Source organism: Haemaphysalis longicornis, unplaced genomic scaffold, assembly GCF_048455015.1.
Source record: "Haemaphysalis longicornis isolate Haplotype H1 unplaced genomic scaffold, Haemaphysalis longicornis Haplotype H1 scaffold_12, whole genome shotgun sequence".
In the NCBI taxonomy this organism is placed as follows: domain Eukaryota; kingdom Metazoa; phylum Arthropoda; class Arachnida; order Ixodida; family Ixodidae; genus Haemaphysalis; species Haemaphysalis longicornis.
Genome location: NW_027526225.1, coordinates 90,131,880 through 90,256,962, shown reverse-complemented (window position 1 = coordinate 90,256,962; position 125,083 = coordinate 90,131,880). Strand labels below are relative to the sequence as shown.

At 48.8% G+C, this 125,083-nt stretch overlaps 3 protein-coding genes across 3 annotated transcripts; 1 reads left to right on the top strand and 2 right to left on the bottom strand.

The window, feature by feature from the left end:
• The first annotated feature begins 2,321 nt into the window (after positions 1-2,321).
• On the top strand, positions 2,322-6,450 carry LOC144162065 (uncharacterized). Its single transcript, XM_077692575.1, has 2 exons — positions 2,322-2,642; positions 5,860-6,450. Exons 1-2 carry the CDS (start codon positions 2,412-2,414, stop codon positions 6,121-6,123), a joined length of 495 nt encoding a protein of 164 aa, XP_077548701.1. The 5' UTR covers positions 2,322-2,411; the 3' UTR covers positions 6,124-6,450.
• A 25,109-nt stretch (positions 6,451-31,559) lies between these two features.
• On the bottom strand, positions 31,560-78,244 carry LOC144162064 (gastric triacylglycerol lipase-like). The gene is made up of 10 exons (XM_077692574.1): positions 78,133-78,244; positions 72,471-72,579; positions 70,781-71,015; positions 64,133-64,250; positions 61,519-61,669; positions 55,714-55,809; positions 47,352-47,504; positions 44,160-44,231; positions 35,297-35,365; positions 31,560-32,718 (listed from the first exon to the last, which is right to left on the bottom strand). Exons 1-10 carry the CDS (start codon positions 78,192-78,194, stop codon positions 32,461-32,463), a joined length of 1,323 nt encoding a protein of 440 aa, XP_077548700.1. The 5' UTR covers positions 78,195-78,244; the 3' UTR covers positions 31,560-32,460.
• A 9,030-nt stretch (positions 78,245-87,274) lies between these two features.
• On the bottom strand, positions 87,275-113,053 carry LOC144162982 (uncharacterized). Its single transcript, XM_077693741.1, has 4 exons — positions 112,896-113,053; positions 97,970-98,080; positions 95,477-95,655; positions 87,275-87,541 (listed from the first exon to the last, which is right to left on the bottom strand). Exons 1-4 carry the CDS (start codon positions 112,999-113,001, stop codon positions 87,371-87,373), a joined length of 567 nt encoding a protein of 188 aa, XP_077549867.1. The 5' UTR covers positions 113,002-113,053; the 3' UTR covers positions 87,275-87,370.
• Between the last annotated feature and the right edge of the window lie 12,030 nt (positions 113,054-125,083).

Genomic DNA, 125,083 nt, shown 5'->3' with positions numbered 1-125,083 from the left:
CGCGACCTGTGAGAGACGGGTAGGCGGAAGTGTTTGCCCGCGGAAAACAAGACGAGTACTACGGTGCCTTCATCTTCCGGTGTATACAGCAAACACTGATGGTCGCAAGAACGGGTGGAACGGTCAGGCCGCGCCTTACGTTAAGGCGCACGGCGCCGTTCCTCGGTATGAATTTCGCAGCTCTCTTAGAAACGCAATAAATGGATAGGTAAGTTGGGGGTTTATAGTACGCCTCCAAAAATAGTTCGCTTATCTGTAAGGAGGAATCGATAAGAAAGCGCCTGGGGAACATTTCAGTACTTGCACTATTAATTTCTGATCGTAATTCTAATTATTCTACGGCCACATAAGTAAACGCTTGTCTGGTGTGACCCGCCTCAGGCACGCAAGAGATGTCGTTTTTCGCGCACGTTTGCGTGAGGTACGAAGTGGCAGTCGATGTTTTATATTTCCTCTGTTAGGCCATGATTTAATCGCAAAAAAAAGCAGTGGCTTAGCCCGGCTACGCCAGGATATACGTAGCGTGAGCTAAGGTTCAGCTGGTTATTCTTATGTTTCCTGGTTTTCAAGGATTAGCTGATTATCATGCTTACTGCTGATAAAACGATTTCCAATTCAATCCAATCCAATCCAGTCGCGGCGGCGGCGGCTCCGGCGCTCCAGCTGTGCGCCGTGAGACGTCACTGCTCCTCGCGCGTGCGCTGCACGGATCTCCAGGAGCCACGCGAAGCTGCTCAACCTCGGCCAGTGTACCTCACGCTGCAAGAGACAGGCTTATAATAAATGCAGGACAAGCGCATGTACAGTCAAATTTCATGCGTCCGTATTTTTAGCACTTAAATCACACACTCGACTCGTCTAGCAAGGAGGCCTTGCTAAGCACATTTCTCATTGGTATTGGCCCGAAATATACTTATTTCTCCCGCCAGACTAGTGACAACACGCACGACACATAGACACATGAGAATGACCGGAAATGGTCCACCCGATATTTGTAAGCATGTCTGCGCTTACGCCCACATCCACATAGGCACACAGGAGTCATATCGTGACCGCAAAGAATTTAATTAGCGCCCGATCACACGACAGTCTAGCCATGAATGGCGACATTGACGGAAGAAATGAGCTTTCCTACGACATTCCGTGGTTAGCAGAACTAAATTGTCTCTCATTTGCTTCTTTTTACTACCTCACAAGGAGCTTCTACCAACAAGGCCATATCCAGTTTTCTAGGGTTTTAGTACTTTTGCTATAAAAAATTAAACTTACGGGATCTGTAACGAGTAGTCTACGCTAAAGTACATTTTATTGTGACAGCATGCCTTATGACATAAATATGTATATGGAAGGTATACGTTAGCTCCCGTGTCGCGGAGGAACGCAAGAACGGAGCTGTGGTGGCATTCCCATATCCACCGACGGAGGTCGGCGGGCCTGCTAAGGCGAAGGTTTTTGCCTCGAAGGTATCGAAGACCCGCCTCTTCCAATGATGGGCATGTCCATTCCATAACAGGTGTTCTATGTTAGCATCTCGGGCAGAAGTTGCTCAGAAGGGGCAGTTGAGCGGGGCATGATAGCGTGGTGTACACGCCCGGGTCACAGTGGAAGAGAAGGCTGCTCCAGCACGATGTCTCCGCAGCAAGACCGCCTCATATTGATTTATCGATTGATTGATTGATTAATTGTGAAATAAATCAAACTTGTATTTTGTCAGTATGGCCTCTTTCAGCCATGGAGCGAAAACCGTTGTTTCCGCTAGATGACACCATGTTCCTCAACCTTCCCTCTCATCCGAGGAGTTATCAACCACTCCTAGTCCGCAGCAAGGCGCATCTGTCTCTTTAGATGAACCCTACCAGCTCTTATCTCGCGCCAGCCCGACCCGTTATTTACATCCGGCTATTCTCGCCATCGCACCCTTAGTCTCCAGAGTAACACGGGCGTTTTTGCTTTTCGCCGCCATCAGAAAAGCGGCCGCCGGGGCCGGGAATTGAACCCGCGTCCTCGTGCTCCGCAGCAAAACGGCTTGGCCACTGAGCCACCGCGGTGGGTAGACCTCCTCATAGCGAGCCAGTCTACTGGGCAGGCACGTTTCGCCCGGTGGGATGACAGCACGTGTGGCGTGACGTGCATCTTCCTTCGATTGGAGAAATTGTTCTTGGGGATCGATTGTCAGCAATGGCGACGGTCCTGGAAGAAATGCAAGGTGCACGCACTATCCGTCGCAATGTGAGCGGGTAGCGTATGTCTCCAGATCCGTGACAGTCTGTCGGCCTGGCCAGTGACGCAACAATGCCTTTCCAGTCACAATGTCATCATGATCAGCAGTGGTCACGTGGTCACTCGCTGGATCCTGGAAGAGGAGGGCAAGGAGGAAGAGGAAGAAGAAGAAGAAGCTGCGGCAGAGCAAGATGGCGACCGGCTACTACCTGGGCTACCTGCGCACGTCGGGCGGCCAGCTGAAGATGTTCCAGATCATCGTGGGCCTGGTGCAGCTGTTCTACATCATGACCATCAACTACGACCGGGACCGCGCCTGGTACGTGGTGCGCATGGACATCCTCATCATGCTCATGGGCACCTTCTGCGTCGTCTTCTCGGCATCCTTCCTACTTCTCACCGTGCTGCTCGGATCCACCGAGGTACCGCTCCTATACGCACCCGCATAGTGTTTGCAGATAAATAGTGTCTACTCATTCTGACGGTAGCTGTTGGTGCCACCCATAGAGTTTCTCACTAGCTTACCTATAGTGGTATCTGGCGTTACTGTCTACGTGATTCTGCGAAAGCGCTCCGTGTCTCCATGGGTGCCGCCATACCCGGTAGTTCGGCCGGAAGTACGGCTTGGCATGGCCGACAACAACTTTGTGGCTACGCAAATGAAGTTTTTTTTTTTTTAAATATGCTGCCAAAAGGGCCGTGATTGATAAATTTTACTTTGTCTAAAACTGCTGTGTTAGAGTGCTTAGTTTGAGAAATAATTCTGTGGGTTAGAAAGAAAAAAAAAATGCAGGGGACCTGCGTTTTGTTCACGCTGGCAGATACAGCGGGCCGTCCCGTATATATTTATAAGTTATTACGTACTCCTAACTAGATGCTGTATTCTTCGTTTTTTTTTGTAAGATTTAGTTGAAAATTAATTATTCAGATTGTCTTAAACTGTGTTCATGCTTTTTCTCATCACTGTATTATTATCGTCTGCTTCACTCTTGGCAGGCAAGGCATGCCTGCAACAGCTAGAGATGCAAAAGCGATTTAGTCGCGTCGTATTTATTTGCTTTGTCCAAACAAGATATAAATAAAGCTATAGCCGCAGCCTATTACCGCAAGTAAGCCGTCCCGCACGGGCTCAGATCATTATGAAATTGCATCAATGCTTCAAATCGCAAATAAATACCGGCTTGCCGATCGAGTCGTCATGTATGCTGCCTTCTTGCGCCTGTCCGTGCATGCTTCAAGTGGTAACAACACGCAGCGACGGCGACAAGCGACGCACAAATCGTAACTGAATGGGTACGCGGATAGTGTGGGCGACAGCGGCAGCCGCCGGCACCCTCGCTCTTTTTGAAGGCTAGAAGCAGCCCACAAGCGGGCGGCAGCGACGATACAGTGAACTGTAGCGACGAGCGACGACGGCGGAGTACATTGACGGCAGTGTGTTAATTTTTTTCGCTTGTCGCTGTCGCCCACACAATCTGTTTGTTGTACCTATTGAGCTATGTTTTCTGCGTCGCTTGTCACTGTCGCTGCATGTTGTCACCTTTTCATCTTGAGAAACCCACCGCTAACGTGAGCACATGCGCTAAGTGTTAATTACGTTGTTATTTAGACATATCTTTGATAGCCATTGAATGCCAGAAAAGGCATGCCGAAAACAAAAACAAAAAAAAGCATTCCGAGGACAGAACTAAAACACGCGCCTCAAAGCTTACAAGTCTAATCCGTAGCCCTTTGCCCTAGCCACTTGCTGCCAATCCGGTTCACCGGATACCCACAATTTTATGAAGGCGTGCGATTGCAGCGACAGTTTCCACTCTAGGTAATATGAAAAAAAAACTCTATGGGGCCGCGATCATCTAATTGTCTGCAAATTTGCAGAGTCTGCCACTGTTCTCACGGTAATCGTTGCCGATGCCATCACTTCCCCACGTTTGTAAAGGAACGCTGTGTTCGCGCCAGGCTTCCCTTCTCCTTCGGTCTAACAGGCTTGGCTGCAACCGATGTGAAGCATAGCAGTTGATTTGGTAATGCAGCTTACTTGGCGGCCTCCTAAAAATGTTTGATCAACACCTAGACCCTTCGTTCGAGTTGCCAATTCTCTATCTCACTTACTTGCGGGTCACCGCGTCTAGTTCCCTTTAATAGCGAGCGCCTTGAAGTTGTCGGCGTGAGGCGAAGCACAAAGAACACGGTAAGCAACACAAATCAACACAAAAAAAAAATCACTCCGTGGGATGTACGAAGATCTCAGTCTAAACTCACAACAGGAATCGCAAAAACCTAACAGGAATTCCTGTCGCACGACAAAAGAACTTTGTTGTGACAACAGAAGTCCTGTTCTGACAAAGCCATCTGTTGTTACAACACATATTTCTGTCATAACGACAAAGTCAATTTTCTCAACGACGGACATTTTGGTAGTGATAACCGAACTGCCATTTACGCTACTCTTCACAATGGGCAATAACATTCAAACCATGTGCAACTACTGATGGAACATCAGGATCATAGCAAGACAGGAATTCGGCACGACGGAACATCAAAATCAAGACAGGAGTGCGACGCACGACACAGCATCAGAATCAAGACACGACAAGAGTACGACAAGACGACACTACGACAGGCGAAAATATAACAAACTACAGAAATTTTTCTTGTCATCATTTCTGACTGGGCAGGATACTCTGGAGACTAGGGGTGCTTTGGTGAGAATAGCCGGATGTAAATAACGGGTCGGGCTGGCGCTGGTAGGGTCCATCGAGAGGGGCCTCAACCTTGCTGCAGACTACGAGTGGTTGGTAACGCTTTAGATGAGAGGGAAGGTTGAGGGACATGGTGCCATCTAGTGAAAACATAACGGTTTTCGTTCTATGACTGAAAGGGGCCATAATTACAAAATACAAGTTTGATTTATTAGAAATACTGCTTTGCCCCGGTAACAGTGACATGAACTTTATCGAAAACTACAAGCACAAAGATAAAAAAACAGATTAAAGCAGTGGCAACTGCCTAGCCACTTTCTGGTGACGTGTCTATGACGTAACAAAATTTTGTTTTTGAGATGGGCGTCCTGCGATCAAAGACACCACCACAAAGCATGGCTGGGTAATTGTTACGTATGAGCAATTACACTTGAATTCTAACATGTCGTTGACCCACTGATGACGGTTTTTTGTGCTGGCCCATATCTCATAACTGAAGCGCGAAATTTGAAAGTTTTCAATATTTTTTGCCTCCTTCAGTTTACAGAAAGGTCTTTCGTGGATGATATTGAGCTGAGAGGATTAACAGAGAATAATTCTTTCAAACAAAACAGAAATGTATTTTGTCTTGGTGGCCCTTCGGAGCGGGCCAGGTGGCCGCACTTTCTGATAAAGTGTCATAGTTCGAGAAGCCTATATTAGAGTTTCAGCACTACGTATGCTCCGTCTGTTGCGTTCATACCGTGTTGACCGGGACTCAACTGCGCCTGCGCGCGCGGGCACGGCGAGGGCCGGCCCGCGGAACTAATCCTCCCTACCTGAACGAATGCACAAGTTGCCAGTCTGGTCCTGGTCAACACGGCAAGCACGGGACGGACGGATCGTACGGAGTGCTAAAACTCTTTATTAAACGTGTCCGGTGACGCTGCCCCGACAGGTTCCGTTCTCGCTGCTGTACCGGCTGCTGTACCTGTCTCACTGCGTCGTCATGATCCCGGCCACGGCGGTGTTCCTCAAGGAGACGCGGCTGCACGCGTCCACGCGGGAGCTGGTCGTGTCCGCCGTGACGTCCATCTGCTTCTGCCTGGGCCTGCTGGCCAACTTCCTGCTCGCCTACCGGCCCACCATCTTCGAGACGCGCATCGTCGACAGGGAGCCCGCCAGGAGGGACGACGACAAGGGCAAGAAAGGGGACCGGTGAAAGGAGCGTCCTCTGGACTAAGGGGCACTGTGTCGTCTGGTCGTCCACGGGGCTTGCCATTTTAGCAGTTTCGGACCACTTTATACATGTATGCACTTCTCTCCAGCCCCCTTTTTTCGTAATATCCAAATGTCTCGAGTTGAGTGATGGACGGAATATTGGTGACTGGTGCAATAATAAAGTACCGCTTTTGCTGCGCAGTGGTGCACTCGCGGTATGCGTGTTCTCAAGTAATAAAACGAGTGCGTGCGGGCACAGTTGCCCAAGAGTTTGTCACACATTTCCTGTATTTATTTCTCAAGTTTGCATGTTAAGTATTAAAAGTGAGTGACGTCCCCTGGCCCCTGTCGATGCGTCTTTTATTTCACATTTTCTATAGCTCAAGCTGACTGCGTTGCTATGATCCTTCCGTGGTACAGAAATTCCTGGAGGGGATGGATGCAGTTTGCGGGGCTCTGCGCGCAACCTCCCTTGCGCCGGAGTCAAGTAAATGTTTTTTTATAATAAATAGAATGTTGAGTACATGGCTACGATATACAGGAGGAGGTCCCAAAGTCACAGACTGCAAAAGGACCTCCTATAAAGTTTGGCATACGTAATCTTACAAAGTGCAGCAAACAGGAGATACGATGAAAAGAGTGTTTTTAGCATAAATATCTACGAGTGGCGCGAGATAAGAGCTGAAGTCATACGACCGCAATACCGCAAAAACATAACAGGATTATTATTAACAAGATTGTAGATTTTAAGTTCCATAAAATATGCCACTGAACATAAATATAAATATAAAAACACTCCAGTACAAATATCTAGAAACATTGAAACAATGAAACAGGAGAATCAATTACTACATATGTAAAACAAAGAAAGTGTTTAATAAATAATTGCAATACAATATTAATTTCGAAGCGAAAATCAGCACAGAGCTGAGTGCACAATTGAAGTAATTTTTTTACACGTATTCGTATTCGTATTCGTCAATACGTAGATATTGCAAAAAGTTATGAATTCTGTTTGAGGAGATGACATTTCAAAGCACTTTTGAAAGAATGCAGTGTTTTCAGTCCCTTAATTTTCTAGGGAAGTGCTATCCAAATGGTAAAGGCAAAGAAGTGCGCCGTTTGCTTACTGTAATTAGTTCGAAATTTAGGCAGGATTAAATTACCATTGCCCGATAGATGAAGACATGGAAGGAGAGACGAGAACGCCATGCGCTGACCTCATCTGTTGGACTAACTTTCAAACACTTAACAGTTTCGGCATTGTCTTTCCCTGCACTACACAAACAAAATTCAGTGCCTATTTACTCCGTGAAGCTAGAAAACCAGTGGAGCTCTTTGTGAGTTATTATTTGGTCACAAACACCTGCGAAAAGGTCGCCGTCGCGCCGGGAAAGGGTACAGCGGGATTGTATCAGCGCCGACGTCTTGCGTTTCCCACATCGCGGAATTCGGGGTCCCGACGGGCGCCGCGCTTACGCTTGGCGAACGCGACCCGACTGCGTCGGTAATCTCCTCCCGCCGCGTTCGCGCTTTAGTCGCCTAATTTTAAAGCGAAGCTTCACTACTTTCGTCCAGCGGTTCGCCGTGGATGCACAAGCTCACCTTTTCACCGGAGACACACCCCCTGCGACATACCCAGCGAAGCGCATCGCCTGATTCGCCGGGCCCGCTTCCGGCGCTACGCACAAGGCCCATTTTTCAGTCGTTCTGCTCAACCATTAGTGACGGCGGCAGCGGCGGTTGCGGCCGATCAGCTGATCGGCAGCCGACCACCCCCACAGCCGCACCGCTCATGCGTCATTGGGTCGTCTCGGGCTACGTGACTCGTCTCGCGCTACGTTCGCCGTGAAAGAGGAACGCCGCGTCCGCCGTGAATGACAGTCCTTCGACGCTGCAAGGACTATCCTGGCCCGAGTGGTGGAGGGTCAACATCCAGATGCTCGAGTGGTCAGGGGTCAGGCCCCACGGCTCCTGCCCGGCCGCATCAGTAGAGACGCCCGGTCGCTCCTGCTTCGCCTGCGGCTTAATTGCTGCAACGTGGGAGCCCGCCTGCACCACCAGGGCCGCCGGGCGTCCCCCACCTGCGCCGACTGCCCGGAGCCCGAGACGCTCGAGCACTTACTGTGCTCTTGCCGCCAGCACGACACCGCGAGAGAGGAACTACGGACCGCATTCCAGCGACTCGGTGTACCAAGCCTGAAGCTGGAAGACTTCCTGTTCCCCACGGGATCGGACGCTTTACGACGGGAGGTCTTCCAGCACCTCCTCAACTTCCTAGTTGTGACAGGACTGGTGCAGCGCATGTAGCCGTCGCGCCTTGGACGAAACGAACGCTACATAGACTGTGCCCCACTCTCTTCCTTCCTTCCTCTTTCTCTCTTCCTATCCTTTGAAACCCCCCTTCCCTTCCCTGGACTGGGTTGTATGAGGGTGAACTCCCCGACTGAGTTCAACAATATCCCCAGCTCTTTTCTCTTCCCTTCTTTCTTAATAAATCACCCTCACCACCCCCACAGCGAGGCCGGCCGGGCCTCCTCATGTGAGCGTTGCACGGGACCGAACGGCTTTGAACCGTAATCGGCAACGCAGCCACATCAAAGGTTAACCAAGCGAAACCAAGACTCAACTACTCGCCTTGTCCCTGCATCCGGCGTCGTCGTCGGTGTCCACCCCTCCCCCATTCTCCTCGCCGCGCCAGCTGCGCTCTCCGCCGCTCACCCCCTCTCCTCTCCGATAGTGAACACTCTCTCGCGAGGGGCATTGGATTGGATTCGATTGGCTTGGCTTGAGTTGGCTTGGCTTGGCTTGGCTTGGATTGGATTGGATTAAAGTGGATTGTGTTGAATTGTGTTGCGTCATAGCCGCGGCAGACGCACTGGCGCCGGCGCGTCCCCTCACCGTCATGCGCGCTATAAAACGCGGTGCCTGCGCCGCTCCGCTCCATCGTTCCAGCGCCGTTCCTCTGCTGTCCAACGCTGCAACGTGAACCCCCTATGTGTCGCATCTACACAGGGGTTCCCGCGAGGGGAGGTGGTAGTTTTTCTTTATTAGTAGGCTTCAGTGTTGAACACATAATGTGAGAAATCCAGCCTACAAAGACCAACGTCCCATCGATCTGCATAAGGTCGCCTGCACTTCCAAGCACAAATGCATTCCTATGAAGACATTATTTTCTGGACAACATAGGCCATCTTTTTTCAAAGTTTGAAGCGCCCGAGTTAGACAGGTGGCCGGAGGGAGTGGGTGTTGGGAAGTGACGCCAAGAAGAGCGGCTTTTCTCGGTCTACGCACGCAAACACAAAGGCGGAGGGGAGTTAACAGCTCGCTGTAAAAACCCAATTTTTAAGCCTATCCGACTTTTATTCACTCGATTGTATTCATTGTTTTTAAAAGTGCTCCTACTTCTTAGTGTAATGTTTTTTTCTTTGGTTTTTGTACTCATCGTTCTCTGTTCTATGGTGAGTGTTTATTTGCTGGCATTGTATTCTATTGTCGCTTGTTGTTCATTAATATATTTTTTTAATTTTACAATCATCATGGGAGGTCCCGCCTGGGGTTCTTACCTTGGGACCTCCCAGTGCCTCTGTACCCATTCACGTTTCATGTTCATGCTTTGTCAATAAAATTCAATTCAATTCAAAAATTCAATTCAAGTTCCCAGATAAGCCGGACCGACGGGTCTGCACCCGTTGGCATATCAATAGTGTTGCTTGATTTCAAAACAGGTGCGTGTTTTGATTATAGTAATTTGAATTTGCGATAGCGGAATGATTTTTATCGAGACCAGGGACTTGCGTGAAAGTGGTAAAGGTAATAGCAAAAACTGTTGTCTATACCTTGTTTCGTAGAGGTTCCTGAACTATAATCGGGATGGTCACAAACGTTTCCATTCGTCTGTACCACGAACTGATGGCGTACATTAAATATGTGACGCCTGACAAGGGTGTAGGGTGGTGAGGAACGTGAATGCACAGCTGCTGTCACCCCGCGGCAGGACAGACCAAGAGACAATAAAGACAAGCAATTGTTTAATTTTAAAGCGAAGCTTTATATGGGTAAGGGGGAAAAATCTGGTGGTTCCTAGGCAGACAACTCCCAGACCAAATTGGAGATGAGTTAGAGGTGAGGAGAGAGAGATTGGCTGGGCTTATCGATGACGTAGATGGACTGTCGCATTTACCAACACCGGTACGTTCGAAAAGCACGCCGGAGGGATCGAAGGAGCCCCTCGCAGCAGAGCGTGCACGCAGCACACAGTTCAGCGAGAACAGCGCGCGGCGAGCGAGCGTAAAGCACAGCTAAAGCGACAACGGCGGACAGGGGCGGCGTAGGTGCGGGCAGAGCAACGTGAACGTGGTAGTGGCAAACACCGGACGCACGTCGCACCATCGCTGGTTAACCATATGTAGGAGGTACGTGGGTGCATTTTCTAACAGCGAAGCTGTTTAGAAAACCGTAATATGTCGTGTACGCAGTTAAAAATACTAAGAAATTGCCGAGCGCGCGCTCGTGAGCGCGGGCCCCGCGAGGACCGCCCGGCAGCTTAAAAAACCAAGAAAATGCCGAGCTCTCGTGTGTGCGTGCCTCGCGAAGACCGCCCAGCGTCCCCGGCGCACGTGTGTCAAGCCAAGTATACCCACTTCAGGGGATTGGTCAAGATTGGCAATAAAAACAAATACTCCAGCGTTCGCCGTAATCGCGGCAACAGTTGCTCGGAACGAGAACGACTCCTCATAGCGTATGCTCCTCCAAAGTGATATCGAATGATTATCACTTCCAAAAAAATAAAAGGAGCTCGCACTTATAGCAACATGATGGAGTAAATAAAGGTCGTTGCGGCAGCGAAGAAGAAGCGAATCGGCTGCAATCGGGGACTTAATATCCGTGATGGTCGGGAAAGTTGCGTACAGCTTTGCTGCCTCCAATTTTTACGCGTTGGTGTGAGCTTCCTTCATTCTTTTTTTTTTTTTTCACTAAGAAAAGAAAACTAAATAAAAAACATTTCTGACGTTCTTTTTTTGCGTGATTTCTCGCAGCATCTGTCGATTGCCCCGGGCCACTCCCTCCTTGTTAAAATAGCAATTGCACCATGCTGCGCTGCTCCAGAGATATCTAACGGTTGCGGAGAGCCGATCAACAGCAAGCACAGCTTTTTGTGTTCATCAATTGATTCCACGCGGGCAGCGACGGTGGGTCGACATGGGCCGCCCCAGCGGTGCATGCACCTGCCACTTTGCGACGCATTAATGACAGGATGCGGCCACCTTTATTCTAGTTCCGTTCTCGGCTGCTCGGTGACAGGATACACTGCCGGAATTCGGCCGCACTGCTGGTTTTCCTTGCGGCGGGCTGCCGGGTGTACTGAAATAGGCGCTGCCTGCGCTGAGACACACGCGCCGCTCGATTCCCTGGGGCACGTCAATCTTTAACCCTCGGACACACGCCGCGTAACAGACAGGCCCCCCTCGGTGCAAGCGCGACCTGAGACGGGCACGCCAAGACAGCCATTCCGCTGCTGACTTCCGGTCACGGGGATACCTATTCCGAGGAACGATCGAAGTAAGAGTACGCGTTGCACGGAGGTTTGACGAGCGAGGATGAAGCAAAGACAAATACCATTAACTATATACTTCACTCGCGTGTGAGCCTCACCGAATACTTGTCAGCCAAAAATCCCGGGCCATCTGCACTACCGTGAAACCCGGGGAGGGGCGAAGCATGCCCCGTATAAGGTGTAATTTTGGCGCCTTGGTGTTTCTGCCAACGGAGGTGAGACCGCTGGGGGGTACAGGTATACAGCTTTGCTGTAAAAGTCTCTTGTCTTTGAAGCATCATTCTTCAAAGACAAGAGACTTTTACAGCAAAGCTGTATACCTGTACCCCCCAGCGGTTTCATATTCGTGCTTCAAATACACCAGACACTCATTTACGCCCCGCGCTAAGAGCTTCGGAAGCTCTTAGCGCGGGGCGTAAATGAGTGTCCCGGTGTATTTGAAGCACGAAGCTCTCTAGCGCGAGGCGTAAACGAGTGTCGCGGTGTTTTTTAGTACGCGTTACGTTCTAACGCGTGGCGTAAACGAGCTCCATAGTGAAAATTTAAAGCACAACAAATTTAAACACAAAACGAATGACACAGGGACAAGCGCTTGTCCCTGTGTCATTCGTCTTGTGTCTAAATTTGTTGCGCTTTAAATTTTCACTATGGAGTACCAACTAGCTCGAACCCTCACGTTGTTAAGTAAACGAGCTTCCCGGTGTTTCAGTACCGTGACTACATGAGACGAATGACGGTTACGAAGATGAAGACGACGACAGGAGACGCCAGCAGTCCCACCCCCTAAGGGGCTTCACCCCTAAAACGTTAAACATTTTCTTCCATTTCACAATTTTTCTTATTTTTCTTAAATTTTGGTCGGGCCTCAGGGAAATGCTTTACGTTGTTGCTCTCCAATGAACATTTCGTCTTCTTTCCTTTAAAGCTTATGAAAGGAGCGGTTTATTAAACCGAGGTATTTACAAGGGCGATTTGGTGGATTGAACTGCCCGCCATCCGGTGCCAGCAAAAAAAAAAAAAAAATAAAACCACTGCAGGACTATCGTCTGCAATACAAGCTATCGACTGCGAAGCCGAATGTCAGTCGATGTAATTACCCTCATGGCCTTTGTCGACGTTCAGGTAGACGTTCACGCCATTGCGTTCAGGCCAGAGGAGTTAAAACGTAGAAGCGCGCAAACTCCGACACTAAGCTTCACGCTTCTGGCCGTTTCTAGAGTTTGCTCAAATCCCTAGGCACCGCCATATACGGCTATTTTGACTGTTATTTTTGAATAGGTGCAAAGGAAAGCAGTTAGGTTTACCTGTTATTCTTGTCATAAAAGTGTATGATTGCGTTTAGGCAAAATGTGGCTCTTCCACCACTGGTCGCTCGTGTCGCGTCCAGCCTGTCATTTTACATAACAGAGGCACGCCATTTGCCGAGCCTTCATTCACGCGTCTATTCCTCTTCTGATCGCATCGATCATGCTGATAAGATTTAATTACCCACTATTTGTACGTACTAAGCAGTCTCAGTTTTCACCTCTAGATTTATTGGTAAATGAGGGTAATGCATTTATCCGCGAACACCGTCGTCATCACAGACCCGTCGCGCTCGTGTTAGCAATCTGTCTTACTACTTACCGGCCGATAATAAATTGTGGCCACTCTTGACATTTCATGTTATGATAAACGCGTAGGTAATAAGTTTTATTTCCATAAAATTTTTTATTAAGTGTATGCGGATTGAACAATTTGTTGTATTTCGTATAGTTCCTCTACATCCCTGTATAGATTTTTTATACCCCTTTATAATTCACTGAGCTCGTAAGGTGGACGAATGAATAAATGAATCCCGCTTGCTTGAGGAGCATGCGAGGGGCCATACTAGAAAACTAAGCTTCCCTCGAAAGCTCACTGCATCATACAAACTGATTCCACACTTTAAAACGCAGAAGCTGGACCGGCGAGATCAAACAGATAACATTTTGAAATTGGAGGACCGCAGGAGTCACATTGGGGTCATTGGCGGGAGGTTTCAAAATGATCCCGTCCAACTCCTAATCGCACGCTCTAGTCACTGGCTTTAACCAGCCCCCTACTACATACAGTAAAGCCCGCTTATATCGAACACGGATATATCGAAATATTGTCTATATCGAACCCTTGCATAATTCTGATAAATTTTGGATATATCGGACTCCCCCGCGCCGGATTTTTGCTCTTAGGCATGCGGCAGGCTTTCCCGCAATACATCGGTGCGCAGCGGTGGCGCGGGTGTCGCTTGCGACTTCCGCGTGAGCTCGAGCGCGTCCAGACCGGCCGTGGCAGAGTGGACCAGCTACAGAGTTACTCATATCCAGATTTACTTATATCCAGTAACTCTGGACCAGCGACACGTATGCATGCCGTTGGTGCCGAAAGCGCCACATTGGGCGCTGCGGGCTGCGGTGTCACCGATCTTCAAGTCCGCGCCACTCGCTGGACGCACATGCTCGGTTCGCTGGGTTCGCCGTTATTCGATTGTATCCATGCTTGTCTCCGCTCTGTCAAAGACGCCGAGGACTCCGTACCGCTGCCGAGCCCGAGCGAAGCCGTCGCTGCCGTGGCCCTGCTACGGCGATACTACAGTGTCATTAAGGGCAGCAGTCTTGTGCCTGTCGATTGTTTAGAGATACCGTTGGACAAGCAGCCACCATCAACGCGTTGCGCTCCAAGAAGCAGGCTGCACTCACGCAGTTCTTCCACCCCAATAAATGATTGTTTTCTTTCCGAGAAAGTGTCGTATCAGCGTTAGTTCGGGCCTCCGTCGACAGGATTGCTCTCATGTAAGTTTTTTTGCATCACTTTCTATATCGACTTTTCGCTATATCGAACAATTTTACAATCCTCGCGCTGTTCGGTATAAGTGGGCTTTACTGCACTCCTTCATTGACGCATAAATGGACCCGCGTTAACTGTGTCCTCTACAAGGCATGATTAACAATTCGTTCCTTCGTTTTCTGCGTTAGTTCCCCAGTTTGTTCCCCGCAAGCTACTTTTCCCACAGCTCCTGCTGATTCCATGATTGCCGTTGTTGGGTTGTATGGGCAGTATTAAAGGGACCCTGCAACACTTCGATAAACGCTTTCACTCTTTCCTTCGCGTCTGGAACACTGCGAAAGCTACAGTTATCGCCAGCACGGAGCGGCACAACGTGTTTTGCTCGTCGCACCAGATACGCCTTCCATTTCTGCGTTGTTTTTGTGGCTTTGTTTTTAAAGTTGCTATCGAAAAGCGTTCATTGCCGCAACTGAAGGAAAACCGGCCAACAGCCGCTGCATGACCTTAGTGACGTAATTCGGGCGGTCGGAGAGCGTCAAGACCAGGAAAGAAAGAAAAAATCTTCTGAGCGAGTTTCCAAGTTATCTGATGGGCATAGAGCAGTAATTTTTGGCTGAGGCACTTTGCGACCCCCTAATCTAAGTACTGGGTGTTTTGGGGGACTACGTTCTGCAAGCATTTAAGATTTCAAAGAAAAAGTTGAAAATAGTGTTGGAGGGTCCCTTTAAGAGCGGCGCGCGTATACCTACCTGATCTACGCTCTTCATCCTCCGTTCGGTTAGATCTGTTCGGTGCAAATATTCGCAGGTACTGTATACACAAGCACGTCAGGGGCCTTCGCTGGCTGCGCTGCTTTTTTCATCTCGTAAAGTCCGACCGGTAACGCGCAGTGCCCTGCGGCACTCTACGCGCTCGTGTTTACCGGCATGCACATTCATCCCACGTCTCGCGGGTCGCTTTTGTGCCGGGAGCGCACGTTATGCTAACGTGGTCGTGCCTCTCTCGGCGAGAAGTCGTTTGCGGCGAGGCCCGTCCTGTTCGTGCGTCGGAAGAAGAGGCGGCATACGCTTCTGGGTTGCCGAGACGAGAACGAATTTGCGCGGCTCGTGCCAAGCGCTCCTTCCGCCTACCGCCGCCGCCGAAAGCTGTCATCGTGGGAGCGTTCCGGAAGCAATCTGTGCAGGAATGGTTTCTTAACTATTACTGCGACAATGACGGCCGTCCTTCACTGGGTTAAGCAGCAACCCACAAGAAAGGGTTTCCGTCCTAGTTATAAGTCGACGGCGAAAGTTGAACCACGTTCGCTCAATGCTCGCGAAAGGTGCCGTAGCCGCCAAGAAAACTAATGGCATTTCAAACTAACCCGCTCAGAAGGCCGACCGGTCAGGAGCCTAGCAAACGCATTGCGCAAAAGTGATATTTCGCACGAAGCAAGGATACGAACATCGTGGAAACACTTTTGAATGTTTGGGTAGTAACTTCTTTTATGACGTATCACACAAAAACTATCCCGAGTTCTGCAAAGTGTTTTCATGCTGTTCGTATCCTTGCTTCCGGCGAATAAATAAATAAATAAATAAAATAAATATCTCATTTTTGGCATATTTAATACGAGGAAAGGATACGAACACCGTCAAAATACTTTGCAAAGCTATTCAGGTAAAGTCTAGCGATGGTCCTGTTTGCTTCTCTTTAGGTCCCTGTCCTTTTTCGCTGGTCAAATAGTTCCAGTTCACAGAGTGGAATGGCCCACAACTTTTCTATTTATGTTCTCTCCGCGCTGGAAAAAAATCTGGGTGTCTTCCGTAATCGCACGCGGTGTATGTGCAGCGGTACACCAGCAGCATTTGGCGAGCATTTGTTTAACGTAACGGAGTGGCCGCTCACAGCGCGCCTTCCTTGACCCTAATCGAAGAGTGCGGCGTCGTTCACAATTGATACGACGCGATGGTGCTCGGGCCCGGCTAATCACGATGAACATGCAAGCGGCTCTCATACCCACCCCGCCTTCCGAGTGCGGGAATCTTTCGGTCGCAGCGGTGACCACAGACGATCGCGGTCGCTTAGGCGCACGCATCGTGCTGTTTGCATCACCACACAACGGCAGTTCTGCACGACGGTTGTCCGGGAATCGAGATATTAAAATGTCGAAGTGACTCCTGGGGATGAGTTTACACAACCGCGACTCAGGGATGTTCTCGATATGTCCTGCAGAGAAAACTTTCCTCTTTTTATGGCTACCCGAAAAATGACGCCAGCGTTTACCGAATATCGGAAATAATGTTCGCTACGTTTTCGGTAGGTATAAACTCTTCAACGATGATACATACCTTCTTGTCCTTTGTTTCAGAAAAGCGGAGCTTTAGAAGTAACCATTTCGAATCATTTCCTCGGAACACAAATACTTCAAGACAATAATCAAGGCACATGGCGTTTGGAACGTGGAATTACCGGGAAATGACGCGGGCTCAGTCGATGCACGCATCAACGGTGGAAGTTTCGGCTCCTTTACACCAGTGCGCGGCGTACCACAAGGGTCTGTTCTGTATCCGCTACTATTTAACATCTTGTTTCCGCCAGCCTGGCACCTTGCCACTATTCAAAACCTGTATGCCCTCATGTACACGGATGACATTACTGTATGGACAGTCCATCCAGACCTGCCACGACTAGCCGAGTGCATCCAGCAAGCGTTAACAGACTGCCAGAAATGGTGTGAATATGAGGGCTTCAACCTCTCTCAAGAGAAAACTGCTGCACCTGCAGTCGGCAACGCCTGGGACCGTCGCTCCTTTGCAGTATCTCCGATCGTCCTGCAGCTGAATGGTACCGCCATTCCCATTGTCCGACACCGAATTCGGGTTCTGGGCTTAGAGATATCGGCCTCAGGGTCGGCAGCTCAGTGGCTACGATCTGCTCAACAGAAAACCGGAAAACTGATTCCTTCACAGAAACTTACTCCACCTTGGGGATTTCCCCTAAATCTGGTCGATTAAAACTGCTTCACCTTGTTCGCCGCATTGCTCAAAAGTCTGGCGGGGTCTGGTGGACGATTGCTCATCTCTAAAGCGTTCCGCACTACAGCCAAGGCTTGTGTACCAGGCACAGTTCCATCAAATGACGCAAGTGGACTGGGATCGGCTTGAGACGATTAACAGGGCCGCCATGCGGACCATCACTGGCCTCCCCCGCTTAACGCCAATGCTACAACTGCAAGCAGACGCCCAACGGTTGGTGAAACATTTCATCAGCATTGTTCAGCCCGCTTTCTGAAGCGTGGACTGAAGCTTACTGAAGAGGCGGCAGCTCTCGCCGCGTACGTGGGCCAGCCTCCCGATACGATGCCAGCCTTTTCTGCCGCTAGGCCGCCCTGGTTCCACCACCCGGTGACGCACAACAAGCCTCTGGCAAGGCTTTATGTCCGTACCTCTGGCCTTCATCAGCCCCGGACTCCGTCCTTGGTGTCCCTTACAGGGCACGTGCGACTAAACCGGTTGTCCAGGCTTTCTTGGAGGCCGGGGCATACGACTGCATCGTCACCATGGCCTTGATGTGTCAGTCTTCCCTGCTTTGAACCAAAGCTGCATGCGTGTACGAGATCATCCGTGCTCTATAGCCTGATAGCAGAACTTACTGCCATTCGAGATGGTCTGCAGGCGCTTGCATCTGCAGTTACCGGTGGGGTGAAGCTGGAAATTTTCACAGACTCAATGGCAGCGATTCGGGATTTACGTCCCGTTGCGTGGTTGCAGGCGTGGCTGCATGCATTCACGCCATTATAAACACATTGAAACATGCCTTGTCCGTGTGTTGTGGATTCGCCGGGACATGCTTCCTGCCCACACAGCGACGGATCGCGGCTGCTACCGAAGAGACCTCTCACGGCCACTACCACTTCTTTCAGTATATACCGTAGAAGAACTGTTGGTGGAAAAGGCGAACCTCCACCGCGCCACGCGTGCTTTACTTCCACCGCACGGAACTGACCTCCCCAGTGGGCTCGCTCGCTGGGAGGGGGTCCTGCCGCGGAGGCTTCAAGTTGGGGTGGCGTTATCCCCAGCCGTTACCCACGCTTGGTCTGTCCGATATCACGCCCCGTTAGCGGACACCTGACCCTCCTGTGTGACTCCTGCGTCAGAGGCTGACGTTGGATACCTGTTGTGGACTTTTTTTTTGCGAGAGTTTGCCGTAAGGCATAACAGTTATATATAAAATATCACATTTGTTTCACGCAGAAACGTCAGCAGAGACCGGTACTGAGGGCCCCATATCCCCCGCTGTAGATCAGGGGGTCTCGCAGGATGGAGCCCTGTGCCCCGGAGGTGTTGCAGGCGAGATATTTGAAGGGCAGGACAGGTCCATAGAAGGTGGCTCGTGTCGGCTTCGGACGCAGGGACCGTGCAAAAGGGACAGGTGTCCGCAAACGGTGCGTGATAGCGGGCAGGCCAAGCGTGGGTTACTGCTGGGGATAAGGCCACCCCAACTCGAAGCCTCCGCAGAAGGACCTCCTCCCAGCGAGCGAGCCCACTGGGGAGGTCAGTTCCACGCGGTGGAAGTAAAGCACGCGTGGCGCGGCGGAGGTTCTTCTTTTCCACCAGCAGGTCTTCTAATGTGGACACCGGAAGAAGTGGTAGCGGCCGTGGAAGGTCTATACGGCGACAGGCGCGATCCACCGCTTTGTGGGCAGGAAGCATCTCCCGGCGAACCCACAAAACACGCACAGGGCATGGGTATGTGTCCAGGATCTCGTGAACACGTGCCGACATGCTGGTGCTACGCGCAACGCGACGTAGATCCCGTTTCGCTGTCGTTGAGTCAGTGTAAATTTCCAGTTTCACGCCGGTAGTTACTGTCGATGCGAGCGCTTGGAGACCATCTCGAATAGCAGTAAGTTCTGCCAACAGGCTTGGTAGAGGGCGGAGGGTCTCGTAGGCGCAGCACTGGTTTAAGGTTGGGTGAGAGGGACAAGCTAAGGCTGTGGTTACGAGGCAGTCGTGTGCCCCGGCGTCCACGAAAGCCTGCATGACTCGTGGCTGCGTCGCAGGCGCCTGCTGATGTCTTAAAAAACGCGCCCGAATGCAAGACCTCCGAGGCACAGGGCTCCATCCTGAGAGACCCCCAGATCTTAAGCCTTGGATATGGGGACCCCAGCACCGGTCTCTTCTTGGATTTTTGCGTGAAACGGGTATACGTTGTACCTTTAAAACTTCATGTTATGGCGTAGGGCAATCTCTCGCAATTAAAAAGAATATGCACTGCATGGTCGATGCTTGCTGGTAGCATACTTCTGTAAATGAGTCCTTGGGGCTGATATATGCATGCTCGCTGTCTTTCCTTCTTGAATTGAAGCGCTGCGAAGGATATAGCCATAGATAACAGCCGGAATGACACTACGTGATTTGCTCACTCCAGATTTCGAATCTCTCCTTTGTGTTTATTGAGTCGCCTTTTTTAACGCGTGGCTATCGAATAAGCTTAGTTGCTGCGACCTGAAAGAAGCCGGCCAACAGCGACGACATGGTTACTGTGACGTCACTCTTGCAGTCAAAATGTGCCCGGACATTGCAGTACGCCCGAAAGAAAGAAAAAAAAAAAAACATAGCGAGTGGCCTCAAGTGCGTGCAGTGATATTTGGCATGCATATTTCGTGGCCACCTGATAAGGAGCTGGGTTGATTATTTCGTCATGTCCTCAGAGCGTGTCAGGGGTTCGAAAAAGTGTTTCAGATGCCCTTTAAATGATAACCGTTCTTCTTCTGGCGGGGCACGCTGCATCTGTAACTTATCTCTCTACCGACACCGCGGCCGCATTAAGAGTACACTTCCGATTTCATCGCCCCAACCGCGTTAACGCTGGGCGCTTCTCTCTCTGCGCTTGCGGCAATTCCATGGCCGGCCCTGCAGCCCGGGCGCTGCACTGCCCTTGGCGGGGCCACTCGGCAATCCCTTGATACGCCGCTCCTTGGTCACGACTCGGTCAACTTAGATAGGAATCCATACCCCCGTTCCGACTGAAAGCCGTTTGCGACTCTAAGCACTTGATCCGAGCGAATTCCACCCCGCAGATGCGCAGATGCTTGGCTATCCCCGCGCTCTCGCAATCTCCATGTCCAAGCCGGATTGCGGAAACATTCGTTCTGCGTTTCCCAAGTTCGCAGATAGCAACGACCCCTGCATTTGCGATACGGGTAAAGCCTGAGAAATGTCCATGAAGCAAGATTTGGCCGCACTTTTAGAAGCCCGAGCTGCGCTATATGCTAATTTGAAGCCCTGCACTGCAGAATAGTTGTTCAGCCTTCGGGCCATAAGGTACATGTCTTGAATCGGTACCTTTCAAGTATTTGGGGTAAATTTCGAAATCAAGCAAATTAGCAACAAGGCTGAGAAGCGCTGGTTTGCAAAGCTTATAACAAAAAAAAAAAAAAATACCGGGCCATCTCCACTAACATGAAACCTGGGGAGGAGCGAAGCTTGCAGTGTATAAGTGTATTCTTGGCGCCTTGGCGTTTTTGCCAACAGAGATGAGTTCGTTGGGGGGGGTACAGGTATACAGCTTCGCTGTAAAAGTCTCTTGTCTTCCCTAGAAATGATTCTTAATAATTTCTCGGGTAATACGTTTCGGGATAGTTTTGATAACGTAAGAGTTACAGCCATTTTCTGGGACGATACTCCCGCCGTACACGTGCATGTATTGACAGCAGAAGGGAATTCTTTACCGTTTACAACTTTGATGTGAACTAATTAATTACAACAAATATACGAAACTAGGCATAATGATAGAGCCACCTTGGCGGCCAATTTCAGTACGTCTTTTTCCAAGATACCATGGGTTAGATTGAGAGCTACAGAGCATTTCACGTAAGCTGCGGTGCGAGGCGTGCGATTCTTTGTCGACGCGACCAGATAGACGCACGCAATTTTGTACAGAACCTAGCGCAAGATAGCTTTGCTCTAAAGTTTGGTACTTATGTGTACTCTATTTCGGCCAGGCAGTCTTCTCCGCATTAGTTGGCGTCCCCGTCTTCTCCGGCTCACTATACTCGGGAACAAGTCAAGAACGGCAATAGCTCATGCACGGTATCACTCCGCCTAAGCGACGGACCCGGATGTCAACGGGCGCGCGCGTTTTGAAAGGAGATTGCCATGAATGGCGTGGTACATCCTGCCTTTTCTCACATTGTTTGTCGGCGCTGAAGTAATTTAAAAGCATATTAAGTAAAAATCACGGAAACGGCTCGTGCCTTGTTCAAAATATTCCCAGTACCGCACTACTTGCGCCGCGTGGAGTAACATCTGGCTGCGGTGATTAGGAACAGTGGCAACTTCGGTTGCCGACATTGCCTGCTCTTCCTCGCCTGCTCAATACCTCCAGATTGTCGCGTGCGAATCGATAGTCGAGGGCAAAGCGGCGGTCTTAATTACTTGCGTAAAAAGCGAGCGCTGTTACACAATAGCGGAGCGGCCGGCCTCGCGCCAGGAGGCGGCGGCAATTTCACATCCTCACCAGAGCCGCACACGCTATCGCCGAATCGTCAAACATGGTTTTCTGTCGTGTCACGTCATCCCGTTGTACGTGCACGCCAGCAGCCACACTTGTGCAACATAGTCTGCTCACCTGTGCACAAAGTAAAGTCCAAACAACAGCTTGTTTGCCTCGCGCACTTCTTTCGCCGTCTCCAGCCACGACGTTTTGTTATCTTACAAATGAGCCTGCAGGGGTTACTAAACTCCGACGAATTATCCGCAACCTGCGCCAGTGGTCTGGCAGATAACGTGCAGCGTGAGGATATCTCTACCGGGGACTTCTCGGTGCGCGTAGGTGCGCACAAAGTCATTCGTGATCTGTAACGAGCTCAGGCTACTGCGGGAAAGCGACTGTGGCCTCTCGATGCGCCTCGAAGATAGGAGGCGCCCACGGCGGGGCAGATGCCCCGTCCTTCGCTCGTCGGCCTTTCGCACGGCGCGCCGTCGCGTGCCTCACGCCGTGCTCGCTTGTTTTTCGGAGAAGGCTCATTACGAGCGCGCCCGGGTTCCCAGGGCTGCGCCGAAGCAGCGCCCATTTGCATGACGCGCGCCGGTGCGCGCTGGCCGCTGGCGTTCTGCAACGACGTCAAACGTGGACCCGTTTCTTCTGCCCGTGCTGCAGGTACGCACAGCACAGTCGTGTTCGTCTTGGACACTCGTAATGGAGGAACACACCACAGCGCGAAGGTAGACGGAGAGTGCGAGAGAACACGATACACGCGTTGAGTACCACAGCTGAGTGCTAACTTGCCCAACAACGAATTTTTTTTTTTGAAAAGTCGAGTGGGTCTCCACCACTCGTAAAAAAAGGCGAAGCTTGAGGCGGCGTGTAGTGAGCAACGTAGTGGTTCGCGCATGTTCTTTGTGCTCAAGGGATGGCCGGAGTCATTTACCGGCACGTTAAGATCCTAGTGCCTGCTTTCAAAACAAGGGCTGCTTTTGATGTGCTGTTCCTGTACCATAACTTACTTGTGCCCGTAAGGATCTTCCGCACGCATCAATGATCACCCTCGTCCTGGTAGGAAGAAATAATTGGCTGTCAGTTACCGGTTTTGGTTCTGGGAGGACTAAAGGGTGCAGTGCCCTGTCGCAAGCTACAGCCTGGCTGACCTCTCCTGCCCGAGATTATCTCTCTCTCTCTCTCTCTCTATGCGATTGAGCTGGCCCGTTCAGACCCTCAGTCCTCTAAAACAATGCTAGCTTGAAATCACCCCCGCTACACCCGCCGACGATAAAATGCAACTATCTCTGACGCAATATCTCCCAGTTCTATACAACACATAGACGCACTTCTTTATCAGTTCGCAACGGCATCCTCGCGGTGTTGGGAAAATTTGCGCTTGTGCCAATGAACACAGCCTAGAACATCAACAAGTCCTCTACCGCCGCCCATTGGGAACGCTCTTTTGTTTTAATTTTACGTACGTCTCACGTCGGCGGCGTTTCACACTTTTGAGTCGAAAGCGTGTTTTGCTTGCTTGCTTCTTTGCGTGCATATATGTACGAAGAGTGTACGCGCTCTCGACGCAGACTGCCGCGTAGGGTGTCGTCGTCGAGTGCTCGTCCCCCGCAAGCAGGTCGCCGCCAGCCTTTCTTTTGCCCGGTGGGCGAGCCGCAGGAAACGCGCCTCGTACCGTCACAACTTGCGAAACGCAGCCACGCAGTTAAGCAGTCGACGACGCCGTCTCGTCTGGGCCGCCTGAAGCGCGCTCGGCATCTTTTCGTTGTGCTTCCTCGTCTATGCGTTATCTGCACCCCGGCGAAAGAATGCACCTCGCCCCGGCAATTCTGTGCAGGATGGGCCGTCTCGCTAGAAGGAGGTGTGGGGGGAGACGTCACCTCGTAGCGCACGCCAGTAAACGGGTACGTTGCACAGAGGTGTCCTTGAGCCGGCTTGAAATTTTACGGCGGGCATCTGTGCGCCATTGCTACGTGGGCCCCTCGGCAGTAGGACTGCGTGTCCGATTCGCCTTTAAATTTACGTCCCAGCGATGAAGCTGTTAGCTGCGAAGGACGTGCATTGTTGGTCAGTTGATTTACGATATGGCAGTTTTACACCAGATCAAAAGTAGTTAGTGTTCGTGTGGTTGGAAACTATACGGCGACGCCAGCCTATATTGTTTTTCTTTGGACTAGATTTGCACTGGCTTTTATTCCGTTTTGTGTAGCGTGCAGCCCATAACAACCTGGATAATTATTTAAAGAACAAACTCCACGAACAAAAATGACTGTGAAGGTAGCAGCATTCTATTTCGCGCCGTTTACATTGCTCGCCGTTTGTCTGTTCCGTCTTTTAGGCGAAGCTTTTATGGCTAAAGGATACGGAATTTTATCACGCCCGCGCGCGCGCGGGAGGAAATCAATGTGGGAAAGCCAACTTGCAAAGAGTAAGTTAAAAATGGGCCAACCCTTGCGTCCATGCGAGCATTATGTGCACGCGATCAGGCAGGCATCTCAAGGGTGTTACGCGGCGTCCTTCGGTGTGCGGGATAATTTTATTTTGATCCACAGTAACATGAGGAGAAGCATACGTAGCCGGATAAAAGGTTTCTAGGAGACACAACATTCCACTCCCTACTAGCGAGACGAGGGACATGGTACAATGGTCCCAAGGGGGGGCTCGAGACCAACGGACTCTACCGGTGCTAGGTGACATCAGTAGCTGAATGGTGGGATATACACTTTATTTATTTATTTATTTATTTATTTATTTATTTATTTATTTATTTATTTATTTATTTATTTATTTATTTATTTATTTATTCATTTATTTATTTGTTTGTTTGTTTATTTACCGCAGAGCTGTTTAGGCCGACAAAAATCAGTCCTGCGTAGACAGAAAACCCCGAGCGCACGTGAGCGCGTGCCTTACGGCGACCGCTCGGCGTCGTCCAGGCTTGCGCGTGGGCTTGCGCCACATACTACCGTCTTCGTCGTCGTCTTCATGTAGCGACCGGCGCACCACGGGTCCGCCGCGCTGAAGACGGCGACGACAAATCTGTCAAGCCATCCTTCACAATCCACAAGTGGAGACGGCCACCGGAGTAGCTCACGAAGAAGTGGAGGCCTACCGAGACGAGGACGCGCTGCAAGAGGATTTGCCCTACGCGGTTGGGCCGTCGGCAGACGACGACGTAGGGAATGTCGACGATTGCTACTGAATAAGACCCTGTACATACTTTAGTGGTCTTTGCTTTACAATGCCGTCCAAAGCGGCTTAGCACTGCTGGGGTCCGGCTGCCATCTCTCTCCTGGGATCTACTGTCAGTGTGGGGCGAAGCTAGGTCGACACCCAGAGCTGCTGTTTCTCCAGCCTTGCACCACTAGTGCAAGCTTCGCTAATTTTATTTATTTATTTATTTATTGAAAGAGCCCATAAACAACCAATAAAACGTATTAACAAGCTATATACAAAACGTATACGTATAAGCGTATATACAAAATACAGGCTATGCGGTAATCAACAGGCAAAAAAAGATTCGATAAATACGTAGGGTTGTACGTTCTGTGTATGAACGGAGGTGCACAATATGTTAAGGTACAAGAAAGTCAACACCTTGGAAATCAAGCCTATAGCTTGTATTCACCGGCGAGGCACGCATGCAGGCAACCATGTGAGTGCGCCGTCACTGGTTACGTCGGGATCCGCGGGATGGCGTGCTAAGCGCATGATGTGTGATGGACGTTCCAAACTCTACCCCACCGAACGCAAAGTAATGCATCAAGTCCAATGTGAGTGCGATTAATAGCACCTCTGTTGACACCACCGTCGAGAATCGGGTTGAAACGGAGCAGACGACGCACGCCGGTGTTTGTATTTGTCTTCGGCGTGCGAGCGCAGTGGCACAAGCCGCGCCATGTCCGTGGCCGTTTCGAGTGTTGCCAAGCGAAGAAATACCTAAACGTTTCAATGAATAGCACCTATAAGATGCCGCGCTTGTTAGACGAATACCGATGCAATGCAAAGGATGTTTTATATGGGACGCAAGTCATGAAAAGTGCGGGGAAAGAGTTTGAATGAAAATTCTAATTCCTTACACGCCCGAATACTGAAAAGTTACCAAATGGCATTTCTAGAGAATGCAAGATTGCTGTCCTCTGGGATCGTGGACATGTGCACATTACAGATATGTTATCGCTAGCTTCGATATGGAAATATATTTGTGGAAGAAGAGGTCTTCTTGGCACATGATGGCGAACAGATTTTTTTTAATACCGGGCAATCATGTTTCGTAAATATCTTTTTAAGCAGTAACTTTAAAAAGTCGACATTAAAGAAGTCGCTCCTGGTGCACCTCGTCTGCAGGCTGTACGGCCTGAAGTGTAGGGTATTAAAAACTCGATGACCTCGTACCTTCGAAAAAAATGCGCGCCAATCAACCCTGTGAAGGTGGTGGGTAAGCGAAGACGTACACGACACCAACAATGATTACCCATGCGATGTAACTTGAATTCACACACGTGGCTCTGAAAAGAGTGAAACGAGAGACAAGTGAAATTCACTTAACCACACCCTTTATTACTTCAAAGAGATAATCTGTGCTAAGGTCAAATCAATGCATGATTCATGAACGGTGGTTGGTTGAGTTGTATTGGAACACATGAGTGGAAACCCTTTTTTATATAAAATTAAAGGAAGCTCAAACCTGGTGTTAGACGATCTCACTTCTCCTCCATCTCTTCCGCTGCCGACGGAAGCGACGAGATCGGCAGCAGAGACGGGGGAGAAGTGCGATCCCTTGCGTTAATTGGTAAGCTCCTTTTAATTTTTTATGACTCCTAGCGCATGCGCAAGGCGCGCACATGGCCGCTACCTGTGCCGTGGGTGGAGCGCACAGCGGCACGAGAGGTCGCGTGACGATATCACGCGGCATTCAGCGAGAACGCAGGGGGTAAACCCGCAGGTGTGCACGGTGAGTGCGCCGTCTGTCGCCCCGCTTTCCGCGTGGGCTCGTATCTCAATCGTAAGACAACGAGATCTCGCTCCGTTTCTCTATTCGTTCCAGGTTCTATTCCTGGCAGTGCCGGTAACTTCTTTTATTTGTTCGCGGGAGTTTTCTGTTGGCACCAACGGTCCCAACAGAACCCTTGGGGAGTAGAGGTGAAAATCTTCGCTTAAAAATATTTCGGATAATCTCACCTGAACGCTCTAGAACCGGAGAGATGCGCTATAACTGAGGCAGTTCTATATTGCTGAACCCAAAATGAGCTTCGCAAGAATCAGGGCTCTGTAGATCGCGGAAAAGCACGATTCCCGTCTGAGCTCTTCCGTGGCAGACGAAATAGCTACAAGCGTACGGAAAAGAAGAAAGGGTACGGGAGTTTACGTGAGAGCTGAGCATCCGAAATTGCACTTAAGTCGCGCGTAATCGTAACCGGTTTCACCTTTTTCGTATCACAGTAGCAGGCGAATGAGGAAGACGACGTTTTGCGGGTGTAGACAATAACTACGGTTTTAATGTAGGAGCATCACTCACGCGTTGCTATAAGCTCAGCTGGAGAAAAAACGCGCGTTTGTAAATCGGCGCGACCGAACCGTGCGACCGGAAGCTGTTGAAAAGAAAAAGCGTTGCTTGAGTGTGTCGATGTCGGCAAACTTCTTCTGTCTGGCGAGCAATTAAAAAATGTCCTAGGGCCTTTGTATTTTGATATCACCGCTTATATTGCCCTAGAAAGATGTTTTCTCAGCAATACATTTCTGTAAAATAGTAAAACCAATTTTAACGATTTCAAAATTTTCTCTCTCTAAACGTGGCTCCCCCACAGTATGTGTTGCAGTGAAGCCTACTCGTAAACAATTGGCCGCGTATCTGCACCTTTTGTTGCACATGTCGGCGAAAGACGATAGTCGACTGGCGCCCCTGCCAAGTAAATGCATCCCTTCTCTTTCCCGCTCACCTCTCATGCTGTGCCCTTCCCGTCTTGTTCCTTCCAAGATGAACACGCGAGAGGTATGCTCAAGACAATTTAAATTTACCGCGTTCCACTGCTCCAAGTCAGGTGCCTCGATGCCAGCGCTGCCTACTACTACAACGTTTGTAGAACCATGATGCCCCACTGCGCGAGCGTTCCAAGCGGAACGTGTATCCCACCTAGTGGAACCTTTCGTTGCCGTTGCCTTTTGACTTCTTAAATGACGCCAGGAGGTAGCGCTGGCAACAGCAGGTGACGGTTTTCTGCCGTTGATGTATTATTTCATTTGCTATCGCAAAAACCAAGCATTCATGATTTTTTTAATAAAGGAACACTTAAAATATCACTTATGGATTGATTTTCTGCCATATATTTGTTTAATATCTTGATCTTGTTCAACAGTGTTGACAAGTATGAACGCTGACACCGGACTTAGACGTTTAGATTTGGCTGTGAGCATATAAGACTATTGCGCAGATTTTATTTTACTTTGGCCAGGTGGCTGAATCGAGTCCGAGACAGACAGACATACAGACAGACCACAATTTCTGCGTTTAAGTAGCCCAAGAAAGACTATCGTCTTAAAAAAATTGCGTTCCTGCATGTTTTGCGACATCCATACGTAAACATAGCAGCACAAAACTAGCGGCTCTAGACTCAACGATATAACTGATCCACAGAACCCAGCGTCACTAAATAAAGGATTTTGACGCTAACAGAACCCATCAAGAAGTGACGGTCACGCAGTCTCTAGTAGTGCCCACGTAGTTTGTGTACGTGTGGTTGGAAGTGGGGGAGATTTAGAGCGATGTAGTCATTGGTGCACAGAAGAGAAGGGGCGTGAACGTCCTCTTGTAGTTTGCATCTACTTTTAGGAGGCAGTAGTGTCCGTAAACGTTTCATAGCGTCTGCAAACTGCCCCACTATAGGGAGAAAACGTGTACAGCTCGGATGATTTCACCGCGTGTTGTTTTGGTGGACGCCGCAGTGTTAGCGCTCACCCGAAAACTGAAAAATAATTTACACCCCTAAGGAGAAGTTTGGCGGTCCATGACTAACACCCTGACACCCTAGCGAAAACACAAGAAAGCGCACCTTTACAGGGTGTTGTGTCGTGTAAAGCATCGTGTAAAGCATCCTTCTTGTGTTTTAGGGGCGACGCCCCGTTAGGGGCTCGGGCTGTTGGCGTCTCCTGTCGTCGCCGTTGTAATCGTCGTCTCATGCACACCGGGAAACTTATTTACGCCTCGCGCTAGAACGTAATGTGTACAAAAAAAAACACCGGTACACTCGTTTACGCCTTGCACTGGAGAGCTTCGTTCTTCAAAGACAAGAGAGAGAGAGAGAGAGAGAGAGAGAGAGAGAGAGAGAGAGAGAGAGAGAGAGAGAGAGAGAGAGAGAGAGAGAGAGAGAGAGAGTTTAATAAAAGACGGTGCCCCTATTCCGGGGCTCCGGGTATGGAGCTTAGGGCCAACTCTGCCCGTTCCGTCAGCTGTCGCTGGCCTTGAGCGGTTGATTTGTCCAGCCACACCACCCACTTGGCGACGGTGACGTGAGGTATGGGCGGGAGAGCGGGATTCTGGGTGCATGTGCAAAGTGTGTGATACATGTCCGCGTATTCCCCGCAGTGTGGACATTGTGGGGTACCCTGCATTTTTCGGAATTTGTGGATCATGTAAGGAGTGGGGAAGCGTCCGGGTCTGTATTTGTCGAAGTATAGCTGCGTGCCGTCGGGTTAGTGTGCTGTGGGGTGCCGGAAACAGCTGTCTGGAAAGGTGTGCCTCCCGAAGAGCTTCTCTTATATCAGTGTAGCGGCTGCCTGAGAAGGGCATTGCCCTCGGATGACCATCCGCTGGTGCCCGGCTGATGCATTCATGCCCACGGACCCAGAGCAGCCTGAATCATGTTTAGCTACCCTGTATCGCATTTTCTATTATCTGTGCCGTAGTTGTGTTCAGCTGGTTGTGAATGAGCCGGCGACACTACGCTTGCGAGTCGCTGAAGATTATTGCACAGTCTTTCTGAGTGCAGCTTTCAATGGCTCTTGCTATTGCTCTTGATTCAAGGTCGGCTGCTTTTTTGCAGTTTCTTTTCGGTGGCGGCTGTCACAAGCTCCAATTCCCTGTTGACAACTGTTATGACACCTGTTCCGTTGGAGAATCTGGCGTCCGTGTACAGTTTGCCAGTATCCAGATCTGTTTTTTCAATCATTTTCAGGAGGGCCTTTGCGCGCAATGCTCTCCGGTCCTTGTGCCTTGTGGCGCTCATGTTGGTTGTTAGGGGGGCTATTTTAATCCTTGCTCGTCTTTGGAGTGAGCTGCGTCTTGCGCTGATATTCATCTTTCACTTCATACCCGAGACTTCTCAAAATTTGGATGGCCTGTCCGGAATTCAAAGACAAGAGACTTTCACAGCAAGGCTGTATGCCTCTACCCCCCCCCCCCCCCCCCCCCCCCTCCAATGGTTTCATCTTCGTTGGCAAAAACGCCAACGCGCCAAGAATAAACTGATACACTGCATGCTTCACCCCTGCCCAGGTTTCACGTTAGCGGAGATGGCCCGGGAGTTTCTTTTTTTTCTTTTTGATCGCTCTGTGAGGATGTGTAAACGATTCTACAGTGCAGTAAGTATGCCGGTGTACTGCACAGCTCCTACAGCGCGGTTGCGTGCACCGTTGCCGGGACGCCGTCAGATGCAGGGGCGTGATTTACGGGGGGGGCCTGACAGGACGCGTTATTATGCAAATATTTCTAATCGAGGCGGACGTGGAATGCCGCGGAGTGTGGGCGGCGGAAAACGGCGTTGGGGACGTGCGTTCGCGTTCTTACGCTGGAGATGACGGGCAGTTTTGCACGCCCAGGTGTCATCAAGCGGCTCGTTCCTCTTTTCGCGCAGCGATGACTGTAAGGCCTACACCCGGCGGTAAAATGATCGTCGTTCAAGAAAGCGAATTCTCCTCTGGGTGCGGAAGGGAAAGACCGATAGATTTGGGGCGTCATTCCTGTATGCAACGCGGAAGGACAATCTCAGTGGTCATCAAATGGTTCGTTATATCCGATATTCGTTGTAACCGTAGATGTAAAAATCGGCTGTAACAAATCGACAACCTGGCTCGCGCAAAAATACTTGATACAAAAATGCATTTTTAAGGCTTAAAATCCACTGTAAACAAGGCAACCCTTACCTTTCTCCTTGTTGAATTTCAAGCTGAATGAGCAGGGACATGAGTACGTGAAATTACAACAGAACAGAATTCAGTTGACAAAAAAAGGCCTTCTATTTATTTGATGAAGGATGTGATCATCATCTGGTGTCTACTCAGAGCACTGAGCAGGATGGAGTTTTCCACAGTGTCCACGAACAAAAGGGCCTTTACACTTATGCAGTTCAGGAGGACATTTTGTTCTTTTTTTTTAAAGTAGGTTCTCAGACGCCTGGTCAATATTTTGTATTTATATCTGATATTACGCGCGGCTCACGGTTTCAGTTTCGTTATAAGAGAATAAGTGTCATTGAAATAAAGCGTGACCATCCAAACTTTGTTTTTTTTAGGTGAGGTATTTTTTATTTCAAATTATCGTTATTACATCGCAAGGGTGACGATAAAAGTTGCATAGAAGCAGCTTGACAAGCCCGTCAGCCTAATTCAAACGTCAAGCAGCAGACGGCAAATATTCATGCTGTACAGCTTCTACAGTAATAAACACAAAACACACCAAAGTATCGCAATTCTATTGCGATAAGAAAAATATGCAAAGTAAAAAAAATATATATGCACGCTAACAACTAAACAAAGAAACGATATTGTATTCGAAAAACATGAGAACACTGCATGAAAATCATATTTTTTCTGGAAAAAAAAACAAACAAGAAAAAGAGAAACAAACAACGAGGCACATACTGAAATATACAAAATGCAAATAGTGTCAGTTTACAAAAATGCACCGGTAAACAAAAGTGATAATAATGATAATAAAAATGTATACATATGAGCTACTGCATACAACAGAACAAGAATGAGCCCTTCAAGAAAAATTTACTTCGCTATAGCCGGTAATTTGCTATATCCATTTTAGTTATAACGAGGTTCAACTGTACCGCTACAAGAACGCGTGCGAGTCGAGGGAATCTACCTAAATCACCTTAAATGTCAAATTTCGGGGCGTTGACGCCCACGGGCACGCAGTAAGATTGTGTAGCGATTGAACTTGCATGAAACAAACCAAAAAAGGCGAGCAAGCAATGTGCTTACATTTGCGGCCATTACTCCAAAGGAGACAACGTAGTACATGCAAGGGTATGTGAGGACGTATGATGAAAGTGCTGCAGGAAGATACGTGCGCTTTGATTTTGTTCGTCTCTACTTTATTTGTTGGTCCTGTGTCTATCTGCAACAAATATGTGCAGTTGCCGACCAGCGTTTGTGCTGTCTCGTTCCCTTTGCACTTACTCGCCTTCGCGCTGTCCGCCTTTGCTCGGTGAAAACAGACCGGCTGCACCGTAGACCTTACTTAGCTGCCTTGTGTGCTCCTTGAGGTGTTCAGCGCGACCCGCAAAAGTCGTCGTACCGGTGCATCACTTCGACGATCCGGTCGTGGAGGATGCCCTTAGCGTCGATTCCGATAGCGAAGTCAAGGTGGTTGAAAGGACCCGATCCAACGCGCTCGTCTACGGCTATGCTTGGAACACGAGCCCGTATCTTGTCGATGTCCGCTGGCTGGGACAAGGTGTCTCCGTCGCCCCAGAATATCGCCACGGGAGCGGTGATCTTTTCCAGGGGATAGCAGGGCGGGGATGACTGTAACAAAAAAAAAAAAAAAAAATTAGAGCCGTTCCACTTAATGTGAAAGCTGTCGGCAGTGCAGAGCAGTGATTCGCCATAACGGGCTGTATACATCCGTTATCTGCTTACTGCTACCACCCCATGAAATTCAAATTTCCCGCCTTCGCAGTGCTCGCGCGCCCCCTGCCTGAAACTGCGCCAGCGGGAGTTCTGTTCTCTTTGTGCATTTCTCTCCGCACGTGCCGGCGTTGCACTGTCACATTTCGCGTTTACTATCGTAAAAACTAACCCAACGGTCGTCCTTAACTAAAGGGACGCGGGCGCTGCCGGTTAATTACCTCAAATGTACCTATACTTTTATTTGCGCTAAACAACGGGAAGATGTACGACAAGCGCCACCGTTTCACGGGTTTCGAACACTTATGACTATACAAACCGCTTGGCTTTCGAAGCCTCTGGGGTACGCGCCTAAAGTGCTCTGCACTTAAAATAAACGCAGGCATGAGTGGCGCTTTCTTGCTTCAGTAAGGGTAGCACTAACGCGTAATGTTCGCTGGCTTGTCAGCATCATCCTCCCCAGCTGTGGCGTGTGCTTCATTTAACTCCGGTATGCAGCCGCGTTTCTGATGGAGGCGAAAAGCAAACACGCCCGTATGTTCGAGATTTCGGCGCACGTTAAAGATCCCCAGGGGGTCAAAATTAATCCAGAGACCTCCACTACGGCGCGCCCATCGTCTGCGTTGCGTCGGCGCGTTAAACCTTACAATCAATCAATCAATCAATCAATCAATCAATCAATCAATCAATCAATCAATCAATCAATCAATCAATCAATCAATCAATCAATCAATCAATCAATCAATCAATCAATCAATCAATCAATCAATCAATCAATTTTACTCCAGTATACGTAGCAGTCCTAGGGTCGCGCAGACTATATACCAAGAATCGCGGCAGAACTGCGCATAATCGGTAATATTTTGCCTAGTACAATAAAAATAACGATTGGAATAAGCATGTGGACATGATTTTTGTCTCTTGAGGAGTACTGAAAACGTCTTCCATCACAATTCATTAACAATATCGTGGCCAGCGCTAGCGAATATCGTGCTCCCAATACCATGCACACGTATTTCCGCCATCGTTATCTCTGCGTTATCTAGCTCTTAGAGATGCGAGATTTTTTTGTGCGTGTAACTCGAGTGGGAGTGGTGTAGCCAGAAATATCGCTTTTGTTTTTGGGGGCGTTATAAGCCGCCGGGAAAAAAAAAATCCTATAAGGAAAGATAGCCTGCACGCAAACATCATTTCCTTTTCGTGTCTAATCTTATTTTGTTGTTACATATCAATATAGGTGGTATTTATTCTAAAGTTTAGCTGTCAATTTCTTCGCTTGGCAACACTGAAAACGGCCACGGATATGGCCGATGCGCCACGGACATGGCGCGGCTTGTGCCACTGCGCCCGCACGCCGAAGAAAAAAAAAACGCCGGCGTGCGTCGTCTGCTCCGTTTCGACCCGATTCTCAACAGACATGTTATTAATCGCACTCACATTGGAGTCGAGACATTACACTGCGTTCGGTGGGGTAGAGTTTGGAACGTCCAACACAAATCATGTGCTTAGCACGGACAAGTGCCGCCATCCCGCGGAGCCCGACGTAACCAGTGACAGCGCTCTCGCATGGTTGCCTGCATGCGTGCCTCGCTAGTGAAATCAATCTATAGCGATACGGGAATATGCCGCTACGATCAATACACCGATATGTGAACAGCGTGGATGAAAACCAAAATGCGGAGGGGATAGAGGGGGGAATGCACCGCCAAGAAAATTTGGAGTGGTATTCTGACACCGAAACGCCCCCCCCCCCCCCCCCCCCCCTGGCTACGCCTCTGTCGACTGGCATGGAATATGTCACTTTACAGTCGTCTGCACGCTTAGCAAGAGCAAACGATACGAATTTGGCGTGGCATATCTCCAAAGACCTGACTCAAGTGCCTCCTTGAGCTTGACAGCAATGTAGCAGCTGTGAGTATACCTCGGCAAAGTTGGCGCGGCTCACTCAACCTCACTCACAAATTTATTTTGGAATCACAACTCACTCAAAGTCAGACGACTCATTGCTGAGCAGGACATCTGCGCTCACTCAAGCTCAAACTCATAGTCAGCTCAAAACTCAGAACTCACTCGGACTCAAAACTCAAAATTCACTCAGAACTTAAAATGTACTCAAAACTCAAAATGGACTCAGAACTCAATATGAAGTGAGAACTCAACTGTTCTCAAAACTCAAAATGGACTCAAAACTCAATATGAAGTGAGAACTCAACTGTACTCAAAACTCAAAATGAACTCAGAACGTGAGTTTAGCAAACTCACGCGTGATTCTGAGTCCGAATGTCTCTGAGAGAGTGGACTCATGAGTGAGTCCGCCAACCTCTGGCTGCGAATAAATTATTTTATGCCTAGTCAGGAGAAGACGAGCACGTAAAGCGTAACTCCAGCTAAGGCGGTAAACAATTGCACCAACTTGTCCCTTCAGAAAGCCGAATTTGTCATGAAATGGTTTCAAAGAAAAAAAGTTGCGGCTAACCTGTCCGTAGGTCTTCTTGTTCTTTTCGGCACCGTAGTCGTACTTGCAGAATTGGTCCGTCCTCACAACCTGAAAATCGAAATAAACTAGGCGAACAAGAAGCAAACTTTATGCTCACTCCCCAGAAGGCGAACTTAAAAGACAGACAACCGATTTTTGTGGGGTGCATGTCGTCTAGCTCGTATGAAAGCCATCGTTTTATACACTGCGGTAACAACAAGGAATTTCTAAACAGACGGCCGGAAATAATTTTGATCTTGCACTAAATTTTCTAAAGTCTGGAAGGTAGCGACACGTAGTGTCGAACCGCGACACTACATCAATCCAATTGTGCCATTCTGACGCGGTCGAAGCAGCTTTGATTTAAAGCGAAGCTTTCTTGGTCTAACAGATGGCGGCCGTCCTGTTACCAAAACTCTGAGAGCCCCTAGAACCCCAACGACAGCGAACGAATCCATCACGAGAAAGCTCAGCGTTTCAACTATCGTTGTCGTTAGATGAAGGGTCGTTAGATTTTGTTAGAGATGCGGATGACCGGCATTACCGGACACCCACATGATGAGGACGTCGACGTTCTGTTGATGAGGGTGCTCTTGATTTCTTCGGTTTTCTTGACTCACACGCTGTGTGACAGCATGTGAGTCAAGAAACATGTGACAGATGATGTTGACACCAGACAGCCTTTGTGTTGGAGATATGACTCTATACGGCTATAAGGAAAGCTTAGCCGTATGCGATTGAATGGATTCTAGGTGAGGTACAACTGCCAAATAGCAAAGCAGACCACCTGCATTAGTGGTGAATGGGCTGCAGTTGGTGATAGGTATTGTGGGAAGGCAAATAATTAACATGTTTTTGGTGACATATGGAAGCACATATCCCGAGTAATAAATTTTCACAGGGCATCCAATGCAGTGTCGATGCATTAAGGACTAACACGTTTTACTTTGTCTCACGTTTCCTTTGTTTCACGTTCTGCGATGTATCCCCACGAGACGCAGACCTGTTTGGAGACATGGGCGGGACACGTTGACGCATTTGTAAACGTGCACTCCCTCTACGGTGCTTTTTTCAAGTCCACCGTCGACATATCTTTCTGTTTCTCTCAGCGTGCTTTTTTTACCGGCAACCCTTATAGTGACGTCTGCACAAATTCGCTTTGTCGTCCATATTTTCCACTTAAATCATCTTAATTATCCGCGTTAATTCGTAATCTAATTAATCTCCTTAATTGGCGTAATTACTCAAGCCATCCCCGTATTCACTTTTGAAGAACTTTTTGATGCCTTTTGAACGACGAGACATGTAACGTTTTCGCCTCAATAAGACGTTATATCCACTGGCGCACGCATGTATATCAGGCCCCTAACTCTGCGTATCCTACTACCGATAATTATGGTTGTGTCGCAACCTACACGCCAGTTTCACTCTGTTTCGATGCCTGCTCTCACAACTGCGTCCAGCCGTTTAGGAGTGTCTCAAATAAAAAAAAAAAATGATCAGAACGATTTGAACGCCGTTTAGGGTACGCCATGACATGGAATCCGGAGATGTTTTCTTTTTAAACTTTTGACTTCGATTTGGTTTCTTGAATTTGTTTCGTTGTTTTTCTTTCTTTTCGTTGTATTTTACTCCCCCCCCCCCTCCTCCATTTCATGTTCTCCCGCTAGTGCTGCTTCGACATATTTAAAAAAAAAAGCGCACTAGACGGGGACAGAAAAAGAGACAGTGACTCGGGACGACAAGCGCTAGACATCAACTGAGGCTTACTGACAGGAAAAGAACCATAAATATAAATGCACAGAAACACTAAAAAAGATAAGGAAGGCGCAGCTTTCACAGAGAATGTGATTGAAGCTGTAGATAGGCTTTTTTCTTTCGTGTGCAAAGCCAGAGACGGTGTGCTCACGCATTCATCATTTTCCTTTCTAATGCAGAACGCCTCGGAGATCTCTCTTTGCAGCTTTGTCCTAAAGCTGTTGTTTTCGCTAGTGCTAGTTACCAATAAGCAGAAAACGCGGTCAGCCATGGACCTACCCACTGACTCACTTACACACTAGACGTGCCCGTGCGGAGCTCAATTCACAGCTGTTTCCAACTGTTTCCATTCGACAACGGATCTAGATTTCTGATAACACCATCAGACAGTTATGCAGGGCTTCGCCGACGACACAAGGGTGCGTTAGAACATACGTACTTTTGGCGTTCGCGTAGCACATTAGTATCTAGCAATGGCCTTCTTTGGGTCAATTCCTTGGCTTTCCACCGGAGACGTAACCGAGGGCGCAGCAGTGGCGGAGTTTCATTTTTGCCGCCATCTTCGCATACTCTTCGGGACTGCAGCGCCATCTCCATTTGACTGGAATGACTGCTTCGGTGTGCACAGCCGCTGAGCGACGCGGGTGTTTAGTTTAAGAAATTCTTTGAACGTGTTTCCGCAAAGAAAATGCTGAACTCAAGCTATCTGCGACTTTTTTCGTAGACTAATTAGGCTTTTCCTATTGTTCAATGTATTTTGATAAAATGAACTGCTTTTTTTTCTGTTGTTCCCCGAAAGCAATGGCTCTGCAATGTTAGCGATTGACACTTCTCTTCGCCATTGAACTGCAAAGCTCACACGCGACCGCGGAAAGCTTTTGCATTGGTGCCAACCGAGGGCTACGATGGATGGAGTGGCTAGGTGTTTGCTCGTAATCTTAAAAATTTCTTAATAATATCAAAATATTTTGTTTTACTTTCAGATACTTTTTCTTATTTCGCTAAGACAGAAGTGCCATTCCTCCCCTTTCATTGACAGGGTACAGTAAGCGAACTTTTTCCCGCAGTAAAATTTTCTTGTATTTCCCGCGTTGCAATACCTTTGACAGCTCTAAAGCTGCCTTTACGCAGATGCCACAGCAATTTCTGGAAATTACTGTTTCATTTACAGTTTGGCTACAGGGCTTGCGTGTAATTTTAAATACATTTAAAGGAGCCATGAAGAGAAAATACAACTTCGTTTAATTTGAAAGAACTAGGATTCAGTATCTCACTCAGCTCCATTACAGCCCCAAAAGATGTTTTTTTAAACAAAAAAAAGCAAGAAGTATTTAAAACTTTCGAATTTTGCGCCACAGTGACGTGTTAAGAGCAAGAATGACGTCATACGGGCCAACAATAAAACGTAATTTTCAGTGTGTTAACTGCGCGTTAGCATTCAAGTGATGCGGTCAAATGGAACTAGAGGCCCCATTACAGACGTCCAGTCATGTGTCGTCGTGACAGGTCAGTTAGGCGGCCGCCAATCGCAAAAACAAGGTTCCGTGACGTCATAGAAAAGTTGCGGTAAATTGGCTAGGGGGTCGCTACTGCTTCACAAGTTTTCTTTAATATCTCCGTTATTTTTCCGAAGATTGCGATGATATTGGTACCATTGTTATCCGGCTAAGCCGTCTTTCTAATAAATCCAACTTGTATTTTGTCTTCGTGGCTCATTTAACAACCGGGTAAACGAGTAAGTGCATTCAGATGAGCTTATATAAACCAGGCGTTCATACGCGCGTGAACCTGAAATACCAAATATCGAATAACACAGTTGGGATTTATTGTTTAACGTGTGGGAGCTTTAAGCAACGCCCAAGTCAAGTAAAAGCCGTGTTCCCCCCTTAAGGAAAATATTGCTCTTGGAAACGGATGGTTGACTCAGACTCGTTACTTCTACGAATTCGTGTATAATATATTTTCGCTGAAACTGGGCGAAAAATAGCGTTATCAGAGGACGGGGTGAGGCGTATGGAGCCACCTTAGTATGGACTTAAAGAAAGTGGTGGACTTATGAACCAGGAAAATTAAGTTGGAAGAAGAGGAGAGGGGACGAGTGAGCTCGCATGACTGATAAAGTTATTAGGAATACACGAGGAAGACGTCCCGCCAGCAGTGTAGTTGACTAAGTCGATAAATATGATGACTATATAGATTGCTTCGCGCCATTTTTATGCACAAAAATTTGACCGCGTATCTGCTCCGTTCTGTCAAATGTCGACGCAGGACGATAGTCGGCTGGCGCCCCTGGCAAGTAAATGCATCCCTTCTCTTTCCCGCTAACTTCTCATCCTGTTCCTCTCCCGTCTCGTCCCTCCCAAGCCTTCACGCTAGAGGTTTGCTCAAGTCAATTTAAATTTACCGCGTTACACTGCTCCAAATGGGGTGGGGTGCCTCGATGCCAGCGCTGCGGTACGGCGGAGACACGCGTGAATCGAGGCACCCGACTACAACGTTAATAGAACCACGTTTCCCTACTCCACGAGCGTTCCATGCGGAATGCGGTACCCATCTAGTGGAACCTTTTGTTGCTGTTGCCGTTTGATTTTGTAGAATCCCGCCAGGTAGCGTGGATAACAGCAGGCGACGGTTTTTTGCAGTTGATGACGGAGCGAGACGATGGCATGTATAGCGAGGCGTGTATAGACCTTCAAGCAGCCCTTTTTGCCCTAGAAAACGCCATCCAGGCAGCAGAAATGCATCCCTCACCGAAAAAGTCCACTCCACTGCTTTTTGGTGGCAAAGAACAGGAAAGGCAAAAAGTACATCTTTACCTTGCAAATCAAGAGATTCCTCTATCCTTGCAAGGTTGGATCCGCCTACTCGGCGTTCCTATCAGTCAAGAAGGCAACGCCACAGAATGGCTCAAGCAGGTCCGACAGGGCTGGGATGCTACAGCCCACCTTATCCACAGAATCGGCACAAAATTCGGTGGCACAAGCACCGCCCTCATCCGGAACATCGGTAGAGCCATTCTAACTTCCCGGCTAACATATGGCGGGACCTGCTTCAACCTGACGCAAACCCAATTAAATAAAGTTCGAACTTTACATCACAAACTGCTTCGAGTCATCACTGGACTCCCTCGGGACACCAAGCTAAATGACTTGTATACTTTTGCATCGCTGCCACCAATTGAAGCAACACTGGAATCAACGCGCGACAACCATTCCGACCGTCGTGAACTCACCGTTCAGGGCCGTCATCTCATCGCCTACGATGAGACACGAACTTTTACACCTGGCCCATCAGCAGACCCTTCTTTGACCCGAAACCCGCCTTGGCAATGAACACAACCGGTAAATCACAAACCAAGGTCGACAAAAGAGCGCAAAAGGCACAAGCATCAAAGAAACACCCTATCTCGCTTTTAACACCTTCTAGAACCAGGCACATATGCCGTCTACACTGACGCCGCACTAGCATCTGACCGATTTACGTGCGGCATACACCACGTCAACGATCCGAGCTTGACAGAGTACTTGACGTTCTCTACGAAATCAGAAATCGATCCACTTACAGCAGAACTTAAAGCCATTCTACTGGCCACCGCCCTGCTTAAAGGGGCACTGACACAAAATTTTGAAGGCGAGATAACTTTGGAGATAGATTGGTGGGAACACACATCATCTGCAAAATATCAGCGGTGAATACAGCCTAGAACATATTTAAAATCAATTTTAAAGTGTGCGAAACGCAACCGAGCAGCCAGCAGACGACCACGCGCAATCGACATCCCGAGGATATTGTGTAAATAAACAATACCCGAACACGTCACGAGTTTGTGTTTGCCGCTTCCGCACTGCTGGCGTTTTTCGCCGGCTCGCCGCTCCAATCGGAGGGCCGGAGGGCGGAGCTTCTGCTCTCGAGAACGAACGACCCGATCGTTGGCGGCGCAGGCGCCGTGATTTCGTCAGCTCATCGGGCAGCTGGCCGCGACCAAAGTCCTACAGCGATTCCAGGCACTCTGTTTCTATTACTGTTTATTACCATTGGATGCGAAAACGCGCCGGAGGCAAGGAAAGCCCACTGAGCTAGCCGCACGGTCGCTGTGCAGGCGGCGGCCACGGCCGCGAAGTGGCCCAGGCCGGCGCAGGCAGCTCGAGTGATAGCTTGTTACCGCTGCACGAAATTGTCCCCAAGTCCCGACCATGGTGGCTTACATGAGAAAGGAGTTAATGATTCGATGGCGGGTTGCATTAAAAATTGTCATCTGCACCGCTTACGAGAGCGGCACTCGAATATCCGCCGCAGTGCTAAGCCGAATACATCTGTAGGCGGACCTGTAGGCAGACCGGCCAGCTGTTCCCAGCGCGCGTCTTGCCACCCACCGCCTCGAGCGTCGCGCGTCGTTCTTTAGCCGCGGTAGCATTTGCACTCGCAGCGCCTGCGTCACATCCACGGTCGCTTTTTAATTAGGCGCCTCACGAGATCAGTACGTGGGGGCATTCGCAGAAACTGCCGTCGATGCGGATTCGACAGTGCTACGGCGGCTCTGCGCTGTGATATCCCTCCGACGGTCACGTGGTCAGCTTTGTTCACGCAAAATCCACAAAATCCATCGTTTCGCGGCACTCGCTGAAACCGAAACTGCGACTGGCCGCATTGAAAATGCCTCTAATTAAACAACCGTCGCACGCTGAAGCAAATGAGGTTTCTACAGGTTATAAGTAGGTCACTAGCTACTTATCGCAACAAAAAAAACAAGATGCAAAATTTTTGTGTCCGTGCCCCTTTAAGAGGGATCTCCCGTCCATCAAGAGAAAACACAATCCCTCTAAAGTCGTCATATATACTGACAATGCAGAGGCAATCAGCACAATGCACTCTCCAGATCCGCATGACTAGATCTCCAATGCAATTAGATGAACCGTCGACAACCTCGCCAAAATGAATGACACCACAAGTCTTACAGAATGGACCCCCGGCCACTAGTCCAACCCAGGGAACGAGATGGCCCATCGCATGGCATCTGTGTCACTTCGTACCTCCCAGAACTCTCATGCGACGCCCGCCCCGCTTCCCGAACCTGCCCTCAACAACCCCGTCGTTGAACGCCGTATCCGAAAAATGCGGCGACGCCGTCACCTCGAAGAAACGACCCCAAGGCCAGAACCACCACACCAGTTCCCGAGGACATCCCGCGAGGCCTTCAGGTTCTTCTACGCAAGGCCCGCTCCGGCACAGCGGTCACTCCTCACGTCCGCGACCGATGGACCTGGTACCGGCGTTTCGGCAGAAAAAGACCAGATGGCTCCACACCTGTTCCCCCTCCTACCCTTCCCTGCCCCCTGTACAGTGCCGACCGACCCACCATACACCACCTTCTCTGGCACTGTGCCGGACTCACCGAGGAACGGCGTAGGTGTCTACCTCCTCACGTCACTTCCCTTCAAGAATGGATATCGCCTTCGAGCGACGTGAAAGAAACTTTACTGACCCTGTGGACATTTGCTGGACGTACAGGTCTAGTGAAAATGACCTAACTCAAGTGGTCCGTGTGCGGGGCGGACACACGTTGTGATTGCACCCAATCCCCCCGCTGGTTTATTAAATGCAGAGCATTTCAGTAACTCACGATGTCACCCGCGTTGGCGTCCGTAGTCCGCACGCTCACTGCGCATGCGCGTCGAGTCGAGGCGAAAGCGAACACTCTCTCGCGAGGGGCATTGGATTGGATTCGAACACTCTCTCGCGAGGGGCGTTGGATTGAATTCGATTAGATTGGCTTGGATTGGATTGTCTTGGCTTGGCTTGGCTGGATTGGATTTGGATTGGATTGGATTAAAGTGGATTGTGTTGGATTGTGTTGCGTCATAGCCGCGGCACATTGCGTCATAGCCGCGGCAGACGCGCTTGGGCCGGCGCATGTGCAGTACTCTCTCTTCCGCGGTTTCCTCTCCTTCGGGCACGCTGCGCATATAACCGGTGTGCCGTTCTCCGGCCAAGCAACATCCGCGGTTGGCTCAAACACCTAGAGTCCACGCCGCTTTACAAGTACGCCAACGTCGTCGACTGGGACCGGCTTACGCAGTCCCCTCAACGTATATAAGCGGCGGAGCGCGCGTTCGGAATTCAGTCAAGGGCGTCTTTGCTTGGCTTTCGCTTGACGTGACGCTTTGCTTGACTCGAGTAGATGCGACGCATTTACTCGAGTTCCCCCCGTGGGAAGATGCGGGCGGCTTTTTCCCCTCCCCTTCCTTCCCTTCCCCTGCACGAGGCGTTCGACCTCTCCCTGCTAAATAAATTCATTCATTCATTATTGTCGCAAAAACCGGGCATCCGTAAATTTTGTAATAAAGAAACACTGTAAATATCACTCATGTATTGGTTTTCTGCCTTATATTTGCGTAATATATTGTTTTTGTTCAGCAGTATTGACAAGTATGAACACTAACACCGGACTTAGACGGTTAGATTTGGCTGTGAGGATATAAGACTATTGCGCAGCATCGGTTTCACTTTTGCCCGCTGGCTGAATCGAGTTACAGACAGACAGACAGACAGACAGGCGAAAATTTTCTCGTTCAAGTAGCCCTAGAAAGACTATCGTCTTTAATATCGATGTCACAGGGCATTAACAATCTCCCCGTTAATAAACCCTGGCCATTCGCCGTTCACTCTAACTTCGGTGGAAGCACTTGAGACTAAAGGTTGCACGTCGAGGGCGATGATGCAAGGCTGCCTACGTGATGAAATATCTGCGGAGTTATCTTCACCAAGAGAACTTAATTTGTCCCCGTTAATTTGCGCACAGTTTGTTTTTCGAGATGCATCATTACCAACTCGCCCAACTCTCAACCCTTTTAAAGAGAACCACGACCGCTTTTCCCACCGCAAGTGAGAATCAGCGTTTGAAGAAGGTGGGGCTCCCAATTCAAAGAATGAACTCACTCAGAACTGCTAAAGAGCGTTGAACATGTAACCGCGGTTACTGCTAAAACCGACTGGTACCCGATTGCTTATTATATTTGGCGAAATGTCCCCAGCCTTGGCGGACAACTCGCAAAAGAACAGCTGTCGCTTGGTACACCACCCGCTGCAGCATAGGCTGAAGACATACCTGGGCAAAATGTAGGAGGTTCTTCCACGAAGTTCCGGCCGGCACACTGTGTACGTAGACATGAACGCGGCTCTGTAACCGTATGAAGCAGAAAAAAAAAATTAGCAGTGGCTTAGCTCGGCTATGCCAGGATATACGTAGCGTGAGCTAAGGTTCAGCTGGTTATTCTTACGTTTCGGGGTTGTCCAGGATTAGCTGATTATCATGCTTACTGCTGCTAAAACGATTTACAATCCAATCCAATCCAATCCAATTTAATCCAATCCAGTCCAGTCCAATCCAATCCAATAGCGGTGGCAGCGGCTCCTACGCGCCAGCTGTGCGCCGTGAGACTTCACTGCTCCTCGCGCATGCGCAGCACGGCTCTACAGGAGCCACGCGAAACTGCTCAATCTCGGCCAGTGTAGTTCACGCTACAAAAGGCCCTTGAAGGCCAAGTCTTTGAAGCCTTCACTAGTGTGTATTTTTTCTCTTATTTCAGCTGACTCTTGCGACAAGCCAACATTAATCAGCCTCCCCTCTGCTTACTATTCATAATTCCTCCAAATTTTTGTCTGGAAATGCTTGAATATTCAGTCGGCTTCGTCCTGTCATCTTTATTTCCCCCATCTACAACGCTCTTAAGCAGACTGTTTTCGCGATTATTCAATAATTTTTTGCCTCTTTAAAATCTGCTCTTATACCATATGTTTATCTTTGGTAGTCCTGGAGTTCTGCGAAACCTTTCGACATACACTCCAGCTTGCACGTTATATTTTTTTTTATAATAAGGCAGCGTCGTTAAGTCTTCACTTTGCGCTTTCAGCTCAAAGGAACAGAACATTCGCATGTGTGAGTGTCTAGTAGCACAGTTTAACTGGCATCTACTGCATTTTCTTCCCCTTTGTACACTGAAGCTAGGTTACCTGTTACGCTCAAATGCATCGATTGAAAGCTTAACATTTTAGACCTCACGGTGCGTTCCTAAAAGCTACTCATTTTCTATTCCTGCTGATACGAGGATATCTCAAACGTACTCAACGCAACAACTAAATAAGGAATACATTTAAAAATCCGCTGTATGATTTCTGATAAATGTTGTCACGGGAGTTTTGATACAGGAGGATTTTTTCTAGGTTAAGTTGAAGGCTTGAGGAGGATGCGGGCTGGCGAATATAGAACCCCGGCTGTGTCGCTTCTGGTACTTCCTACTTGCTTTTGGTATGAAGTTGTTTTCTGAGGGACAACTGCTTGAAAATTTCACGGCAGCCCCCTGCTGCCAGAATGTAAACCTTCTACTTGCTGGCACAAGTTCATGCCACATGCCGAGATTGTGCTGTCCAAACGGATAAAATAGAGAAAGTGGCAAAGCCTGTGGCCAGCCTGGTATGTGCCCTATGCTTGCTCCAGCAGCGGAAGGGCAACACGTCTTGCAAGGATGTGACGTTGATGACAACGCCCACTTATTGGGAACCCGCAAGCGTAGGTGGGGCACATTCCCCCAGTCTTTAAGGCAGGTGAAACACGGTTAAAAATATTTAACTGACTTTTTCAAAAGCTCCAGCTACTAAGCAGACCCGATGTGGAAGCATCTTAAAAGTGGACCTGCTTTTGTTCACCCCGTTCAAGTTTATGACCTTTCGGGATAACAAGCTGTCAACTTTTTAGGTACAATTCCACAAAATAGCTGATAGGGTCGCCTTAAAGACGGGGGTTAGGGGCGCTGTGCATTGATTTGTAAAGACTTCTTTTTTTATTCAATGCAGGCGCTCCTGCGTTCTTATGTTCGCGCTTTCAAACTGCAGAAATCAAAACGAGGTCATTGTGATCACGGCCAGTCCAGATTACGTGCAGAAGGTCGTTGCCCTTCGCTATGAAGCCATCCCAAGCGCTCTGCCACCGCTCCCATCCCCGCTCTGCCACCAACCTGCCCGTTCGTGCTTGCCCCCACCTAGTAGCTTCACCGCTTCTTTCACGGGGCGTGGTTGTGATGCCGTTGGATTTGGGGAGCTGACCCGAACACAGCGCAGCTATCTTCGCGAGGAAAGCGAGAGATATGCTCGTACAGCTACGTCATGCTGCCATTGCATGGTGTTTCGTAAGAAAGCGAACGATGTCTTTGGTGTAGCGTTTCAGTGTGCACTGATCCATCTCTTCTAAGGAGCTGTAACGTTGAAGCGTATGTTGCTACTTAACGCGAGCAGTTGCATAAGGGAAGGGATAATTACCCCAATTTAGATAAAGAACAACCGCCACCGTATACAGAGCGCAATCCTACTGAATAACCGCTTACTTCGAATTGAAACGAGCACTCAGGCGCGAGCGAACACGTGCAGACGTGCACTCACACTGAAATGACTCGTCAAGTGGGCGCCTAATGCTTCCAGCATTACATAAAGTGCAGTCGAGTTAAATGAAAGCCGGCAAATGAGCATGAGAAATAACGTTTTATCGCCTGCAGCTGGACCACGCTCGCCACGCGCGCCGATGCCGCCTAGCATCAAGCACTCCGCTTGGCTACCTACACGGCGTCCCTTCCCTACCACGCCCAGCCGAAATTTTCATTAATAAAACTCTTGCGAACGCTGCTGTCACTCCTCACATAATATACAAATGGATTCACCCTGGGACGTCACTGCCCCCACGTTGTCCGCATTGTTCAGCGACTTCTATCGCGGACCTAAACCATTTAATCTGGCACTGCACTGCATTCTCAGACCATCAATATATTATCGAAAATGCACTTCCAAATGGTTCTTCACCAGCTAATCCCCCATACCATGACCCCCAATTCCTTGCCGCGCTAGGCACTTTTTCCCTTGAGAGCGGTCTGGCTCGAGTAGTGTGAGCCGGGGCCTACAACCCATTTGGTCCCTCAAACTGGACAATGAGATCCTCAATGGACCATTAGATCCTCTATGGTCCTTGAAGATTCAAGAAGTGCTAATCCTCCCTCCCTGCTATTCCCATTTCCCTCCTCTGGCCAACTGGCCGTCCCTTCCCAATAAAGGACTTTACTACTACTAGAGGTAAACGTGGCCAGTAAATGCACAATTTTTGCAATGCAGGACCGTTTTCAAGCTGCCCCCTCCCCCATTTTCAGTTGATACAAGGACCTCCTTCGGTGTGGCTTTCTGGTACGGGGCAAATGAACTGTGCAGATAGCGCTAGTCGCGTTACAGGTTAGTTATTTCGGCGCCCCAATCTCCGTACCCAGTTGGTCATAACGGTCGGACCGAAGAAGACCTGCAGGATGATCTTGATAGCAGGAAGCGTCTCCTCGGACCGGAATGGCCCGTTCGCCAGTTTCTTCCACATAATTCCGGACTTCATCACTTCTCCGAGCCGCAGCACCACGCTTTGTACCTGCACTTAATAACATGGCCGCTCAAGCACAAGTCGTGCTGTGAGTGGGCGCTTTTCTCAAAGCCCTACTGGCCGCTCACAAAAAAAAAAAAGAAAAAGAAAAAATGGCCGCGTATGTGCTGCTTTCGTTCCAAATGTCGACAAAAGACGATAGTCGACTGGTGCACCTGCCAAGCAACTGCCTCCCTTCTGTTTCCCGCTCACCCCTCATGCTGTTCCTGTCCCGTCTCTTTCCTCCCAAGATAAGACGCTAGAAGTTTGCGCCAGTCAATTTAAATTTACCGCGTTCCACTGCTCCAAGTCGAGTGCCTCGATGCCAGCGCTGCCGTACGGCGGAGACGCGCGTGAATCGAGGCACCCTACTAGTACAACGTTTATAGAACCCCGTTGCCCTACTCCACGAGCGTCCCAAGCGGAAAGTGAATCCTGTCTAGTGGAACCTTTCGTTACTGTTGCCGTTTGATTTCTGAAATGCCGCCAGGAGCGCGGGCAACAGCAGGTGATAGCTTTCTGCAGTTGATATAGTATTTCATTTGCTATCGCGAGCTAACCAAGCACCCATAAATTTTTAATAAAGGAACACTGCAAATATTACTCATGTATTAACTTTCTGCCTTATATTTGCGTAATGCCTTGTTTTTGTTCAGCAATGTTGAAAAATATGAACATTGGCACCGGGCTTAGAAGTTTAGATTTGGCTATGGGTATATAAGACTATTGCGCAGCATCTGTTTCACTTTGGCCGGATGGCTGAAGCGTGTTACAGACACACAGACAGGTTAATCTTTTGTCTGCAATCAACTTGAAACTGTTTATGTGTTTCTGTAAGTGTCTGTAACTGGCAGCTTTCGCGCTGTATTAGTTTTGTAGCGAATGGCGCTGCACTTGTTTAATTGTTTCTGGTTGTTACGTTGTATCATTGATACCAGGATTTTTCGATAATAAATTTATCCTTTCAACACAGACAGAGCCACATTTTCCCGTTCAAGGAGCCCAAGAAAGACTATCGCCTTTAAATATAAACAAATTTCCGGTTGGCCGTGTTATTGCGACGTTTGTGTGCGTTTCTCTTCTAGCTGCTATTATGACACGCTCGCGATCGCTTCCCAGGTTGTACACAGTTCATCTCTATGCCAACTGAATACTCGGAGCACCTAAGATTATCCCGCGAATACTTATCGCAGAACAAATGTATAATAATGTAAGCATGCTATTGTACTTCCACAAAACGTACGTTCCCGTCAGAAACATTTCCCTAATAGGAATAAAAATAAATCCAACGCGGGAATTGACGGACAAGGTTGTTTGCTCTGCTCAGAGGCCAATCCAGAGCTTGACTGGCTACTAAAATCCCATTGGTCACATTGGTTCGAAAGAAATGGGTTTGTCGCAAAGGGCCTCTGTATGAAGTGACCAGAAGCAAAAACTTGTCCAGTGTTATTCATGTGCGGCATGGTGTAACCACACTCGCAAGTGTGCGAACAGTGTACAGTGCGGCCCACTGTTAAAGGGAACGGGCGAGTGCGTGGCCGCTGCTCTCCGCGAAGCGCCGGCGCCGAGATGTGGCGAGAATCGGAGACAGCCGGCGCATGCGCACTGACCGCACGAGGTGGGAGCCGCCGCTCTGTCGCCTGCTACGACGTTCCGCCGTGCCGCCCAGCATCCAGCTACAGTAGTTCACTCTAATCCAGCTATTACAGTGAACTAGAATATTGTAATAGTGGCAAAAGCGGCACAGGGAAATTGAAGCAAGAAATACGGAAATCCGCTAGGGGCGCCGCTGCGGAAGACTGGACGGGACGTAGTGTAGTGGATAGAGTGTCCGCCTTCCAATCAGCATTCATGGGTTCGAATCTCGGTGTGGGACAACTAGGTTTTTTTTTTTTTTTGCATATGCATGGAGCACACGAACAAGATGCCTAAACCACACTTAAGGTCAGGATATTATGTCCCTTTTCATAGCGTAGCTGTATCACGTTACGATTTCATACATGTTTTGGTGCCCTCTGCACGTCGTGTCGGCCCTATGAACCTCCGCACCCCCCCCCCCCCCCCCACCCTCTTCCTATTTGCCCTCTCTCTCTCTCGAAGCCCTCACATCAAGACGCCATGCGGCAAAGCCAACTTTGTGCGCATGTTTTTAATGCGCGAGGCGTCAAAAAAAGCGTGGAGTTCATGGCTGTGCGCCTATTTTTTGTTCGCATGCATGCTTATAGCGATTTTAGAGGCTTCAAATACGTTGAAGCGCGAAGCTTCCTGAAACATGCGCTTGATCCAGGCAGTGGCCTAAGGAAACAAACAGCGGTGTACGGTGTAGGAGACTGATCGAATGCTTTTGTAACCGGGAGGTGGAAGGAGACCGCGAAGCAACCTTCGAGAACGGGCGGTTAAAGATGATTCAGAAAATCAGAAATAATTTTAAACAAAATTAAAACACGAAACTATAAATGAAATCAATGTAAAACTTAGAAAAAAACTTCGCTATGCAGTCGGTGTGCATTTCAAGTCATGTTTTCTTAACACGGATTCGTTCATTCGCGCTCCTCACGCAGATATCTTAACGCCGCTAACAAGAACGTTTTGTACGATGACGGATCAAATTGTGGTGGAAGTAGGAGTCTAAGCTCTCTTTTGTTGCATCGATTTAAAAAAAATAAGTCTCGGTCGTCATGGATGGGCGTGCCATTCTTCCATCCACCCCCGAGAAAACCAAAAATTTCGGGAAACAGTATACCCGTCACCCCTGCAAAATCATGCTTTGTGTGTATTTGTTCTTGAAGAAAAAAAATGCTCGCACCTGCTATGGGATGTCACAAGAGCTCAAAAGCCTGAACGCGCATGTGCCCTGAGCCACCATTGCTGCGAAAAGGGCTGCGCGGCCCAATGTTCCTTTCCCTCTACTTCTTTTTTGTTTCAACGTGAGAAGGAAGGCAGGTTGGGAATGCCACAGAAAATGTAGGCTATCCAGAATGAGAGCTTGTCATACGAGGTCTTGAGGATGAATTTTCTTCCGAGCGCAACTTAAGCGAAAACTGCTTGGGAACAGTTCAGTCAAATATTCCAGGTCTCTTACAAGTAGGCGCCTTTGGTAGGAGAAGAGAGGCATTGGCAATTTGGGAAAGCGTACAACCGTCATATCTGCTTACGCCCCACTAAACCACTTGGCCGAGAGCAAGACTATGCGACGTCTCTATGCCCAAAATGTAATTATTTTCTGAGTACCTCCCGGATCCGCAGCCAGGACCAAGTAACCTTTTGCATTTCCACAAAAATGCAGATTTGTAGAAAAAAAAAACAGGTTTAATTGTTACAATAGCGCAAATGGGGATAATTTGTTGGACAGCATTTCAAAAAAGAAGATAAAAAATAAAAATAAAATTCTCACAAACATTATCTCACAAAATCAAAAATATGCATCTTATACATTTCCTCCCACAACCGAAGAATAAACTACAAATCCCGCAACAGAATGCCACAAATGCTAATAAAAATGCGTAAACGGTCCAACTCTGCAGTACGCCTTGCACCTTCGGAAAAAAGTATTATCAGCCAACTATAAGGCGCGTCATCACTATAATACTAAAATTTGCATTAATCGAGAAAAGAAACAAACAAAACTTAAAAATCATAAAATAAACCTACGACTTTCGCTACTTATACTCATACAGTCGAACACGGATATATCGAACTCCAAGGGGATCGCGAAATAGTTCGATATATGAAAAATTCGATATAAAAAATGTGGGCTCTGAGGCCTCACCTATGGCGAACGATCACTTACCGATCGGCGCATTCATGAATGACAACTAATTCCGCACTCACGACGCAACAGGACGCTTTATTTCCGTGAAAAAAAAAAATCGCTGATCTTGGCCTGTTTTGTCGTCCTGGAAATTAAATTAAAGACGCTGGTCTCGATCTCCTCGAGCCTGTCCAGGTGCGACAGCCAAGTTCCTTCAATGTCGTCGCAACAACAGCGAATCAAGCTGAACGCAGCGGCCACTTCACCCGCGTAGTACGATCGTGTAGCCGCCTCCTCGTCCGGACGATCTTCGCCACTCGAGCTATCGGCCTGGGCTCCTGCGACCACAGCTACGATATCCTCGTCACCGAGGCTCCCAACAGCCTGAACATTGGTGTCAGCGTTCACGAAGTCGTCGGCAGACACTCCGGCTGGAACAGCAGCCGGGAAAAGGGACGACAACTCACGAAACGTGTCACCCATGCACTCGTCGTCGTCGTCGCCGTCTTCGCAAGCTTCGGAAAGTTCGGCCGTCAGAAAGCCTGCTTTCTGGAAACAGTTGGCCACGGTCTCCTTCTTCATGCCGTTCCAAGCGCCTGTCATCATATGTATGGCCCCCAGTCGGGGCATCCCTACCTCGCACTGCCACATTTTCCCACCGTTCGGGCTTGTGTGCGTAGAGAGATTTAGCATACGGGGCTCCGTCCGCTAACGCTACGGCGGCCGGTTGCGGGGCCCGACTGGGCAAGCGCAAATTCGTTCCGGTAGGGGGGATTAGTTCCGCGAGCCAGTCTTCGCCATGCCCGCGCATTCCTCCACATACTCCTCAACCTTAATCGGGGGTGCAGCGACCGCCGAAGAGCACCTTCCAACTCGCGCGGCGTTCGATATACCCAACGTAGGGGAAAATATGGTTCGATATAAACGTACGAATTCCTATACTTTTACACAGAATTTTCAAGGGGATAATTTATGAGTTCGATATAGACAATAATTCGATATACCCGTGTTCGATATATCCGTGTTCGACTGTATTTGGCTGCAGAGAACTCACACTGAACACAAAGGGCCCAAGAACGCTAAGCATTAATGGACAATTCTGTGGATTTCTGCAGATTTTTTCTCTGCTAATAATCAACACAACCATTCAATCAGTCGGTGTTTAGCCCAGAGCATTTGCGTTTATTCCTATTCATGTGTTTCGAAAAAAAAAAATGGCCACACCCCGGGAATCGAACCCAGGCACAACGAGTGGCAGGCGGTGACTGTATCCACTACACTATTCACCCTCTTTTTTTTTTTTTTTTTTGTAACAGTAACTTTATTTACAAATATACATACAGGGCCAGATGAAGTGGTTACAGAGGTTTCAGAGAACAGTGCAACATCCTTTGCTCACACAGACAAATAATCGCGTTCGGGAACTGAACAAGCCAAGACAAGATTCAGCGTGTTTCGCCAGGGAAGTGGAAACTATTCGTAGACAGTGCCAGCAAAGCCACGCAGTGCTGGCGTGGTTCCTATTAGAAACACTTACAAATGGGCGATGGTGTCATTTGTTTACAGTATACGGTAATGTAATAGGGACGAGGGGTTGGGCGTAGAAGTCGTTAGTGGGCAGAAGTGGCCCATGGTGCTGTCCCGCTTCCGACCCTCAGATCAAGTCCCATCTCCTTTGCTGTTCTACCTTAAACTCCGTTAGGGCTCGTGAGCCCCGCGCCAGTGAGTCGCGAAGTTCAGTGTCTGAATCGGGCCCGTCGAGGGCGGCCACTGCCCACTGCGCCTTCTGTACAAAGTGCCTCCACGCTGGCCGCGGGTTTTCGGCACATTCAACCACGTCGACTCTCGCCCTCCATAGCGAGTGGAGACCTATGACGTGGACGCAGTCACGGAGGAGCGGGTGCTCCGAGGCCGCCTCCAAGAACCTCAAGTTCATCCAGGTGAGCTGCCAGTACGTGTCGAAAGAGCACTGCAGCTCGTCCCAGAAATACGACGCCGTGTTGCACTCCAAAAAGACGTGCTCTGCCGTCTCCCTCCTTCCACACAACAAGCAGTTGGTCCCTCCAGGAAGAAAGAAGCCCCTCTCCCCCTGTCTTGCCTTAGTGGGTAGAACCCCTGCGTGAAAGCGGAAGAAGAAATCCTTCGAACCAGAAGGAATGGGGAGCTTCCGCACTCGCCGGAGGACGTCACTTTTCATGCGCCCAAGAGGTGGTGAGCGATACATGGGGGGTGGAAGGATCTGTTCCACCAGGTCCCAGTACAACTTCTTCGGGGCCACTGCGCACAGGTACTCCCAAGAGAACAGTCCCTGCAAAAGGGCCACCGCTGCCGCCACTTCTTTGTAAAAGCCCGTTGCCCGGTTACTATGTGTAAACTCCGCTGTTGTTGGCAGCCAAGGGGCCAAATGTGAGGAGCCTACGTTTTGCAGAGCAGCCCGAAGGAAACCGTCGCGACGATCCCGGAAGAACAAAAAACGCTGCACTGTCAGCTTGAGCTCCACGTTAACAAGCCCGAGGCCACCCGCTTCCGGACTCCAGAAAATGTTCGTGCGACGCATAGGCTCGTAGGTGGATCGCCAGAGGAATACTGCGAACATCCGGTGTAGCTTGGCCACTGAGCCTGCGTCGATGGTCGATACTCTGGCCACGTACAGGACGGCCGGGTATAACACGGCATTGCAAACATGTGCCCTTGAGAAAAAGGCGATGTGTCGCGCTCGCCAGGGCTCCAACTTCCTACCCGCGGCTGCCAGCTTTGACTGCCAGCGGGGGGCAATGGCTCGGCCGCAGTCCAGGTTGACTCCGAGGTAGCGGGTGATGGCCTCCCTCCATCGGACTCCGTAGAGCTGTGATGGTTTGGTGGGCCATTCACCTAGCCATGCTCCCTCACACTTAGAAAGATTCAGCTGAGCACCCGAAAACCGACAGAATGATTGCGCGAGCGCGACGATCTCCCTCACCTGATCTTTCGATGAACATACAAAGGCGACATCATCCGCGTAAGCCAGGACTCTTAGTTCTTCGTCGCCGAGAACCAAGCCTTTGACTGACTTCGATGCCATTGCCATTCTGCAAAGTGGTTCTATATATAATGCAAACAGAATCGGGGACATGGGACAGCCCTGCCTGACCGACCTTCTCACGGCGATGGGGCTCCCCACCTCCCCATTCATAATGATGCTGGTGGTGATTTCAGTATAGCAGATCTTGATCCACTCCACCATTTCGTCCCCTATCCCGCACCGATGGAGGAGCATCAACAGAAAGGCGTGGTCTACTTGGTCGAAGGCCTTTCTGAGATCGAGTTGCAAGACAGCAAGGGGAAAAAACCCTGACTCCGCCACCTCACAGACAGTCCTCATGCGGTGTAGGTTGGTGTTTATTGAGCGGCCCCTGAATCCGCATGTCTGATGTGGTCCCACCACACTGCTGAGGGCCTTCTCGAGCCGTCTGGACAGGATTCGGGATAGGATTTAGTAGTCTGTTGATAGCAGACTGATAGGCCTGAAATCTTCAACACTGGGTGCCGTATCGTGAGACGTTTTTTTCGGTATAAGGACCAAATTACTGCTCCGCATTGAAGGTGGCAGCAACTTTGTGTTTTTGACGTTTTCGAATACCGACGCCAAAACAGGGCTGATCTCCTCTCGGAATACCTGGTAGAACTCCGAAACGATCCCATCCGGCCCCGGTGACTTATTTTTTGGCAATTCCTTTATAGCGCTTTCGACCTCTTCGACCGTGATGGGGTTGTTTATGACAGCCTTAACGTCCTCCGGGACCTTGGGCAGCTCATCGAGGACATCCGGCGGAGGGACATCGGGAACAGCGCGCGAGAACAAGTTTTCGTAGTAGTCGCCGAAGGCAGCCGCCACCTCCCTGCTCCCACGAGCGAGCCCATTAGGGTGGTTGACCTCGGAAATCTCTTTAGTGGCAGTCCTTGCCCGCTCGAAAGCACCAAAAAGTTTCGACGGCTGTGCCTCGGCTACCACTCGCTGCTCCCTACTCCGCACAAGAGCCCCCCAGTACCGCTTTTCCAGCTCAGTACGGATCTCCTCTTTAACACTGCGAATGTCCTCCGAGAATTCCCCCTAGTAATCGATGGCAGTGCCCTTTGCGGATTTCCGGTTTTTCGGCCTCACTGCCTCCCATTGAAAATGCCCTTGCATTTGCCACTCTTCCAATATTCTAGTTCACTCTAATCCAGCTATCGCAAGCATAGATTTTCTCACTAGCTCATGTGATCGTAAGCTGAGAGGCACAGCATAGCGACGTAGCAGACGACAGAGCGGCTGCTCCCGCGTCGTGCGGTCAGTGCGCATGCGCCGGCTGTCTCCGAGTCTTGCCACATCTCGGCGCCGACGCTTCGTGGAGCGCATTGGTCACCCGCTCGCCGCTTCCCTTTACTGTACATTTGGTGCCGTTTAAAGCCCTTACTGTTTTAAGTACCTCAGACGTAGCCACTTACCGCAGGTTTGCCAGCCAGAATTACGAGCGGCTTGCTCACAACGGCGGCTGCCTGGGATGGGGCGGTCACAGGGGCCAACGCGACGAATACAGTCACCTGAAACAGTACGACAATACACGCGCACAACCAGGCTGTAAAAGTACCGGGATGAATTGTGTTTTCCCAGTAATTTGTACAAAAATGTAGCGGACACCTAATGGAAACATTTTCGCACTTGCTAACAAACGAACGTTTCGCTTCAGTTTCCTTTCACTAACGGAGATGACTTTCCATTGTCTCTCGTAGAAGAGGGATCATGATCGCGCCGTACAACATGTTCTAAAAAAACTTGTTGGGGGATAGTTTGTTAATCATTTTTGAAAAATTCCCGTGTGAACGAGATTTCGGCGCACGTCAAAGAACCCCAGGTGGTCAAAATTAATCCGGAGCCCTCCACTACGGCGAGCCTCATCTCCCGCGTTGCGTCAGCGCATTAAATCAATCAATCAATCAATCAATCAATCAATCAATCAATCAATCAATCAATCAATCAATCAATCAATCAATCAATCAATCAATCAATCAATCAATCAATCAATCAATCAATTTATTGATTGATTGTATACGGTTTAACGCGCCGACGCAACGCAGGCGATGAGGCGCGCCGTAGTGGACGGCTCCGGATTAATTTTGACCACCTGGGGATCTTTAACGTGCGCCGAAATCTCGTACACACAGGCGTTTTTGCTTTTCGCCTCCATCAGAAAAGCGGCCGCCGCGGCCGGGAATCCAACCCGGCCGCGACCTCATGCTCAGCAGCGCAACGCCTTAGCCACTGAGCCACCGCGGCGGGTTCGGTGCGTTGAATCAATCAATCAATCAATCAATCAATCAATCAATCAATCAATCAATCAATCAATCAATCAATGCATCCATCCATCAATCAATCAATAAATCAAGGTTCGTACTTCCTAAAATGTTTAGCGCAAAAACAAAGAAAATACAGAAGGAAGGAGACAGGACAAGCGCTAACTTTCAAGTGAACTTTGATCACCGGTGTAGCCGCTAAATATGGAACTGTGGCATGCGCACTATGCGCCACAGTAAGGTATCATGCACATGTGCGCATATGTGTTCCTCTAACGAAACGCCCGAAAAAAGATTTCCCAGAGTTAAACTGGGCCACCGACGTATCACTGATACAATAATCGCCTTTTTGCTTGATATAAAACCCTCCCAACAGTTCACCTGCTGTCGCATCTCTACTCCTACTAAAAATCTTAATCTCCCCCAGAAGTAACTCACACTTGTTGGCACCGCAATCCGCGGGTAAATGCGCATCTCCTTTATTGTTTATCGACAATTCATGTTCCCGTGCTCGGTCGTTGATACATCGGCCCGGCCGGTCTGGCCAACATAGACTTTCCCGCACTTAAAGGGACACTGAAGTGACTTTGTCAAGCTCCCGTTTTTGCCTGCACTGCGTAGACTGGCTCAAATTAGCACACTTTTAATCGTTTATCCGGTTGACAAATCGGTAATTATTTTACAAAGCGCGAAAGAAGAAAAACTACCATGCGCGGTTTGCGGCGGCCGCACCAACTAAAGCTGTGACGTTAGGAGGAGCCGCACCGTGATTGGACGATGCCCAAGGTGAGCAACCAAACAAGTTTCGGTTTCGGTTTCGGTTCTGTAAAACACAACCGGTGGCGTTGTTGGATGGGCATTCTCAATAACTCAGTAATCATCGTACCGCGCTTCTGCCATGTTGTCACCTGTAAAAATGCATAAAGATAAGCCTCCCAGGACGGCTTGGAATCGTAGCATTCACTAGCCGAGGCCTACGCAGTGCATGGACGCCCTCCGCGTACCCGCATACGCCCAAATGTCATGCGCTTTTCCCCCATATTTGGAGCTTGCCTCACTCATGCCTGTACCGTAAAAAGCGGGTTCGCACCAGGCCAAGGGTCTGTTCATTCTGGCCTGTGCCCACATGCCCGCAAGCAGTCGGTGCTTATGGCAACAGCACGCCAACGAGAACTCGCTAGCGCGCCAGTGCCAGCCTGCGCGCGTTCTGTGAACTAGTTCGTGGAGCCATGAACGCTGCGGCCCAAAAAAAAGGTGAACTCAATGTAGAAAACATCGGCAGAAAACGAAAAAGTTAACTTACAAAAAAAAAAAGCACCTACCCGCGGGGACTCGAACTCGTGACTTGCAAAATACTTGCGGCAACATACCTAGCGCCTCAGAGCACTCGGCCACGGAAAGGACTCTTTTGATCTTGGTAATATAAGGTATATATTGTATAACAATTGTTTACACTTTTATTTAGTTTTGGCATTTCAAGCAGCTTAGGTGACTATTTGTTGTACTGCGCTCGTGCAGTCAGCGTCCCCCGAGTTTCCACAATAGCTCACGTCTAGCAATTGCATTTCGTAGACGGAAAAGCGTTCGCAGATGCGTAGTCGTGCTGCTGACCGCTGTGCTTGTTCGCCCAGCGCAAAAAAGTGCTTCCCGCACCCTATTTTCACGCTGTACGGTAAAAATATCAGTTGATTTTATTTCCTTAGTACCTATATTGACATCGCTGACTCTTCTCCCGCCTTCAAGAGGCTTTATATTTTCCTACTGGCGTACCAGTCAGCGAAGCGTCGCATGTGCGCTTGTGCAGCGCTTGTGTGAAGCGACCTTGACTTGGAGCTATATACAGTGTACAAACTAACCAAGTAAAGAAAGGCCCATTCTTCCATTCACAAACGTGTCCTGGCTTCGTTTCAACTAAGCGAAGGAATTGCGACGACCTGTCGGCGGCCGGCGGACGAAACGCTGGGCCGACTGACTGTGTCTGAAGGCCGGGGAGCCGTGCAGTAGCGCAGCCAATTGCGAGCTCGGCTCCTCTCGACGTCACACGAAAACGCCGCAGAAAATGGGCGAGCGTAAAGAGAGGAGGACAGCATTTTCGAATTAATTTTTATACTAAATAAAATCGCGTAAACGCGCCCAGAGTGGTCGTAACATGGCCTGGGGACTCCGGACTACAATTTGCGCAAGTAATCCCGCAATGTTTACATATCACTTCAGTGTCCCTTTAAGTGGAATCTGATTTACGACGCCTATAGCGCAGTCCACAAATGGCGTAGTATGCTTCTTGTCGCATCCTTGCTTTTTGCGCCCATTGGAAGACGTGCGCGCGCAAAGTCGGGCCAGCTTACGCGGCGCCGGAAACAGGATCGGAATCCCGTGCCTGTTGGCCACCTTCTTGATGTGATGGGCGACTTTGTGGGTGTACGGCACCACTTCGGGTTTTGCAGTGCTTCGCGCTGGCTCAGTCGTTCTTCTACCGGTGCCTCCTTTAACCTTCTTGAGGAGGGCCTCAGCGACTGAGTTCAACACCGTGCACGGGAAGCGGGCTGAAAGCAGCCTTTCAAATTGCTTATCAAAGCTAACCTGCATAGCGTGGGGACATGACTTAGAGAGAGCCGATTCCAGGCACCAGTGAGCAATCGCCCTTTTCACCGTATTGGAGTGCGCAAAGTAATTGGAATAACGCTTGGTACCTAAATGGATGTTAATGTCTAAAAACTGCAACGAGTTGTGTAAAAGAATCTCGCGCGCAAAAACTAAACCCTTCCCATGGCGCCGAACAGTGGCTAAAATAATGCCAACAGATTCTGGGTGCGTCAGGGTGTTATGTTTGTTTAAAGCCACTAAAAGTCGTCCACAAATTGTCCACGGGAACTGTTGGAAGCATTTTATATCAAGCAAAAAGGCGATAATTGTATCAGCGATACGTTGGTGTCCCTGTTTAACTCAGAGAAATCTTTTTTTCAATTAATTAATACCCGTGCCACACGTACTTACATGACAAATTACATTAAGTGCCTAATTCCTTAGGTTTTAATGCCATTAATTCGCTGCCACACGCAAAAGTCTAATGCCAATCGCTTTAATGTCATTTTTGGTTTAAGGAGTTCCGCGCAACTCATTCCCCGTCACGAACGCCTTACATCTGCCTACTCTCGAACGCGATTACCACCAAATCAAACCAACGAAACTCTCAGAAACAGATTGTTCACGCGGAAACGTAGCTGAACTTCGCAATAGGACGATTTTTTGTGCACCCTTGGTGGCGAAGTTCTTAACAAGACGAAGATCATTAAAACAGCGGCAAAAGGCAAAGCATCGTGTTACTCGTCGTTTTGAATTTTTCGGATTTGGCTACGGCTGGCGGGTGACGGCAGCTGCTCAAGTCGCTTTTAGAAACGGCTCACACCTTTTTTAGAAAACATTTTTTCTCATAATGTTTTCTTTTACAAAAACATTTTTAACCCTTGTAAAACGTTTTCTCTATGTTAAAAACTTCTAAAATACGAGTGCATTTCTCTTTTTCGTCATTATCACCATCATGCCTAACACATTTAATGTCTTTGCGTTTCCGCGAGTAGCATGGCCGACCCAAATAATGTCATTCAGTATATTGTAAGAGGAAAGCAGACTGGAACAAGGAAATGGTAATTCCAAGGCACGTCTCTTTACTCAGCCCGCAGGGAACTCAGTGACTCGGCAGAACGACCCGAGACAATGATGATAATCAACAAATGATGAATGTAATGGGTATGTACAGGTGAGAGATTGACCCCACTTACGAATAGCAAATAATTCATTCCGTGAGTCTTCTTCATGAGTAAAGACACAAAAAAAGGCTCACAATATTAAAGAAGCCATGAAGAGAAAATACAACTTCGTGTAATTTGAAAGAACTAGGATTCAGTATCTCACTCAGCTCCATTACAGCCACAAAAGATGTTTTTTTAAACGGAAAAAAAGCAAGAAGTATTTAAAAACTTTCGAATTTTGCGCCACAGTGACGTGTTAAGAGCAAGAATGACGTCATACGGGCCAACAATAAAACGTAATTTTCAGTGTGTTAACTGCACGTTAGCATTCAAGTGATGCGGTCAAATGGAACTAGAGGCCTCATTACAGATGTCCAGTCATGTGGCGTCGCGACAGATCAGTTAGGCGGCCGCCAATCGCACAAACAAGGTTCCGTCACGTCATAGAAAAGTTGCGGGAAACTGGCTAGGGGGTCGCGACTGCTTCACACGTTTTCTTTAATATCTACGTTATTGGTTCTAAGATTTCGATTATATTGGTATCATTGTTATCGGGACTAAGCAGTCTTTCTAATAAACCCAACTTGTATTTTGTCTTCTTGGCTCCTTTAAGGCCTTAAACACTTGATGTCATTTTTTGTGTACGTGTGCCACGGGTATAACACATATGCGCACATGTGATACCCTACTGTGGCGTATGCTGTGCATGCCCCATTTGTTCTATATTTACCGGCTCCGCCGGTGATTAAAGTTCAGTTGAAAGTTAGCGCTTCTCCTGTCTGCCTTTCTGTGTATCGTCTTTGGTTTTTGCGCTGAACATTTTTAACAACATATCCCACTTACTTCTCACTCGCTCCCCTCGCGTTAACGAGGATCTGGTCAGGGAGATGATTAACATTCAGGAAGAGGGTATTCAGCTATCAACGAAGGACCAGGTCCCAGTGCGCTGGTTTCAGTACGATATTTGGAGTGAAGGTTTTACTAAGGGAGAACTATTTTCGTATCGGCGTTATAGTAGAAGAAAAAAAATGACCGATGAACATGCCCATGAGCATTTGTTGGCAAAGTTAGGGCCTCCAGTAAAGAAAGAAAAACGCTTTGTTACTTTCCGGTAACACAAATAGCGTCTGACAGTGCATCATACTCTTTCGAGACTACTTGGTAAACGCCGAGAGCGCATGCGCATAAAGCACGAAACGAGGGATGTTACCTTGTCGTTGTAGGCGGGATTCAGGGACAGGAGCCCGAACAGGACGAGCGTGCCCTGAGAGTGACCCACATAGGCGATCTTGGAAAGTCCCGTTGTCTCGAGGACATAGTCGATCATGGACGGAACATCGTGCTCGATCATGTCTTGGAACCTATGGCCACATGCAAGGACCGATGACGTTCACGAAGGTTAGGAGGAAGGCAAATCGCGCAATACGACAAATATAAATGACAGCTCTTCGGTTATTGTCAGAGTCATATTTTGGATGTTATGCGCCTTTGTGCATAAGATATCAAAACGAAGAAATGTTTAGTGCAGGGCGGTATCCTCGTAACTGTCCCTTTTGAAAACGTCCCTTTTGCGCCCCTTCCTCGCGACGTACTTCCGGTTAAGCAGTAAGCGTTGGCAATAGGTTTGCCGCGCTTGCGTGACGTCACTTCCGGTTGTTTGCTTTTAGCCAATCAGGGTTTGCCAAAAGGGACACTTTTGAAAGGGACGCAAAAGGGACAAAACTCGAGAATACCGCCCGTGGTTTAACATCTTCGTATTTTTCGAAGGAAAGGGGTGCAAACACTGCGTAGTGACACAAAGAAGATGAGAGAATCACAAAGGACGGCAGCTGAATTTTAGTCGCTTTAGTTTAATCAAAATCGAACTTGGATGTCTAACTTCTCTTCTGTCACTAAAACTGGTCATCATGTTTTCGTCATACGTTACCGTCGCGGCAGTGTGGGACTGCAGGAACTACCCGACGAGTTACCCTAATAACGGCCGTAAGATGGCCGCGTGTGGCTGGTTGATGCGCGTTCTACCCATTGTACAAAAACCTCTTCTTGCGACTGCCCTGGCGATCATTAAAAGAACCATGAAAACAAAACACAGGTTTGGCTCATTTGAACGATTGCCTTGTTAGAATCATACTGACACCACTTTTAACGTAAACTTCGATCAAATAAGCTACATAATTAGAAAAAAAAAGGAATGGACATGCGACTCACTAGCTCATTTCTAGCACTAGAACATATGACGTCATATGCACAGCTGCCCGATTGGGTGAGGCCGGCAAAAGAAAACGCAAGTTACGCAGGTCTTACAAGCTTGTAGAACGACCTGTTCTCTCTTAAGTGTAATGTATATTCATTTTATAGCAGTGAGAATGGTGGGAATGTAAGTTACGGAAGTACACGTAAACATAGAAGTATCAGTGCGTACTGCTGTTGGTACTGCGCGCACTATGCTTTTATCCACTACGGCGCGCCTCATCGCCTGCGTTGCGTCGGAGCGCTAAACCCCCTACAATCAATCACTATGCTTTCATACCTGCATAGCAGTGCGGCGCCTTGGGGTTGTTGCAGACGACACTGGCCGATTGGCGTGAGCGACATTGTCGTACGTGACCCTATTTGTCGAACATACCGCATACTTCACGAAACGATTACTACCTACCGTAACAAAAACAAGCCAGGTGCAAATACGGTCAAAAACAAAGCAAAGGCTAAGCGGTGCATAGCAGTATGGTATCGCCATCTACGGGAGGACTGGTGGTGAATAAGGCTCTGCAATTCGCTGCAGACTGAAAGGCGCACTTGAAGTTCGCTTGAAGACCCACACATGTGACGTCGTGGAAGACGTCAGGAAACACACGATTTGGCGGGAGAATCAAAATTTTAGCTTATGTTGATTAATTTCTTTGTGAATAAAGCACCACTTGCTGCCGGAAAAATGTCGCTGGGGGCAATATAAAACACCAAACCTTTCGAATAAAACAAACTTGTATTTTGTCTGCATGGCCCCTTTAAAGGTGGTGGTTCAATGCGAGCCAGGTCAAGGTTATTCTGCTACGCATCCACTTCGCTGACTTCCGCTGGCGCATCGTTGTTTCTTCATCATGAATAAATATGAACCAAGCCGTTAGCTTCTGGTAATTTCAAGCAACTGGGTTTTGCCTCGCGGTCTAGAAGGAAAAAAAAACGTACACTGGAAATCAACTAGTGGTGTATTGAAGAAGTTTGAGATTAAACTTTATGAAGCTGAACTCTGTGTACTACACGTTATAGCTAGCACTGCCTACACGTAGCGAAATAAATTGGGTACTTCTTGACTTGAGAGGACCGTGATAATAATAAAAAAGAGAGAAAAAGGGAGACAGACAGACAGACAGACAAACAGACAGACAGACAGACAGACAGACAGACAGACAGACAGACAGACAGATAGATAGATAGATAGATAGATAGATAGATAGATAGATAGATAGATAGACAGACAGACAGACAGACAGACAGACAGACAGACAGACAGACAGACAGACAGACAGACAGACAGACAGACAGATAGACGGACGGACACTATCTATCTATCTATAGATAGATAGATAGATAGATAGATAGATAGATAGATAGATAGATAGATAGATAGATAGATAGATAGATAGTGTCTCTCGCCCTCGCCCTCGCTCTCGCTCTCTCTGTATCTGTGTCTGTTAGGCCCATCTTTTTGCACTTTCCCGACTCAGAATCCGCGACACTATGTCGAGACTCGGAGCACGCGCCAACAACGGTATCAGCTCAGTTACAGTTTACCGCGTATTCGTCAAAAAAAGTCCATAGCTTACGTGAAGTCCCAGAACTTGAGGTCTTTGTCGGGACTGAGTCTAACGTGCTTGCGCGACAGAGTGCTGCCGCGGAGGTTGCCCAGCCAGACGTCGTAGCCCGCGTCTGCGAGGACGAATCCTGCGGACACGCGTCGATTCGCCTCCGGTGAAGCGCAGCAAAAAAGGACTGGACGCATTTTTTTTACACGAAAGGGTTTTTTTCCTGTATACACAAAGATTTCAGTGATTACATATCCGTCACGGAAATGACGCCAGTACAACGAAGCAAGCCGCCTGTGAAGGATGCACCTCTGAACACAGGGTCTTCTTGCGGGGAAGCAACCTTTAGTTCTATAGAGTACGTGAAAATTAGGGTTGCTTGTTTTCGGGTTTTATATTTTAACCCAAAAGCGTTTTATGCCGGGATACACCAAGATTTCACTGGCGTCATATCTGTCACAGAAATGATGCCAGTACACCTATGCTGAAGCGACCCGCCAGCAGGACGTCGCTCGCGAAGCACACCCACAAGACAGCCGCCTACCCGCAAGTCATGCTAGCTGCAGATTTCTGCACATTTCGCTTTCGTGTTTCACCGATTCCTGTGACAGAGGAATCAACCAAAGTTTTTTTCTTTTTTGCAGTGTTGCTGCTGCCGCTATTGGTACCGCAGCTGCCCGCGTCGTGTACTTTCTTTGTCGACCCTAGACGGCTCACAAGCGTGCTTGGGATTACGTTACACAATTTAAGAAGCCGTGACCAAGCGGCCAAGCCAAAATCGTAGCATAGGCTTTTTATTCGGAGGGGGGGGGGGGGCGTTTAATACTCGGCTTTAAAAAAGTCCTTAATGAATTCTAATGGCCATTTCTGAAGGACCAATACAACCGCATGCAGTATCTTAGCGACGACGCAACGTTTGAAGTCGCGCTCATTGGCTCATAGAAGGGGCTTTTAGTTCTGGCAGTTGTTCTGAATCCGTAGCTTAAATTGCCGTTGAGGTGAGGCATGTTTCCCCTTATAACCGCACCCGCCCCGCTGTCTCAGTGGCTAAGACGTTGTGCTGCTGAGCACGAGGACGCCGGTTCGATTCCTGGCCACGCAGGCCGCTTTTCTGATGGAGGCGAAAAGCAAAAACACCCGTTTGTACGAGATTTTGTCGCACGTTAAAAATCCCCGGGTGGTCAAAAATTATTTTGGAGCCCTCCACTCCGGCGCGCCTCATCGCCCGCGTTACACCGGTGCGTTAAACCCTACAATCAATCAATCAATCAATCCCTTACAACCGCACGCCAACAAGGGCGGCAAAGGCGGCCCATGACCGGTTTTGCGATCCGCCATGGGTCAAGATGCCTGACTTGCAATTGTAGTGGTTCCTCTAGCTCTGTTTGATTATAAGTCCCGGATGGTCCGCGGACTGCCCAGGACGCGATCCAGCGCTCGATTTTCCCATGTATGCCAACAGAAATTTTGGTCCGAAGGCAGTCCTCGGACCGCTTGCGGACTGACCAGGACTCGTAAATAGTGACGTACAGCTTACTCACTAATAACTAGTTTTTCAGTGCTGGCCCGTACTACGTAACTCTGCCCATACTACGTCACTGTAGGGCGAAATTTCAAAGTTTTTCAGTATTTCTTGCGGTTTTTCGGTTAACAAAAGATCCTTCGTCACTCGAACGGAGCTGAGTGAGCTACCAAATGCTGGTTCGTTCAAACTGAGGACAGTTGCATTTTGTTTTCATGGCCACTTGAAGTTCGTATCACCAAGCCGTAAGTCCTTGTCTTTGACATCACAGCGGAGCAAGAGTCAAGGACGAAAGAGGAGGCACACAGGACGAGCGCTGTCTTCCAACTGAACTTTTACTGCAGAAATATGTCGTATTTATAAGCGCGCGTACAAACACTTCAGACGAAAGCAGTCAACTCGATAAGTAGTGGTACGAACTGTACCAAAACCAGAGATGCAAAAACACACGATTACCAACACTCCCCCCAGCCCCACCCTCGCACCACGCACGTGGTATGTTCTCTAACATGGCTAGCTGTGTTACGTCAACGTTCTTTCGCCCGTGTAAATAATGACTGCAGACATGTACGTAACGCGTTACAAGGAACAAGTTACTTCTATCCAGTTACTATTTTCGGTTGGTTGATTGATTGTACGGTTTAACGCGCCGATGGAACGCAGACGATGAGGCGCGCCGTAGTGGTTGGCTACGGATTAATTTTGGCAACCTGGGGATCTTTAACGTGCGCCGAAATCTCGTACACACGGGAGTTTTTGCTTTTCGCCTCCATGAGAAAAGTGGCCGCCGTGGCCGGGAATCGAGCCCGCGTCCTCACGCTCAGCAGCACGCCTTAGCCACTGAGCCACCGCGGCAGGTTAATATTTCCGGTAACGAGTAAGGTATTTAGTTACTTATTTAAAAAAAAGGAACGGGGGACGTATTTAGTTTCTTTTATGGTCAAGTAACGAGTAACGGTATCTCATTACTTCAAAGGAGTAAAGTGTACAACACCGCTTAAACGGCCTCGTTTTGTTCGAACTTGTGCATGCATCTATGGGAACATTGCGCTGATGTTTGCCTCGAAAGCAGCAGCGCCGTTGTCTACTTTCGGTTGGCTCTGGGCGTCATTTCTATTGTCAATGATGCCACGCTCATCACGGCCTCTTGTCGTAGCCTTCAATTTACGAACGTGTCGGCGCACTGGCCGAGATACCAGCAGCCGAAATTGTCACGAGTCGAACACGGGCGCCCACACAAAGAAAGCATGTGATTAACGTCATGATAACAAAGGCCGAGACGAACGAATAGTTCAGCTGGTGCAGGTGAAAAGACGTTATTCGTTGATATATGAAGCCAAGCAATCAAACTTCAGATAATACAAAAGGCAGGAAGGAACCGATGCATTCATGACGGGCTGTGATTCAGGGCCGAGGAAGTGGGGAATTATAACCGATGAAAACTTCGAGAGGCAGCTACTGCTCAAGTGCTACGACTACTAAAAAGGAAACAATGAACCATGAAACAATAAAAACTCCCACCTCCCCTCGCGGGAACCCCTGTGTAGATGCGACACATAGGGGGTTCACGTTGCAGCGTTGGACAGCGGAGGAACGGCGCTGGAACGATGGAGCGGAGCGGCGCAGGCACCGCGTTTTATAGCGCGCATAACGGTGAGGGGACGCGCCGGTTAATCCACTTTAAACCACACAATCCACACAATCCACTTTAATCCAATCCAAATCCAAATCCAAATCCAATCCAAATCCAAGCCAAGCCAAGCCAAGCCAAGCCAAGCCAAGCCAAGCCAATCGAATCCAATCCAATGCTCCTCGCGAGAGAGTGTCCGCTATCGGAGAGGAGAGGGGGTGAGCGGCGGAGAGCGCTGCTCGCGCGGCGAGGAGAATGGGGGAGGGGCGGACGCCGACAACAACGCCGACGACGCCGGATGCAGAGACAAGGCGAGTGAATGAGATGCAGTCGCATCTAAAACAGTTGTGCGTTTGGTCGTCAAAGCCACGTGAAAAGTGGCTCGTTACTTTTAGGGTAACTCACGCGTTCCTTTTGAGAATCAGTAATGAGTAATGTATTTAGCTATTTCTTGAGCGAGTAACGAGTAATACCTGTGCCACACGTACGCGAAAAATGACATTAAAAGTTTAAGGCCTTAAGATACCGAATGACATATTTGGGCGGTCCGTGCTACACGCGAAAACGCAAAGGCAATAAATGTGTTAGGCATAATGTTGATAATAACCAAAAAAAGAAATGCAGTCATATTTTAGAAGTTTTCAACGTAGAGAAAAACGTCTTACAAGGGTTAAAATGTTTGTGTGTGTGTGTGTGTGAAAGAAAGCGTTATGAAGATAAGTGTTTTCTAAAAATTCATGTGAGCCATTTCTAAAAGTGGCTTCAGAAGCTGCCGTCGCCTGTCAGCGCTTGGCTAACCCGAAATATTCAGAACGACGAGTAACACGATGTTTTGCGTTTTGCCGCTGCTTTATTGAACTTGGTCTTCTTCAGAACTTCGCCTCCAAGAGGGCGCAAAAAATCGTCTTATTTCGAACTTCAGCTACGTTTCTGCATCAACACACTGGTGCTGAGAGTTTCGTTGTTTCATTTGGTGCTAATTGCGTTCGAGAGTAGGCAGATTTAAGGCGTTCGTGACGGGGAATGAGTTGTGCGGGACTCCTTAAACCAAAAATGACATTAGAGCGGATGGCATTAGATTTGTGCGTGTAGCAGCAAATTAATGGCATTCAAACTTACGGCATTAAGCACTTAATGTCATCTTTCGTGTACGTGTGGCACGGGCATAACGGTATTTAGTTACTTTTTTGGTTCATGTGTACTTGTCTGATTAATCAGCCTCCTTGGAGGACAGGGCAATAGAAGGCACGATGCAGCGTTCACCTCCTAGCCTTGCGATTTCCGCAGCCTCCACAATTTCCCTTATCACCACGCACGCCACGCACGTGTGCAAGGGCACTACGAAAAAGTGCGCTCAGCGTAATTCAGCGTCATTCAGCGTAATTGTGATCAGTGACAAGGGAAATCGTGGAGGCCGTGGAAATCGCAACACTAGGCGAAGAATGCGTCGGCGTGCCTTCTATAGCCCTGTCCACCAACGAACCTGACTATTTACACGGGCGAAATAACGTTGACGTAACATAACCAGCCATGTTTTAGAACTCACCGCGTACAGATGCCCCAAAACGTAAACGGAGCAGGGGTTGGAGATGTTAAGGGGATTTCTCCGCCATGCTCTTAGCCAGCAACCTCTAAGTAAATTTTCAAGAAAGTCCTTCTTGGGTAAAATCGGGCCGCACATGTGATATTTACGTTGGCAGCCCCATAAAATAAAAATTAGTCAACTCTCACGAAGCCGTGCTCCTTTTACTTTTTGGGGCACCTGTACATGGTGCGAGGCAGGTGGACTTGGTAATTGTGTGTTTTTCAATCTCTGGTTTTGGTACAGTTCGCATCACTACTTATCGGGTTGACTGATTTCGTTGTAAGTGTGTGTACGGGCGTTGGCTTTCTGCAATAAAAGTCCAGTTGGAAGTCAGCGCTCGTCCCGTGTGCCTCATATTTCGTCCTTTTTTCTCGCCCCACTGTAGTATTAAGAGGGATTTCCAACTCTCCCAATCCTGCACTCGCTCTTTACCCATTATTATGCTCAGCAAGTCCTGCCTACTTTCCTTTCTTTGCAAAGCTCGCTAGTAGCTTTGGGCACGTAAAGGATATAATAAACGAAGCGATATAATATCGAGAGCCGCAGTTCTTTCATACACCAGCCATACGGCAAATATAATGTCATTCCCATCGAATGTCATTCGTTCAAAATGACATTTGTTTGCTACCACAAGAGAAAATGTAATGACATTCGATTAAAATGACATTAGGGAACGAATGAGTTTGTTGAACCCATTCGACTGCGTTCTGCCAGCAAATATATTATCTCTACACAAAGAAACTCGCTGGGAATGCCTACCCTAAACAGATTACTAAAGCGTCAGTAGCATTATAATGTTTTTACATGCGTATAATTTTTGGTCATTTATTTATTCATGTGAAAAAAAGCCGAATATAGTTGTAAAAAAATAAAACTGCTAGTCTCACTATCAGGCCAGCCTCAGCCGGTGTGGTCGGCGCTAGCTTAAAGTGCATTCTTAAAGTGCTTCAAGTGCATTTAAACGTGCAGTAAAGGTGCTTTAGCTTTTCTCGCTCCGTTCTCGCAAATACGGAAGCGCTTACTAAAATATATACTCCTAGGCAAGTTTTTATCGATTGAAGCTGCCATCATTTGCAAATAAAATTAATTTTGGTCGTGTAGCTGCGCCTCAAAAAATGGCATTAAATCGAGCGAATGACATTCGATGTGACTGAAACTAAATTTGCCGTGTGACAGGGGTATTAGTAGCAAGCAAGCAGTACACTCTAAGAGGTTCCCGTAGGGCATCTTCGCCACAGCGCTCCAGAATGACTAATCGAAGTGGCCCAGTGTGCAAATTCGACCAACGACGTGGCCGAGCATTCAATTTGGATGAAAAAGGGCATCTGCGCAGGGCCATTGCGCAATGCAAAACCATTCACGCCCTGCGTGTTGTCTCTTCGCACAAGCGTTTTTTTTTTTTTTTTCAAATCATATATCATTCGCCGAATTTGCCTACTTGCACACACTATGTTACTTGTTGTTGTTTGTTCGTTTATTTAATAGCCTCAAGGCTTAGTGGACACTAAGCGGGTCCGATCTATATCCAGGAAACTAGGTTGGCCTCCCGGATATAGTCCAGTAGGGAACGGTAGGCAGGACCATGGAGCCACCGATGGTAATGCGTGTCTTGCTGCAAATTTAGGCCTGCTGCCATCAAACATTTCCTTCGAATGTCCTTAGTTCCATGGCATGTCCATATTAGGTGGTGAAGGTCTGCCGGAACCGTTTCCTCGCAGCAGGTTGGACATTTCACATATCCTCGGTAGTCCCCTTTCCATCCACTCGTGCGGGCAGGAGTAAGAGCCACGCCCAGTCGGATCCTTCGCAGTACAACCTCCTCCATCCTGGTAAGACTTCAATGGGTCATTCTAGAGCGCTTTGGTGAAAACGACCTACGGGGACATTTTAGATTGTGGTAGACATGCATTGCAGACGTAAACGTTACCGTACCGAGGCTCTGGTCGTCGTAGTTGGCGACCCACGTGATAGCAGTAGCGCCGAGTCCGTGCATAACCAGAACCGCGGGTCGGCGGACGTCTTCCCCTTCTGCGCCGCACGCCGTTGCTGCATCCGCAACGGGCGCCCGCTTCCCTTGCGGTATGCGTTGCAGGCCGAGCACGTAACCGTCGGCCGTGACAACTTCGTGGGACTCCACGGGGTAGCCTCGGGCAGCGATGAGCTCCTCCTGCGCCGGTAAACACCGCTCAACGACGACTAAACCTCGATTTCAGTTTTCAACCTGAAGGTGTTTTATTCCGGGATGCACAAAGGTTTCACTCACTTCATATCCGTCACGGAAGTGACGCCAGTACAACGAAGCAAGCGGCCTGTAAAGGGTGCACCCCTACTCACAGTATCGACTTGCGGGGAAGCAACCTTCAGTACAAAGAGTACGTTATACTTCCCGTTGTTCGTATTCGGGTTTTATATTTTAACACGAAGGTGTTTTATGCCGGGATACACCAAGATCTCACTGACGTCATATCCGTCACGGAAATGACGCCAGTACACCTTTGCCGAAGTGACCCGCCAGCAGGGCACCGATCGCCAAGCACATCCACAAGACAGCCGCCGACCCGCAACTCCTGCTTAGCCGCAGCTTTCACTGCACATTTCACTTTCATGTATTACTGATCCCTATGACGGAGGAATCAACCACATTTTTTCTAAATGCAGAGCATTTCTTTAACTCACGATGTCACCCGGCGTTGTCGGCGTTGGCGTGCCTCGGCGTCCGCAACAGCCGTTCCAGGTGCGCCCTCTCCCCCACTCCTCCTCTCCCGCATTACGCTACCCTCCTCGCTCTCAACAACAGGTCCGCACCCCTCCCCCTACACCATATAAAAATATTACTTACCGGCGCCTGGCTTCGATCCCACGACCCTGCGGGCGGAACGCAAGGTACATGGTGGTCTACCCACTGCGCCACAAAGCCGACACAGAATGGAAGGCTACGAACGCGCCTTATATCCTTGACTCATTCAAACTACGTCGAGAAGCTGCTGATACAACGCATTCACTACCTGTGAGCGGAACGCGAGGTACATGGTGCTCTTCCCACTGCGCCACAAAACCGACACAGAATGAAAGGCTACGAACGCGCCTTATATCCTTGACTCATTCAAACTACGTCAAGAAGCTGCTGATACAACGCATTCACTACCACCAACTCCCCAAACACTAAACGTTAACGCAATACACCCACCCCCTATGCGACGCATTTACTCGAGTCCCCCTCGCGGGGAGATGGTTTTGCTTTTTTAATAACTCGACATCTGCCAAGAAGTCTAGCGGTGGGCACCGGGTACAGCACGCACGCAGGGATCATATACGCTCGCACACGCGATCACGCTGAAATCACACACACACGTGTTGTATTGCGCGTCTTGTGCCACGTGATGTGCCGTCACCCATTCTCTCCCTCCTCCGCGGCCTCTCTCTCAGTGGCTATGAAGCTCGGCCATGTCAGCCATCTTGTTTCACCCTTGTCAATGATACAATGAAGTCGTTCCGCTCGTCAACGAGATGTGTTACCGCCACGTCAGTTGTAGGGTCACGAACACAACACTCACGCACACACACGCCGAGAGAGACAGTGATAGAGAGAAAGAGAGAGAGAGAGAGAAGATAAATCACTCACGATGGTCTTATCGGCGTCAGGGTCTCTGGGCAGCATTTGAGTGTGGTAGGACCCGGAAGTACCCTCGGGAAACGCCATTAGCACCAACGGCATGAGCAGCAAGAGCTTTCTGCACACAAAAAAAGAAAGGCTCGGGGAACGTTCAATTTCAAGTGAACTGAAGGGGTACAAGCGATAACAAAGACGCTTTGGTGGCCGGTTGGTGAAAATGCCAACGACGTTGGTACATCCATCGCAGTAGTGGCGCGTAGCCTGCGCAAGAGAGAACTGGGCCGAAGAAGTGGTGGAAGCGGAGCTCGATCAAGGCGAGTATGCGGAATCCCATTTTGAGTATGAAATAGTTTGCTGTCCTGGCCGTTCTAACCGCACGCAATATTAATATTGCAAAATTAAGTGTGATTCCGATTCGTTATCTACTCTCTGTGACTTACTTCCGTTGCTATTTGGGTTTCCGTAGTTGGGTTTCCGTTAAGCTTCCAATATTATTCCGTACAGTTAGGCATTGTCATGCAACCTAAGATCAGCTACGGAAGCATTCGGGCTAACAAGGCGTCAAACTGCAACATGTATAGTTTGATATTGACCGTAGCGCACTGTCCGTGGACATTGCGGCCGTCTGTTCAGGTAAAGCTGGCCAAAAAAATTGTTTCGCTGTACTTAATTTTAATTATAGGATTAGAGATGTCAAGCTGAAATTTCCACCAACAATAAAACGCAGACAAGGCCAGAAAATGAAAATAATTCAGTGAGAAAAAGAAAGAACAACGGAGGCATAAAAAGTTAAAGCAGTTCTACTCGACGTGAAAGCTGTCAAGTGCGGAACAGCGATTCGACAAAGGGACTGTGGCGCCGTTCTCCGCTCTTTGCTACCACCGATCACGCTCTTTCCTTCGCTTTCTCACTCCGGTATTGATGAATTGAACTGAGATTTGTTCAATGCGATTCAATTTTCCAACCTTCGCAGTCCTCGCGCGTCATTTCCTGGGACAGCTCGCATCCTTTTCTTTATCTTTTTTAACAAGAACGTGTTTTATTCCCGGATACTCAAAGATTTCAATGAAGCCATGTCCGTCACGGAAATGACGCCAGTGGAACGAAAGAAGCGGCCTATAAAGGGTGCACCCCTTCACACAGGATCTTCTTGTGAGAGTACGTTATAATTAGAGTTGTTTGTTTTCGGGTTTTATATTTTAACACGGAAGTGTTATATGCCGGGATACACCAAGATTTCACTGACATCAAATCCGTCACGGAAGTGACGCCAGTGGAACGAAAGAAGCGGCCTATAAAGGGTGCACCCCTGCACACGGGGTCTTCTTGCGAGAGTACGTTATAATTAGAGTTGTTTGTTTTCGGGTTCTATATTTTAACACGGTAGTGTTTTACGCCGGGATACACCAAGATTTCACTGACGTCATATCCGTAACGGAAGTGACGCCGGTACACCTTTGCCGAAGCGACCCGCCAGCAGGACGTCGCTCACCAAGTACAACCACAAGAAAGCCGCCTACCCTCAAATCATGCTCAGCCGCAGATTTCTCTGCACATTTCACTTTCGCGTTTTACCGATTCCTATGACAGAGGAATCCACCACAGTTTTTTTTTCTTTTTCCGCGTGCAATTACACGAGCATTGCGCTATGCGAACATTGCAGCAAGTCACTGTATGTTCTTTTTCAGCTTGCTTTCATATCAAACGTGCTGGAGCCTTTTTAGGCCATTTTTAACGCGTCGTTTTTAATTCTTCGCGGCTACTTTTATTTCGCTTACTATCCTAAAAACCAACCCAACGAGCATTCCTAACGCAATGAACTCTGGGGCTGTCGGTTAAGCACGTATATTTGCCTCAAATATAGTGGAACCATGGAGATACGTCCCCCGGACTTCGACCCGCTTCTTACGACGGTTCACAGCGGTCCCGGCAAACTCCCCATAAAAACTATGCATTAAAAACCCCGATGATATGACGCTCGGGTGCGCGCGGTCCGCTTCATACGACGGACCCTGGCTCGGATAAACCGGCGTTTTTCCCCTCATTTACACTGCTTCCCCGCATCGTCCCGTTTCTTTATTCTGAACCCCCGTTTGATGCTGCTTGATGTGTTAAGGTTAACAGGCGGGCCAGACTACTTGCTGAACAGATGCAAGCACGGAGGTGGGTACTCGTGAGTGGGAGTTAACGTTCCACGGCCCCACGCGGCAGCAGTACGCCAACGCGCAAGCCGCTGAAAAGTCGAAGTTCAGGTGGTAGGCGGACCGTGAATTTGAAGCTTCCATCAAACCGCCAACGAACGCGAAAACACATACGACGGAACCTCACGGCTATGACCGAACACCCGCTTTCCCCACCCGCTCGATCAAAGTTTCATCCTTTCAAGACGCTCTATATCCCTATATCCCTGCTCTCTGCTTATCACTGTCTTTCAAAGCCCCGCTCCCTTCTTTGGTCAGCGCCTCAATTCACGCGTGTCCGCCGAGAGGGTGGAGACACGTATACGTTGATACCGCCATTTTGGGTCAATCGCTGGCCGCCGCAGCAAGTCACTGTAGCAAGACCGCGCTATAATTTTCGCCGCAACACGGTTTACTCGCGAAGTTTGAATTATCTATTTAGCGTTGCTGGATCTTCTGGGAAACGAAAACGAAAACGAAAACACCCAATAGCGACTTCACGGGACCCTCCAAAGGGTGTCTCCAGCATGTACCAGAATGCCGTTTTTTTTCATCTCAGCCCTCTACTATGGTTCGTTTCGCTTGGTCTCGGCAGCTTCACACTCGCCTTTTCTCCTCACAATTTGCTCGACCAGGTCGGCTTTATCTCGCGCGCGCAAGGCGCAGAATGTCGCGTAGCGCGCCGCTTGGCTGGCGGGCTAGCTCGGACGCATGGAGAAAAGGCGGGGGAGCAACATCAACGTTGTTTTTTTAATTTGAGAGTTCAGCTAAAGTTCAGCTTAATTTGAGAATTCAGCTAATTTGAGAGTTCAGCTATTTTACGCGAGAACGCGTAAAATATAGTAGTTTAAATAAGTTCTTAGCCCACCTGTCACGTGAGATAGTCCACTAGGCCAGCATTTACCCGCACCCCGTTCGTACGACACCCCGGTCACACGACGCTTTCTCGCAGTCTCTTGAAAGTCGTATTATCGGGGTTCCACTTACCTGTAGTTTTATTTGCGCTAAATAATAGAGACATGTGTGATCACTGCCAGTGGTTGCAGGAGTTTCGAATGGTTCTGCCTATATAAACCTCTTGTTCAAGTATCATCTTAACTTTTGGCCGGAAGGCTAAATCGAGAGACAAGTGGGTATTTTTTCTTAGACTTTTTTGCGTGCGTGACGCCACGTGACTCTTTTTGGGGGCGTGACGCCACGTGACACCATGACCGCGAATGAGTTACGACAAGCCAGGCCTGCAAAGTGCTCCGCAATTTATAGAAAGGAAGAGCAACGGCCTAAATTGTACTCCTGCCCGGCAGTAGGACCGAGCAGGACGTACTATAGGACATATAGACCCTTTGCGAAATGGCCCGAGCGGTAGCGGAGGAGCGGTTAGCCATTCCAGCAACACTGTGCTCCGCCATTATGAAGGAAGCTAAAACAGCGAAAACGCAGCAAACGCAGAGCAGCTAACGTCCGCCGCGGCGTAATACTGGCATGTGCTTCTCGTTAAGTTGTTTTCTCCAGAACTGGATGGGAAAATAACATTGCTGCTCTTCGTTCGTTTGAAGAGAAGCAGCATATTCTGGACTTTTATTCTACGACTGACAGACCCTACGAGATCCGACAATTTCAGCGTGGAATACCGTCGTCTGGGATGACGAACAGCAGTAAACGAACGCAGAATTTGTTACTAACAATGAATAATCTTACCGCTGCCTGCTTGTTTAGTCGTCTAGTTCTAGTTGTGTTTATTCGATGCGTCCTTGCCACGTCGCAGTGGCGCCTGAGCGCTATGAACGGATATATGAGGGGTCCGTTCTTTGCTGCGCGCTCACGTTGCGACTGTTCAAGCTTTCTAAACCATTCACAGAACGGACGAAAGCATACATAAATGCGCTGCTCTTGTCTCCACAAAAATGTTCCGAACAAAATTTCGTTGCCTTGCAGACAGTAAAATATGGTCCCTCATATCTCTTGATTGCTGCGATCTTTTTTTTTTCGTCTGTATGTCAGTTGGGAGCTCGTGATAGCACACATGCAAGTAAGTTATGCGAGTTATAAACACTTGATGTATCTTCCACGTGTGTGATATAAGCAGTACAATTCGTGCATTGCGTCAGGGGGTTTGTACTTACATCGAGATTTATAGAAAAGCAGGATTCTAATTGAGTTCGAGTACGGCGTGGTTGCTGCGCGGTCAGTGCAACGTCAGTGCAATGTCAATGCAACGAATTCTCGCACTGGAATGGTGCGGTTCTTATCTAAGGTTCTACACTATACTTAGACATTTGTGAGCAGGCAAGTATACGCAGTTTCCCTGCGCGCGTAGAAAAGGGGCGAGGGGCTGATAGTGATGTCGCCAAGCCAAGGAGCTAATGGATGACATAAAGGTGCTTAATTCGAATGTCCGGCAGTGCAGGGAAAGGTTGTCAAGGTCGCTAGCACTCCTCAGCAGGTGTAAGGCCGCTAGTGTTGCCAGCACGGCAATGTTGCTAACAATCTCCAGGAATTGCTAGGGATCGGGCAAAACTGCCACACATCTGTATAAGTGGCACGGTAATCTGGCGAGAGCCTCACAAGCGACTGGGCTATCCGGCAATTGCTTTTACCCCGCTATCAAGGAGACGAGATCCGTATGGAGAACTTGCCCAGGAAGGGATATTCGAAAGCCTCCTTCTGTTTCAAGTTTCGGGTAGGCGTGTGATTGGGATATCTTGCCCTCCAGCTGCACGCAGTGGTTTGAGGGGTTCACAAATTTCAATCGGCTTCTGCGAAATGTACTCTTCGTCCTAAATAGCGGCTCCTTACGTGAAATACTGAGCTGTATTACCGTCCAGGTAAATTTAATCGTGTCCCCTGAAGGAACCTTCCTTCCAAAGCCGGTGCTATATGCTTGGGGCTGGAAGAAACCCACCAGATTTTGCTTCGCGTAATACATAAGCAGCTTTCTGGAACTTGTCTGTTGTGGGCGTTAATTTGAAGTGACTCTGCGAAAATCCCATAAACGCTTTCACTCTTGTCTTCGCGTCTGGAAGCACTGAAAAAGCTATAGTTATGGCCTTTACAGGACGGCACGGCGCGATTCGCTCATCGCAGCAGATACTTTTCCGTTTCTGCTTTGCCTTCGTGGATGTTTTTTAAGTGGCTGTCAATTCCGTTCATTGCTGCAAATTAATGAGAGCCGGTCAATAGGCGCTGCACCGTTGTAATGACGTAATTCAGGCGGCTGAAAAACGCCGAGACCTGGAAAGTGAGAAAAATCTTTTGGGCAAGTTTCTAAGTTGTTATCTGATAGGCATAGAGCAGTAATTTTTGGCTGACCTAGTCTGCGACCCTCCAATCTATATGTACTGGATGTGTTGGTGGGCTGAATTTTGCAACCGTTGAAAAAAGTTGAAAAAAGTGTTGCAGGGTCCCTTTAACGTTAGTAACTCAATCACGGGCGGTCTTTATACCCCTATTCCGTCTTATTCCTTCCGGCCATTCCACCGTGCGACTCTGACCTTGGCGTTCTGCACAGGTCTGCCTTCCGTGTTGTGGCGCTCGCGTTTTGACGCGCTCCCATGTGGCGAACTCTGGTTTTAGGTCGTCCTTGAACTCTTCGGCTTGCCGGGAAGCACCTGCAAGCGTCAAGCGCAGACATTAGCGACACCTTCGTGGCGGTTCAAACGCACAGTTTGCGCGCTTGCGCATGCGCACTGACCGGCGATTGAAACGCGAGTTGAAACCTTTGAGCCCGAACACACGAAGTTCAAATTCTACATCACAGGTGCGAAATTGAGCATAATAGCCGCACCGCACCACTTCCTAGTGCGCTCTGTCCCTGCGATTTCCTAGTGACCTGCGCTGTAAGCTGTTCATCGATGATCAAAACATGCGTCAGGTTAAGAAATTTGTGTAAGCCTTTATTCTGGTCCAAGCTAGCTTGTTCTGCACCAGAATCACCCCAAAACAAATTGGCAAGAGTGAAGTTTGGGATTAATATGTTACGTGAGACGAGGTGAGATGGCATTCTTGGCAGTTTTAATTATGCTCGAACCGTTGCTCCGTCTTTCTCACATAGCAGAAGGGTTTGCTGAAGGGACTGATTTGACGATTGATTGAAGGGTTTAGCGCGCCGACGCAACGCAGGCGATGAGGCGTGCCGTAGTGGAGAAGTCCGGATTAATTTTGACCCCTTGGGGATCTTTAACGTGCGCCAAAATCTCGTACACACGGGCGTTTTTTCTTTTCGCCTCGATCATAAAAGAGGCCGCCGCAGCCGGGAATCGAACCCGCGTCCTTGTGCTCAACAGCACATTGCCTTAGCCCCTGAGCCACCGCGGCGGGTTTCGCTGAAGGGCCAGTTGCTACATTGCACTACGAAAAAAAAAACAGCGCAAAAGTCTGGACAAGGTAAGGAACCAGAAAGCACAGGCGCTGGGCTTTCATATAATTTTGCAGTTTATCTGGCCGTACGAATGCTTTGTCACATACATAATCATCTCTGGTGCAGTTTTTCAGCCCGTAAGGCCAACAATTTCTTCAGTGTCCTTTATCTGTTTCTGTCTACATTTATCACTGTCCACATGGCCCGGCCGCTCGTTCTCCTCCAGGATTTCATTTCTTATCCAACCTCACCTATAAAATTCGAACACATGCCTAATTTTAGAGCCCAGCGCTTGTTTTGACAAACAATCAGAGCCCAGCATGATGAACATGCCTCTAATTTTAGAGGCATGTTCATCATGCTGGGCTCTGATTGCTTCACTTGTAAAGCTTTAACGAGAGTTCAGACCAAATCCGCAAATTTCGTTCCTCTATCCCTGCGATCACGCCCCGACCGTCCACCAAATTTCTGACGACTGCTGCTAAAAATATCAACTTTTTTTTAGCGATCGCCGTTCGCACCTGTGTTGTCATCGCTATGCCTCTAGCATCCATATCTCGACCCTTTTATGTTTCAGGTATTTTCATACACGTGGATTTCGTCTCCACAGGTCTTAATCCTCACTGGCTCCAATACTAAAAGCTATACAGTAAAAGCTTGATAATTCTAACTCGAATGGGCCATAAAATTGTTCAAATTAAGCGTAGTTCGAATTAGCAGGCGGGCGCTAGAATGAATGAAAATCGCGTTACACTGTGCGGGCAGAACAAAAAAAAAGCCCCCTCTGGACTCGTTATCGCAAACTAGGCTCTACTACACGTTTGTGGCAGGTAATTTCGTAAATAATGTTCCGTAAATAACAATGGCATGCGCCGGAGCAGCTGGCGCCGGTGGCGCGGCGCCCTCTGTAGACGCGATGTAAGCTGTTGCAGGAGCGTAGCGTTTGCGTCACGTAGTTGCTTTTTTGTTTCCTTATTTTGCATCTCTAGTAAATTTAGTTTGGTTTGGATTTGCAACACACTGTAATCATTCTGGGCCGACTTCTTCTGCCAGGAGCGATGGAAACCAGGGGATCATAGTTACAATTAACCGTTCTGGATACCGACGTGTTAGAATTATCGGGAGTTTTCCCCCATTGGAGTATACAGGGCTGTACGGGACCGGGGCCGGAGTTCGAATTAACCGGAAGTTCCAACTAACCGAGTTCGAATTAACGAGCTTTTGCTGTATAGCAAAAGTCTCGATGGTGCGGGGGGATGCCGAAAACATGGGCGTTCAAATAAGGCATTTCGTTTCTATTTATGAATCACTGTTACCCGCGTGTTCAAGCGCACTTACGTAGAGTTCTACCGAAGGGGACACTTCCGCGCGTGAACTTGGCGGCGCGGCTTCGTTTCATGGCCGCCGCTACTGCACTACGGCCGCCGGGAAGCGCTTGGGAGCGGCCGGCGAAGAGTCGCTTGGAAGACAGCTGAGCAAACCTATTCCGCTTGGCGCACATAGGCTCGACCCATCACTCACCTCGTTCTGGGAATCCGTATTGTACGGGGTGTCAGGCATGTCGTTTCAGCGTTTGTGTAGACGCAGGCGATGAAGAATGAACAAAACCGCGTGCGTGCGTGCGTGGCCACTCTTAAAGGGTAAGTCTAAATTAGGACAAGGCTATACCGTCGGCCGTTCAGTTTTCGCGGATCCGTACTGTACGGGTGTCACGCTATTCCCATATTGGTACAGGACGCAAAGCGGCCGCTTCGGAGTAGAGAACTGCGGTGGTATTCTTGTGTGTGTCCGTTTTGAAAACCTCCGTTTTGCGTCTGTTTTATTGTGACGTACTTCGAGTTGTAGGCGGGCTTTGGGTTGACTTTTGCGCACCTGTTTTTGTAAACAGATTTTAAACGACTAGGAGGAGGAGGAGAAAAGCGAAAGGAAAGGCCGAGAGGTTATCCAGGCTTAGAGCCCGGATTGCTACTCGGCACTGGGGAAGGGGTGTTCAGGGGATAAAAGAGATGGCAGGCGAAAAAGGGGGGATAGGAGCGGTGTCGCGCACACACTTTAGTCCCTTCGAGGGCACTAGAGTCTCTCAGCTAAACCTGTGTCCTTCATAAAACGCAGAAGGGCTTTTGTTGCCTTCTGCGAAGTCGATTGTAGGGGTCTTTGTCCTAGAATAGTCTCTAGCTTGAACTGTTGATTGTCCGATCTTCTGAGCTCGGCTGCCAAAACGCGTCTTTCCGATGAATACTCGGGCTAACAACAAAGCTCATGGTCGATTGTCTCTTCAACCTCGCAGGCGTCGCAGTGGGCACTACTGGCCATCCCGATGAGGAAGGAGTAGGCTTTCGTGAAGGCCACTCCCAACCACAGCCTACAAAGTAAAGTAGACTGTGATCGAGTCAGCCCACACGGAAGACGACGCTGGAGGAGAGGGTCCTGGTTGTGGAGGCGCGGGTGCACAAAGTCTGGTGTATTCCATTAAGTAATGGAGGTCCTCCGCGCGAACTGACGAAGCAGCCTAGCGGCATCAGTCCTTGCAAGTGAAAGCAAGATGGTCCTTTCACTGTCATGGCCTGTCCGGGCAGCTGCATCAGCCGAGAAATTGCCGGTGATTCCACAGTGACTTGGCAGCCACTGAAATACAATAGTATGGCCCTTTATGACAGCCTGGTGAAATAATTCCCGAATTTCTGTCACTAGTTGGTGCAAAGAACCGTAGCGCAGGGCTGCTCGGAAGCTTTGCAGGGCACCTTTGGAGTCGGTAAAAATGGACCATTTTTGGGGAGAAGCTTCCATGATGTATTGAAGAGCTTCACGGGTGGCTGCAAGTTCAGTAGCCGTCGAGCTCGTCACATGGGCGACACGGAATCGAATCTTGGTTGATTCTGATGGTATAACCAAATCTATTTTAAACTATCCTTTATCTGTTTATTGTTCTGCCAGCGAACCAACAACAAGGCGACGAAAAATCGTCTGCTCCAAATCGTCTGCTCCGAGAAGCCGCGGCTCATAGCTCCGCCGTGCTTGCATGGCGTCACATCCGGGTGTTCGCTTTCAGCCAATCAGGGCTTGCTCAAAGCGGACATTCTTGAAACGCACACAAAATGGACAAAACACGAGAATACCACCCCTGAAAAAAACGAAATCACGGGCATGCTGCCATCACTCTCGAAGGTCATTCGAAGCAGGACACGGTCACCGAGATTGAAGGCAAATGTAGGAGGACAAAAAAAAAATCTTATTTGGTGACCCATCTTTCACGATCGGAAATGCCTGGCAGGTATGTAGGAACGAGCGGGCTCGGTCATTGTCGAGAATGTTTGCTCTGCGGAGAAAAAAGGGTCACGCATTTCTACGTGCATGTCCATTTTCCCGCCTGTTCTTCCTTCAAATTATGTCTCCATCACTGATGCCCCCTTTCCATATACCCTTTCTCTCTCTTTCAATCCCCCGTACATAAGTGTAGCATAGCCAATCGGATGCTTCCCGGGTTAACTTCCCTGCCTTTCCAGCGCTATGTTTTTTTTTTCAGCAAAAGATAAGCCTAACGTGCTCGAGCTGAATCGACATACAGTCGAAACATCTTATAACGAAGTAGTTTCGGGGCAGTAAATTGGGAATCTATATCCGATACTCGTTGTAACAGTACAGGTAAAAATTGGCTCTAATAAATCGGCAATCTGTCTCGCACAACAATCATAGGTAAAAAAAAAAAACGCATCGTTCTAGGCTTAGAACTCACTACAAAAGAGGTAATCCTCATCTGTCTTCTCCTTGTGGCATTTCAAACTAAACAGACCGGAACGTGAGATTGTGAAATTACAACAGAACAAAGTTAGTTTGGCAAAACAGGCCTGCGTTCTTATTTACTTGAAAGAGAATGTGGCCGTCGCCTGGTGGCTCTTAACAAGTCTGAGCGGAATGAAATTTGTCACAGTGTCCGCGCAATAAAGGGCCTTTTTTACTTGTGCAGTTTTTCAAGTTACTAAAAAATAATTGTTTTGTCCCTTTTTTTTTAAATTTTGCTTTTAATATGCTAGCTGTCGAGTTATGAGCCTCGTGGAAACCAAATATTTCTTCGTTATAGCCTACATCGCGTGGCTCTCCAGGTTTCGGTTTCGTTATAAAAAGAATAACCTGCCATTGAAATGAAGCATGACCAAATAAATTTCGTATTTAGTTCGCTATATCCGATAATTCGCTATATTAGTGTTCGCGATAACGAGTTTCGACTGCATTGGAAAAGGGTCAAATGCGGAAAAAGCATGGACAAAAGAAGAAACAAACACGTCAGACATGGCACCCAGACAGGGCTGTTTCTTTGTCTCAATCTTTAGTAACACCAACTTAGCTGTGTCATGTTTGTAAGCAAAAAGGGGAATCATGCCATTCTCAGCCGGAATTCCTTCATTTGCGTATGCGCCGCGATAGAAAGTGCGGTCTGGTATCGCATGGCGCACAGCGTCGCTGTGTTGCCTTTATTTTTCGTTGTTCCTTGTTTTTGTTATGCCATTTGACAGTCATTTCCGTGTGGCTTTAATGAGGGTAATCCTTTGCTTACCAATACTGGCTTCACAACCAGGCTGGCTTTCTGGCCTCCTACTACTAATTGATTTTGATTGATTGTAGGGTTTAACGTACGCGCCGACGCAACGCAGGCGATGAGGCGCGCCGTAGTGGAGGGCTTCGGATTAATTTTGACCACCTGGGGATCTTTAACGTGCGCCGAAATCTCGTACACACGGGCGTTTTTGCTTTTCGCCTCCATCAGAAAAGCGGCTACGGCGGCCGGGAATCGAACCCGTGTCCTTGGGTTCAGCAGCACAACACAACTACTGCTCAAACCACCGACTTGCCTGTAAAGACTGCACAGCAAGCACAAGGAGTTCAATGGCTGGGGAGGAGAGAGAGAGAGAGAGAGAGAGAGAGAGAGAGAGAGAGAGAGAGAGAGAGAGAGAGAGAGAGAGAGAGAGAGAGAGAGAGAGAGAGAGAGAGAGAGAGAGAGAGAGAGAGAGAGAGAGAGAGAGACTTTTATTGAGCCACTGGGTTTAGGGAAGCGTGGTGGCCGCCGGTTGGAGGTCGGCGTCGACGATCGCAGCTCATTCCACCAAGGCGGTCTTGACGTCCGGGTCGGAGCTACCCAGCGCACCCTCCCATTGCTCGTCACGGGGGACTATGTGGACAGGCCCACATAGAGTGGGGAAGTGTGGCGCGCTCGCCACATGCGGGGCAATGAGGTGAGGGGTAGATGGAAGGGTGGATGGGATGGAGCACCGCCCTGCAGGGAAAGGAATGAACCTGAAGAAGTCGCCAGGTACGCGCGTGCTCATGGCTGAGCTGGGGATGCGCCGGGGGGTATTTTCGGCGGGCGAGGCGGTAATGCGTGAGTATCTCATGATACGTAATTAGGCGGTCTCTGGCTGATCGGGCCCCGTGGTAAGGAGGCTGGCTCCCACTCGGATTATGAATCCTCGAGCCGCGACATGGGCCGCCTCGTTCCCCCCAAGTCCCGAGTGCGCCGGGGTCCAAAGCAGTTCTACCGGGGAAATTAGAAGATTTTGAGCGATAATTTTGAGTGCCAGTGTCTAAATGAGACCAAGGGCAAAATTTTCAACGGCCATCTTTGAATCAGAGATTACGGTCGTGGGGGCCGGCCTTTGTTACAGGGCAAGGGGTGCGATCAGTAAGGGAGCATAACGGGGGGTCGTCCGGCCTATTCACGATGGCCAGAGCATAAGCATCGTGTTGACGGTATTCTGCCGCGTCCACGTTTAAGATATCCGATCTTACAGGTAGGCGTCGCTGAAGAGCCTGCGCTCATTGCATTCTGCGACCCGCATGATACACAGGGTGCATGTTGCGTGGTACAGGACGGACGACAAGTCGAGCGTAATAGCGCGAGGAATTGGGGATTTATGTGCGGGCAAATTAGGGGCACGAATCCGAGTCGGTCTAGGATGTGCAGACCGGCTGATGTAGTGGATAGGCGTGCTATTTGTCCTGTCGGGTGCGCCTCCACAAGCTCCTTGGTATTATTATGGATGCCCAGGCGTTCTAATTTGGCAGTGGAAGAGTACAGGGGTATCTGAAGTGCCGCTCTGTAGGCTTCTCTGATGAGGCAATTGATTTTCTGAAACTCAGCAGCACTTGCATGAAGGTAGGTCAGGGAGTACGTTATTCTGCTGATCACGAAGGCCGTAATGAGTCCCAATCTCTCACTCTCACACACCCCATGCCGGCGATTGGCAATCCTTTTTGAGACCAATTGTTTGGGCAACAGGCTTATTTAACTGGGTGACATATTGTGTATTGGTTCGATTCCGTTGTATAAGGAGCCCGAGAACTTTTATTGTGTAAACTTCCGGGACTGAATAACCACTAAAGCGTTGGTATTTATACGAAACGTGCTCGCATAACATGTACTAAGGATTCCGTTCTTACAAGGAACCACATCGTGGGAAGCCCGTGGAGTAATGGGGTGTAATTCTCCCGAGTCAAAGACTGCTTCAAAATGAAAAATATTCACCGGGGATGAATATTTCTTGGAGTTTCCTGTTACTGTAAATGTCATTGGTGCCGACGACAGTGCTACTGTACTTTTGAGACGTCAAGTATATATGCAGTGATGCTTTGCTGCGTGGCAGCTCGGCCGAGATTCGGTGACCGATGGCCCGCAAAATGGTCGATGGTGGATCACGAAGTATATATGTATAGGCAAGACCGTTCCCAGCTACGAAATCTGCTCCCGTGGCCCATACACGCCCACATTATCCAGCACAAGGGAACAGTCAAGTATACTTGATGAAGGGGTTAGGTGCGGGATAGTTGGTATTCCGCATTTGCAGCTTCAGCGCACAAAAAAAGAACACAGACAGAGAAGACGAGGAGAAGTCTTCTCTGTCAGTGTTCTTTTTTGTGCGATGAAGCTGCAAATGAATGTCAGGTATGCAGTTGAGGAAAAATATAAGGACGAACCGAAGTACTGCTATTTTAATGAAGGGTACATGTTGCATTAGTTTTTACAATAGCAAATAAAAAGTAAGGCGTTAAAGTTGGTGTCGAGGAAAGGCGAGGTAGAAGCACACACAAAAGCAAAGGGTTTTGGCAAGAGCAACAAAATGAAGAAAACAATAATAAAACAAGGATACAGAAAACGACGTGCGCGGTCTCGGCAGGTGGTGCGCGTGAGCTTGGCGAACGCGAGAAAATTGAACTCAATAAAATTGAACACAAAAAGAATGGCCGGTGAGAAAGTCGATGAGAGGGAGAGTGGGGTGAAAGGGTGGCTACATGTGCAGGAAGGAAGGGTTAAAAAGGATGGTGGTGGTGGTGGGAGAACAGGTTCAGCAATCGAACACTCATGCTGCTGCTGCTGCTGCTGCTGGTGTTGGTGGTGGTGGTGGTGAGAGAACAGGTTCAGCAATCGGACACTGATGCTTTCGCATTCACTGCATCGTATATGTGCTCAGTCGACCTTCATATTCTGTTAATTTCGGTTGTTGAACGTAGAAGACGGCACTGCTGGCGCAATTTCGGTTTGATCTCGGCCCAAGTAATTCAATATTCTGCCTATGTGTACGGCTCCACAGAGGGAACATAGATAGGTGTTGAAGAAAGTTACTTTCTCCCCAAAACCAGCATGACCGGGACAGGTACAATGTGCAGCGTAACAAAGCTACCAATCCAGCAACGAACCAAATGATAGAAGTAAATGTAGGTGGATTGTTCTCGAATCAAAACAGAATAGTCAGAGAGGGTGCACTATGATTTTGATTGTATGGTTTAACGCGCCGACGCAGCGCAGGCGATGAGGCGCGCCGTAGTGGAGGGCTCCGGATTAATTTTGACCACCTGGGGATCTTTAACGTGCGCCGAAATCTCGTACACACGGGCGTTTTTGCTTTTCGCCTCCATCAGAAAAGCGGCCGCCGCTGCCGGGAATCGAACCCGCGACCTCGTGCTCAGCAGCGCAACGCCTTAGCCACTGAGCCACCGGCCGAGAGGGTGCACTATCGAAGCGAATTTATTAATCTGATGCCTTAAACCTAATAATTTATGATTTTCGAGTGCGGAAGGATCTGTCGAGTTTTATATTTGTTTGAGACTTTTATGTCTGTGTGTCTTTTTTAGTTGTGCAAGATGGAGCAAGGGCCTTCGTCAGGTTATGTCCTTTGCTCTCTCCCCAATGTGTGTTACAAAAAAAAACAATAAATCAAAAATAAAAGAAAAAAACTGATGAAACTCCACTCGAATTGGAGATCATCAGATTATCTGTGCGCGATGAGGAAGAACGAGATTGGGTCTTTATTGCACGTCAGGTCACAGGAATCCCGACTGTGAAGCTCAATGACGCCAGCCACAGCAATCCCGGAACGCCTCTATCAGTGGTCGCTTCGGGAGTTATCAGTACTTGCTTCAGTAGTGTCAGAGTCATTCAATGCTGTGGTAGTATTCACCGCTTGTGTGGTTCCACCGACCACCTGTAGCTTGGTGTGGCCGCAGATCAGCGGTTCCATAAAGGCGCTCACTTTCAGCTGGAAAGAAGCCTCACCCTGCGTAAAATGAAAAAAAAAAAAAAAAAAAAAACGTTCGCAGTCACTTTCCAAGCACTAATTGTCAGAATAATCTAGAAACTTTCAGGGTCCCCAGGAAGTGACCCAGAAAAAGTTGTTTATTTCGCTTTCCGACATTTTAGGAGTAGCACGAGAGTGTAATACAATGGTTCAGATTTTCATTCTGCAAAGTCAGGAGGTTCTTGCTACGAATCTTCATCACCAGCCTATCTACGCCCACTGCAGGGCAAAGGCCTCTCCCATTAATCTCCAATTACCCCGGTCCTGTGCTAACTGCGACCAATTTATCCCCGTAAACTTCTTGATCTCATCTGCCCATCTAACTTTCTGCCGCCCCTGCCACGCTTGCCTTCTCTAGGGATCCAATCTGTTACCCTTAATGACCAACGGCTTGCTACGAAATGATGTATCTAACCACCAGTATTATGCGGCGTGCTTTCCAAACCCCGTGGGCTTCTAAAAAGCACATTTTTTTATCTATACATGACAAATGGTGCAGCCTAGCTGATATCTGATGACTTGCTAGTCAGGCGATCAGCGGACGCATCACAAAGTACTCCTACTAATGAAAGTTCTCGTGAAGGCTAAATACACTCATGTTCTCGACAACATCAAAACTAAAGCACTTCTACTCAACGTGAAAGCTGTCGGAAGTGCAGAGCAGTGCGCCTCAATCAGGGTAAATTTTGCCCCATGTGGTCCGTCCCCAGCCTTTGATTGAATTTTAATCGAATCCTTCTTTTCGAACTGATAGCAGCAGTATTTGCAAGTAGCCCCGTTGTGGATTTTTTTTTATTTTTACACGAGCACGCACTCCCATTACTTTTGGCTGTGCCTGTAGGCGCCCAAAGCTTTCCCACTATGCATTTTATTCTAGTGATAAGCAGCATCACCTTTTCTTACCCTAATAAAGCATTCAAACCGAATTTCAATACCCCTTAGTTTCCCTTCTCATAGTGGAGCGAATAGGTGGTATTCGTTGAAAAGTTTAGCTGTCAATTTCTTCACTTGGCAACACTGAAAACGGCCGCAGACATGGCCGATGCGCCACGGACATGGCGCGGCTTGGGCCACTGCGCCCGCACGCCGAAGAAAAACAACACCTGCGTGCGTCGTCTGCTCCGTTTCTGGGTTTCAACCCGATTCTCAACGATGGTGTCAACATAGACTATATTAATCGCACTCACATTGGACTCGACGCAATACTTTTTGTTCGTTGAGGTAGAGTTTGTTAACGTGCAACACAGTCATGTGCATAGCACGGACAAGTGCCGCCATCCCGCGGAGCCCAAAGTAACGACTGACGGAACACTCACACGGTTGCCTGCATGCGCGCCTCCCCAGTGAATACAAGCAATAGTGTGTTGCAAAACAGCGAATGATAGAGGAAGCCTGGTGTTCATTATTCGGAAAGCACAGTTCTCTTCCTCTACCGCTGAAAAGAAAAGTATAGTACCTCTGCGTACTGCCAGTGACGATATACGGGGCAGAAACTTGCGCCTTGCTACAGCCCATGAAGGAACGTTTAGGTTCTAACGCCAAAATTAAAGCCGTTCCACTCAACGTGAAGGCTGTCGGAAGTGCAGAGCAGTGATTCGCCATACGGGCTGTGGCGCCGTTCCCCGCTCTTTGCCACCTCCCCTCACGCTCGTCCACTCTCTGTCTCACTCTTCTCTCGATGAATTGAACAGATGTTTGTTCAACGCAATTCAATTTTTCCGCCTTCAAAGTGCTCGCGCGCCTTCTCCTGGGACAGCTCGTATCTTTCTTTAGCTTTATATTTTGTTCATCTTTTGTTCCCTGTTCTGTCTGGTACAGCACGAGCGGGAGTTCGGATCTTTTTGTGCTTGCTTTCATCTCGCACGTGCTGCAGCCTTTCTGCGCCATTTTTAACGCGTCATTTCTCGTTCGGCGGCCACTTTTTCCTGTTTACTATCGTAAAAACCAACCCAATGAGCATTCGTAACCAAATGGACGCGGGTACTGCCGGTTAAGTACAAATATTTTGCCTCAAATGTACCTGCAGTTTTTTTTTTTTTTGCGCTACATAGTGGGGACATGTATGACAAGCGCCAGCGGTTACAAGAGTTTCGAATGTTTCTGCGTTTAAAAACATATTGTTCAAGTATATCCTTAACTATTGCTGAATCAAGGGACAAGCGTGTGTATTTTTGAAGCCTCTGTTCTGGTGCGTGACGCCGCGTGACTCTGTTTGGGTCCGTGACGCCACGTGACTGCGGTGGCTAGATCGCGTGACCACGGGCCAGCTGCGGCGACAAGCCGGGCCCCTAAACATTTCCGCATTTAAATACTGCCTTTAGGATTGTGGCCAGAGTCGCCAGAAGCTCTGCGTTTGAATACTGTCATCTAACAGTGCACATAAACAGAACGGTTAACTACAAAACGCTGCATTCGAGATACAAGCGTACGCAGCGCAAATTTCTCGTTCTAGTTTTGGTTTCCGGAAGAGAAACTGATAAAAAAAATTCACGCGTCTCTACGAAGTGAATCATGACGAGTGGGCGAAGCACTGGGGATCGTTCTTACCGTAAAGCACCCGTGCAATAGCCCACTCGCGCATGTAAATGAGTGACAACGCGTGTGTATAGTATATACAATTCCAATCCAATCCAATTCAATGCTCCTCGCGCATGCGCAACACTGTGTACACGGACGCCAAGGGACAAGCCACGGACAAAGCGAGGTCTTAAGGCGCTTCGCCCCTAAAATTCAATGCAATTCCACTTAGCGAAGGTGGATGACCAGCGGAACTGTTTGTTGCTTATCGGTGGGCTACAAACTCCCGCCCAAACTTTGACGTCACGCCCAGGAAGTGCTTAGAAGAACCGTTGCCAGGCAGGCGGCACCAGTATTCCGCCTCGCCGTACTCGGCGCCCCGACGGGAATCATGCTTACACTTGGTGTCAGCGACCTGATCGTCGTCGGTGGTTTCCTACCACCGCGTTCGCGCCCATTGACAGTCATTTTCTCTTTTTCACTGCACAACGCCTCAGGCTTAATTGAGGCTTCACCCAAGGCTTCGCTGTGCAGCGCTTTCTGCGGGAAAGCCACATTATGAAAACCGAGGTTATACCGCACCCACAAAGTCGACTTCACTTCTAACCACACGTGCATTGCTGCGAAGATGTTTTATGGGCAATATACGCCATCTTATTGTACATCTTATATCAAAATATGAATAGCCTAAGCCGAACAGGTAGCTGAAGGGAGAGGGGGTGCCAAAGTGAAGAGGGGGCGGCTTTTCATCCTACGGACGCAAAAAAAGCAAAACAGAACAGCTCTGCCGTAAAAAAATGCGGAGAATACTAGCGGCCAGACGACGTATACACGGGAGAACTAATGGATTACCAACTACAAGGGAACGCAAGCGGGTGTGCCGTGATTGACGGCCGCTTACGGCATGCACAGTGAAAATCATTGTTTCTCTATGGTGCAGCTTTCGAATGTCCCTTGTAGACGGCGAGTTTTGCGTCGTGGTTTGCACAGAACTGCCCGAGATATCTCACGCGGCAACTGAAGTTGCGCTGCAGGGAAAAGCGCGAGACGACGGCCTTGCTAACAACCGATACCAAATAGAACATGCGGCAATGAGTCGTATAGAAGCATCGAATGCGTGCTGGAGTAGCGATCTTTGGCGTTGCGAGTGGAAATACGGGTCGCGTATTCATAGGGGCTCTTTTCTCGTACGATATGGTCAAAGCAGTTGGTGGGTACCCGGCGCCATGGCTTTCATTTCGCTTTTGGCGGGGAGTCTACCGCGCACAAGTGCCAGTTAATCCCAGACTACTATTACTGTGCTTTCACGTGCGCACAGCTTTATGCATCTCGGCTCACTATTTCACCTCGCTTCATATCGAGGGTGGAATGGTAAATTTGTATTGAAACCGTGCGTCAGCGTAGAAAGCTAAGATGGTGCACGCGAATGTATTAACATATCTACCGCTGTTTGCTGACGACTTCCAACTCCTGGAAAATGTTCACTATAAGCGTTTCATATAACGTTTTTCATACGCAGAAGCTAATTCAAACACTGTATAAAAGCAAAGGTTTATTTTGAAGTTGAAAAAAAGTTTATTGTTTGCCAGCCTAGGAGCTGTTTCCTTAGCATTTACAGCTACCGAAAACAACGGCCTGTCTTTGTGCAAACACGTTTATTATTACTTCAAGGAAGGCGAGTTTTCTTCATTTTGTGAGCGAAAAAAAAAATCGCAAAAATGTTTACACGTGTTCACGCGTCATGCTTGTAACTTTTCAATCTATTCTTTTACTTTTGAAGAAAATGCAGGTGTTGCTACCTATGCGATTAATTGCAAAACATGCGACGGCCGCTGCAGGAATAACGGCAATGGAACCAACTTAAAAATGCCGCGTGACGCGCCGTTGATACACCTGGCCTGTCGACGCGCAGAGGTAGATAGTAACTGCAATAAGGAGTGTTGTTGGGCGAATCGGCTTATTATTTTGAATGATGGTTTAGTGACGCGGCTACAAGGACGACGAAAAGAGGGGGTGGGCGCTACTCTGATTTATTTCAAAATCGGCTGGCATACAATAGAAATAAAGGCAAAAAATGCGGGAATTCGGTAGACAATCTTTGTTTAAAAGGCCCGCGTACGGGGTTTGGTCGATGTACACTCAAGAGCGAAAAATTTACGGACCACAAAAAAAAGCAAATTTGGGTTATTTCTCTGCCGCACGGTAGCCCGTGGTTCTATGTGCCGCATTTTTCTTTACTGCAGTAACTATACGGCATCTCGCATGCGCACGGCAGTTTGTCGGGCTGCTACCGGAAGAGAAATAACCTTAAAATTGCCATTTTCTTGTGTCCGTAAACTTTTGATCGTGGCTGTTACGTGGGCTGAATAATGTGCACACGACCGCACTAATCCGGTGTGCGAAACTCAATGAAATGTCGAAATCTGAACCTGCATTTGCTCATTTCGGGAGCTCCGCAAGCCATGTCTCGCAAAGTTATTCATGTGGTCACAATGAACGTGAGACTCTGGAGAGGAGGTGGGGCAGGCGCGACGTCACGCCACGAGATCCGCTGCGGAGAGGCGCCGCAGCTGCGCTCGCTCGTAGCCTGCAGTACCACGTGACCGGGCGAGGGTTCAATGGCTGCTTCGCCGGCGCTTGGTCGCTCAGTGTCAACTAGGATGGCGCCCTGGCTGCGCCGTCTGTGCGAGCACTTCAGCGCAAGCGACATGCTGAATCCGATCATCCAGTAGATTTAGTTAAACGGAAGGCTGCTCAATGTTAAGCAGGCTGCTGAAACACCGGAGAAAAGGCAGGCCTACTTTCATGAAGACCTATGGGCATAGTTTTAGAAAAACCAAGCCAAACAGAGCCTTCACTCGTTATAACTGGGTTAGTAAGTGTCAAACCTGGCCCAATTTTTTTTTTGGCGCAGCCCTTTGGCGGCCGCCTCTGGGCTGAGCCGCGTTGCCGTCGTAACCGAGGGAACGATGGCAAGACCGACGAGTGAAAGAAAGCAAAAGAGGATAGTGTCTCGGAGTTGTGAGGGGAGGACGGTTCGCCGTGGCGGCACGAGCGCTCTCTGGAAGTGTGCAGTGGGGGAGGTGGCGGAATGGTGTAAGGATGAGATTATCTCGAAATTGTGAGGGGATGGCGGTTTGCAGTGGCGGCGCGAGCGCTCTCCGAAAGTGTGGGGGGGCGGGGGGGGGGGTTAAGCAGTATGCTGTGCCCGAACGAGGCACTCGTCTGCGCGACGCTGGCGAAAACGTGAGGGGGGGCGTGCGCGCAACGATGGTATGCGTTCCCTGCCTAAGACGCGGCTCGCGGTCCCTTCCTGAGACGCACTTCGCGCCGCCGACGCAGAGGCTCATCATCGCTGCCATCGAGAGAACCCACGAGTGAGTGCTGCCTCAGCGCACTGCTGCTGCGCCCAAATATCGCATTAGGGAGTATCGTAATCACGAGCCATTTTTTTTCTTCTTGCAGCAATCGTGTCTTCTCGAATAAATGAAACGACCGCGGAACACCGAAGTGCCAACTTAGCTGGGCCACGCAAGAGCTCGACATTCATGGCAGTTGCGGAAGCGGGGGCGCTGTTGTGAAGCTGTTACGCAACCCGGCTTCAGTGCTGGGGTGAATCACCGAAAAACTGCATTCGAACATCCGTCATCAACTTTCCGCGAACCGGCGTATTCACAGAAGCGAACTATGCGGCCGGCTACTTGAACTATGCGCCTTTCAGCGACCTCGTGGCTTCTCAAAGCGCCAACCGGCCAGCGGCGGTGCTAACAAAAGCGTTGCTTGGCGCCCTGCGCTGCAATCCTCGGCGACGGGCCCGCGCCTCATTGTCTTGGCCTTTTGTGGCGTGTTGTCTTCAATAAGCCATTCGAAGAATATTCCCGCGGAGGGATGCAAGGAGTCTTTGTGGTGGGGCAACATCGCCAGGACAAGGGAAGGCTCTGACCACGGCGGATTGCCACGGCGGGAGCAACCTGGCGCTCACCTGCCCAGGAGAGGAGGGGTCTCTCGTGCGTGTGCGCGTGTGTGTTTTGCGTGGTGGCGCTGCATCAGTGCCATGTTCTGTGATTGGTGCATTCTGACGTCAACCGGAGAAAAGGGGTGAAGAGGATGGACCCAACGTGCCCTATTTAATCTCGCGCGCGCAGGAGCGCACTCCCCGTTCTGATTTGAAGATGTAAATAATTGTATATAAAGTTTTCTTCTTCTCCGTCAACCTCGCCACGCCATCATGACTGCCCCGGCACAACACCCACCTCGGTTGGTTCGCAACAGTGGGGTCAGCCCTGGCTTCCCAATAGCGCCTAGCCGGCTGCCCCCGACGGCTCCATTCACGACGACGAGCACGGATGAGAATATGGGGGCCAAAAACGAGGACTCATTGGGCTGGAGCGCGGTCACCTACATGACGAAAGGGCTCAGGGGCGAACTGTGATCACAACGGGTGAGTAGGCCTCACTTTTTCCGTACACGTGGTCCCCAAGCCTGCCATTACCCGTTGCATAGAACACACTTGAATTTCTCAAACAGTCCTGCAGCCAAATACGCAGCATTTCGGTACGTAGCTAAAGCCGGTGCAGTGCGATTTTTCATTGGGAATCAATAACGCCTAGAAAATTTATTAGCCAGCCACAACTCAAACTGCCACCGACATCGGCAGGTGAGGTGCGTAAAGTCCCTGTTGAGATGGTGGCTCAGCCTACTGAAGTCACCAGTGAAGGAGTCGTGACGATCCGACCAGAGCACACCCAGGAATGCGTTGCCAATCGCATTCGTTGCGAATCGTTACATTCTGGTATTTCAAATCATGGGAAAGAGGTGCATGCTTTTAATCGCAGTTGATACGCCACGTTCCCTTGTGGAAGACTCTCCGTGGACTACGAAATCGTACATGCTAATGAGTACCGGTCTAGTGTACTGGCATGCTTACAATGTCACGGGCTTGGCCACACGACCGAATTCTGCCCCTCCAAGGCATTTAGGGGCGAGACCCCTTAGGGGCTGGGGCTGTTGGCGTCTCCTGTCGTCGCCGTCGTAATCGTCGTCTCATGTAGTAACGGGACTAAAACACCGGGACACTCGTTTACGCCTCGCGCTAGAACGTAACGCGTACCAAAAAAACACCGGGACACCGCTTACGCCTCGCGCTAGAGAGCTTCGTGCCTCTCATACAAGGGACTTTTACAACAAAGGTGTATACCTGTACGCCCCAACGGTTTCATCTCCGTTGGAAAAAACGCCAGGGCGCCATGCACTTACACACTGCATGCTTCGCTCCTCCCCAGGTTTCGCGTTAGTGGAGATGGCCCGGGATTTTTTGGAGTCACTGCGGTCGCACGCTGAAGAAGGCAGTTAGATGTGACGCGGCCCCATTCTGCGATAGTGAGAACGGAGACTCACAGGTTGCAGATAGATGCGAGGTCCCAGTTGAACCGAGCCCTGGAAGGTCTCGCCCTTGGTCAGTTTGCAGGGGGTATTTGCGAGACGGCAGCTCTTCGAGGAGGGTGATTCGATATCAGTGGTGTCTGTCGTCTGCTTCAGAGTCAAGCTGACCATCACAAGTGTTTCCACATCGCTGCCTGCATGAGCACGAGCAGGGAGGCTCATAAAAAAATTTGCCGGTAAATACAAACAAATGATCAAGCTAATAGTTGGTATGACGCCCTCAATGCTGTATAACTCTTTGTTTTAACTGAAAGACCGTACGTTTCGTAGCTCTCCTGTCCTGTCTTTCAAGGCCGAGTATGCCCTGAATGAGGGCGGAATACGTTCATTTTGCATGGTGCACAACTATGAGGAATTATGCTATGTTCGGACTACTAACGCCGCCTGTATTAACATTGCCTGACGCGTCGCGCGCTTTTCAATGGGAAGGGTAGGGACGCTTAGTTCGGGCACTGATCCGCTATGTGGCGCGTGCCGGCGGACATCTCGCCTTACGTCACTGCTCGCGAGTCGCGAACGCTGCACCCACTTATACGACGTGTGTCTGTCAGCTTGCCTGTTGGGCTTCAAGGGCCGTTTCGCTTACATCTTAGCCGCGACGGGGCGCTAGTTCTGTGGCGCACTGGGGATCTCGTTCAACGTGTCGCTCGCTTCATACTTGCTGCATTTTTCCAAAGATAAAGACGGAGGCGGACTGAAATAGTGTAAGAACATACTGATTGTCGGGTAGACATATAGCCAACAGAAAAACGATATTTTCGGATGGGGCAGCCATTATTTTACTGATATTTTTTCTTTCTGGAGTATTTAGAGAACAAAAACTTGCGTGCACGTTTTTTGTTCAGGCGCTCACTTCTACGATTACTTTCCAATAAATAATATCACGTGCTTGTAAACTTAAGAAAATTATAGGAAACAAAAGGATAAGCAGCTGGGATCCCACCACGCTGTCCGGGCGCTTCTACAGTACAGTCCTCAATTTTAGAAGTGCGTACCGATGCGGAGTGCGAACAGCGGGGTCAAAACAATACCTAAATGCGGAGGGGATAGAGGTGGGATGCATCACTCAGAAAATTTCAGGGCCTGTGATCCGAGTAGATAAGCGCGCAAAGCCGGCATCAGTCTGCGCCAGAGCAAGGGATTTTGCTTCGTGACAAAGGAAGTTTTATCAGTCACACCAAGACAGACAGGCATGGTGAAAAACAAGAAGGCGTAGGAGCGCCGCCTCGGGAACGCTAAACAAACTTTCCACTATTTTGCATAGTTTCCGAGAAGGGGCGCTGGCTGGCGGACACGAAAGCACGCTGGAAGGCTACGGAGCGGGGAAGGGTAGGAGAGAACAACAGGAGAGTGGCTGTTTGGCCATTTTTCGCTCACGCGTTAGGCAATGTTTATACAGGCGGCGTTGGGACTACCGACGTAACAGCCATATTGTGCGTGATGGACGGATAAAAACGCCGTTTCACGCAGTTTGGTTGGCCGAGACGTAAAATTACGTCATTCTTAGTTATCACGACAGTTGCGGCAACAGTCTGAGCACGGCCTCAGGCCGGGTTCAGACTGGCCACGTTTCAGCCAACGGAACTGCGTGGCAAGCCCCCCCTTTTTTTTTCCGTCCATAGATCACGATATGGGTTTTGCGTCGGTAGTCTGAACATAGCCTTAGACTCCATGAACGCTGTTTTTAGACTACATGGTTATTGAAATTACCCACACTGCGCATGCGTTACACCCAACACGATTGCCAAAAACGGCAACCAAACTGCAGACTCAGCGTCGCTTTCGGCGAACGCAACAACAAACAACAAAGAAACACATTGAAAAATCTGTGTGATTCATCGTGTATCAACAGCGGTAATTGTTGCGCACCGTCTTTTTTAGGCTGCGCGAGATAAACGAGATTGCGTTGATACCTGACAAATAAATAACTAGAGGCGGCATTTCTATCTTCTTTTCCTGTTCCAATTTGCCAATGAAGTTGGTGAGGACGGCAAAATGTGCACAGAGCAAGCTACCCCTTTTTTTTTTTTTACTGGATCGTGGCCATCTTCATGAGGCCACGCCAACTTTCACTTCTGTCGCAAAGATTCGAATCCAATCTCGGTCTGGCTACGCCCAGGCAAAGTTGCTCTTCAACGTCATCATGCCCCGCCCACTAAACCGCCCTTCTAAGGAGGTGCTGCCGCCTGGGAGGAGATGTAGGAAATACGCGCGAAATGGTTAAACACAGTTGTCGACCCTCTTGTTCTAAGCTTATTGCGCTAATATCTGTTCTGCCTCTGGCTGATTGGCTTGTGGCTTACATTGGAAGGCGGTGACGTTGAAAAAGGTTTACAACATAAATAAACAAAAGAGAATGCTACGCAGCACCATTGCGATAATTGTCAGTGGAGCAGCTGCTGGCAGTGCTGCGCGCTCTCGATGGTCCCTGCGCAGGTTGATACTCACTTGCCTCGGCGGAGAACGTGATGTTGTAGGACTCTCCATTCTCGATACTGCAGGGATCGCTGTTACACGGGGACATGGTGACGCTCTTGAATGTTGTTACGTTTCCATTACCTATTGAGGAAAGCCAGTACATAAGAAGTTAGAGTATACACTTAAGATATTGCCGCGAACCATGCATGGGTTTGTTTATTTATTGTTTGTTTTTACTGCCGGGCCAAGCCCGGGTGTGTTATCTGCGTTCCAAGCGAAGCGCGTCTTGCATTCTTTATTTTCATGCCGCACGGGCTATCACATTCAGATAAGCAGACTGTTTCGCACGTCGCTAGCCCAGAAAAATCTTCTGATTGATTGATTGATTGATTGATTGATTGATTGTAGGGTTTAACGCGCCGACGCAACGCAGGCGATGAGGCGCGCCGTAGTGGAGGGCTCCGGATCAATTTGGACCACCTGGGGATCTTTATCGTGCGCCGAAATCTCGTACACACGGGCGTTTTTGCTTTTCGCCTCCATCAGAAAAGCGGCCGCCGCGGCCGGGAATCGAACCCGTGACCTCGTGCTCAGCAGCGCAACGCCTTAGCCACTGAGCCACCGCGGCGGGTAATGTTCTGGTTGTAAATCGACGGTTCCAGAAACACTTGCGCCGAAAGATAAAAGCCTGCAGAGCAGAGGCCGCGGCATTCGATTCGACGACACTCGCCTGCGCAAGTCACTCTGCTGACCGCTGCTTCGCCGCCTCTGTATTCTTTTGAGTTGTTAGGGGAGCACAAGTTCGCTCCAATAAACTTATTTTCCTTGGAGACAACCGCGTCTTCTTTGACCACGTGACAATATCATGCTTGAACAGTGGTGGTTTCAAGATGAATACCGAAAATTTCAGGTTGATATCAGGATTATGTGTGCCAAAGCTTCACCTTCCGGTTTTTCCACGTCGAAGCGTAGCGGAAAGCCGGGATTAATTTCGACCCCACGGGGTGCTTAATAATGTACAGGTGCCGTCAGAAGTAATTGGATCGCGGGAGCTGTGGCCGAACCGCATAGGAGCGCCGTGTAGCTACAACAGCGGTAAACGAAAGGAGGAGAACACGCATGCGCGCCTGTCGACGGTGATAGCCCATCTATACTTCTCAACCCACTCTTAACGCGACTTCGAGTATTATTCGCAGCATAATCGTCTCAGCTATGGCGCTGATAGCACTGGCGTTATCTGTCAGCGCGCTCACACGCTTTCAGCACACGCGAGCTGCTGGAGAAGCCTCGCAGTCGCAGGGATCTGAAGTGACAATTTTTGTTTTCTAATATTTTTAGGTGGGTCTGCTATCAGCGCCATCGTCGAGACCAGTATACTGCGAACAAAACTCAAAACCGAGTTTCGTGGGTTCAGAAGTATAGATGGGCTATCGGCGTCGTCAGGCGCGCATGCGTGTTCTGCTCCTTTAGTTTACAGCCGGAGCAGCTGCACGGCGCTCCTACGTGGTTCCGCCCCAGCACCCGTGCTCCAATTACTTTTGACGGCATCTGAATGGTGAAATTTCCACGCACGGGGGTGCTTCACCGGACCATTACCCGAGACGGAATGTTCTCCGCTGACATGAAAACGGACCCACTTCTCCGGTATTCAGACGTCCTGGAATATTATACGCTTGGCTGAAGAAAATTCCCACCACCTCATCCTCGGTTACCCATACAAGAAGCGACCACTCTTCGGCGATTGCAGACAAATTCCTATCCCCACAGCACCCTCCTCCATTCTATCACCCCACTCAGTATCCCTCCCTTTGCAATTTCTGTCCAACGCCCGGCACCCTTTACCACCAGGTATGGAAGTGCCAACAAACTCCAAACCTACCCCTATCCCCTTCCATCTTTTGAGCAGTGGGTGGTTCGTCTGGTCGATCCGGACCTTGGACACCAGCAAGAACTGGTCAAGAGGGCCCGGACGGCAAGTCGCAACCTGGGGATCACGGAATAAGGATGCCCTCCAGCGGGCGAGTGCCCTGCCGTCAGCACTTACGCTCAATAAATGTTTATTCTCTCTCTCTCTTTTCCCACTCCTCTATAAAAACGGGCCGCTGATGCCCGGAATCGAACCCATGGCCACGTGGGCAGTTCCGCGTATTATTTGCCACTGATCGCCCTCAGTGGGTGCTCCAGTACTCTCTCGAAATCTGAGACTACATTTTCCCCTCCCTGAGCAGTGGGAGAACCTGACGACCAGCGCCGGCTTGGATGCACAGTTCTTTCACCAGGGCTGCTACAGTGTCGCGAGTCAAGGGCGATACCCTCAGAGCGGATGGGCCGAAACCCATTAAAAAGAAGATGAAGACGTGGCATTTGATTCCAGCGCCCAAAAATGGCCAAATCAAGGAGCTCCCCGCGTTGAAATCGGCATCAGGACCAAATGAAAGATGGACGCAACAAGCATATTCAATATGCGACAAGCACATTCTGTGCCGCGACGAAAAGTGGAGAAAATTCCTGTCAAGAGCGCAAGTCTCCTGGGAGGCGGAGCAGGGAACAATGCAAAAGCGCCAGGAGAAGTCAAGGTACGGCAGGAGCAAGCGAGTGGTGACGGTGCCGGCACACCAATGTCCCAACCCAAGTCTGGCCGGTAGCGGACCGACGCCGCAGCGGTTCCAGTCCCCTGGGCGGCCCCAGCATCGACGGTGCAGTCGCTACGCGTAGCGTCATCACACCAGCGACTTGCGGCTTGACGGCCGCTACAACGGCGATACCGGAACCAGGCGCTGCCTCCTCGGATGCACGGCTACCACGGTATCAGCCAGCCAGCTCCGACGTCAAGAAAGTACAGCACCGGTATTCTGTCAGCAGGTTCAGCACCACCACGAGCGCGAACACAGCGCAGCCGGCAAAGGCAGCAGCAGTGCAACTTGACGGCCACGACGAGACGTCGTCACGGTGCTGCTCGAGATATGGTTCGCCGAGAGCCTAATAGGACCTCTGGAGATAGCCCGCAACCTTTTGCTTATAAGGACCGCCTTCATACTTTCGGCGATATCCTATAGACCATTTCCGCCAGGAGCGGGCCTTTTTTCTACCACCGCATTTATCGCTCAGTCGAAGGCATGCAGTCTTTCTCAGGCAACTTCCAACACTATCATTCCCCACTCCACATCTCATGTCCATCATATATCCTGCGGCATATAAGGACGCTTGCCCCTTCTGTTCTGCGGAATGAGCCTCACTTCACCACATAATTTGGTCATGTCCAGTAATACCCGCATCACGTAGAAGAACTCATCCCATCCTTCATAACATATCATCCTTACCAGAGTGGGAGGCTGCCATATCTAGCCCAGCTCCCCTTGTCCAAGAAAGAAGCCCCCGCTCAGATGGCTGGAGACACCGAGCTCCTAAAACATCGGGAGCCCCGCTGTCTAGATGACTGAGTGAGCATCTGAGTGGTGCAATCACCGCAACTTTTGGGAAAATAAAGTTATTACTACCACTACTACTACCGCGGCGGCTGCACGGGGTAGGAAATTTGTCATGTCCATCACACGCCTCCCATGTCCCTTTTTTGTGAAACACAGCACAGTCGTCCCATGATCTCCTGGAATGAGAGACCACTCCATCACCAGGCTCAAAATGAAGCTTTTCTACAACTGCTCCGTACCACCGTACTAACTGCTCCGTACTACTACTACTATTACCTTTTACGCTTCAACATGCATATAAATGCTTTAGATGATTTAGAAGCTGTTGTTTATGGGTCTTATCGTAGCGATCTCGCGGCTACGTGTAGCTATAACGCTCTCGTAGACCTCGGTGTCGTAGCAATCTCACGAATACAGAAAGAAGCAGGTAATCTTAAGCGAATAGCTTTCAGAGCATGATAAAGGCACGCAACCAGTCTAGCTTAGCAAATTCGCCTTTCGTGTGGGAAACTTAAGTAGACAATTGCTGGAAAAATATTGTGGGCAGTTTTTCCAAACCATCCCCCCAAAAAAGAAAAACTGAGCGCCATGGCATTTCTTGTGTAGATATATATATATGAGTGTATGCGCTGTGCACCACTTAGGGATAAGTAGCTCTAAAGGGAAAAAAAGAAAATCACCACAAAAATAGCGCCAAAAGATCATTTCATATGCGACGCATATTGGCGAACCCAGGCAAGGTTTCCGGCGTCGATTTTTAGCAGCGCGGTTTTTAAAAGCGGAGCTGCTGTAAGCCGAGCCTTTTCGTCCGTCTGCTGAAGGTCGTGCGTCACGCAGGAGTACGAACAGGTTCCCAACGCCGCCGGTCGCCCCGCAGAAACCAATTCCCAGACCCATGGACAGAGGGCGCAACGGTCTTGTGGGGGCGGGTTCCTCTCCTTTCCACCTCCCGTCGCTGACGTTGAGCTTCCGATTCCTTTGCGCGGCGAGCGACCGTTGACGTTCGAGCGGGCACAAGAGAACACACCTCCGCTGTTTCAGCAGATGACACCACTGAATGACAATGGGTTTATTTTTTTTTACTTGTAGTTTTAAAGGAGCCATGAAGAGAAAATACAACTTCTTGTAATTTGAAAGAACTAGGATTCAATATCTCACTCAGCTCCATTACAGCCCCAGAAGATGTTTTTTAACGAAAAAAAAAGCAAGAAGTATTTAAAAATTTCAAATTTTGCGCCACAGTGACGTGTAATGAGCAAGAATGACGTCATACGGGCCAACAATAAAACATGATTTTCAGTGCGTTAACTGAACGTTAGCATTCAAGTGATGCGGTCAAATGGAACTAGAGGCCCCTTTACAGACGTCCAGTCATGTGTCATCGCAACAGGTCAGTCAGGCGGCCGCCAATCGCACAAACAAGGTTCCGTGACGTCATGGAAAAGTTGCGGGAAATTGGCTAGGGGGTCGCGACTGCGTCACACGTTTTCTTTAATATCTCCGCCAATTGTTCGAAGATTGCGATGATATTGGTATCATTGTTATCGAGACTAAGCAGTCTTTCTAATAAACCCAACTTGTATTTTGTCTTCATGGCTCCTTTAAGTGCACAACTCGGGCTATCGTAGTCGTGTGAGCCGTTTGTCGGCTTCCGACGCTGAAGCTAGCTTTCTCGCTAAATGTACCATTTAATGCTTTCGCATGAAAAAGCAATGGGGGCTCATTCAATGGAACGCGCTCTTAAGCTTTATCGAAACTCCTATTTTCGTCCTTCTTCATCTTCAGCTTCTAACGAGCCCCGTCGTCAACACCGGCCCATTCACGGGTATATGTCCCCGCATGCCGTTTTTTAGTCTGTTTTGGTTGTGTTAGGTCTACAAGGCGCATCAAACACCCCTCCAAGGTTGATTTTCCTGTTTGTAAAACGTCGCTACTTGCGAACAACTTGGTGTTTGGCAAGTTGGGGCATGTTTTGCCAAAGCACAGGGGCCAGCGCAACTGTAAAATGACGAACGTGGGACCCGCGCTTGTTCTGACTCGTCATTTCGCCTCGCAAATGCCTCTTGAGCTGCCTGCAAGATAAAGAAGACCACCGTGAATTTTTTTATTTTTTGCTTTTTTGGTGAGAAGTGTCGTGGTTGAGTTACTAAAAAACACGGGATTGATTTTTTTTTTTTTTGTAGCGTGAGCTACACGAGTCGAGGTTTAACAGTTTCGCGTGGCTCCTGGAGAGCCGTGGTGGGCATGCGTGAGCAGCAGTGACGTCACACGGCGCACAGAACGTTGCTCGCTGCCCGGCGTCTCTCACACACCCCCACGCGTCCAGCGTCTTCGCCGACCTCCGTTCTGCACTTGGCGGCCCGGTCCACCTGATGATCATGCGAGGGGTGGACGGGCGTGGAACCGACATTGGCTCGTGCGTCGCAGCCACACCGGCGTGCGCCTGTGAAACCAGCTTATTGGTGACGCTGCGCCGGAGCCGCTTGATAAATGCACATGTGTCACATAATGCGTATACCGTGTGTGTATCATTGAAGCAGCAGTAAGCATGATAATCAAGCTGATCATAGACAACCAGGAAAGCTAAGAATAACCAGCTAAACCTTGGGTCGCGCTACTTATATCCTGGCATAGCCGATCTAAGCTACTGCTAATTTTTTTTGTTTCTCAGTTAACTTGCTTTTGCTCCCTTTTGTCAGGATATTTAGTTAATGGGATATAGCTAGCGTCACTAAATAAAGGCTTTTAGAGTATCGGCACTCTTTTCTCTCATTGTTGTGTGCCGCTGGGATTTTCATTGGTCGGTCGGCACCACGTGATGTTTGTTTACATATGGGCGCAGCCATTTTGTTTTTGGGCGCCTCTCTCTCTCTCTCTCTCTCTCTCTGTCTCTGTCTCTGTCTGTCTGTCTGTCTCTCTCTCTCTCTCTCTCTGTCTCTGTCTGTCTGTCTCTCTCTCTCTCTCTCTCTCTCTCTCTGTCTCTCTCTCTCTCTCACTGCTGCGTGGGCGCTAGAGCGGCCGGTCGCACTCTCCCCGTCACAACCGGCGGCAACACTGCAAAGAGATGGCAACACTGCAAGCCAGAAACAAAATGGCCCCCAGACGCCTCCGGGTGCGCGAAGTGGCGGTACTCTTAAGCGTAGCTTATTTAGTGAAGCTAGATATAGTTATATACGTGCCATCATGGCGTCATGGAGGATAAGTAAGACACATTGTGGTACGCAACGGTACGTGCCTGTGGAAGGTGGGCGACCTGCATGCTACAGCTTTACGCACCACTCTTCGTCGGCACCCTCTTCTTGATTTGGCAAGCGTGTGGTAAAGACACCTGTTAGAAGCTGCATATCTGTCTTCTTGAAGGGGGTTTGGGGAATGGGAGAGAGGAATGGTAGTGGCGTCGGCGGTATTTCAAGTGAGAACACGCAAAAATGTGCACGCATGATATTTTACCGACACTTTTCCAATGCGTGGGAGCCACTGGGAACATAAGAAAAAAATTCCCCGCATTTCCCCGAGGGGAAGAATGTGAAAGTGCGAATGCACGAGTTGAATTTGCGCGGTTCGGTAATGTTCGCGAAAGAGAGATCACACACACACACACAACTACAAAGAAAGAAAGATGCATTTATTCACAGACACCTATTTGTGTTGTCGTTGTACTTGATCGCTAGAGCGGATCTCAGCTTTGAAATTTCGTGTCAGTACTCCTTTAAGCGGGTGCATTAGCCCTTCTCACGCCCGATTCCTGGCCAATCCCCCACGTGGGTATGTGCCATGTCAGCGGCCAGGCAGCGCGCGCCCATCTCCCCCCGTTGCCAAGGAAGACGAGGAGATTCCTGGCCAATCCCCCACGTGGGTATGCTATGCGGACATCGCCGGTGGACGCAGGTTCAGGGTCGCTTAAGAAGTGCATTCGCACTTAAAAAATGGACGCCATCCCGCCCTGCAAAAGTGTATGTCCACCGAAACTGTTCTACACAACTACACAGGCTGATGGGAGAGGGTATGAAATGTTCCTTGTCGTCTCGGCGGGCTTGTCCCTTGCGCTCGGCTGTTCTGGCAGCAAATACTGGGCCCTGCGTTGTTACATCTTGTTCATCGGATGAACAGAAATTGCTCAGTGGAAGAGGAGAACGGACCAAATGCCAGCAGGAAAGAAGAGAAAGAAGTCGATGAACGCTCGGACGCCATGATCGTGTTAAACAGGAATTCAGTCTGATGTAAATAGAGTTATTCTTTCTTTACAGCTGCTTCAGACTCCTTTCTTCACCACATCTTATGGTGCCTAATAACCCGGGAAGGAAGAAGCCGGGGCTACAAAGCTGGCGGAACTGGGACCAACCAAAGTGAAAGCGGCGGCTACGGTGTCCACAACGTGGACCATATCTCGGTAACGTTCTCATGAGTCGAAGTCATCCGACCTTTCGGCCTTTTAGAAGAATGAATCCTGCTATGCGGATATATATAACGGACTGTTCCGATTGGCGGAGCCACGGTGGGTTCTCATGAGTCGAAATCATTCGACATTTCGGCCTTTTAGAAGAAGGAATCCCGCTATGCGGATAACGGACTGTTCCGATTGGCGGAGCCATGGTGGTGCTGTCAAAATCCGACCGACGCGACGGATAGACAAGATAGCGGCGACAGAGCATCCTCACGTCCGGCGGTCGCCCTCGATGGGACGTGTGAGCTACTCCGTACGAAGAGAAGTCTGAAAATAATAGCGCAACTAAAGACACACTACATCAGCAGCACGAAAGAAGTTTCGCTCGGCCTAGGATGCTGCTTGAAAAGATAAAGCCACCAAGAGAATCGCTAGGAGACTGTGCAGCGACGCAAGGGCAACATTAGGCTTGACCGTCAGGACCACAAGAAATGTGTAATATGTTGAAGAGTTTTCTGCGCGCATTGCGAAGTGCTGAAGTTGTGCTAAGGCGGTTAAATGTTGAAATTGAACAGTTTATCGACAACTACTGCCTAAATGAGGAATTTACAACCAACATTGAATATGAAGAGAAGATGATTGACATTATGAGCCGGTTGTACCATCGATTAAAAGAAAAGCCTGACACCAGGGAACAGTGTAACATCATTAGGACACTGAATGTATCGGCAACCTCCAAAGAGTTTCTTGCCCTCACTAAAGCGTGCTACGAACAATCCGATTTTGAATACGCCGCTGAAGAAGTTAACTCGCCAGAAGCTGCGCTCCCATCCTATTTGCGGCCGCAAGCAAAAGGAGAGACTACAGCACGTTAGTTGGCTACATTTGACATCCAAACTGAAGATACCTTGTTTTCAAGGCCCCTTGAAGAGTCATCGGAGAAGACCGGGAGCTACATATTCGGCTCATCAAGCGCTGTAACATCATTAGAAGCGTCGTACAGCAAATGTCCCAAGCATCCGATTACGAGTGTTTTAACCTCGGAATTCGAACGGCGAGATGGGACGAAAATATTTGTAGTGAACGGCCAGAGATTGACCAAAGATCCAAATATTGGCATTGCCCGCAAGGGACTTGGCTGGTTCATGGAAACAGGCCACAGCGGGCGTTCTGGGGAGAGCAAGGATGCCTCACTCATGGACAGTAGAATTGTCAAAGCACGAAGCTCGTGGAAGGAGCGAAAGGCACTAAAGAACTCTTTTGATGCTGCTGAGGAATTCCCACCAGAATTCAAGACCGTGGACGATGGGCTGCGTATTTCAACCTGGATACGCCGACTCCGGCGGTACTCTCGGCGTGTGCCCAAAAGACGTGCCCTCATGGCTGCTTGGAAATATGACTGGTTCAGATGATTTGACAGGAGCGGTGCTAATGTAAATTTTAGTTGGAGCCTGTGAGGTCTGTTATCTGACGGATGAACGCTCATAGGACCGTGAGGTTCGGATATTCAAGGGTGACTGGTTAACTGAATTTATCGGTGGGGCGGGAAGGATGTTACATTTTGTTCATCGGATGAACAGAAATAGCCCAGAGGAAGAGGGGGACGCATCATAGTAAGTGCCAACAGAAAGAAGAAAAAGAAGGCGATGAACGCTCGGACGCTATGATCATGTTAAACAGAAATTCAGTCTGATGTCAATACAGTTATTCTTCCTTTACGGCGGCTTCGAACGCCGTTTTTGCACATTCCTAGCCTGACGCAAGAAGGGGCAAACATAATCTTTACCAAGGCGCAGCTCACCGCGAAAATGGAGCGCCTCTCTACCACCAAGACGGGCCGCAGTATCCTGGCATCCCTAGGTCACAACCCCCGAGCTCCCAGGCGGCAACCGTGCGAGATCAGCGAGGAGGCGCAGGCCCACATCCGCGTGGACCCCATCCCGAAAAACATGCACCCTGAGTATAACCAAGAACGGCGGCAGGCGCGGGCCAAGGCCCTCACAGAGCAACACGCCCAAGACCCCCACGCCGATACGTAGACGCATCGGAATACCAACGGGGAGGCTTTGCGGCAGTGGTCGTTGCGGCGGCTACCGGCACCTAGATGACGGCAGCGAGCGTGCGGTGCACAGACGCCACAGACGCCGAGGAGGTTGCCATCGCTCTGGCCATCTCCGAGCACCGTGCTCAGTGACTCGAGAAACGCCGTGCGTAACTTTGCAAAGGGGCGAGTGTGCGTGCCGGCGGCTGCCATCATCGCCAAGCTCAAGTTCCAAGACCAAGGCAGCACCATCCGTATCAAATGGTTCCCCGCTCTCGCGGGCGAGTGTGCATCTTCACCGAACCACAACGAGACGGCCCATTCGGCGGCGCGAGCGCTTACCCTCCGCTCCCCCGAGAGTGAACGTTCCGTGTGGCGGTTCGAAACCAAGGACCGAATGGCCAGTTATGGCGAAGTGACTAAGTCTTATCGCCTAGCTCGACGGACAATGCCGCCTCCCCACCCGGCACTCAGTCGGGAGGAGGCCGTCATCCTAAGGCAGCTACAGACCGGGTCACTCCCCGCCCCGGCAGTTCTACGCGGGCTTCACCCAGAACTCTATCCGAGTGTTGTGTGCAGTGTTTGCTCAGTGGGTCCGGCGGACCAATGGCACATCATGTGGGACTGGGCCAGGTTCCCGAACGAAGCTACCTCCAGGACATACCCGCCCGAACTACAAAGTGCAGTGCAGTGTACAGACAAGGACACTTAACTATGGGCCGTCCAGCAGGCCCGGGGTGCGCTCGAAAAGCACAAGCCTCACGACCCGCCACAAACGGGCCGAACTGGGGAATTGCAGAGTAGGGCGATTTCGATGCTTGTTGAGCTTTTTACACGAATACCAAGTTTCATGCTGTAGGCCTGATTAGCCGGACGCATGCACTGGGAATGCTGGCCGAGAACTTCCGGTCCTTTCTTGTTTTTTTTATTACGACACGAAATTTTTCGACCAGCGAGAGGCCAACAGCTTCGCAGTAAAACAGTCAAGCGGCATTTATTATACGCGTGTCTTTTGCTTGCAATTTCTTAGCGCGCATTTTTTTTCAGACTCTACGTATCATTTTAGAAAAAGAAGACGAAAATAATGGGTTAGCTTTCCACGTCTAAGCTTATATATTACTTAATGACAATATTATTGCAGCACATTCGTTTGCCAATGTTTGGGAGCCTCGGCAACCTAAGAGCGCCGGCGCGGAGGGCAATATACCTTTATTACAGCCTTGAGGCCTTAGTATACGTCAAAAGCGCTTCGCACAATCCAAAAGCACCTGCGGGAAAGAGCAAGCGCTTTTGTGCCCTTCTCGGCGCCGGACAAGCTTCCAAATAACGACACATCTGCAGAATGTCAACTCAAAAGAACCTGTATGTCAGTCCCACTTCCAAAAACGAAGCACGCAGGGCCGCTCTGTAGAACATTTCGTCAACCGTGGACTATGCGATTTGGTTATACAGCGTTCTCGAATCGATTTCGCAGTGTCTTCCGCATCACTGGCGCCGGGAGGGAGTGGACGTACGTTTAACTGAACTTACGTGGCGTTATATTTGCGGCGTCTGCGCGAGGCAAATCAACTTTAGGTCAGACATGCTGAACTCAAGCATGCGTATACGTGTCAGAGTCACGCGAGCTCGTCTACGAAACGAATAGAATGTGGAAGCTCGCTTCTCGATGAAGTCACTATGGTATGGTTTTGCAGTTGTTTAACCGCCCTAGCGTCATGAGGAAAACTGATGATAGGCGGTGGCCTTGCGGTACATTTTTTTTCACTTTAGTTTCGCATGAGACAAGCTTTGAAGAGAGGCAAGCGAAAATGAAGATAAACAGGCAATTCTTGTTGTCATGCTTACTTTTTGCGGTGTCGAGGGTGGGAAACGAGGGTGGTTCGGCACTGGCGTAATTTTTAGAGGTGACGTTCATCGTAAGTGGGATCGCAACTGGGGATACTAGTTCATCATTATCATCACCAGCCTATCTATGCCCACTGCAGGGCAAAGGCCTCTCCCATTAATCTCCAATTATCCCGGTCCTGTGCTAACTGCGACCAATTTATCCCCGCAAACTTCTTGATCTCATCTGCCCATCTAACTTTCTGCCTCCCCCCGCCACGCTTGCCTTCTCTATAGGGATCCGCTCTGTTGCCCTTAATGACCAACGGTTATATTGCCTTCCTATTACATGCCCTGACCACGTCCATTTCTTCTTAATTTCTACTAGTATGTCCTTAACACGCGCTTGTTCCCTGACCCACTCCGCTCTCTTCTTGTCCCTTAATGTTACACCTATCATCTTACGTTCCATTGCTCGCTGAGTCGTCCTCAGTTTAAGTTGAACCCTCTTAGTGAGCCTCCAAGTTCCTGCCCCGTAGGTGAGTACCGGTAAGATGCAGCTGCCACACACTTTCTTCTTCAGGGATACTGCTATAGGCTGCCATTCATTATCTGAGAATATCTGCCGAATGCACTCCACCCCATTCTTATCCTTCTAATTATCTCTGCCTCATGGTTGGGATCCGGGGTCACAACTTGGACTAAGTAGACATAATCGCTTACCACTTCCACTGCCTCGCCACCTATCTCAAACCGCTGTGCTGTTCCGAGGTTATTGATCATTACTTTAGTTTTCTGCATATTAATTTTCAGGCCCACAGTTTTACTCTGACCAGTGCAGTAAGCATGCTTTGCAATTCGTCCCCCGAGTTACTTAGCAAGCCAACGTTACCAGCACATCTGAGGTTACTGAGGTTACTGAGTTCAACCACTAATAAAAAAAATATTCACCAGACCGGGAGCTTTACTGCTGCTGCCACGGACAAGGGTTCATATATTTGAGTTTCCTGGTTCTTTCACGCAACGTCATTTTTATCACCATTTATGACCATCTTGATGTTTTAGATCAAGGGTCCTGTGCAACCATATGCTAATCCGCTTTAACCACATCGCCAACATATCATAAACATTTTAACAAACCTTGTTAGTGATCCAATGACCAAGCAATGTTTCTTAGCGCTCTTTGGCCGTCGGTTTCCTTGTGCCAAGAAAATGCAGACAGTACTACACTAAGGAAAACCCTAAGGTGTTCTGCTGCGAAGGTGTCTGTCCGCAGTACTTGTTGTACTCAGCGCAGTATATTCGTGACTCGAGTCCCCTGAGCAGTGGAAGATACTGCTGTCCAGCTGTCGACCTGAGGACCAGCTCCTGCTTGTGACCAGGGCTACGGCAGCCTGGACAGCACATGGGCTCCCAGACTGAGGAACCACTCTCGCGTTATTGCGTAATAAAGTTCTCTCTCTCTCTCTCTCTCTCTCTCTCTCTCTCTCTCTCTCTCTCTCTCTCTCTCTCTCGAGTCTGTAGTTATGGACAAAATGGGTTCTAGAAGCTGTAGACGCAATTTACACAAATTTTCTGCAGAGAATCCCTGCTCTAGCCCCAAAATCCCTGCTCTAGCCCAAACACCCTGCTCTAGCGTCAAAAAGCAAAGCACTGACCTGGGAATTATCGTAGAAATTTTCCTTTCTGATGTCCAATTCCTCAGCCCTGTAAATCTCTAACAACGTTTTAGCTTCCCGTTTTTTCTCTCCATTTATCTTTGTCGCTCCAACGGAAATTACCCCTGCGCCTCATCACCGCAGCCAGCTGCTTGCTCCTCCACCGGCGCAAAGAGTGCGTTACTGCGAGTATTTTGACGCTAACACGCGCCGTTTCCATATTTTACAGGCTTGATCTGCTAACAAATTACTACAGCGACGATAAAAAAATGAAGGAAGCTCCCACTAACGCGTAAGACTTGAAGGTAGCGAAGCTGTACGCAACCTTCACGATCATCAAGAAGGTTTAAAGGAGATGCATGCACGCAAACACACAAGTTTGGTTCGTTCGAAAGATTGCCTCGTTAGAATCATGCTGACACCACCTTTAAGGTTAACTTCACTCAAATAAGCGGCATAAGTAGGAAAAAAGGAAATGGCCATGCGACCGACTAGCTCATTTTCCACAACTGAACATATGACGTCATAGGCCCTGCAGTGCGATTGGCTGAGGCCGGCAAAGGCAAACGCAAATTAGGCAGGGCTTGTAAGCTTGCCGAACAAGCTATTTGCGCTTACATTTAGGGCATATTCGTTTTATACCAGCAAGAATTGCGGGGTGAAGAATTAAAGTTACGAACAAACACGTAGACACGGAAGCAGTTAGTGCGGAACTTTGCCGGATGACACCGCTAACACAGCCGTCGGACGCGGTGGACTTGCCTGAAACAACATTGACCAACTGACGCAAGTGGCACGGTCGCTTACGTGACCGTGTTTGTCGATTCATCGTTTAAGTTTTAGGAAACGACTAGTATGAACCGTAGTAAAAATACGGCAGGTGTAGAAGTCCGGCCAGAAGCAAAGTGCGAACACTGGCACTTCAGCAGTATTGCAATGCCATCTATAAAAGTGGGAAATAAATAAGATAATCAAACAGGCGCCTGTGAGATGGAAGCAGCCCTGGTCAGCGGACTATATTTAGTTTTAATGCCCGGCTCTTAATACGTCATTGTCGACGTCACGAAATCACACGATTTAGTTGGAGAATTGAAATTTTGACTGAAAACATTTAATTTCTCAGCGAATAAAGCATCGTATCATGCCTGCATGACCCCTTTAAGTTGACGATTGCAGCCGATTTGCTTCTTCTTCGCTGCCGCAACGACCTTTAGTCATCATTGTTGTTGCTAGAAGTGTGAGCTCATTTGGAAGTGGTAATTAATAACATTTGTGGGGCGTTCGCTATGACGTGTCTTTCGCGTTCCCAGCAAGTTTTGCCACAATACTGGAGCTTCTTTTTTTTTTTTTTGGTGGGGGAACGTCAAGCCTCGGCAATTTCTTGATATTTCTAACACCGGACACGAAAAGTTATTCGCTAAACACCTTCGCCGTTAAAAAAAAAAAGAAAATAAGACAGCTACGTGAGGCAAAGCAGACGATGTCAGGCATTGGCGCAATCGCCTATTCAAAACGCGCGGGCGCGTTGACACCCTCGTTCGTCGCTTCAGTGGAGTGATATATGAGCTATTGCCGTTCTTAACTTGTGCCCGAGTTTCGTAACACAGCAATTCTCTCTCACCCTGGCACGCTTCCATAGAGAGCTCCTTCTGGCCGGCGGCGCGGGCCACTACGAGGAGTAGCAGGAAAGCCGGTGATGTCTTCGCGGCGCTCCCCATCATAGCCATGCTTGCACTCTGCGGTCGCTCTGAATGAGGCGCTCGGTGGGATCTGGGCGCGCTAATATTGGCGGTGAGCGCGACCACGGGCGGCGCTGCGGAGCGCGCCTCCGTGACGTCGGCTTAGGGATTCTCGCATTTGTCGTCTGCTTCACTCGGGCTCGCTCTCTATGCTGTTTCTTTGCGCGCGGTTGAGATTTTGTGCTTGTTCGCAGTAGATCTCGCGAATGCGCAACTTTTTTTTCGTAACAAAAGATTTAAAACAGCGTAAACTAGCTCAAGGCGTGATTTTAAGTATAGTTTTTGATACCGCTCCAGAAAAAAACATTGCCGGCGTCGCCCATGCATTGCTGCGAAGCTGGTCCTGTGCGGAGCGCGAAGAGTCGGAGCTAGGCGTCAGCCTCTGTGTTCAGCAGTCTTTCGAACAAAGGTAACAGCCGCAGGCTGACAACCGACGACAGCGAAAATGGAAGACCAAAACAAATTCCAGGCCTTCGGGGCTGTCGGCTTTGGCAGAAGGCATTACGATTCCAGCTAATCGTATGTAAGGTAAAACAGATTTGGCAATCTTGCCTAACACTCGAAACTATTGTATCAAGTCACTTTACGTTGTCACGGCATGAAAGTGTGCCGACATGCACTATGGGGCGCAAATAATGTAGGTTGATTTCCAAATAACCTGCTGTGTGTATAGGCGCGTGCTGGTTTTATACCAGGCTTCTAACCAGTATGCAGGCTTATTGAGCAAAACGAGTAACCTGTAAGGCAAACATACAGTAAGGCTATGTTTGTTCAGATTTGGAGGGATATTTCGGTAATTTACCACAGCCATATCATCCCAATATTCAGATAGGCGTTATGGAGGACCAGGAGGAGGAGAAAACTTTAATAGTAAAATCGAGCTGGTTAGTGGGCAGGCTCCTCAGTCCAAGACGAGAGAGTAAGATTCATTCTTCAATTCACCGAACGTCATCCCGAGTAGGCCAGGATTTGTTCTTTGCGACTAAATGGGTTGGAAAACAATAAAGAGCTGTCTGGACATATTCATTGGTTTCGAATTGTGTTATACTGAAAATTGGCATGTATACTATTTATTGCGTTAGTTAGCAAGTATATCAAGTTTTCAACACCGTAATCATGTCATAACTTTTCGGGTTGAGATCGAGTTCGTTACGATATCGATGGTTCGATAGAAATTAGGTGCACAAAAGCCGCCTTCGAGTACTGTGGACAACGTTATCTGCGCCGCAGCACAGATCTTATTACATTGGATATTCACCCGAACTTTGCGAGCCTCGCAAACATCCCCAAACCTCCTAGGACGTTTAGGACGGTGCAGAAAAATGAATGCGTTGGGCACAGAAAAAAATAAATAAAAAACCGTTCATCTAACAACAACGAAATAAAAACACCCGTTTTATTTCCTGCTGTGCGACCCGCTGCTTGATGCGTAGCATCAGACTCTTGAGTCTTCATAAGAGCATCTCAGAAATAGTTAAGGGGAGCATACGCATTTTGAATACTTATCGAGGAGCTCTGAGCGCTGAAACTCGCAAATACGCTAGATAGGACGAGGGCGTGTTACACACGATTGTCTGAACGATGCTCTCTGAAAGTCGTTCTCTCTCTCCTCGTGTGTTGTAAAATTGTGCGGGACAAAGCTTGAAATTATTCAGAGCCGTCAGAATCTGATTGAAAACACGCTTTTTAAAGCACCAAAGCATCAAAGCGGGTGATTTCTAGCAGAGGCACTGCTGCCAGTCAGAACCGGACGACCGCGGCGCGGGTGTAGCAGCGGGGCGAGTGTAGCAGACGACAGCGGAGCGGGTCCCTAAGCTGACGTCAGATCCAGGGGGCGCCACTCAAACATCTCACCGCCAATTGCAGTAGGCCGCGTCGCTTACGCCACGAGGGAGGGAGGGGGGGAGGGGGGAGATCGTAGGCGAGCCTCCAGGCATTGTTGTCCGATGCGAACACAGCTGCCTTTACGCGTTCGCCTCGTGCAAGTTGGGCTCGGTGAGCGGGAGGTAAGAGGAGGGGGAGGGGATTGCTAAAAAAAAAAAAAGCGCCTTTTGTGCATCACCGGCGGCAGCCAGTAAATGAATGCACGTAGAACAGCAGTCGCTGCCTTGGGATTGAGTAGAAGCGGGCTTTGATATATCGAGGCTTATTAGAGCGACGACTGTGTTCTCTGTAAAAGCACGACAGGAAACACGAGCCTGCGGCCGGATGAACTTTAATATCGAGGACGCTCTTGATTTTTTTTTTTTTCCGCTACGTGTTCTTGCCACGCGAGTAATAAGAGAAGGTTTAAAGAAGGAAACAGGGTACAAAAGTCACGGATAGTCTGGAGAGCGATATGAGTGGTCGAATCTAGAAGTAGGCATAAATTAAGCTCCGCTTTTGTCCCGCCTGTACTCTTACGCATTTTTTTTTGTTTTTGCGAGCTCCGTCGAACATCACGTGTCGGTGTTACTGAAACGGAAGCGTACTGCATACGCAGCGCATGTACAACGGCTGTAAGTGCTACTGGCTGCAGATTGTACCCATGTACGGGTACAGCGAATTTGTTCGGCGGATGATTCGCTGATTACGTCACCGTTTGACATCCCCAGTCTGCGTTTTTTTGCTGCAACGAAGCCTGTGCGACTGAGTGGGCGTTAGCGCGCCGTTGTTTCGCGGTTACTCGGAATATCTCCCGTAACTGCAGGCTATACAGTGCCGTTTGCCCATGTCTGTTAATCGCGCATGTTAATTGTACAGTGCGTGGTGAAGCTGTATGCAAGGCATTTAAATAAGGTGTAACGCAACTGGACCAAGAATCAACCGTATAGGCTGTCAACTTATAGGCTATGTTTTATACCCATACGCTTCCTAGGTTTCTGAAAACCTCTCCCGAAAAATTTCGGAATTTTTTTAACCCCCCCAAAATGTGACTCTAATGACGCTTATCCCCCGACGATAATAAAACCAAAGCCAACCTGCTTAACGACTATTTTCAGTCGGTCTTTCCTGAAGATAAAGGAATTTGACCTGACACCCGCATTCCATTTAGCCGGAAGTTTAAATCCCTTATAATAGCCGAAACCTGTGTACTCAAATTTATGTCAAACGTAGATTACAAAAAAAAAGCAAGGGGGGGAGGGGGGGGACCCGATGATATGCCCAATGCATTTCTCAAAGGTTACCCTGAATGGAGAGCCAAATATTTATGCATAATTTTTAACAAATTGTTGTCAATTATTTCAATGCCGGCAAAGTAGGAAATGGCAATAGTAATCCCCGTACACAAAAGGGGCAGCGAAGCGGATAATTCCAACTTCAAACCGAATTTCCTAACAAGCGCCACGTGCAAACTACTTGAGCTCATCATCCTTAAACATACAACGTTTCTCTCCAATGAGCGCATTTTCTCACCATTTCAGCACGATTTTCGTCAAGGTCTGTCACTCGTCACCCAACTTTTTGAATTGTTTAATAACCTCTCATGAAGCGTTGACCATCAGAAACAAACAGAAAAATCATGCTTGATTTTTCGAAAGCCTTCGATCGGGTACCCCACATAAAACTGTTAAAAAAACAAGAAGCAACTATAGGAAAAGCTCCAATCAGGGACTGGATCGGAGGCTACTTGCCTTACCTATCACAATACGTTCAAATCCATTAAGAAAGATCCTCTATAGTGGAAGTCGCATCGGGTGTACCCCAAGGCAGCGTTTTGGTGGCACCTATTTTATATTTAATATTCATAAATGATTTACCTGCACATATCTGAGTTAACATAAGACTATTTTCGGACGCTTGTATCATTTACCAAGAAATTAATTCCCCTGAAGATAATCTATTACTCAATTAGGCTTTACAACCAGTGTCCAATTGGTGCGCCGACTGAAAGATGCCCCTGACCACAACAAAATCAGCACTTTTAAAAATAACCAGAAAACAAAAGGTATCAAATTTTTGCTACACCGTAAATAATGTTCCCTTGACAGTTGTGAATGAACACAAACATCTCGGCATAATTTTAACACATGACCTTAGATGGGATTCGCGTGTCGCCAACGTCACATCAGGCGCCTTACGCCGATTTTTTTTTTTTTTTTTTGAGAGGACGACTAACACACGCACCACTACTTGCTTGCAATAAAGCCAACTTTGGAATCAACCACCTCACCTGGTTTCTTTCTTCTAACCCACTTATAGATAGAATTTAAGGAGGACAGAGTAAAGCTATTAGGTTTATCTATTACAAATATATGACAACTGATTAAAAGCAGGAATTTACCCTCAAACAGAGAGCAACACTCGTGCGGCGGAAAATGCTATACCAATTAGTAAACAAACAGTTAAACATAGATAGCTCCAAGTGTATAAAAAAATCTACAGAAATTCATAGAATTGTCTAGTAATGCGTAGCATTCTTATGCTGCGTGTCTAGAGTGAGTTCTTTGCAGCGAAATACGGCTATAAGTAGCAAAAGACGCTGGATTATTTCATTCTTTTTAAGTTTTATTTTGTTTCTTTTCGCTAATGATGTGAATTACTACCCCTGGTATCCAATACTACAAGTGGTGACCAGCGAGTGGACTATGGACAGATGCGCTTCGTCTTCATCTGTACATAATAATCAGCACTAGCTCGTACGCCTGTTCTTCATCATCTTCATTCCTGTACATACTCATAATCATGGGGTGTTGGCCATTCTAGCGACTCCAGTTTTTTAATAGACGTCGCTCCGAGCCTTGGTCTCTCAATGTATACGATTATAGCGACGAAGCGTCGTTACTTCGCTACTTATGACTTTTTTTTAAAGAAGCAATGGTAACTGCAGAGTTGGGCCATTTACGTTGTTTTTGTACGTATTTTTATAGTTCTTTCAAAGACCGTTTTTTATTTATTCTTGGGTTTTGAAAGGAGGTTTTGGGAGGAGATGTACGCTCCCCGTTCGTTCGTCCTCGTGTCGTCTTGCGCATGCGCTCTGTACCGTAGAAAAGCCGCGACTTGAATGTCCAAGCTGCTGTAGGTGATCATTGACTCCACATTATCCTGCCGCGATTAGTTCCAACGGCCGAAGGGGAAGAGCCCGCTCTGCTTTGAGAGGCTCGGCGTGCAAAGCATCCGCTAGAGACGATAAGAACGGCGACCAAAACGGCGAGCGCACTCTGGCCTTGCTCAACATAAGGTCATCGAAATGCCATGCCGCCGATGTCAACCACGACACCACAACGATAGTAAAACTCAACTTTGTGTCCGTCAATGATCGCCTATAACAGCTTCGAGATTCAAGTCTTGCGCGTGTGTGCAATATTTTCTGTGGGTCTTTTGTTTACAAATCTGCATTTTTGGTGAAAGTGCAGGGCGTTACATGATTTTTCGCCATTTTTGCCAATTATCATTCGTATCTTGGCTGTCTTTGCGGACTTTGTTTTTTCTTGGGTTTTTTTTTTGGGGGGGGGGGCAGATTATATGATTATTTTCTATTTAGCCAGATAAGTTTTGTAAATTTATTTTTTCTATTTTTCTCATTTCTTGGTTTTTTAACATTCTGTTGGACCAATTATCTCCCTCCACGATATTATAACGATTACAGGTGTTTTTTTTTTCGCCAAATCTCAATTTTTGCGTTACTCAGTTTTTCGCCATTTCCGCCATTTTTTGTTCGTATTTCCAAATTTCTTTTCGGACTTTTTCGTTATTCTTCGGTTTTTTGGGGGGACATGTATAAGATGCGTATTTTTTATTTTCTGAGATAATTGTTCTGAAAGTTTCTTTTTCTATTTTTTCTTATTTTTTGGTTTTTAAAAAAAGTCGGCGTTACACAGTCCTGGCTGTCGGGGTACTCGGAAAAGAGTGCTAAGCATTAGAACAAAACGTAGATCAACACGAGACACGCACTCACTAGTACTTCGAGAATACCAATGCCGCACCAATGGCTTTAGGTTTTCCTTCTTCCCAATAACCATAAATGAGTGGAACAACTTACCTTCCTGTATTACAAGCAGTTAAAGATATCAAAGTTTTCGTCTCAGCTAGAAATGTCACTGCGCACCTCGCCATAAATCAATCATCACAGCAGCAACTTATGCAAGACCACGTTTTTTTTTGTTTTTGTAAAACCGCGCGGCTAACAGTCCTAGCCTTCTGCAGCCCCTCCCAAGTGGCTTTGGCGAATGCCTCACTGTCCAAAGAGGTGAACGAGCCCTTTTCCCCAACCCGGACAAGAACCTTTCTGGAGCAGAAGCTCAAACGCTGAGGCAAATTCAAACGAACACTTACCCTAACAAATCCCGGCTATCCAAAATGTTCCGTCAAACACACACAGACGCGTGCAATAAATGCGGAAACCCTTCCAACTTATTTCATGCAACCTGGGCCTGCCCTATCACCTGGCCTTCAGGAAACACCACCACAAATACGGTCGCGCTATGGGAGGCAGCTCTGGCCAGCTCCGACATCGGGATTCAGAAGGACTTGATTCTTTGAGCCCGGAGAGGAGCAGAAGAGTCTGGGGCCCGGAAGGAGGGCACCACCCCTAGGGAAATCACGACACCTACTTTTTTTTCCTTATAAATGTTCATCTCTCTCTCTCTCTCTCTCACACACACACACACACACACACACACAATCAGGGACTGGAGCTAGCTTTGCTTCTATACCTACCAAGGACATCGACACCGCCGAAGAAGCAGCCATTGCCCTTGCAGCTACCACTGGCAAAGAACATGTAAGCATCATATCAGACTCACAGAAAGCGAGTCGAAACTTCCAAATTGGACGCATTTCATCAACAGCAGCAAATATTCTATCGGTCCACCCTGATTTACCCGAAATTTTCATCATATGGATACCGGCTTATTCATCACTGGAAGGGAATGAGGCGGCTCGTGCCGCAGCCTGAGCTCGTACTCACCGGTCGCCTCCTTCTGGAATGTCAGCCAGTCCTTCCATAAGCCCAACGCGAGAAATAATCCCTATAAGGTATAGCGACATCCTGGCCCACTACCGCTTGGAGCGAAGAACCTTTCCGCCTTCACATCTCAACATGTCTTGCGAAGGCGCAGTCATCTACACACAGCTAGCTCCAAACTAACACATTTCCATATGGTACATTACTACACTCAACGTATCCGACATTGTACACATACACTTGTAAATTCTGCATAGAGCCAGGCACTCTCTATCATATGATATGGGAGTGCCGCCACACACCATCATTTGCCCCGAATCCAAATCCCTCCTTTGAGCAGTGGGAGGGTCGGTTGACCAGTTCCAACCCGGATCCTCAACATCTGGTAGACCGTGCGAGACAGGCCGCCAAGAACAGGGGCTTCCTGGACTAAGGAGGTCCCCCACCTGGCGGTCAGCCCAACAACATTGACTGCTCAATTAAATGTTTATTCCTCCTCCTCTTACGGTATTTTACAGCTGCATGATTGTTGTGGTGTGCTAAAACTGTATAAGCTTGCACGCTTACTTGCACAAACCTGCACTGTCCTCACCAAAGTTTGTAGAATGCTGTACGTTGTGAAATGTTGTATGATGTATAATGTTGAAGGCAGTATTATTTTGCCCGTACTGCAACATTACCTCATTGGATTGGTAGTATGAATAAACAAATAAATAAAAAAAATTATTCTGGGGCATCGAATCGACAATTAAAAGGGTCATGAAGACAACTTTGTCCCGTTTGAAAGTTGTAGAGCTTGGTAGCTCACTCAGCTCCATTATAGCCATTAAAGACGTTTAAAAAAAACAAGAAATTTAGGGGCCATCTACACTAACGTAAAACCAGGGGAGGGGTGAATCATGCAGTGTATAAGTGTATTCTTGGCGCCTTGGCGTTTTTTCCCACGGAGACGAAGCCGTTGCGGGGTAGAGGTATACAGCTTTGCTTGAAGCACGAAGCGTTCTAGCGCGAGGCGTTGGAAAACGAGTGTCCCGGTGTGTGTGTGTTTTTTAGTACGCGTTACGTTCGAGCGCGAGGCGTGAACGAGTGTCCCGGTGTTTTAGTACCGTGACTACATGAGATGACAACATGAGACGACGACGGCCCGAGCCCATAAAACACGAGAAATATAGAAAAACTTTCAAGTTTTGTGGTATGGTGAGTTAATATGGGCCGGAGTGGCGTGATATGGGCCGGCACTAAAACATTTTTATCAGGGTGTTAAATGCGCGTTATCATACAAGTGATACGATCAAACGCAAGTCGAGGCCCCACTACAATTTCCGAGTAATATTTCTTGGTGTCGGCTTATGTCGGCTGCCGCCGATCGCACAAACAAGATTCTGTGGCGTCATAGAGAGATCATCATTAATTGGTTGCTGTTAAATACGTTTTATTTAATATCCGCATTATTTGTTTGAAGTTGGCGATAAAACTGGTATTGTTGCTATAGGTACAACACAGCCTTTTTAATGAACCAAACCTGTATTTTGGTTCCACGGCCCCTTTAACAGGGAGAGTCCTCACGAATAAAAGGCCAGGATGACAACCAGAAGGTCAATATCTAAAAATGTATAACGTTTTGATACCCACTCGGGAGCCTGAAACTCATCGCAAGAAATCGCAGAAATGTTCGCTTTATGTACGGCTTACGACACTGCCCAGGCACCTTTAGACCGGTGGCAGAGTTACGACGTTGTGATTCAGTCATTCGTCGTCTGCATGTACAGACGTCCACAGGCTTAGCTGCAGCCGCAGATTTAACTCTAACGTGGAATATCTCAAAAATTCTCACGGAACACTGTTTAAGCGAGTGTGTAAGACTTAAGTTAGCCCTTAAAATTGAGAGCAATGCAGCCGTTGTGGCTAATGTTCCTTACAATAAGGCAGGAGAAGACGATAAGTGCGTAAAGCAGTAACATTTTTGCTTCACCTTATACCTGTGCCACACGTGCACAAAAAAATGACATTAAGGGCCTAATGCCCTAAGTTTTAATGCCATTAATTCGCTGTAACACGCAAAAGTCTAATGGCATTCGCTCTGATTTCATTTTTGTTTTAACGAGTTCCGCGAAACTCATTAGCCGTCATGAACGCCTTAAATCTGCCTACTCTCGAACGCGATGAGCACCAAATGAAACCCACGAGACTTTCAGCACCAGAGTGTTGATGCGGAAGCGTAGCTGAACTTCGAAATAAGACGATTTTTGGGCACTCATGGTGGCGAAGTTCTGATGAAGACGAAGTTGATTACAACAACAGCAAAAGGCAAAACATCGTGTTACTCGTCGTTTTGAATTTTTCGGATTTGGCTGCCGCTGGCAGGCGACGGCCGCTGCTTAAGCCACTTGTAGAAACAGCTCGCACCATTTTTTAGAAAACACAATTCTCATAAGTTTTTTTTTCACAAAAACACATTTTAAACTATGTAAGACATTTTTCTTTGCGTTGAGAACTTCTAAAGTATGAGTGTATTTCTCTTTTTGTTCATTATCACCATCATGGCAAACACATTTAATGCCTTTGCGTTCTCACGTGTAGCACGGCCCGCCCAAATAATGCCATTCGGTATCTTAAGACCTTCAACACATAATGTCATTTTTCGTGCACCTGTGACACGGGTATCGGACTGTGGATGACTCTACAGCGATTCCAGGTAGAGGCGTGACGCAATGATTCTACTCTTTTGCAAGCACACGTGTATTGCTTCAGTCAATCGTGTGCCATGTGAAGCTGCAGTGCTCGGCGAGTGCGCTTGATGGCACGTGCTTCTTGTTTACATCCTTCTGGTGCTGCCGCGGGCGTTTTTTGAAGCTCGCAGTCTCGCAATGTATACGTACAGACAGCCGACAGAAGGAATGGCGTAGACAATGCAGGGGTACTTGTTTTCAGAGCTTGTCCTTCCCTTTTACTAGCTCGTTTCTAACTTTGCGTGACGGCACTTGCACCGTTTGAAGGCGCAATGCAAAGCCTGCCTAACACGCAAAATTCATATATGTTCACGGGTTTCAAGTACGACCTCCCGCGTCTTGAATGTCCCCGTCACCACCATTACGATCCAAACTTGACTCCAGCAAGCAACGTTTTTTTGGGTGCGCTTCCGAAGGGGGACCAGGCTGGTTAAAAACATTTCCAATTCCGTAACTTATTCCTCTCAGGTCCCGACTCATGCAGGGTTCAGCACAATTATAACATAGTTCAGCACAATTTTAACGTAGTTAAGCACAATTTTAAGGTGACAGCGATTGTACCTGATTATTTAAGGATAGTGCACCTTTCAAAAAATTGCAATAAATCAGCGCTTAATTTACGTGAATTCCGGGCTATGTTCCTTAAACGCAGACGCAGATACCAGTTAGTCCAAAGCTTGCAGATTAAAGAAAAACTCCCCCCACCTCCCCGAAGGGGATCGTGCGGAAATGCGAATGCATTGGGTGCACCTATGAGTGCGCTGCGGCAAGCAGTAACGGAGAGAGGAGTGCGCTCCACTGCATTTATATACATTTTCCGAGCGCAGCGAGCGGAGAGAGGGTACGCGGAGAGGAGAGAGAGACCCGCGCAACACGCCCGCCCCGCGCGCGAGCTCTCTCCCGCCGAGCTCCGCGATGCGAGCGCCCTCACACGCCCGAGCGCGCTCCTCCTCTTCACTCACTCTCCGCTACTCCGCCCGAGCTTCGCGATGCGAGCGCCCTCACACGCCCGAGCGCGCTCCTCCTCTCCCCTTGCCCTCCGCTACTCCCGCCCGAGCTACCACCTGCTCCGGTTGCTAGGCGCGCCACAGCTGTTGCTAGGGGCGAGTAGGAGCGCGGAGAGATAACACCTGCGGGCGCACGCCAACGGAGCACGACAACCCCCGACTAAGAAATGCATTCGCATTTACGACGACGACGACGACGAAGGCAGAACTACGAGGCGCGCGCTCACGTGCGCTCGCGCTGGAGGAATGCAGGCGCACGCCGACGGAGCACGACAACCCCCGACTAAAAAATGCATTCGCATGTAAAACAGAAGGCTGCTTGACATTGGTGTCATGGGTGTCTGCTTCGGACAGACCTTGCTATATAATTACTTGGAACCAACATTGTTCATTCCTGTTGGTCTTGCTGATCTTTGGAGAGAGCAGGTCTAGTGCGTTTTGTCGCAATGAATGCTTAAGAAACGTGGGCAAGAAATAGATGATGCAGTTGAATTGAAGTCGACGCTTTCGCGTGGTCAACAAAAGTGGGTTTTGCGTGATAGGCGCTTCAGGTGCCTACACTAGCATTCCTGTCTTATCAAGTCTCGTAACAGTTTCACTGAATGCAGGTCAACGGGCAAGCAAATTCGTCATGACAAGACAAGGTGCTAGCAAGGATAAACTCAACAGAAGTATATGGCTAGTTATACAGAAAAGCTAGTGAGTGAGCCTGTGCCAAATAGTTACTGCCATTTTCGGACATCCAAGTGGGTTGGCCACTGTGCGGAAACTATAGTAGTAGAATAAGCTACGCGAAAATGACGAAAGACATGAGAGAACGAACAGACACAGCGATGTGTCCATTCGTTCTTTCTTGTGTTACGTCGTTTTCCCGCTGTTTATTCTTTCAAAGTACAGCAAGCCGCCCAATCTTCCGCATTGCCGGTAAAAATTCAGGCGGACACCTAATACTCATCAGGCGTGGTATAGCGAAGGGCCTTATATGTTTATTTCCCTCTATGTCCCGCACGGAACACCTTGAGTATTCATCATGACGTATTGATGACACCGCGGACCCCCCAGCCCCCAAACATAAGCTGTAGCCGACCGTGGCGATGTGTTTATAGGTGGAGAATGAGAAACCACGAACGGTGGCAGTCGGAGTCGTGGTCACGCTCCGGCCAATGGGCTCCCTGCCTGTTTACAGGCAGGGAGCTCCGGGACCTCTGTCGGTAACAGGGCAACCCGAGTGAAGAAAGTACCCCCGTACCCTGCTTTATACTATGGCATATGACATTTTCAACACCTCCCCCCCCCCCCCCCCCTCCAAACGTGATTGGTCCCTGAAAAGAAGCCGCACTGAACCAAAGTATCTTTTCCTCCATTGCCAACCCTAGGTTTTCCTGGACCGGAAAATTACTATCGATTTCTTGTTATGGAATCCCGCGGTACAACCAACTCTCTTGCAA

Coding starts and splice junctions, on each gene's coding strand:
- LOC144162982 (XM_077693741.1), bottom strand. CDS start 113,001: ATGGCTATGATGGGGAGCGCCGCGAAGACATCACCGGCTTTCCTGCTA. Junction 95,656..97,969: donor CACGTTCTCCGCCGAGGCAA/GTGAGTATCAAC, acceptor GTGCTCATGCAG/GCAGCGATGTGGAAACACTT. Junction 87,542..95,476: donor CTCGCATCTATCTGCAACCT/GTGAGTCTCCGT, acceptor CATTTTACGCAG/GGTGAGGCTTCTTTCCAGCT.
- LOC144162064 (XM_077692574.1), bottom strand. CDS start 78,194: ATGGGAGCGCGTCAAAACGCGAGCGCCACAACACGGAAGGCAGACCTG. Junction 71,016..72,470: donor CTGACGCCGATAAGACCATC/GTGAGTGATTTA, acceptor TTACCGGCGCAG/GAGGAGCTCATCGCTGCCCG. Junction 47,505..55,713: donor TTCTGGCTGGCAAACCTGCG/GTAAGTGGCTAC, acceptor TATTAAGTGCAG/GTACAAAGCGTGGTGCTGCG.
- LOC144162065 (XM_077692575.1), top strand. CDS start 2,412: ATGGCGACCGGCTACTACCTGGGCTACCTGCGCACGTCGGGCGGCCAG. Junction 2,643..5,859: donor TGCTGCTCGGATCCACCGAG/GTACCGCTCCTA, acceptor CTGCCCCGACAG/GTTCCGTTCTCGCTGCTGTA.